Source organism: Pyrus communis, chromosome 9, assembly GCF_963583255.1.
Source record: "Pyrus communis chromosome 9, drPyrComm1.1, whole genome shotgun sequence".
NCBI classification, from domain to species: domain Eukaryota; kingdom Viridiplantae; phylum Streptophyta; class Magnoliopsida; order Rosales; family Rosaceae; genus Pyrus; species Pyrus communis.
In genome coordinates this window covers 20299275-20443453 of record NC_084811.1, presented here as the reverse complement: position 1 = coordinate 20443453, position 144179 = coordinate 20299275, and the positions used below count along the sequence as shown (strand labels likewise).

The window sequence follows — 144179 nt, the reverse complement described above, 5'->3', positions numbered from 1 at the left end:
TATTACTTTGGGGATTGAGTTGCCTATAGACTTTTAGGAGTCGAAAAAGAGGAGAGACCATTTTTTTTCAATTGTGTAAGACACGTGAAACTCTTTCTCCCAGTTACTGGAAATCCCTATATGCATTGTTGTAAGCTTGACAACAACAACTCCAACCCTTCTCCCTCACTTTCCCACCAATTAAATCTTCATCATCTTCCTTGCAACCCATAACTCTAGACTTTCTTACATAGCCTTAACCTTTTTAAGCTCTCTCTCTCATCTTTATAACGACAACCACCAAATATTACTCCTAAGCTCAAGCAATAACCAACTCATGCACTCTCATTTGCTATACTAGTGGGTCTTTAGCTCCCACACGTCAAGATCTCATGCCAAGCCTTTTCTGCATCGACTCGTCATCTCCAACCATTTCCTAAGTTGTTAGAAACACTACCAAGGCCAAATAAGAGTTGTTGGAAAGAACAACAGAGCATTCCCTAAGACCTACTTTTACTTTCAAGCTACTCTGGCCCTAGTTCTCACAAACTCACAAAATGGAGGACATGAAAACTTCATTCACCTTTTTCGGCACAAGTCCACCACAAACATTCGAATTAAAAACTTGACATATTTCGTTTTATTATCCACAATTAAGAGCGTCATAATAAGTTTTTTAATTTACAATATATGTAAAGAGAAAAAATGCTTGTCAAAATCATCACTTAGTACTACGATTTGGTGATATTTCTCTTTATTTGTAAGTGAGAGGTTTTAACATCGAAACTCGTGGATGACGAATTTGATACCAAATTAGGTTGCCCATTGTGTATCTTAGCCGAACTCTCCTTCCTCTAATGTAAAAATATCGATGTACTATAAAATATTTGTCAAAATCAAGTGCATGTTGATATGAAAACTTTTCTTAATAACATATAAGCCAGTGACCTAAAATGCATGACTCGACAAATAGCAATAAAATTTTCCATAGTTCAGTTGTCTGACACTTGATTTAGAGAAATAGATAAAATTTTGATAGAGTAGTTTGGGAGAAAGATTGGATTGAAAAAGGGACAAAAATGGACTAACTCAAGTATAGGGTGTTTCTCATCCCTAATCTTCCTCCTATAGTGACATTTTCAAGTGGTTAGTGTAGAGCATAAACTAATCCTAAAAATTCTAGAGGCGACATGTGGACTGTTGCTCAAGAAAGACAAGATTGCCCTCATTAAATGGGCAGGTTCCTCAGATACTCCCATGCGCAGCTAACACCCCTGAAGGTTCCCCCGCAGCTCCCCCGCAGCTCACTTGCCCTTGGCAAGGAAAAGTCAAAGCATTAAAGATAAGAATAAATTACCCAAATCCTATATTTAATACATTCCCAACTGAAAATTGACTTCACTCAAGTAAGTAATTCATATTTAAATCAATTAGGGATAATTACTCCATTATCACATGATATTATTTCCTATTTAATATCTTGAGAATATTTCTCCATAAAACCTTGGCCAATAGGATGCCACCATGTGTAGGTTAAAATCCTAACACCATGGCCAACCACTCCCCTGTATATACCCCATCTTCTGCCAAATTTTGATAAACTTTTGCTATCCTTAAAAGCCCTAAACACTTTATTTTTCTCAAAGAAACTAACTTAGGCGTTGAAGATCTATTGGCCTAAGCCACCCCACCACCCCCCCCCCCCCCCCAGACCACCCCCCCCCCCCCAAAAAAAAAAAAAAAAAAACCTCCTTGATCAAAGGTGTTGATTGTTTTGCATGTGCATTTTTGTTAAAGTTAGAGATGACAAAAATTTGCATCGACAATTGGGTTTTTGTAAATGAAATACAAATGTTATTTAGTTACAGTAACACACACGTTTTATGTATTATTTGGTACAATATTTCTTAATAATTGTGGTTGCCACTTTTTGAGAAAACCTATATCATATACCAAAGAAGCATTTTTTTTCCTTTCATGCAGATATGTAAGTTTCAATTCATACAATGTGCATAGTAATCCTATACCAAGCACTTATGTATGAGTTTAGTAAGGATTATGAAATTCTTTTGGTTTGGTAAGGTTATGCTAATCTCTTTAGGGCCTTGATTATTTGTGAAATGTTGGAGGATGAACGCACATTTACATTTTTTTAAGAATGTTAGCTACCTTTTAGAAGTGTAATTGTTTATCCCACACAACATCTTTTAAAAGTGACTCAAAATTAGAGTCATTTAGCTATATAACTGGAATGAAGATCTTCTCCGGATCCTCTTTGTGAGAATTTTGGGGATTCTCAAATCGTATCCGTTTATCGTACATCATGCGGCTAGGTTTTGGTACTACTATTCATATTTAATTTTTTTTAAAAAATATTTCAAATAAAGGTAAATTACATAAAAATACCTCAACTATGAGTCGCATAATAGTTTCATACCTCATTTTTTTAAATATTGCAATGTCATACCCCATCTTATAAATTTGTTACAATGTCATACCTCTGTTAACTTTTCTGTTGATTTTTCTTTTAAATGCTGATGTGGTATGAACAGGACCACTCATTTGCCAATTGAAATAAAAAATTAATTAATTAACAATAAAATATTTGTTATTTATTTAACAATTAAAAAAATTTGAAGGATTTAAAAATTAAAATTGATTGAAAACAAATAATTTTGTGGGTCCCTCCATCCCAATCTCTCTCTTTCTCCCTCACCTCTCATCGCTCACATCTTCTTCTTCTTTGTGTTCATAGAGAAGCCAAGCCCAAAAAGGCCACCCACCAGACCACCACCACAACCATGTCACTCTCTCTTCTTTGCTCCCTCAACGTTTAACTCCCCAATTTTTCTAACCTCTCATCTTCTCTGTACAACAACACAGATGGCGTCACTACAACCTCGCGGTTTCCTGATGAAAATCCGGCAATTCCTCGCTAAATTGGACAAGACTAGGACCACGGATCACTTCCCCTTCATCCTGAGGTTCAGATTAGAGCATGGGAGGCTCGAATCTACCTCGATTTCGCGAGAAACCACAAACCAAGTTTTGGGCTAACAAACTCAGGGCATTATCCAGCCATGATTTTGCCAAAAAATGGTATATTTCTATTCATTCTTCTATGATCTTCATTTTGAGATAAAAATTTCATGTGTTTTGGTAGAGATTTGAGCTTAAACGGAGCATAAATTTTTCGGCCTTCTTCCTGGCAGAATTTGATGGTTGCTGCAGTGCAACCTGCTATCCAGACCAAGTCGACTGAATCACACGGACAACGCGGCGCTAGAACAACGGACGAACGGTGAGTCATTGCAGAAATCGTCGACTAGTGGGTGGTCGTTTTTTGATTTCTCAGTGAACACAAAGAAGAAGAAGATGTGAGCGATGGGAGATGAGGGAGAGTTTGAGGGAGAATGAGAGAGATTGGGATGAAGGGACCCACAAAATTATTTGTTTTTAATCATTTTTAATTGTTAAATAAATAACAAATATTTTATTATTAATTAATTAATTTTTTTTATTTCAATTAGCAAATGAGTGGCCCTGTTCATACCACTTCAGCATTTAATGGAAAAATTAACAGAAAAGTTAACGGAGGTATGACATTCTTTTGAACAAATTTATAAGATGGGGTATGACATTGCAATGTTTAAAAAATGAGGTATGAAACTGTTATGCGACTCATAATTGAGGTAGTTTTATGTAATTTACCCCTAAAATAATTTCTGACTACACGATGTACGATGAACGGACACGATTTGAGGATCCCCAAGATCCTCACAAAGAGGATCCAAAGAGGATCCTCATTCATATAACTGTTATCAAATAAATAAAGAAACATAATATTTTTAATTAAATAATAAATGATTAAGTACCTAAAACTCTCCAACATTTTAGTGTCATTCCAAATTATTTTCAACATTTTAAACATTCCAAACAAGTATCCAACCTATTGAAAATGTCATATCTGTTAAGCCCCAGTTAATATTAACATAGATTTTATTCAAAACGACCAATTAGGTATATCATGGTCAACATTAATATTAGTTGAAACATAGATTATATAATATGGAACCCCATGATCAAATAAGTATTGATTGAATAAAAAATGAACTCAAATTGAAATTACATTAGGAAGGCAATCTCCTAACAAAGAAGAGGGTTAAGAATTTAGTTACGATTTCAAGGAGCTTGTGCGATTTCCTCATTCTCCGGTTCTTGGCTTGTAAAGTTTTCAGTTCTTCTAATTGAGCGGTGAAGATAATGGTGGCCACATCATGATAGTACATACCATTTTAGCAACCTCTATTACCTTCTTCTCAATGTTGGTGACTTGAGTTGTAGGTGGATTGGTGGTTTTGTGGTGGAATTGGAGGTGATGGCATGATGGGGTGGTGGTGACCATTAATTGGTGGAGGTTACGCCTCCATGACCTTCTATAATTTTGGAGACAAAATAAGCCCTAGCTAATTTAACAGATTTTTAATTGGGGCTTAACAATTATGACATTTTCAATAGGTTGGATACTTATTTGGAATGTTTAAAAATGTTGAAGCCAATTTAGAATAACACTAAAAGGTTGGGGTTTTAAGTACTTAATCCAATACTAAATTACACCCTATTAATCTATGGCTAAATAATTGTAATACCCCGTATTTAAAAAAATGATTATATATGTGTGTTTGTATGTGCGAAGTTATTTTTATGTAATAATTTTATTGGGTTTCTTTTTACATGCTATGTGTACAAGAACTTATACTTTTGATATGTCTACTAGTGTCAACGTAAGTTCATTTTGCTACAAGATTATTTCAAAAACTAACTAGTATTATTTCATGTTCATCTGTAATTAGAGAGTAAAGAGTACGTATCATTCATCACTCTAAAATAAGAGGTGGAAGTCTACTTAAGGGTGAGCTGGCAAGTTTGTAATCATAAGGAATTTAGTAGTTAATGATTGGTGATTATTCACCACTCTAAAAGGTGGAGGTGGGATGTCTATGACTTTGTACGGGTGTATGTTAGCATGCATGATGCAATATTTTGTGGTATTAGGAGTGCTCACTCACTAGTCTAGGGGAACCTCAATCATTTGAAAATATTCTCTCTTCAATGTTACTCAAGCAAGCTTCCAAATACTCCAATGAGATTGGAGCTTTTACCAAACTCTATTTGTATGCCTATCGATTGTAAACTTACCCATGTGTTTTGATCTAGGAATAAAACTTAAGCTAAAGCTCAACGTGGCCTTAGATGCTTGTATCCACCTTGCATGATATTGATTAACTTAACACTTGTCTCTTTGCCATTTGAACACATACCATTATCAATGATTTGGTTAACATTTGGTGTGTTTCCATTGGAACACATAATAAGGCTAATGATTAGCTTAACAATTGTTTTCTTTCTATTGGACCACATATCATGGTTAATGATTGGTGATGATTCATCCCCCAAATTTGGAGAGATGGGATTCTATATTCCTTAGAGTTTGGACGTGGCCTTTATGTATTTGTCCACATACATTGTAATGATGATCAATTACTAATGTTTCCAATGATTGATGTCCAAGTGTTGCAAAAGAATTGAAACGTGTCCTTAAAGGCTTAATTGAGGATTCCATTTCTTTCTCCATAAAGGCAGAGGAAGGAAAGAACACGAGAGGAGGAAGACACCAGCAAGAACCTAGCAGCAACAAGAAAGATCTCTCCTTCTCAGACCATTCTCGCCACCATCCCTTTCTTTTACCTTATGTAAAGGCTCTAGACCATCTTCTTTGTATTTTGTAAATCTCTCTTACATAGTGAAAACACAAATGCATATGTAACTTTATTGGACATAGCCGATTTGGTGAACCACTTAAATATGTGTGTTCCTTTGTCTAATTGCAATAAATTTGAGTTGAGCAAACCATTTATTAATAAAACACTGAGTTTTTAATAGAAACTTAATGGAAAAGGAGGATCGACTCAAGGAGGAATTTGTAACATATTGCTTATCATTTACATTAAAGATTATTACTTTATTGTTAATATTATGATTATATTACTCTTGTTACTAAAATTTAATTAGTGTTGCAAATGTTTTAGAGCATATGATTATTGATATCCTTGTTACATGGCATGTACATAAGCATTCTTATAAAGTAAGAAAAAGAGTTAAGTTGTGCTTGAGATGTGAGGATATTCATGAGCTGAAGTTTGCCTTGAATATAAAACAATGAACCTTGTATATTTCAAGCGTTGAGGGAAGGGCTTGAATATACAATTGGGCGTCAAGGGAAGTGCTTGTATAATAAAGTGGAAACTGAGAATTTAATTACAAAAATTGGGTTTAAGGGATGAGCGGGAGTTAACTCATATTCTAAGGTATTCAGAGCCAAGTGGTATAAGTATGGTATGGGACGTGCAAACTTGGATGCCTTAGGTACGTGTTAGCGGGATTAGAAGGGAGTGAGTGAATTCATGCATCTCATTGCATACATTTTATGTATTTGCAAGAGCTACTCATTTAAATTATTATTTTAGTTGGTACTTTTATTATGAATTAATTTTGTATACTAATATTTTATTTCCGCTACGTATTCAATAAATTATATGTGGTAAACTCAAGTTTTATCATGTAAGATTTTGTGATGTGATGTATTGTGTTTCAGTTATTAATCAATTTTAATTTTATTTTCCACCATATCTTGGTTTGGATTTTATATCTATAGCTAAGATATGGCTCACACCCTAACTCGTGAATAGTCTTTATTCACAGATCGAAGCATGACAATAATTTCCATGTTAACTAATTAATATATAATCTTCAAAGTGTGCCTTAAAAAATAGCTTGGGTCCGTCTAGTAATGTTTAACAAAATGATTTTTGAAGAATGATTTCTCAAAACGAAAACGTCAAATAGAATTTGACATTTTATAATCAAAGAATGTGTCTGATAGTTTAAATTAGCATAATTTTTTAGAAAGAAAATAATAATGTTTGGTAATAATGTTATTGTGGTAATGGTGGGAGTAAAGAAAGACAACAACGGTTGGCAAAACGTTGCCACCAGAAAGACGCCTTCATTGTCCTTGTTTTGTTTAAGAGCAATTTCACCGTGGGCAATAGCCCGATGGACTCACTCTCAAACAGGACGACAAAGCCCGAGTAACTTGGTCCAGCGTGTGTTGGCGATGGAGCCCGAGCGGGTCCGTGGGAGAGGCCTAACAGGAGTTGCCAGCCCGAAAGGCATATGACGCAAGGCTGACGTTAGCCACGTGGTGGACGGGCCTGGATAGCTCTTTGCGGACATCGATCTTGACGCCGATATCCAGGAGACGGAGGGCAAGCTTCTCGCCGATGCCGGTTTTCCCATTTCTTTATTCTCTCTCCTTTTCTTCCCAAAAAATAAACAATACAATTTCTTGAAGTTCACAAAGGGGAGAGAGAGAGATGGTGCAGATAATTCCCATGGCATTTTCAAGCAGACCCTTGCTATCCACGCTGAGGTTCGCCGGAGCTTCTCGCCTGGGCTTTTCCTTCACTTCCTTCACTCCTTCCCGGCAACTCGCTTGCTTCCAACTCGACTTCAATGGTGGTTTACACCGTGATGGTCCAATGACGCATGCAATAGTATAATTAGGATCCTTTAGTCCCAGAGATTAAGGTTTCATGGTTTTGGAGTTTGATTTGTTTAATTTTCGAAGAGAAAAGTGGGTGAGAGCTCTCGGAAAGGGAAAACAATGAGGAACAGGGGAGTGAGAAAGTGGGAAGGAAGAAGAAAACAAAAATGCTAGAAGTTTCGGGAAGAGATTGGAAAAGATAAATTAATAATATAATATTAATTTATACAAATTAAATAATATAATATTAATTATAAATAAAAAAAATACTAATATTTTATTGCTTATTTCCAGGGCTATTGAAGTGCAACGGTGGAGATGCAAAAGGTGGTTACTATTCATTAAATGCAGTTACTGTGGATAGCATAGTATATTGCCCGGGGGGAGGGTTCCCACGCTGGAACTGCTTTAAGTTGTGACAAAATATTCCGAACAGTTCTACAAATGCATGACAACACTGTGGTTGCCTTGCACCGGATCAATCAGACCAGCTGAGAAGGTGTACCAAATGATAACAAAGTATTGGAGATTCAGTAACACAACTTTGCCAGAGGTGGTTACATAAGATATTAAAATAAAGTAATGCTAAAGAAATTAAAAAACAAGTGATGTGATTGTTGATGATTGGATTATTATTAAGTATTGATTAACGTGCTTAATTATTATTTATAGGTGGCACATCATCTGGTTTACAAATCTAGCTCAAAATTTTATTCTCCCCAGCATTATCGTAAAGATAATCAATTGAAGTTGTTATAAACACATTTGAGTTCTTTTCTTATTTCACTTTTTTTTTTAATATTTTTATTTTACAAAAATTGCATTCCAGTCTTTGTTAATATAGCGATATATTTTAGACATGATAAATGGATTGTATTTGTCGTGCATGTTATTTCGTGTCAAATTCGTTATTTTCACAGATTGTGTCGTATTAAACATGTTATCTTAATGGGTTGACCCGATAATAATCTGACCTGTCTACAGGGTAATCTAAAATTTTTTGTTTTCGTATCGTTACGTGTCGGTTTAACGAGTCATGAAAAAATTTTGTTAAGCCTAATATATTTACACTAAGAGGTGGGGCCTAGGATAGGCCATTCAATGGAAACTATAATAATTTAGTATCGAATTTATTATTCACAAAATTTAAACCTTTAACCTTTTATTTATAAGTAAAAAAGAAAAGTTGCTTGATTGATCGGATGATGTTTTAGTTTTTTATTTATTTTTATTGTGGGAGGCATGCTATTTGTTCTACGTATTGAATTGTTAGTCAACCTGGCCTAAAAAAGACCCCCAAAATAATAACGAATATTTAAAAGTTGGAAAATTATCTGATCTTTGTTTTGGATAAATGAAAATGGAAAGTTTCTAGGTAGAGGGAAGAACTGAATCAAATAAGAACCAAATATGAGTAATTCAAATGTCAGTAGTTCAAATAAGAACGAGTCAAATAAGTACATATTGTTCTCTTGTTAGACCATTTAATATGTTATCCTATTAAATCGTTAACAAAAATATTTAGACATGACCATACACCATATTATATACATAACGTTTGTTTTATTATCATTATTCTATGCATAACAGCCAATTGATTTTGCCTTTTCAATGAAATAAGGAGTTACAACTTTTTTGAAACTTGCCATTGACTTTTCAATCAGATAAGGAGTTATCTCCTTTTAAGTTGGAAAAGATGGGATTCCTTCTCTGAATAGAGAAGAAGATCAAGTCTATGTACATAATTCATTTGGATGTTTTGATTTTGTCCGTTTTATTTTCTTCTGCATTTGATACTCTACGATTTTGTTTTGATTTCCTACAGTTTTGCACCCCAAATAACTCCTTTGTCTTTCTTACGGTTTTTCCATTCCAACATCTCTTTCTTTACATAATATATATATATATATATATATATATATATATATATATATATATATATATATATAGACACACACACACACACACCAAATGGGGCGGAACTATAAGTAGGCGGTAAAACCGTCCATAGAATCAAGAGTGCGGAAGTAAAATACAAATAAGCAGAGTAGCATTTCAAAATAATAGATCAAAAAGAACTAAGGTTGATTGAAACGGAATATCCATGTATGATCGACAATAACATGAAGACATAAGATCAAGTTAAACATAGGTGATGTATTCATGAAAATAATGAATTCAATCTAGTGATGCAGATAGATTTTGAAAATAAGTTTTATTAAAACTTACTGCAATGCAGATTACAAATTGTTTTGCCTAATGGCAGATGATGAATATGAACAAGGTGGAGCTCGCAGACATCCTGGATAATAATATATGTATTACAAGTGTTTGGGTTTTCACTGAAAATGTTCTTTGTTCTTTCGAATACGCAGAGAATTCTTGACTCGAAGTCCCCTTCCTCTGAGAATGAGCTCTCCTTTTATCCTGAGGAGAGAATGATTGAGGCTGGAAAACAAGATTCAGGAATCCCGGTTGCATGTGCTGGTAGCTGGAAAAGCTGGCTGAATTATGAAAATTTACTGTGGAATCACGCTGTTTCTTTTACAAAAACTGAAAAGATCTACTTTCACTGTAGGTGAATAGTGACTTGTCTGAAAATGAAATGATGATAGCTACTGTTGATGATGCTGTTTTCAGATATGATCACATGGGAAAATAATGCACTTCTGAGAATTAAAAAATCAAACGGATCTTGGGCATCTTGGAGATCCACCTGATCTGCCCATTTGGCGGGAAGCTGGGACGAAGCATCGGATGCCTCCGAGTCTGAGTCTGAACTTCATTTCTTTTGAAGCATTGATGCTTCTGCCATGAGCTGTTGAGCCATATCCAAAAGTTGAGAAGTCTTGGAAGATTTTCCTTTCTTAGAACTAGAGGATCTGGGAGACTTAGGTTTTCCTTTGAGAGATGATGATGGACTAATGTCCGATAAAGACTGAACCGGTTCCTGAGCTTTTGGTAGTTCAGGAAATTGTTGAGTGTCTGGCAAAGCCTGTGTAGAACGTGCAGAAATTGATAGAGCTGAACTCTGGGGAAATTCTGCACGAACTAAATCAATGATTTTTTGGTGGTTGAATTTGTCCCACCATTTTACTCATCGGGTTCTGTAAATTCCACCGTTGTTTGCTTGGAAGTTCCATTTCAAAATCCACGGGACCTTGTACTTGGCCATGAACAATGAAAATAAGGAAATCCTGCTATCAAAGCGGCTGTGATCAAAACCGTTCTTGAAGCTATTGCTTAATGCTTGACGAAGGTCATCTGGAACAAAAGATATATTTGGGCCATGAGTAGCCCACCAGTCTGGAAACCAAGTTGGGAATCTTAGCTTGAAACTTTTGTCAAAGGTCACGAACCATGAATAACTAAAATCTTCTATTTGATGAAGGAAAATGTTAGTCCAAGCCTGTATGTAATCATAATAATTAAAATGGTTGTTCGGGATGAGAACATGTTGGGTATGAAGAGGTTTGGTATGATAAAGGGGAATTCCCCAGTTTTGCTCAGTAAGAAATTTTCCAATGTGGAGGGAATGGTACAATATTTTGTTCTGGTGAGTGGTGCTGTAAATAGGCTTAATAGCAATACTTTCAGTCTCAGAGAGAATGGCCTGGTAATATTTTAGGCTTTTGTAGGATTCTGTTGGGAGAAAATGGAAATTTGGGGGTAAAAGAAGTTTAGCAATGCGTTCTGGGGGTTGATTTTTGTTAATATGAAGAGGGATGCTAAAAAGCTTTTCAGAAGTGGGGTTTTGAATATTTGGTGATGATTTAGCAAAGCTAGGTGTATTTGGGACTGATGGGGATGGAGAACGAACTGATGAGTAAGGATCATATGGAGTAGCTTATGCTGTTTGGTAATTTGTTCGGATATTTCCTATGGTTGATCCTAGGGGAGTGAATCTGTTTGTGATGGCTAGGGCCGATGAAGAGTCGGGAATAGACTCTTGTTTTACTGGTGCTGGGGTTTGGGTGAGAGTGGCTGGAAGCCTTCTCTGGTTAGTGCCCATTCTTCCCCTGCAAAAATTCTCTTGTTAGAAAATCTGGGATGCAATTCTGGCTGCCTTTAATGTACTCAATTTCAAAATAAAAAATACTTAGTATGGCTTGCTAGCGTGCAAAAATCTGTTTTGATGCTATGTTTTGAACATCTTTTTGTAAAACATGTTTTGCAGATTTGCAATCAACTCGAACTAAAAATTTTTGATTTAACAAATCATCTTGAAATTTGCTAATGCATAATACAATAGATAATATCTCTTTTTTAATAGTACTATAATTATGTTGAGCTGGATTCCAAAATCCTGAATGGAAACGAACAATTTGTTCAGGAGCTTCGGAAGAAGTTTTCTGCTTGAGGATACCTCCATAATTGATATCAGATGCATCGGTTTCGACTATTTTGAACGAGTCGGGAGTTGGAATGCCAAGGCAAGGCAAAGTCTTGACATGATTTTTGATTTGTTTGACAATGGAAGTATGAGTCTGAGACCATGATGGAGGATTCTCCTTAAGACGATTAAACAAAGGTTTGCATTGTTGTCGCAGATGAGGGTAGAATTCAGAAACATAATTGAGAGATCCAAGAAAACGCTGAAGTTGGGTTTTATCAATAATTTGATCTGGAAATTTATCAGCAAACTGGATGACTCTATCAATTGGTTGAATGGTAGATCTGTAGATATGGTAACCTAAAAATCTAATCTTGGTTTGAAACAACTTAATTTTGGTTGCCGAAACAACTAACCCATTGGACCTAATGATCCTAACAAATGAATGCAGATGCTTCCAATGCTCATCTATTGATTTTGAAAAGATTAATACATCATCAATATAAACAATTGAAAAATGAATGTATTGATTAAAAATCTCGTTCGTAATATTTTGAAATTCACTTGGTGCATTTTTCAAGCCGAAAGGCATTACATTCCATTCATAATGTCCGAAAGGAGTTACAAAAGCAGTTTTGTATTTATCAGATTCATGTATTTGAATCTGCCAAAAACCTGATTTCATATCAAATTTAGAAAAAACAATTGCTTGAGAAAGTCTCTTTATCAAATCTCTTTTGTTGGGGATTGGATATCGAATCCATTCCAAAACATCATTCAAGGGTTTATAGTTAATAACTAGTCTTGGAACACCTCGTTCCAATTCTGCATTTTTCTGAACATAAAAAGCAGGGTAAGACCATGGAGACTTACTTTTTCGGATAATTCCCTTTTCCAAAAGTTGATTGATTTCTGTTTTACAAAACTCTAAAACTTCCTGATTCATTTGAATAGGTCGTGCTTTTGTAGGGATTTTTGACTCAATAAAATTTTTAACATAAGGGAGTCTAACAATATGTTGTTTTCTGTGCCAAAAGGCATTGGGGAGATCCGAACAGATTTCCTTGGCAAGTTTATTAGAAAACTGGCTAATAGATTCTAACAAAGACTTATTTGTTAGCTGTTCTTCAACTCTTTTGTGTTTAATTTCTTCTTGTAAGAAATTAATCTGTTGGGATTTTGCATTAATTTGGTTGAGGGTTTTGGAAACACTGTCTTTTTGAAGTTGTTTTAATTTTTTAAGGTCCGTTTCCATGCAAAATTCAAAAGTAATTTTTTGGCCAAAAACCTTGGTTGTAATACAATTATGATGAACTTTGAAAGGATAAATCAAAGCAATGAAAGGGAGTCCCAAAATAACTGGATCAGAAATATTTTTGATTAAAACAAATGGAGTTTTAAAACAAACATTTTGTTGACAAACATGTGCTTTAGGAATTTCATAATTTAACTTCATCGGGGATTGGTTTGCAGCACTAAGTACTTCAGTGGAGTTGTGATAATACTTAGTAGGAATTAACCCTTCTTGAATGCAATTCAAGTCTGCACCCGAATCAATTAAAACTATGGTTTCCAAATGAAAATCTTCGATTGTTATTTTAATTTTAGAATACCATTTTCGAATTCTTATTTTGTCTAAAAGACTTACAACAAGATCTTTTGAAGAAGTTTTACTCGACTGAGCATCAGAATCGCAGTTTGAAGAAGAATTGTCCTGTTATTCAACAAGTGCCTGAGTACGGACTCTAGTGAGTTGTGAACGGATTTCCGTGTTTTCAGATTTTAAAAACCTAATTTCTGATTTGATCTGATTTACTTCTTTTTGTAAATCTTTGATGGTGATTTCCTTTTTAGGTTTAGAAAATCGTTCCAAAGTGATGTTGAGAGAAATCTTTTGAGGTGGATTCTGGCTAGTGCCAGGTTCTTGAAGAGAAATCAAATTTTTGAGTTTTTTCAAATAGAAAGATTTCAAATCTGGATCATCGACCTTACTTATTAATTCCATTAAAAACTCTTCGTGTTCTTCTTGCTTATTAAGCACTGAAATTTTGTTACAACAAGTGTCTGTGCATCCAAACTTGATGTTTGGCGAAGAAACTTCACTAGAACTGCTATGATCAGAAGAGGATAATTCCAAATCCTTATCTGACTGACTAGAGTCGGTGTTTCTAAGTTCTAAAACCTGGATAAGCTGTACTTTCTCTTCGTCAGAGATTTTCAGCTGATTAATCGCTTTCTTAACTTTACATTCGTTTGCAAAATGACCAAATTTGCCACACTTGTAGCATTTTCCTTTTTTACCAGTTTTTTGAAAAGACGATTTTCGAAAAGATTTCTTTTTGGGGTTTGAAAAGGGTTTTTCATAAAACTTGTTGGTTTGAAAAAGTTTGGTAGAAGATCTTTTGTTTTTGTAAAATCTGGAATGAGTTTTAGAAAACTTGCTTGTGTGCTGAGCCTTCTTCTTTTTGTGCGAATGAGCTATTGGAGGTAAACCATATTGTTCACAAAACGTTCCAAGTTCATATTTAGCAATAGATTTGTCTTTGTTGACTTGTTTTGAAATCTTCATGTCGATACACATTTTCAATCCTTCCTTTTGGATAACATTAACTATGTTCCCATAAGTAAGGGTATGATAAGGTATGACACTTTCTTCGTTTACTAAAACATTTCGAATTTTGTGGGCGAAAAGGTTTGGTAAACCATTGATAAATTTTTCTTTCCAAAAAGGTTGATTACTATCTTCTCGAAGCATGACTTTGGAAATAAAAACATCTTTATACCATCTGAAATCAATTAAGGTAGGACACCTTAAATTACTTAGTTGGTCGTGAATGCGAGTAGTAACGTTGCTAGGTGTTCCTATAAAGTGCTCTATGATCGTGTAGAGTAATGTGTTTACTCCGTCAGGTATTCCTTGTCCTATTGTTTCATCAAAGATGGGAAGTCCTTCCTCATCCTTTTTAACCGCATGGCGTATCTCGTCTCTGGACTGAGAAGTTAAGTGCTTCTTCCACCAGGAATGAAGCATTCCCGTGAAACCAGTGACTAAGAGGTCAACAATTTGGGTTTGTGTAAAATTGTGGTTTGAAATGTAGCTATTAGCAACCATAGACATGTGTTGAAGTTTGTTGAGGAGTTCTTGTTCTGACAATCCATCTATATTTCATTCATAGAGTTTGTCAGCAGAGACTGAAAATTGATTTTGAATATTTCGTTCTTCAAATTGGAGGTCAGGAGGTGTTGGTCTGGGATACCAGTTTTTTGTAAGAGAAGTGGGATTGATTGGATGAGTACGAATACGTTTCAAATCAAAAGTTGGCTGAAGATCAATGTTTTGAAAAACATTTTCAATTTTTTGAATAGAAGAATCAGTTTCTGTGTCTTGAGAAGAATCTGAAGTAGATGTTTTTTCTTCTTCAACAGAAACATCATGGTTTTGTAAAACATTAATAGCTTTTTCTTTTTTGAGCTCACTGAGCATTTGATCAATTTTTTGTATAGTAGTCATAGACTTTAGAGCAGTAGAACTTGAAGAAGCATCAGTGAAGTTCACTAATGGTTTTTCTTTTTGAGAAGATTTTGGCTGAGACAATTTGTCGATTTTTGTTTCAATTTTGTCCAACTGTTTTCCAATAGTATGAAGACTCTGGTTTGTAAAATTGTTCTGTTCAATGACAGATTTAAAACCTGAATCTTCTTTTGGAATTTTGAAAGGAATAGCTGAAATGTTGGTATTGCCAGTAGAAATCAAAATAGTTTCTTTGGGAGGATGACTAGAAGAAATCAAAGTTTTGTCTTCCTTTACCCAATTTTCTTTGGTAACAACCGTAAGTTTGTTTTTGGTTTCATAATGTTTTTCGATGAAATTAAAGAAAGATATTTCAAATTGGTATTGTTCTACAAAAGCTTTCCATTCAGCATAAATGGCTAGCTTTTCTTCATCACAATACTTTTTTCTGAAAACATTTCTTCTGGGAATATTTTCCTCAGATTCGATGTCAGCTTTGAGCTTCCTCCATCGGATTTTGTGTTTTTTGTTTAAAACAAGTAATTGGTGATTCACCGATGTTGTTTCAAAATCAGAAGCTGTTGGAGAAGTTGGTTCTTCCTGATTTGGGGGTTGATAAACAGGATGTGCAACCTGTGAAGAAGTGTCAACAGACTTTAACTTAATCAAATCATTGATGAGTTCTTGTTGGGCAGTTTCTTGCTCTTTTAATTTTTTGTTTACTAAAGACTTTATTAAATCTTGATCTCGACCCATTCTATCGGTTGAAGTGGATCCAGAAAAAGACTTTCTGTCAGAAGCAAATGATTTATGCGAATGCACCGATTCGCAAGATCTTCTTGTTGGTCTATCGAAATTAATTTTTACCGTGCCATCAAAGTATTGTTCAACATTGTCAAGGTTGACAAGGCTGTTTTGTATAGCAACCGGCTTACTTTCGTGTATTAAACACCAATCTGAAGGGAGACTGATGTCTGACCACCTAATGGTTCTGGGAACTTTTATGTTTGCATTTTCTTGTGTTGTTTGAATCAAAAGAATGTGGTCTCGAGGACTTTTAGTTAAAGCTTGAAAATTCATGTTTGTGCCAGTGACTTTGTAATAAACTCTGTAAATAAGTGTTAATGGCTGTGTTCCTTCTAGGACTTGGTATCCTGAAGTTTTGATGTTGAGTGTGAGTGCTTTCAACATGTGTGGGTCTGAAAGGCTTATCGTGAGATCTGGAAAACAATCAAAATGGATAGGTCCGTTGTAAAGACTTGATTCAATCATTCCAAGTATACTATCACTGAAGTCAGTGAATCTAGCATCTCGGAGACACAAAAGAATAGAGGTATTAAGACATTTTCATGTTAATGGTTTAACAGCAATTTGAACCAAACCAATATGAATATAATTATGACCATCTTTCCGATGGGATTTGATTTGTTCTGGAGAAAATAATTGACAAGTCTCATGTTCTTTACTAAGAGCATAAGCATTCTCAACTGTTTTAACATGATGTTCGGATTTAAAAGAGGTCAAAGACCATTTTTTCTTGTAAATATTTTTGCTTGAAATCTTTGGAATGTTCCAATTAGAAAAATCAATACTTTCATCTGTTTGAAAATCAAGTTTTTGTTCTTCATTGACAATGTCAGGTATAGTTCCTAAATTGGATCTAGAGCTAGTACTGGCCATTGAATTAGATCTAAATAATCTACTCATGATGCACACAAAACAAGTATGTTATATACAAGACTTAAATGATTCACCTTCCTCTTACGTCTAGACTCTTCCCCTGCTCATGCGCTCCACTCATGCCTCTCCTCGGGACTTACTGTTTGGACCACGCCTTACTGTTTGGCTAAAAGAATAGAGAACTGAGGACCGACAATTAAGAAATTGCAAATAGAATACGAGAATGTGAATATCAAAAATATATATATATATATATATATATATATATTAGTCCCAAGTATCACAGAGAAAGAAATAAGAAAAAAAAATACAAGTTTTACATATATTGAGTTAATAGCAACATATTGAAAGGGTGTGAGTTCGAAGGTTCTTCCGGTGTGCAAGGAAGAATCTTATCAGAAGAATAAGGTTTTGGGCTATTTTATCCTGGGGACGACGTGGTGTTTATGAAAATGCTTGCACACTTTGGGCAGAGTCACGAAACATCTTCAAGAGAACAACTTAGTCCGTGACTCATCCCAAGAATCATTCACCACTCAAGACTTCTACATTTTTCGGGTAACTTCGTTCCTTTCTATTTCAGTTTACAACAATTTTAAGATGGTAACAATCTGCCATGGAATCTGAAAACAACACCACATTGGACCTTAATAAGCCTTCCAAGTTTGAGGGTCTCCAGAAGATGTTATTTTTTCTCACCACAAAAAAATTGGCTTCATTTTGCACCACTGTCAAACCAACTCTCCCTGAAGAGCCCACTATTGAACAAACCAAAGCTTCACAAACTTGGATTGAAAATGATTTTCTTGCTAAGAATTATATTCTTAATGGATTGTCTGATGACCTTTATGATTACTACTCTGATTATGTTACTGCTAAAGATTTATGGGAGACACTTTAGAAAAAATATGACACTAAGGAAGCTGGGGCTAAGAAATTTGTGGTTAGTCGTTATTTGAAATATGAGATGGTTGATGATAAATCTGTTGAAGCACAATCTCATGAATTACAGAAAATTGCTCATGAAATTATTTCTGAAGGCATGGTTTTAGATGATCAATTTCAGGTTGCTGTTATCATTGATAAATTGCCACCAACCTGGAAAATTTTCAAGAACTCACTCCGCCACAAGACAAAAGAGTTCTCCCTGGAAAGCTTGATTACTCGACTTCGCATTGAGGAAGATGCCAGGAAACAAGAATTAAAGAAGGAATTCTGGTCGTGTCAAGCAACTAGAAGGCTACCAACTTCAATCGGAACCAGACTCTAGCTGTGCTGAAGCCAAATGGGAAGAACATGAAGATTCAGAACAAGAATCAAAACAAGCGCCTCAACAACAACACAAACAAGGTTCAGAATCAAAATCCCTCTCATCCTCAGAATAGGTACCAACCCCCTTCATGTGCTGCTTCTGATTTGAGATTGTTTGAATGCTATAATTGTCATAAGTTGGGCCATCTTGCCTGGAATTGCAGAAATAAGCAAAGCCCTGCTCCACAGGCAAATCTTGTTGAAGAGCAACTGATTGCAATGATATCAAAAATCAACTTTGTTGATGGATCCGAGGGGTGGTGGGTGGACACTGGCGCTTCTTGCCATGTTTGCTATGATCGTTCCCTTTTCAAGACCTATTATGTGGCTGAGGGAAGGAATGTGTCGTTGGGTGATTCACACTCAACTGATGTTGTTGATACTGGAGAGGTGGAGTTGAGGTTCACCTCTGAAAAAACCATGATACTGAAAGATGTGATGCATGCTCCAACGATAAGGAAGAATTTGGTCTCTGGTTTTTTTCTCAACAAGGCTAGATTTACTCAAACCATTGGAGCAGATATGTATACTCTTACAAAAAATGGGGTTTTTGTGGGAAAGGGATATGCTACTGATGGAATGTTTAAATTGAATGTTGATGCTATTAAAATGTAATAATTGAGTCACTTGATGCTGATTTTTATGAGAATAAAGTTCCTTTAATCTTTGAAATAGTGGGGGTTCTAATTCTTCTAAAATTTATGAACCTATTGATAGATACCCCTTTATGGGAAGAAATCGATTCCAGCAGTTTTGATCCATTGTGATAGCACAACGTAATCTCTTATGGAATTGTAAGAGTGGAACATATATGGTCTGAAGAAAACTTGGATGATCCTTTGACGAAAGGACTAGCATGAGAAAAGGTTTGGAAAACCTCGAAAGGGATGGGACTAAAGCCCGTAGAAAACTGAGTCATTTGTGATAGCAACCCAACCTATAGACTGGAGATCCCAAGAAATAGGTTTAAAGGGTAATAACAAGTCACAAGTGATATGAGTGAAGTCTTGCTAATTTTAATTTGGAATATTATTCCATGTTCATACCCAAGAAGCATGACATCCTGCAACGTTTTTAGGTTGAGAATTTGTCTCTTAGTAAGGTCTATACTCTATGTTGGGTGGGATATCTAGCTACAAGAATATCCTTGATAGTTTTACCTATGTGAATGTGGAAGTGAGGCCACTTCCTATGAAATCTTGGGCAAGTTTCTAAAGCGTTCACTATACTGGGATATAAGCACAAGGCCGTAATGTGCTGACTTTTTGAACTTCACCTTAATAAAGTTATGTGTGTGGTGTTGTCAGAGATAGATTTCAAAACTATAAGTTACTCTAGTATAATCTGGATCACTAACACTATGTACAGATTCAAGTTGAGAAACGCCTTTACTTATACATAGCTTTATGATATGTTGCTTTATATATATATATATATATATATATATATATATATATATATTTTAAATAAAAACAAGTAGGGGATTGTTGGAGCAGTTATGTTTTTATTTAATCATATATATGTTTATATATTTATGTTTTGTTTTATTACCCATATTATATACATAACGTTTGTTTTATTATCATTATTCTATGCATAACAGCCAATTGATTTTGGCTTTTCAATGAGATAAGGAGTTACAACTTTTTTGAAACATGCCATTGACTTTTCAATCAGATAAGGAGTTATCTCCTTTTAAGTTTGAAAAGATGAGATTCCTTCTCTGAATAAAGAAGAAGATCAAGTCTATTTACATAATTGATTTGGATGTTTTGATTTTGTCCATTTTGTTTTCTTCCGCATTTGACACCCTACGGTTTTGTTTTGATTTCCTACAGTTTTGCACCCCAAATAACTCCTTTGTCTGTCTTACGGTTTTTCCATTCCAACATCTCTTTCTTTACATAATATATATATATATATATATATATATATATATATATATATATATATTAGTCCCAAGTATCACAGAGAAAGAAATAAGAAAAAATACAAGTTTTACATATATTGAGTTAATAGCAACATATTGAAAAGGTGTGAGTTCGAAGGTTCTTCCGGTGTGCAAGGAAAAATCTTATCAGAAGAAGAAGGTTCTAGGTTGTTTTATTCTGGGGACGACGTGGTGTTTGTGAAACTGCTTGCACACTTTGGGCAGAGCCGCGAAACGTCTTAAAGATAGCGACTTAGTTCGCAGCTCATCCCAAGAATCATTCACCACTCAAGGCTTCTACATTTTTCGAGTAACTTCGTTCCTTTCTATTTCAGTTTACAACAATTGGATCTTCCTCTTACACGTAAACGAGTACATAATTAAGTTTTGGAATAATTAATACATGTTACCATCTCAAGCCATAAAACAATAAGAAACAATGGGTGCATAGTAGCAAAGGTCCCTAGATTTTACCCCATGTTTAATTTTCGTCCCAAAGTTCTCTATTAATTTCTCTCGTCCTCCAACTTAACTATGTTTTATATGAGTAGTCCTTTCGTCAAATTTAAAGGTATAATCATATTTTCATACAAAAAAATCTAAATTATTTAAAAAGAGAATAGCTTGGCTCCTTAAGGTTAAGGAGGAGTACCTCCTCAAAATACTTTGTGGCCTATTCAAAGAATTTCGTGCTTATGATTGGAACCATTCATATTATAGATCACTATGTAAAGATCATCTCTGCAAAAAATAAATTAAAACTAAGATCGTTTAGTCAATCCTTAAGGAATTCCGATCAGAAGCTCAAAGTTTTGTAAATAGATCATAAGGTATATTAATGAGAAGTTCTTCCTCAATCCTTGAGAAGCCAAGTCTTTCTTTCTTTCTTTCTCTCTCTCTCTCTCTTTTGTTTTTTTTTAACAAACAATATTATCTATACTAAGAGCAGTTCCACCGTGGGCAATAGCCCAGTGGATTGGCTCTTAAACAGGGCGAGACAGGGCCAGAAAGCCCGAGCAACTTGGTCTAGCGTGTGCTGGCGATGGAGCCTGAGCGGGCCCGAGAGACAGGCCCGGCAGGAGTTGCCAGCCTGAAGGGCATGTGCGCAAGGCTGACGTATGGGCGACGTCAACCACGTGGTGGACAGGCCTAGACAGCTCTTCGAGAAGGTCGATCTCGACACCGATATCCCGGAGACGGAGGACGAGCTTCTTGCCGACGTCGGTGACTCCACCACACCACTAGGCCTTCCCATTTCTATATTCTCTCTCATTTTCTTCCCAAAAAATAAACAATACAATTTCTTGAAGTTCACAGAGGGGGGAAAGAGAGAGAGATGGTGTGGATAATCCCATGGCGTCTTTAATTAGACCCTCACTATCCACTCTGAGGTTCGTCGGAGCTTCTCGCTTGGGCTTTTCCTTCACTTCCTTCACTCCTTCCCGGCGACTCGCTTGCTTCCAACTCGGCTTCAATGGTGGTTTACACTGTGATGGTCCGATGATGCATACAACGGTATAGCTAGGATCCTTTAGTCCCAGAGACTAAGGTTTCATGGTTTTGGAGTTTGATTTGTTTAATTTTCGAAGAGGAAAGTGGGTGAGAGCTCTCGGAAAGGGAAAACAATAAGGAAGAGGGGAGTGAGAGAGTGGGAAGGAAGAAGAAAACAAAAATGGTAGAAGTTTAGGAAAGAGATTGGAAAAGATAAATTAATAATACAATATTAATTATAAATAAAAAATTACTAATATTTTATTGCCTATTGTCAGGGCTATTGAAGTGCAATGGTGGAGATGCAAAAGGCGGTTACTGTTTATTAAAGGCAGTTACTGTTCACTGGTGGATAGCATAGTGTATTGCCTGGGGGGAGGGTTCCCACGCTGGAACTGCTCTAAGGGGTAGGGGAGTGGACTAAGCCTCACAATTGACTAGCAATAATGTGGCTCAAAACTCGCCTTTGGCGAGAATCAAAACTAAGACTTCTCACTTACAAGTGAAGATAAATACCATTTAGACGGTAATACTAAGTAGCAAGTCTTTCCCTTTAAAAACTTCATTTATTTTTTATTTTTTATTTTTTTGTGGATGAAATTCGTTTTTGTATTATTTTATTTTATGAAATTCCTATTTTATCTCTCAACTTAATGGAAAGGTTGACAGAGTTAACAAAAAGGACTATGCAAGTGGCCCTTTACTACAGTGGTGGAAAAGAGTTGAGCCCCTACATGACGACATGGGGTTGAACGCAGTCGGTGGCTAATCTAATATCTAATCTAATAAAATATATCGTTTGACAAAAAATAAAATAAAATAAAAAATAACTACGAGTGCATCAAATGACATAATTGATGGACGAGAAAAACTATTAGTAGAGTTCAGGGACGAAAACTAAACACGTGATATAGATCAATGACCTTTGCTACAATTTAGCCAGAAACAATTATTATAATATTTTAAGAAGAAACAACTTGTTTAGGGATAACTATAATGGGGCGCCAGGTTTAATTCACATGTTTTATTTCCCTAAAAGCAGATCACAAAAAACACTCTTTATCACTAATGTGACATTAATTTTCACTGTACAAATATCGTAATCGAAATTATTCACTCACTTATCATCTTTAAATAAAAAAAGTTCAATTGATTTGGAGATTGTTTAGTTTGTCATAAATCAAAGACGTGACTGTCACATCCCGGCCTGGGCGAGACCATTTCCCGGGCCCAACTCCACCGTAGCACGATATTGTCCGCTTTGGACCCCAACCACGCCCTCACGGTTTTGTTTTTGGGAACTCACACGAGAACTTCCCGATGGGTCACCCATCATGGGATTGCTCTAGCCCTCTTCTTGCTTAACTTTGGAGTTCCTATAGAACCCGAAGCCAGTGAGCTCCCAAAAGGCCTCGTGCTAGGTAGAGATGAGAATATACATATAAGGATCACTCTCCTGGGCGATGTGGGATGTCACAATCCACCCCCCTTAGGGGCCCGACGTCCTCGTCGGCACACCACGGCCAGGGTTAGGCTCTGATACCAAATTGTCACATCCCGGCCCAGGCGGGACCACTTCCTGGGGCCGACTCCACCGTAGCACGATATTGTCCACTTTGGGCCCCAACCACGCCCTCACGGTTTTGTTTTTGGGAACTCACATGAGAACTTCCCGATGAGTCACCCATCATGGGATTGCTCTAGCCCCCTTCTTGCTTAACTTCGGAGTTCCTACAGAACCCGAAGCCAATGAGCTCCCAAAAGGCCTTGTGCTCGGTAGAGATGGAAATATACATATAAGGATCACTCTCCTAGGCGATGTGGGATGTCACATGACAGTTCATCATGGTGATGCTACTTATTAGCATAATCATTGATTTGTTTGACATAGGATAATTAAATAGTCTCTAAATCAAATAAATATTTATGGAGATGATCTTTTGATGATCATAAAAAATAAATGAATAACTATAATAATGACGTTTGTAAAGTAAAATGATGTCACTTTTTGAAATTAATGAGGACTTTCTTTTTAAGAATGAGGAAGTGAATATTATCCTTTCTTTTGGTCGTAAGGGAAGTATCCTTAAAACTAAGGAATCAAATTGGGAAAATTAAAAATATAAGGACAAAACTGAAAACAAACAAAATATAGTGATAAAAAGTAGGATCCGACATCTTTTATCGAATAACAATAGTAGTTCACCAACGACCACAGGAACCACCAACGACCACTATATTATTTTATGACATGAAATTTTCTAAATTCACACGATGGGGAAAGAATAGAATCGGTCGTCGCAATTGTCTACAATATTAAATAAGAACAACAAAATAAAATGGTGTATTTGTTTAGCTTGGTTGGTTAGCCAGCCAGCAGGCTTAGTGCGCATACAAATTTCAAGTATTTATTTATTTATCAACGAGTGTAAGGTTGCTATCTCTAATCTAAAACTCAAGAGCTAAAAATTATAAAGCTACATTTTTTTTCTCCCTGACCATCTCTTTTAAACTCAAACCCTAGATCTACAAGTTTTAAGCTTAATACTCGTTATTTTGACAATTTTTCAATAAAATATATAAAATTCACTTTTTCTATAGGTATTTTTCACATATTATCCAGGAAATAAAATTAAATAATTATTTTAAATAAATCAAATACTAAAATTAAAAATGGCCGAATTTTTAAAAGTTCAGCAAAGTTTTCACGTACTATACTTGTACCTTATTTATATTTGTATTTAAAACAAAAACGCCAATAATTAAACTCAATATATTGAAAGACCTAATTCACATACATCGTTTTATTTTCCACTAATTTGTATTGCTTTGTTAGTGCTTAATAACGTACTTCTTCATCAAAGCAAACAAGGAAGTAATTGCTTAATTAACTTATCATAAAGATTTGCTTTCGAAAAGCCTACAACCAGTAACAAAGTTCGAATTTTCCCCCACCGCAAGTTGTGTAAAGTCACGTGATGCAAATCAACCTGCTGCATGGAAGATTTACTCCAGCAATTGACAATTTGCCCCCCTTACGCACGTGATTGATTACTATTTCTTATAAAAAAAATGCAATGCAGACCATATATCTAATCATATACATTAACAGTTGACAATCTTTGTGCATAATAAAGAAAAATGACTTTTCTTGACATTTACCATATGAAGTGGTAGCATTCCCAAATGGCCATTTGGTCAAGTAAAATTCAATCTTCATTTGTTGGAAAAGGTTATTAGTTCAAATCTCATACACGATAACAGTTCAATAAAAACCAATAGAAAGCTGAAACTTAAGGCCAAAGGTTCGTTAATAAGATCATAAATACACAACTAAATATTTCATAAATTGGAGATTTTTTTTTTGGTGTTACTCGAAACACTACCATAGTGTTACAATTCGACTCACTATAACAGGTGTAATAATATACTTTAAAAGCGAGATATATTAACCATGATGCCCTTACTTATAACACATGAAAAAGTACAATGGATAGCAAGTGTTTTAGATACATATAGGAAAGTTCTCCAATGAGTCAATAACAATCACCGTAATCTATTACCACTTGAGCTACAGTTGATGTACACATATCTAACTAACTTTGACTTTTTAGAATTTATTGTAATGTTAATCTTGAGCATCAAATTCATTGAAGGCGGGACAAGAAAATAATTCAAATTAAGTTATGTCATATACATTCTTAATTAAGAGTACGAAGCCAATGCAAAAGTCAATCTATAATGTAATGTCGTCCAGTTTCAAGCACACTGTCCCGACTTTGGTTCAAGAAGCCAATATACCTCTAAATTATATTCAACTTAATTCTCAGTGTGTAATTTGAATAATTTCCTGGATTAGGATGCGTGATCCAACAATATCAAGGTTTCACTAAAATTTAAAAAAAAACGACTGCAAATGATTAGACTATATTAATATATAACATGTTGCATTATTCTACATATATTATTAATTATTCCACGCACGCAACCGCAAATAGAAAGCACCACTTGTAAATTAGGAGAACATATATAGTACGGGTATATTGTTATGGTGACGTTCTAAAAGGGTGACTCTTAGCCAACAAAGTTTTCTACTTAACGGGGGTTGGCGAGAAAGGTCTATTGTACACAATTTTACCCTTACTTTGTAAAGAAACTGTTTCCACGATTCCAACCTGTGATCTTTTGGTCACAAATAAGCAACATTTCTGTTGCGTCAAAGCTCACCTCATTCAATAAAATTATGTGAGTTTTAACGCACATATTCTTTTTTCATTAGCACAAGATACCACGTGATAATGTATTCGTGGTAGTCGTTCTCATGAATTAGCCTTCTTTTGTTGGCAGCACCCTTTTTTGATTATTCCCTCTCACAACTTTCGTCTCTCTTGCAGTTGAAACATAGCTATACGTATAGAAATATCTTCTCAATCAACGCAGACCAAGTTCATTTGCCCTCTCTCTCTCTCTCTCTCTCTCTCTCTCTAAACTGTTATTTGCATAAGGAAAAATATGGTATACTATCAGAGATACAAGCAGAGGAAAAAAGGTGAACATCTTACAGAAGAAGATGAAGAGTGTCAGAGCATTATTATGGGGTGTTCAAACTCTGGTTACTACAAAAGAACAAGGCCCAAGCTTCTCTCTTTCGTCTTTCTCTCTCTCCTCTCTTGTAGCTTCATATTAGCACCTCATCTTTTCTACCCTAATACCACTTTCTCTCTATTACGTAAGCTTTTCTCTCTAGTTTCTCATTTTCATTTTTCATTTTTCTTTCAGTTTCCTTTAATTGTATGCTGAGATTATATAATACCCATATGTAAACCCTAGCTTGTACCCAGATTATATAGAACCCCATGCATAAACCCTAGCTTATATAGTACCCAGTTGGGTCTCTTCACCTATATGCACTTGATTTTAGTTGGATGTTCTAACTCTTTCATGGTATGAGAACCAAGCTAACCACGTATCAAACCATCAGTTTATTAGAATAGTGTTTTCACATGCATGAAGTGACCTTATCCCCTCTCCCCGTCTTCAAGTACCCTTTTTCGATACATGGTATACTGATTGAAAATCAAATGATTTTCGGATTATTCAACTCTGTTTGTTTTGTCCATGTTACTGGCTTGAAAATTCACCACACGTTAGGGAACATGTTACGAATGAATATCACATTAATGAGAGAAGAGACCTTAGATGACCTTACAAGTAAGTTAGATTACTTCTCATATTGTCAATTGATTTTGTGGTGAAACCTCAAATTGCTTAAAACCTTCGCCTTTCAAAACATCCACAATATTTTTGAGTTATCTCACATAGTGAAAAGTAAACCATGCACAATAATATAGATAGACTCTATATCTATTGCTGATTGATTTTAAGTTGAATGCTCTATTTTTTTTTCCCACTATATTCACGACTAAATATGTACCCTTTGCTTTTGTAGGCCTTGCTGCTGACGATATGGTTGCATATGTTCCCTCGAGTTCTTCAATCTCCAACGGTAGAATTCTCTGCTTCTCAGTGGCTTCTATTTGTAATCGATTAATTGTTTGTGTTTTAGTTGTTAATAAATACCTTGCAAAGTTTACCAAACAGTTTACTATCTATTTAGTGTACTGCTGCTAAAAGGGTTGCTATTTGATTGATAAGTTCTACAGGAGGGGTCCTTAAGCCAAATAAAAGGAATTAAAAAATAATAGTTACAAGTATAATTAATTGGAGAACAACCAATGGTATTTTTTGTTGTTTTGATTGTCAGTGAAAATTTTAATCAAATTAACAACAGTGATGAAACTTTAAAATTTGTATGAAAAATTTAGTATTGAGATGATTATATATAAGAATAGAGGTTGTTTACAAGCTTTAATAAAAAAAGGATTAATGCGTTAGATTCGAACAAAAATTTAAAGTCATGATTAGCTCAAAACTATTACTCTAAGATTTTTCTTTCAGCATAATTAGATTTTCCTCTCGATTATATAAATCTTGTTTTATATTAACTGACAAAATAAAGAGGAATTGGTTTGAAAAAATCGTTGGCATCAGAAGGCTTATATAGCAAAATAGAAGGCTGGTTATAAGGCCTAGATGGTAAGAAGATTAGAAAATTGTTAGCATAAACAAGTCTTGAACTGATCATGACTTGCTAGTAACTTCAAACTACACTCCACCTATAAAGCATATACTCTGTATTGTATAAACTAGCAGACAACAAATAAATGGCTGAAATTTCAGGATGGACACTAGCCTATTTTGGCCTTCATGTAGCTCCTCCCCCGGTTCCGATGGTACTCGAATTGATACTGCAAAAATTAATAAAATACGGAACTATTATTGTTATTTAAAAAATATTATTCTACATTAATTTTTTCTTGTATATTTTTTCCTTATGTTTTCATAGATGACGAGTGCAAGACAATATTTTTTTACTGATAACAACTCCTAGTAAAACAACGTAAAAATATAACATAAAAACAATATTGATAATATTCCTGAAATTCAAAATTAGTTTTTAATCTGTTCTAGTCTTTTCAACAAGCAAGCTGGGTCTGCTATTTCTCTTTCCTTGTGGAACTCATACAGGGTGAGTGGTCAATTCGAACCTGGACCCTAAGTTCTAATTAATCTAATTAATTTAGTCAATTTATAGTTAATTCAGCTCCACTTGAACCGCCACAATTTTATATCGTCCATGGATCATCAGGTTGAAGTCAAATGAATGGAGCTGCAAGTTAAGCATGCTTGCTTGTTGAACCCCGCAACCACTTAAAAATTTGTGATAAATATGATCAGGATAAATATGATTTATGTATTTCTAATTTTCTAAGTTTTGATAGACCTAAAGCCAAATCTAATTATTATGTCACTTATAACGGTAGTCTAATGGTATATTTTTCTACTTATTATAAGTGAAAGATTTTAGATTCGATCCTAAACTGACACTAAATTATTGTGGATGACCCAGTTGTATGGCTTCACCCAAATATCCAAACTTTTAGCGTAAATAATATTGATGTTTTAAAAGTTAATTGAGTACACTTATTTTCTGTACGTGACACTTTTACATTTTCTCTATCTGCAATTACTTTCACTAACTATATATGTTGTGAGTGCAGGAACTATATTTTGTGACAGGAGCAGTTTTCGATCAGATGTTTGTATCCTGAAAGGGGATGTAAGAACACACTCCGGTTCCTCTTCCATCTTTGTCTACAGATCCAGAGAGAAAATTAATTTCACAAACTATCTATCGAGCATCGTCGAGGAAAACGAAGAGGAAAATGGGGAACAGCTTCACCGCGAAAAGATCAAACCGTATACCCGGAAATGGGAACCAAGTACCATGGACACCGTCACAGAATTAGGCCTCGTTGCAAAGACAGATGGCACTCCAGGAAAGCAACATGAGTGTGATGTCCAACATGAGGTTCCGGCCGTATTCTTCTCAACGGCGGGCTATACCGGTAATGTTTATCATGAATTCAACGATGGTATTATGCCGTTGTACATTACTTCTCGGCATTTGAGGAAAAAGGTTGTGTTTGTCATCGTTGATTTTCACAATTGGTGGCTTATGAAATATGGAGACATTCTTTCACAACTGTCAGACCATCCAGTAATTGATTTCAGTGCAGACAAGAGAACTCATTGCTTTCCTGAAGCTACTGTCGGTCTGCAAATTCACGACGAGCTCACTGTGGATTCTTCAAATATGGAAGGAAATAAGAGCATATTCGACTTTCGAAATCTTCTGGACGGGGCTTACAGGCCTCGAGTTACAAGTCTGATTCACGAACGAGAAGCAAAAAAGAAACTCTCCGTTTCTCTGTCTCCCGCATCAAAAAGACCCTTAAAAATCAAGAGAAAAGTACATGAAGCACAACAACTCAAGAGGCCTAGACTAGTGATCATATCTAGAAATGGATCAAGAGCAATAACCAATGAGCATTTGCTGGTGAAAATGGCTGAAAAAATCGGGTTTGAAGTTGAAGTTCTGAGACCTAATTCGAGGACCGAGTTGGCAAAGATTTATTGGGTTCTTAATTCGAGTGATGTCGTGATCGGGGTTCACGGTGCTGCCATGACGCATTTGCTGTTCATGAGACCTGGCTCTGTGTTGATCCAAGTTATTCCTCTTGGAACTAGTTGGGCAGCAGAGGAATACTATGGGAAACCTGCAAGAAAGCTTGGGTTAAACTACATCGGCTACAAAATTCTTGCCACAGAAAGCTCGTTACACAACAAGTATGGTAAAGATGATCCTGTTCTTAAAAATCCAGCTAGTGTAACAAAAAAAGGATGGGAATACACAAAGGAGATTTACCTTGAAGGTCAAACTGTGAGACTACACCTCACAAGATTTAAGAAGCTGTTGCTTCGTGCTTATGACTGCGCCATTGGAAGAACGACCCGGCATTTCGAACAACAATAAACTAGTCATTCTGGAAGTTGTAGATTCGTACATGTTTGATAAAAATTTGTGTACATGTATATAACGTCGAGATTTAAGGATTAAAGAAGGCGCCGTAAAAAAATTGTAAATACCCTGAAGTTTGAGGCAACTCTTCATTCATGTGAATAAAAATTTCTCCTACGACCTTGTTATTTATTTGTACTGTGTTTAAGAGAACCCTTTTGTTGATCCAGAATACAGCTACTGGTGGTTGTTTCTTGTGTTATAAAATTTTCTCCGCTGCTGGTTGTTTCTTTGGCGTAACGCCCTCAGTATGTGATCGACTAAAATATTTCCGTTCCTCCATATCCCCTGAACGATCCACCCTCCATCAGATGACGACCTCCCAGGTCCTGATGATCTAAATATCCTCTGCATTCTTAGGATTAAATTTATTTTGATCCACCTCCACTGTCACTGACGTCTTCATATCTTTCTGTCCTGCTTTGCCACACTGATCGTAAACTGCTCTTTCCTGAGATCACACAAGAACTGAATTCAGAAATACGTTTCAATCTTTTATTTTTCATGCAGTACACCTGTTAATGTACAAAATCAGTGAAACTTTGGAACAATGTAAAATGTTAAGTGCTTGGACATTTGAAAGAGCATAGACACTATTCCAAAAACAATATAATATACTTCTGTTCTTTTTTTTTTTTTTTTTGAAACACATATACTTCTGTTCTTAAGTCTTGGTTATGAGAATTGACAGAATTGACAAATATCCTTTTCTCCCTTCTAATTGTTAAGGCGCGTTTGGATAAGGGTGAACTTGGATTTGGAGTTGGGTTTTGTATTTGACTATGTGAGCAACATTTCCAAGATTGACATCGACAGAATGTAAGTGAATAGACTTGCTCAACATAAGAAGGCGCAGCTAGTATTGGACAATGTGAACACGTTGATTTTTTGAAGATTTAGAGAGGTGAGTTGTTCTAGAAAATGGGGAAGAACGAACCTGTCAACCTAGAGAGTAGGGTTTTTCTTTTCTTTGGTCTTAGATGTCATTTTACAAGAGAGTAACTTTGGTATTAAATTTTGAGTGCAACTATTACCATCCCTCTTTCTTATTTCTACACCCACTCTTTATTAAAAAGTTTAATTACCAATTTATCCTCATGTAAAATGTCAAATAAGGACTAAGGGAAACAAGATCAGATCGTTCACTTTCACCCACACTCTCAGCAACTCGTAATCTCAATTCCCAAACGTCTCGTCGTCACTTTATTCCTTCTAAATTTTAATTTATGTTTATTGGATCCTAAATTATTGAATCACGAATTGATCTTTGTATTCGTCGAGCTCGTCATAGTTCAAATCCCAAACACACTAAATGCATCAAGCCATATATGGATGTCATCGGAGTTTCTTTCTCTTCCGATTTCACTTCTTATTCTTTTGGCTTTGATTCTATTATTGGTTAAGTGACTGAGTCTTCGTTCTATTGTTGCATCACCTATGTGGTCAGCCATGGGGATAGTCGGGATGGTGGTAAAAAGTGCAGAAGGGTGGTCGCTGTTTTACTTCCCTCTATTTCAATCATATAAATATAATCATTTTCCTTATATTAAAATATTATTTAAATAATTAAAAAATAGACGGGAGAACATGCTAGAGAAGCAATATGGATGTCAAGGGGTGTGTTGTGCTTCTCATCAATCAGTAATGGCTATGGGAAGGGGTGTGCTGGTGAACGGTGTCAAGGGTGGAGATTGGAAGGGTACTTTGGGGATAATGGTGGGTGGGAAGATAGTAGGTTATTTTTCTTATTTTTTATGGTGGGTGAGATCGTAACGTGGGTGTAAACATAGGACAATGGGGTGGGTCTAGTAACACTCTAAATTTTCTATTAAAAGGTGGATGGGGAAATAAGACAGTGGGGTGGGTTTATCACCACTCTTTATTAATTGTGTTTAAACTTTATTTATTCTTTTTCCACTAATGCTCCTATTTAAAACCCATTTGCCAATTACATCATTAAATTATCCACCTAAATTAGACTCTAATTATTTTTATAATTAATACTATTTTTTTATACAAGTTTCATTTTTTTTTTACTCGCTTTTTTATTTTATTTTCTATCTGGTTTTACGTACTCTTATTTTGATGTTTGATTTTATGCCTTTCTCAAGAAAAATACTACATTGCCCAGACAAAAATTTATCTTCACTACCATCATCATTGGCATTATTCAGGTTATTTAGATACACACAAGAGATGGTGGTGTTAAAGAACGGACCACAAGAGGTGGTGGTATTGAAGAATAGCTTGATCGTGCTTTTGATGCCTCTTTGAGATGTTTATTCCTGGAGACTAAAGTCACTCACCTAAAATCCAGGAAGTCTGATCTTGTCCCTTTCCTAATGGCGCTGCATAAAGCAACCCCAAGACGTTCCCATCGTTTGTTTCGGTTCGAGGAAATGTGGGTGCATCATGAAGAGTGTGAGGATGTAGTGTGTAAGGCTTGAGACCTGAATGTTTAGGCTATCCAATGTTCTAGGTTTGTGAGAAGATCAAGGCCATGAAAGTGGCTCTTATTAAATGGCAATGGGATACTTTCAAGGCTCGACAATTGGAGATTGAGAAGGTTCGTGATCAAATTACGGCCATTGATGGGCAGCTTTATATTGCTAGCTCTATTGAGGAGCAGAGTAGTCTGATGCATCACTTCGAGTCTCTGTTGTCTCTGGAAGAATCATATTAGAAGTAGCAGGCTAAAGTGACATGGATGAAATCACGCGACCAAAACACTAGGTACTTCCATTAAAGGGCGAATTTTTGAAAAAATCATCTCTCGGACCCGGTGGATAAAAATGGTGTGTGGCAGACCAATGATCGGGGTGTGGAAAATGTAGTTATTGACTATTTCAACTCTATTTTTCAAACCAATGATCAAGGCTTAGGAAATGAAGTAATTGATGTTATTGATTGTAAGGTTACCCCTGCGATGAATTCGGTGCTTAATTGCAGCTTTAACCCGGAGAAGGTACGGGAGTTGTTATTCCAAATGCATCCATCTAAATCTCTAAGACCTGATGGTATGTCCCTTCTCTTATTCCAAAGATATTGGTCCATTGTGGGCAACGATGTGTCAAATGTGGTGATTTCTATTCTTTCTTCAGGCCATATACTAAGGAAGATCAGCTATATATATGTGACCCTTATTCTGAAACCGAAGAATCCCTGGGAAATGGATCACTTGCGTCTTATAAGCTTGTGTAATGTTGTCTATAAGATCATTTCGAAGGTTATAGCAAACAGATTGAAGGTCATTCTGCCCCAAATTATCTCTCCAAACCAGATAGCAACTTCTTTGTTTGATAAGAGAAGGGGGAAGAAAGGTTTTTTTTCCCCTTTAAACTCAATATGAGCAAGGCCTATGATCGAGTTGAATAGGGTTATTTGGAGAGGGTGATGGTGAAAATGGGATTTGAAAGGTCTTGGGTTAATGTAATCATGATGTGTGTTACGTCGGTATCCTACTCTTTCATGGTAAATAGATCTCCGTGTGTTTACGTTACTCAAAGAAGGGTTTGAGGTAGGGAGACCCCATTTCCCCTACCTTTTCCTTCTTTGCCCCGAGGGACTCTCTACGCTTATTGCTTCCAATGATCGAGGTGGTGATATCCAGGGGGTCTCTGTTTGTCAGGGGGCTTTTTCCATTCATCGTCTTTTGTTCGTGATGACAATTTCATCTTTGTTCGTGATACATGGCAGGGCTATGAGACGGTTAAGGAGATCAATAGGTGTTTCAAATGAGTCTCGAGGCAACAAGTGTATTTCCAAAAGAGTCTGATCTGCTTTAGTAGAAATATTAAGCAATCTGATCAGGAGTTTCTAGCTTCAGTGTTTGGGATTGTAAGAGTGGATCAACATGAAAAGTATTTGGGGCTCCCTACCTTCATCGGTCGAAATAGAGGAGATTGTTTGAGTCACTTCAAAGAAAGGCTATGGAAGAAACTGCAAGGATAGAAAGGTAAAACAATTAGTGCAGTGGAGAAGGAATTACTAGTCAAAATGGTGGCATAGTCGATCTCGCTTTATTTTATGAGCTATTATCTATTGCCCAAGTATTTCTGTGACGAACTAAACCAACTAGTTGCTTCTTATTGGTGGAATTAATCTGAGACCTCTAGGAAAGTTAATTGGGTGGCTTAGGATAAGCTGTGCTTGCCCAAAAACGAGGGGTGCCTTGGGTTTCGTAATTTATACGCTTTTAATCTTGGACTTTTGGCCAAGCAGGGGTGGCAGATCATCCAAAAGCCCACTTCTCTGGTGACGTTGGTGTTAAAGGCAAAATATTTCCCTCATTCTTCCTTCCTTAAGGCAAGTGTTCGGTCTAATGCTTCTTTTACATGGTGCAGCATGTGTATTGCTAGAAAAGTTATCTTGCGGGGATCCAGGTGGCAAATAGGTGATGGTACCTCGGTAAGGGTGTGGGGTGTAAGATGGTTGCCTCTACCTCCACCTTTCAATTGTTTTCCCCCTAACCGCAGGATTATAATGTGAATATAGTCAATGAGCTTATTGTTGATGCTAGATGGAAATTAGATGTGCTTGGTCTATCAATTATAGTAGAGGAGATGGATGCAATTCGATACATTTCGTTGAGCATTCAAAGAACTAATGACTGATTAATTTGGCATTATGACAACTGAGGTTTGTTAACTGTTAAAAGTGCTTATAATGTTGTTTGTAATTGGATCCTCCCCTCAGCTGCTTCCACGTTAGGGTCTATTTCACAATACTCGGTGTTGTGAGATTTCCCTTGGAAGGCCAATGTCCCTCCTAAAGTGAAAATGGCGCCTTGGAGAATTATTTCCAACATTATTCCCAGATGGGATAACCTTTATAAACGGCATATCCCGTTGGACCCTGCTTGTATTCTCTGTGGGGCTGTATCTGAGACGGTATGGCATATCATGATTGAATGCCCATTCACGAGGTGTACTTGGCTTGCATCTCCGTTAAGGCTTAAACTTGGGCAGCATTATGGTAGATCTATGAAGGAGTGGGCCCTATCAATGATTAATGAAGTTAGATAATCGGATTTTGAGTGCATTCTTGTCATACTTTAGGCTATCTAGAATGCTAGAAATCTAAAGCTTTGGGGTGAAGCAACCTCTCCTTCTCCAAGTGTTGTAGTGAGGCACGCCTTTGATTGGTGGTAGGGACACCTTAGGGTCAACTTCAAGCCCCTTTTGCCCTGAAGGAATGCTCTCATCCAAAAATGGTCTTGTCCTCCACCTGGAAGGCTCAAACTTAACGTGGATGGTGCTTAGTGCAAGAAGACTAAGATGGGAGGTGTTGGGTTGATATTCTGGGATTCAAATGGAACTTTTGTGGCTGCTGCGAGTTGGAGATTTAGGGATATTTTCTCTCCTATTCACATTGAAGCACTCGCAATTAGAGAAGGTTTTTTTTTTTATGACGATTTAAAGGGGTTTACAAAACATTTCATTGGAAAGTGGTTCATTTTAGATCATTTTTGTTTTAAAGGATTTTTCTTTGAATGTGTCTATTATCAGACCTATCATTGAAGACACTAAATCCTTATTACACTTGGTCACTGAAGCTACTGCGTCCCATGTTCGCCGTCAAGTTAACTCGGTTGCCCAGGCTTGCTCGTTTTGCTATCTATGGAGGTGATTGTACTTAGTTTGATGAAACCCCTTCATTGATTTGTGATTTAATTGAGGGGGATCTCCCCATTCCTTGTATTGAGTAGCTTATTCCTGGCTTTTAATAAAATCATATCATATTTTATCAAAAACAGGTACACACAAGTTCAAGATGATTACATGAATTCTAAATGCAATCTGCAATCAGTAACATTGGGAAGATTAGCATCATGATCAACATCTACTGCCCAACTAGTAAACCATGTAATTGCATGGAATACTTCTTTTGTGATCTGCAACTCTAATAAATTAATATTTTTATCTGCAGGGAAGCCAATTTTATACAGCCCATTTAATGATGAAAAGATATTGAAATAGAGATGATTGATTGTGTTGGTACGTTCAGGGTTCGGGCCTAGTGACGATGGTAGTGCGTGGTGTAAAGTGATGGTGATGGCAATGACATTGTTAAGAGGGCAGGGTGGAGGTGATGGAATTTAGTGGTGCCAATGGTAAGCAATGGTAATGGTGGTGTCCATGGTGGTGGTAGAAAGAATGACAACGATGATGGTAGTGAAGATGAGTTTTTGTCTAGGTAATATACTCTTTTTTTTAGGAAGGCCTAAAACCACATGTCAAAATAAGAGAACGTAAAATTAGATGGAAAATAAAATAAAAAAGAGTCGAAAAAATGGAAACGCATATAAAAAATAATATTAATAATAAAATAATTAGATTTGTCATAGTTAGGTGGATTATTTAATGGTTTAATTGACAAATGGGTTTTAATTAGGGGCATAAGTGGAAAGAGATTATTGAAAATTTAAACACAATAATGCATAAATTTTGGTGCAAGTTAAGTCCATGTGACATCCATTGAGTGAGAAAGGCAAATAAGGAAAGGTAGCTAGCATTACTCTATAAATTTATCATTTTTATCACAAAATGCAGTTCCAATAAAAAAAATGACTAACTAAATTTTTACACGTTCTAAGTATGAGTTGCTAATTTTCAAATTAAGTCATGAGGTTTAAATTTTCTCATTGCACCATAAGGTTTAAAACTTGATCAATATAGTGTAAACGTAGCATGTACGTTAGTGTATATAAGGGTATTACGTTGACCTTATCATCAATTTAATAAAAAAATTAAACCATCATTCCAACTAAAAGATATTTGTCGATTTCCCCTCCCCCCCCCCCTAAAGCCCAACCCCAACCCCCAAACTTGTAAGGAGTTATCACTCCCTAAAATTTAATTTTAGCTAATTACCCTGAACTTTTATAATTGGTCAATTTTCCCCAAAACTTTAATATTGGCCACACGAGCAACTTCCCAGTGGGTCACCCATCATGGGATTGCTCTAGCCCCCTTCTCGCTTAACTTCGGAGTTCCTACGGAACCCAAAGCCAATGAGCTCCCAAAAGGCCTCGTGCTAGGTAGAGATGAGAATATACATATAAGGATCACTCCCTTGGGTGATGTGGGATGTCACAATCCACCCCCCTTAGGGGCCCGACGTCCTCGTCGGTACACCACGACCAGGGTTAGGCTCTGATACCAAATTGTCACATCCCGGCCCGGGGCGGATCACTTCCCGGGCCCGCTCCACCACCGTAGCATGATATTGTCCGCTTTGGGCTTACCATTCCCTCACGGTTTTGTTTTTGGGAACTCACGAGCAACTTCCCAGTGGGTCACCCATCATGGGATTGCTCTAGCCCCCTTCTCGCTTAATTTCGGAGTTCCTACGGAACCCGAAGCCAGTGAGCTCCCAAAAGACCTCGTGCTAGGTAGAGATGGGAATATACATATAAGGATCACTCCCCTGGGTGATGTGGGATGTCACATCACTCCGTACACTTTTTATTCGAATTTTATCCCTAATGTGAACATTTCTTAATCTTCTCTATGGTCTTGCTCTTTCAACAACATGTTGGGGTTGTGAAGCTATTTCATTAGGGAAAGTGGTATTCACACACCCATTTTTACCTCCCGCACATCCTTGTTAATTTCTGGCTGTTGATTGTCTCCAATTCATTTGATCTGACGGTCAAAACTTAATAGGACTGTGTGAGAAGTAAAAATGAGTAAGTGGATAGCACTACCCTTTCATTAGTGTTCCTTGTCACTTGACTTATATGACCGTCTCGGTTCACCTATTTTAATTCAAGACTCAAATTCAAATAAGAATAGTAATTACTCATTTCAACATATTCATTACTAGAAACTGACAATTTATAAAGTTCAGAGGGTAATTGACTATTAAAATTCAAGAGGAAAACTAGCCAATTATAAACATTCAGGAATTAATCAGTTTAAATTAAAATTCAACAAAAAATTGGCAGCTCTTAATAAACTCGGTAGAAAAATGGCTGACTTGTGTGGGGCTTGGCTTGCCACTGGACTTCGTTGAGTGGCACTACAATCTACTCAAAACGCAGCACGTGACAAGTCTCAAATATAAGCTTTTATCATTCTTTTATATTTAAAATTCTCCTAATTATTTTTTCCTACTAATTAATATATACCATGGATCAATCTAATGTTTCCTTTTTTATTTTATTTTTTTGGTTGTTTTATTAACACTCAAGATATTGATGAATACATGCCACATAAAAAATTATTATTAAATAACTTGTATACTCTTGTGTGACTGACTATTTGACCCCTATAAAAATTAAAATAAATAAATAGAAATATGAATACACCCCAAAATTATTTCTACACATATCCTAATATTATTATTCTTCAGCCTTTTGTAAGAGATAAAAGTTTTAGCAGCTTCAGAAGTGATAACCTTGTTTTTAGGTTTGTGGGCTGGTGGTGTGAAACCATCCAAATTCTAAATAGACTCAGCCATTCGATTACAAATTCCAGATGTAATTCTACACAAGGTTTGCTAATTCAACTTTTTTTTTTTTTTTAATTTGGCCAGATGCCTTTGCTAATTTATCATGCTCAATGTGCTGAATAGCTTGTATATAGATTCAGTCGTTTGAATTTCTGTTAAAAAAACGTAAGGTCTAAAACTTTATAATGGCATCAAGAGTAAAAAGAAATGACAAAGTTTAATCATTCACTTTCAGTTTGTAATTTTCAAACTTTGCAGTGTCAAGAAAAGCCATAACCTATAACTTCATCTCCTTTCAAGCTCGTTCAGTTTTCTGCAAAGAACGATGTTCATTTTCTTAACAAATTCTTTTGAAATAGAGGAATACAAAATATGAAATTGGGAGAGAGAGTGAAGACCCAAGGCAAAACATAAAGTGGAAGAAAATTTGGGAAATAAAAAAAAAACGGGGGAAAAGAAGGAAAAAAAAAGGGAAACATTATATTGATCCATGATATATATTAATTAGTAGAAAAATAATTATGAGAATTTTAAATAAAAATGATAAAATATTATATTTAAGACTTGCTTCGTGATGAGTTTTGAGTGGATTATAGTGGCACTCAACGAAATTTAGTGACAAGCCAAGACCTACACAAAATTTTCTCTATCCTCCGACTCAAAGACATAAAAAGTAAAACATAAAGTGATACAATTTCTAATTTCAATACGTGTAAAATGAGAAAATTAATATGTATCCTGATATTCTCCCCAAATGACGAGAAAAACTTGTGTGGGACTTGGCTTGCCACTAAACTTCGCTGAGTGGCATTACAATCCACTCAAAACTCGCCACATGGCAAGTCTTAAATATAATATTTTATCATTCTTTTATATCTAAAATTTTTATAATTAATTTTTAACTAATTAATATATTATATATATATATATATATATATATATATATCAATGTTATGTTTCCTTTTTTTTCTTTCCCCCTATTTTTTTTCTTCCCAACCCACCCACCCCCCACCCCCAAAAAAAAAACTTTGTTTTGCCGTAGGTCTTGGGTTTTAGTACTCCCTCGCATTTCTTTCTTTCCCAGTTTCGTTTCTTTCTTTCTTTAAAAAAAAAAAATAGTTATGCACTCACTCTAATTTTATCATGGAAAGCAACCAAGAATCTGTAAGTTTCTTTTATTTTTTTATACACTAGTTGCTTCGATCATGTGACAAATACAACAAATACAACGCAAATCAAATTGTACTTGTTAGTTCAAAATGTAGTATCAAAGCATAAAGCATCTCCAAAGCAATCATAGTCTCTCCAAAATGAATTTGTCATCCGATTCAAGTGGTCCACTTGTATCGAATAGAAAAATTTGGAATCCTTTGCTTGCCTTTCCTTGAAATGATTATTAAAAAAATAATTATAAAAATTTTAAATATAAAAGAATGATAAAAGATTATATTTAAGACTTATCACGTGATAAATTTTGAGTAGTTGTAATGCCACTCATGAAGTTTAGCAACAAACCAAGCAACAAGTTTTTCTCCCAATGGCTGCTGCGCCAGGCGGGCATTTCACAACCCGGACGCCTCCCCCGTGACCCGCCCAATACAAAATACCATCACCTAACCCCTTTCATTTCACTACCTCTCGTCGCTCCCTTTTATGTTTCTTCACTCCGACCGGCTCGTTCACCAGCAATCTCCTGTTCACAGTTTCACCAGAAGCTCACATTTTCCGTACAAAACTAATCGCTGCTCCCCAAAATCTCCACTTTCCTCTTCTTACATTTCATATCCAAAATTCATCTCACTTTGATTTTACCTGTTTGTTTCGTATCGAGGGAAAAAGGAGGTCGGGAAGCTCTCGAAGCTTGGTGTATCCGGACATGGCTCCGCCGGTCCTGTCCTTGGTTCTGCCCTCTGAGACCGGTCGCGTTCTTAGTATTCAATCTCATACTGTCCAGGTATTCCCGATTCCGTTTGCTGATTTTTGGGTGAATTTTTTGGTGTGTTTGGTAGCTGAAAAAATGGAGAAGCTAGAAGCTTTATTAAGGCCTCGTTTGGCACGGCAGACTGTCATGAACAGGACTATAATATATCCTTGGACTGTACTCGAATCTCGTATAAAAGTTAAAAGTATGGAACTTGATTGATTGGGTAGCTTTTGGCCCGGTGAAGTTTTGGGGTTTTTGGGAGTGGTTGTCGTTATTTAGTCAATCCTTGCTTGCATCTTGTTTTCCTGGAAATAATCTTATAAGTATGATTGAGGTAATGGAATGATGTATGGATTATATGGATAGATGCCCAAAATTGGAGTTGTTGGATTTGTCATAAGTTAGCGAAAAGACATTGTATTGTCCGTCCCATGTTCTAAATAGCTGAGCAGTGACTAGATTCTGATGAAGGTAATCATTTTTTCGTAAATCCTGCCCAAGTAGTTCATGCTTTATTCTCATCAGAAACATGGCTTATGTGTAAGTAAGTACTTGATGAGAAATCAAAAGTTCATTGTCTCCCTTCTTTGACGTGGACTAGCCATAATTACCTTCCCCGTGTATCTTTAACAAGCCTGAATTTTTAGTTGAGACTTTTTTTTTTTTTATCAGTAAATATGCGTAGTGTTTGAGATTGGGTGAGGGATATCCACCTGTCTTTTGTAGATCATGTTTTGACCTTACATAGTTCTTCAACTTTTACTTCTTTTTAGGGATATGTTGGGAATAAGTCAGCTGTCTTTCCCCTGCAACTACTAGGCTACGATGTGGATCCAATTAATTCAGTCCAGTTCTCTAACCACACAGGCAAGCTACTTCTACTAAATTCCAACAGTCTCAGAATTCTGTGAACCTGTATAAAGTCAAACGTTGTGTCCTAGTTTTAATGGTGGTATGGTTCTGATTCAATCAATCTCAAAACATTGCAGGATACCCAACTTTTAAGGGTCAAGTTTTGAATGGACAGCAACTATGGGAATTGGTAGAAGGCCTTGAAGCAAATGAGTTATTATACTACACTCATCTATTAACAGGTATATTAAACTACTCATGGATTTGGCCTTTTGAATATCTTGTCTCAACTCCTGTATACCATGGTGAATGTGTTGTGCTGACCTTTTCCATTCGAAGAAAGGTAATAATGGTAAAGCTGAATCCTTAGGGATAAGATGGTGGTTGGCTCATTGGTGGTAGCATACCAAGATATATCTGCAAGAATGTAGCATGATCTTGACCTGGATCACGGATTAAAATGACATAAAACATGCTTCCAAAAAATCTGAAAGAAATCATTCTTCTAGATATTAATGAAAGAAACAACCATTAATGCCTCTCATATTATTCTGCTATCACCAAGCATATTAACTTTCCTCATTCTTTCTTTGTTTCAGTGATATTTTTTCTTCTGTATTTTTAGAATAAGTTGATGCCATCTTCATGTTTAGAGTCACAAAACATCTATGTCCTGTTTTTCCTTTTCTTCCCTGTTGGATTGTAATATTCTTTGAAAGACTTCACATAGTAATTTTTATGACTTGCTCAGGAGAGCTTACGTAATTTTTATTACTTTCCTAGATTTATGTGGCTTTGATCCATTGATGTCTTTGCAGGTTATATTGGTTCAGTTTCGTTTTTGAACACTGTGTTGGAGGTTGTCAATAAGCTTCGCTCTGTAAACCCAAAACTTAAATATGGTGAGTGGATCATTGAATACTTCATCAATCCTTGCCAATCATCAAATATGGTGTGATACATATATACTATCCTTGGTATAGCTGGGAATTTAAGCATCTGAAATTGCTATTCTAACCTCTACTAGGGCTTCTCCTTCATGCTTTCCGACCTCTATGGTTAACTTATACATATGCTTATTATTCTCTTTGCTTTGACGTACTTGTTATATGATGCAATACCTGGTCTATGTTCATATCTTTAGATTATTGCTTAAAATTGTTAAAAATTCAAGATACTCTCATAGTTAGTATTTGTTGGACGAATTAAACGGTATGTTGTTTATGGGACAACAAGGTAAGTTCTTCTTGCTCACTTTTAAATTAATAATTAAGTCATCTAAGAGTTCAAGAAATCCTACAACTTATCTTTCAATTAAATTCATTGGTTTTACACTTCCATAAACCATGCGTGAATTGGTTGGGACATAAAAAGAATATTTTTGGAAAGCAGAGTTCTGAAACCTATTGATTACGGGTAAACTCTGTTTGTTCTTTCACTCAAGTGGTATGGAAGCAGTGCATTCCATTTTTATTATCTTTAATTTGAGGTAACAGTTGAATGTGATTTTTCATCCTTCTCTCTATATAAAAAGAATAGAAAACTTTTTTTTGTCTCTATTGTAACATAATTCTTGCTTTCCTTCCCCAGTCTGTGATCCAGTGATGGGTGATGAAGGAAAGCTCTATGTCCCTCAAGAGCTGGTAGCAGTATATCGGGAGAAGGTAATCACTAAGCAGTTTGACCTGCCTATGGGTGCATGTTCATAGCATGTCATGGTCCTTGCATATATTATGTTACATAGATGTATTTATTTATTTGGATGTTACTGGTTTGTCAGCTACTCAGACTTTAATAAATGTCAAACCAATATCTAATACAATCCGTTTTGTGTTTGTGTAAGATCGGTATCATTTATAACTTTCCTAAGCATTTAGTCTTGAATTTTTTGCCGATCCAGTAGTTATCTTCGTAAAAAGTTAATGTTTGATAATTATGTTGATATAGTGGGTTGACAATGAAATTGGTTTAGTAGCTGTTTTCTTATTATGCATTTTTATAAGGTTGTCCCAGTGGCTTCAATGTTGACTCCCAACCAGTTTGAAGCAGAACTCTTGACTAACTCGAGGTAATTGTTTATACTACATTATAATTAGTAAATCAACATTGCTCCCTGTAGTTAAACATCTGATGTTTCTTGGGTGTAACTGCTTTTTTCTCATTTAGTCTCTTTCCTAAGTAGTAGGTGATACTTATTCTGTAACAGGATTGAATCTGAAAAAGATGGTCGTGAAGCTTGTAACCTTCTTCATGCTGCGGGACCGTCAATGGTACTATTTTTTAGCAAACTTGTTAATATTTTATATTTTACTGCACATGTCCTGGAGTGTTTCACTTCATGTTAATGTGAATAATTTTGTTATGGTCATGTTTTATTTTTCCCCAATCTCTGTATCCTCCAAAACTATCTTTGAATCGTTGGTTATATTTTCATTCTGGGATTGTGAGATCTAGATGGGTTTTTGTACAAACGGTCAGCTACCACTATTCGGTATCTAACTGTCTTGCAAATTGGTTAAGTGATTTGTATCTGTTTTCTTAGAGACAGATATATAGAGACCATAAATGATGGCACTGCAAATGGTCCAGTGCTCTTGGAGCAACAGGATATTTTATGTCTGGCTTATTGTACTGGTGCAGTGCATTAATTCAAATTCACAATGCATATAGCCGTATACATGGACACCTTTGGTATTTCATAGCAAATTCATGTGATTAATTTGTTGAGGATATTTTCAAACCAATTCATTTTAGTTAATATATTGTGGATGGGTGGGTGTGTGGGGTGGGTGGGTTTGTTGTCTATGCAATTCGCCCTGGTAAAGATAAATAAGACCTCATTAGGGACTGAAGGTATCAGTCAGAAAATACAAGGGCTCCATCTGCAACTGCATATTTAATTATTTCCTTCAGCTTGTTAGGTAATTTATTTATGCAACTCTCGGATAAACCATCATCTCCGTTTATCTCATAGAAGCCAAGTAAGCATGCTGTACATGTTATAGGGTATATAATGTGATGATTATAGCCTTCTTAGAAGTTTACACCTTTTGGAGTGCTCTTCTTAAGTGGCTTCTAATCGAGGGACCCAGAAATTTGGTTCTGATATATGGTTCAATAAACAAAACACATCTGAACCCAACCTACTATTTCTTTAGCTGGACAATTACAATGATCCACGTGACTCAACTGATCCGCCATTCTTTCTGAATAGATGGTTGGATTTTGGTACCCAAAGAACCTCATAATAATGGCATGCTGTTTAGGGAATATGCTTGACACCTGCTGCATCCAACTGGTGATTGTCTCCTACTAAAGGAAACTGAAGTGTATATCCTATACGAAAACACTTAGAAGAAATTTTCTAAAAACAAGCTCACCTGAAAAAAAAAAAAAAGAGAGATTCTACATCAGATGGGTATAAATGGGATCCATATGCTGAATATGAGGGGTTTAAGACATTGCCAAATTTGTGTAAAGTATAGCCTGACTCATTTGTAGTTATTTTCCCACTATTTTTAATTTAGTTAGTCTAACTCATGGGAAGGCCGAAAATGGTGGAAATTTCAAATTTCTTGATTGTGCACTTTCAATCGATGTTACATCTCTCTCTCTCTCTCTCTCTCTCTCTCTCTCTCTCTTCTCTAAGTAGTATTTGTTGAAGGGAAAAATTTCTCATGAAAACATTACATGCTTATTGTACTTTGCTCTTCTATTTGATGTTACATCTGTTTTGCTTATTGTATATGTGTAAACTTTTTTGTGAAATTCTTTTAATTGTTCCATCTCACTTTCTCTGATTCATTTGTAGTATAATGCTCATTTGATATATTGCAGGTTGTGATAACAAGCATAAATATAAATGGTAATCTTCTTCTGATTGGTAGTCATCAAAAGGAAAAGGTGAGATCTTGTCTACAAATGAAGTTATTCTTCATGTTTGGGATCTATATATTATTTTCTTTTATGCTAGAAGCTTCTGAGTGTTTTCTTCACTATAGTCACTTTTTAGACAATCAAATAAATTCTAACTTTATTGTAATTCATGCCAAGATTTCTTTTGACATGATAGAATGATGTTTGACTCAATTACTAAATCCATGATGTAGGGTCTGCCTGCCAAGCAATTCAAGATAGTGATTCCTAAAATTCCTGCATACTTTACGGTATGAAAATTTCCTTTTTAAGTTTTCATCTGCAAGGCTTTATACATATGCATAGTTTGATTACTCACAAAATGCATGTGGGATATCCTTCATTGTATTGTCGAATGTTATGATGAACTGATATTAGAAGTTTTAATTTAGAACATTACATTTTTAGTTAATTCAGTGTCTCGTAATTTTTGCTTCTTGTTAATTTGAACCATTTATTAAACTCTCGCAATCCCATACCTGCTATGCATGTGGGACAAAACTATGGAAGTGGGGTGCGAAAAAAATGTGGAAGGATTTATTTATTTTGAAATTTTAGATCAGTATAATTACTATTTAATCCTTATTATGCAAATGTTTCTTATTGTAAGTAAGGGTAACAAAGGAAAAAGGGGACATGGTTGGTATTTTTAGAAAGAGGTTGACAAGCAAAGCCTGCTTCTCTTAATAAAGTATTGATTTTACTTTATAATTATATAACAGCATTTAGAACATGCTCTGCAGTCTGCCCTTTTATTCCATGAATTGTACAGTATGACTTACTAATCGTCTAATTGGATTGTATGCCGTCAGCTTAGTGCTACTTTTCCAATTAATTATTCTCACTTACCTGCTTGATTACTGGACACCTCGATGGCATCTCATTTCAAGAAAAAATGGATATCTGGAGATGCCTGATTTTATGTGTTTAGCATGTTGCTAGGTTGCTTTTTTCAACTCTTTTACCTGATACAAATCAGGATATGTTGTGCCAATTCCCAAACTGTATTTATGTTTTAATTTAACTCAAGGTTTGTGCCAACTTCCTTCTTTACTCTACCAGCAATTGGATCACTTCATACAATGTCTATTGTTTACCAAATTTCTGTACAATTACTCAATCAAAGTTGTAGATATAATTTAAATGTTTAGAAATACTATCTTATACAATATAGATGGAAAAGTTGGAAATACTGGACCAACTTTTATTTTCTTTTTTCTTTATGAAAAGATTTTGGATCAACTTGAAGTTTGACGTGCAAGGTGACAATAGTTAGAGCATCAAATTACCTGTTGTTATCGAGTTTATCGTAAAAGTAGATGTTTTATTCAAGCTTATTAGTTTTTACAGTTTGGTTCATAAGATCCTGTAGATTGACAATTATATGCATGAACTTTGTAGGGAACAGGAGATCTCACGACTGCACTTCTCCTTGGGTGGAGCAATGTAATTCCTTTAAAACCGTATTTTTTTATTCGACTCCTATCCCTACTTGGCCAATAAAGCTCCATTTCTATAAATGGTTATATTTTTTGTTTTCCAGAAATATCCTGACAACCTAGGGAAGGCAGCTGAGCTTGCTGTATCATCCTTGCAGGTATTCCTTGTGGCCCCAATTTTTTATTTTGTTGATTCCTGGAGTTTTTTTGTCGTGTGGAAGTATTCTGAATGGCATAAAGCATTATTTGCAATTTCCCTTTTGATTTGAAGTAGGATGTACAAAGTGACTAGCCACTAATCAAAAGATAGATGAATCAATAAAATGAAAAAGAATAGAAAAGCATTGAGTAAAAGCACCAATTTTGGATTTCTTCCAGTGGAGCGTTCTGTTTGACACTTGAAAGATACCAATATATGTAGAGCATGATTGAACTATGGCAGTAAACTATCTACTGAATTCTATTATTATAGCTTTTATTAAGGAATATAATAAAAAGTGAAATGCTCAACTTGATGCTCACACTGTTTTAGAGATATCAATACATATAGAGACCATAATCTAATGTACCAGGTAGCTTCAGGAGAGGGAAATGGGCAATATTGGTCGTCACACGCTGTATTTAATTTCAAGGATCCGAACTGTCTACTTTTCAATTCGTGGTTCGTAGATAATCCTTGCTATATATGGTCAAATCGGAAATGATTTTGTGACCAAAGAAAATGATAAACACTGAAATTTCTTGATGAGAATCAAATAGCTAAATAGTTTCCTTTCGCAAGGATGATCTATGAATAGATACTTAAAATTTGGACGGTTTGGATCGTCCAAAACAATGCATAATGGGCACACAAGACACATCCTGGCTATGAATATACGAGTATAATTGAATAAAACTGCTTGACTTGGGATCATGGCTGTTTATAACCACATAATTAATTTTATGAAATTGATTTACTTTATGATGCGTGGAAAACTACTACATTTCCTGCCAGTATCAAATCATTCATGGTATAGCACGGCATTTAGACGAGGTGGTTGTAACTGGTAGTGAAATGCCTGGTAAGGTAGATAACTAGATACCTCCTGGCTGTTAGCGTAGCAAATATTCTTTGAAAAATAATTTGATTTAACCAAGGAAAAGATGAATTTTTGGAGGTCTGGGAATGACTAGAAATAATGGGTGATTGTTGTCACGGATCCCCTTCATTGAAAACCATGGCTGACAGGTTTCGTGTTTACAATCTATACGTGCAGGCTCTTCTGCAAAGGACGATTAGTGACTATAAAAGTGCCGGCCACGATCCCAAGTCAACCAGTCTGGAGATTCGATTAATTCAAAGCCAGGACGACATTCGTAACCCGGAAATCAAATTTAGAGCTGAAAGATACACCTTAATGGTTTGATATATACTTGACATGGTATACACAGTTACTTAGATCGTCATGAAAACTGTTAGGCAATGCTATGGTCATGGAAGTTGAATAAATTTCGTTGTCATCGGAATATGTACATGGTTTTTGACACTTGCAAAAAATGGTTTAGTATTTACCCAAAAGAAATAGTTGAAGAATTGTTCAATGTCTTTGTTTTTCTATTTGCCTGTGCAATTTTGCAACAGTAAAGACAGCAAATTTCATAAATTTGAAAAGGAATTTCAGTATTATTTGAAGTGAATTTTCCGTTACTCATGATCGTAGTTTTCAATGGTGATAGATTTAACAATTTTCCTCGCATTCTCATTTCCTCCTTCTGCACATCATTGTATGATTTTGTCGTTGATTCTCTTTTTATTTATTTAATAGGTGTTTAAACTTTAAAGGGAGAAAAAATCTGTGCAGAAATGAAACCATTGTTGATTAAATCTGAAGTACGATGTTTTTTTCCTTTTAGGAGCCTCGAGAGCAGGAGGGTAGCTTTATTGATTAAAACAATATTTGTTTCCAAAATGCAAAGCAAATAAAATAAGGAAAACTACTGAAAATGGTTTGAAAACTTTGAATTTTAACGATAAGGACAGAATAAAGGGTAAAATGAATAGTATCAGGATTGATTTTTTAGTGTAAAAATGTCATTTTTCGTTAAAGCGAACAGTACCGGGAGCTTTTTGTTAAAGTTCCCAATAAAATAAGGTGGTGTTATTCACACATCTACTTTTATCTCACACACCCTGTTCAATTTTTGGTCGTTGGATCAAATAAATAAAATAAGATCAATGAACAAAAATTAACATATGAGAAGTAAAATTGGGTGCGTGAATAACACTATCCTAAAATTAACTAATTGTTGTAACAAAAACAATTTGTTATCTCACCAAAAAAAGTAAAAGTTAGGATCCAAGCTAGAACCAACCATCCTGAAGTATAGGATATTCTAGGCATTTAAACTGTTAGCTCTTTGTTTAAAAATATAAGATTAATATTTCATTGTTAAAATACTCGAAGCATCCCATACTGCGGAGCACCCTCTATTTTTGGCTTGAAAAATAGGGTGAATACCTAATCAATTAGCTACTAAGTAAGAAACCAATATTTGAGAAGTAAATCATTAACAGACACATAAATAGCAGCTAAGCAGTACAAGTGAGCTATTTATAGCTTTGATTGCACGCTAAGCTTATTGATGAACAGCCTTACACACCCATAGTTTGCTAACACCAACATGTTTATTTCAGACTTAAGTTATGGATAGATTTGTCTTGTTTCCTCTTTAGCTGGTTTGTTAGTTGTAAAATCAAGGTTGTTTTGTCCAATACTACGCTCACATCCCACATTATACAATACATATTATTGACTACATCCTACATCTACTTTCTAAATATAATTTATTTTACTACATATTTTCCAATACTACGCTCACAGCCCGCCGCCACCCCTCCCCACTCCTACTCTCTAGTCTCCACTCCACATCAAGATACTAGAACGGTAGAACCCATTGCTTCCCTGAGGCCATTGTTGGGTTGAGAATTCATCATTAGCTGAGTGTGAACACCACTGATGGAGGGACATAAGAGCATTGTTGATTTCCGAAATCTTTTAGACCGAGCTTACCTCCCTCGAATCCGTATCCTAATCCATGAAGAGGAGGAACGAAAAGCGCAGGAGAAGTTCTTTGAGTCTACGTGCCACACAGGGAAAATCCCTTTAAAAATGATGATGAAGGTGCATGAAAAAAGTAAATCAATCCAAGAGGCCTAAACTTGCGATCATGTCTAGAAACGGATCGAAAGCAATAACGAATGAGAACTTGTTAGTCAAATGGCAAAGAAAATAGGGTTTCACGTCCAAGTTTTGAGGCCGAAGCGCACCACAGAACTAGCAAAGATTTATCGGGTCCTGAATTCGAGCGATGCCATGATCGGAGTTCATCGAGCTGCCGTGGCACATTCTTGTTATGAGGCCTGGCTCGGGTTTTATCCAAATTAATCCAATTGCAACTGCATGGGCAGCTGAGGAATATTATGGTGCACCTGCAAAGAAGCTTGGTTTGAAGTACATTGGCTATGAAATTCTTACCACAGAGAGCTCACTGTATGATAAATAGGAAATAGGTGATCCCATTCTTGCAGATCCAACAAGAGTGACAGAACAAGGATGGCAAATCACAAAGAAGATTTATCTGCAAGGTCAAACCGTGGGATTGGATCTCATAAGGTTTAGGAAGCACTTGGTTGGTTGCTAATTTAATCTCATCATTAACCATACTAATCCTGGATTGGACTTTTATGTAAAATATCATACATGTAGATGAATAATAATATAACAATCTTTCCACAGCATCTGTGTATTTATCAAAGGGATCACCCTCACCAATGTCAATGGCTATGCTTTTATAGGGCTAATGGGGTCCTTCAGCCATTTTAAATTACAAGAAGAATGGGAAAGATGTTCATAATTGGCCGGATTTTATTTAGTCCAACGATTGTTGTGAATTAAAATCTTTGGGAGAACATGTCAATCAGATAAATGAATAAACATATGAGATTAAGATAAAAAAATCTAAATCAACGGTTGATAAGTGATAAAATCTAACTTTATTAGAATTTAATTTTGTTTTAGATTGAAGTGTTAAACAAAATTTAAGATAACATGCCTAAAATTAACTTAAGAAAAGTTAACAAAAAAAAAAAAAAACCATTATTTTGTACTACAAAAATAAATACCCACATAAATAAGTATATAGTCCCATATAGAGCCAGGAAAATATATAACCTCCATTGAGAGAGATTATTTTTAGAGCCTAAAAATTCAAGAGCTTTAAAATAGACTATATCCACAATTTCTTTTTTTTGGTTAAATTATATCCACAATTTTTGTAGCCTCATTAGAGATGCTCTAAGAACCCTGCAAATAGGTGCAATTAACGGTGCACCTAAAGTGCAATAATTATCTTACATAAAAGATACAATAATAATCTGGCATGTAATGTTTGTTAACAATCTCTCACGTATAATTCAATAATAACATGCAGTAACAGTTAGGCATAGAAGGTACATGCATAGTATCACACAAGGGTACATTTACAATCTCGCACATATTGTACAATATAGGTGAGTGAAACCATAACATGAGAGATATTAATTTTGAATATCGTGAATGACAAGCTTGACACAAATTTATTCTCCAACCATTTGTGTAAATATCATTATTTAAAAAAATGTCACAATTCCTAAACCATATTGTAACCAATAAATAAACCTTAATAGCAAATAAAACAAGTATTATTGTTACTACATACCTTAAGGTAACCATACAAATGTAAATACATTGTAATGAAAGTCACCAACACTAGCAGTAATTGCACTATTGTCAGTATTTTAAGAAAAAATGCTAGTATCTTTCTCATTTACCTTTTCATTTCAACTTTCTCACTTCACTTAAAGTCACGTGTATCCCCTAGTACTCAAAAACTAAAATTTTAATTATAATAAAATCTCACTATTTTTTTTTTGAGTAAATTGTAACAATGGTCCCTTAACTTTAACTCAATTAAAGCAATGGCCCCTCAACTAAAAATCAATTATCATTGGTCCCTCAACTCATCAAAATATGCAACTATGGTCCTTCAACTAAAAATTCATTACTATTGGTTCCTCAACTTTAATTCAATTGGAGAAATGGTCCCTCAACTTTAACCCAATTGGAGCAATGGTTCATCAACTTTAACCCAGTTGTAGCAATGATTATTCCAACATAACTCATTTTGATAAGATTCTAAAGAAGTTGACGAAAAGGACCATAGCTACACGTTTTGATGAGTTGAAGGACTCTAACTGTAGCAATAGTCATTCCTATATAACTTATTTCTTACTTCACTTAAAGTCACGTGTATCCCCCCTAGTACTCAAAAACTAAAATTTTAATTATAATAAAATATCACTTTTTTTTTAGTAAATTGTAACAATGGTCTATTAACTTTAACTCAATTGGAGCAATGGTCCCTCAACTAAAAATCAATTACCATTGGTCCCTCAACTCATCAAAATGTGCAGTTATGTTCCTTTAACTAAAAATCTATTACCATTGGCCTCTCAACTTTAATTCAATTGGAGAAATGGTCCATCAACTTTAACCCAATTAGAGCAATGGTTCCTCAACTTTAACCCAGTTGTAGCAATGATCATTTCAACATAACTCATTTTGACAAGATTCTAAAGAAGTTGACGAAAAGGACCATAGCTACACGTTTTGATGAGTTGAAGGACTCCAATTGTAGCAAGGGTCCTTCCTATATAACTTATTTCTCACTTCACTTAAAGTCACGTGTATCCCCTAGTACTCAAAAACTAAAAATTTTAATTATAACAAAATCTCACTATTTTTTTTGAGTAAATTGTAACAATGGTCCCTTAACTTTAACTCAATTGGAGCAATAGTCCCTCAACTCATCAAAATGTGCAGTTATAGTCTTTCAACTAAAAATTCATTACCATTGGTCCCTTAACTTTAATTCAATTGGAGAAATAATCCCTCAACTTTAACCCAATTGGAGCAATGGTTCCTCAACTTTAACCCAGTTGTAGCAATGATCATTCCAACATAACTCATTTTGATAAAATTCTAAAGCAGTTGACGAAAATGACAATAGCTACACGTTTTGATGAGTTGAAGGACTTCAATTGTAGCAAGGGTCCTTCCTATATAACTATTTCTCACTTCACTTAAAGTCACGTGTATCCCCTAGTACTCAAAAACTAAAATTTTAATTATAATAAAATCTCACTATGTTTTTTGAGTAAATTATAACAATGATCCCTTAACTTTAACTCAATTGGAGCAATGGTCCCTCAACTAAAAATCAATTACCATTGGTCCCTCAACTCATCAAAATGTGCAGTTATGTTCCTTTAACTAAAAATCTATTACCATTGGCCTCTCAACTTTAATTCAATTGGAGAAATAGCCCATCAACTTTAACCCAATTAGAGCAATGGTTCCTCAACTTTAACTCAGTTGTAGCAATGATCATTTCAACATAACTCATTTTGACAAGATTCTAAAGAAGTTGACGAAAAGGACCATAGCTACACGTTTTGATGAGTTGAAGGACTCCAATTGTAGCAAGGGTCCTTCCTATATAACTTATTTCTCACTTCACTTAAAGTCACGTGTATCCCCTAGTACTCAAAAACTAAAAATTTTAATTATAACAAAATCTCACTATTTTTTTTGAGTAAATTGTAACAATGGTCCCTTAACTTTAACTCAATTGGAGCAATAGTCCCTCAACTCATCAAAATGTGCAGCTATAGTCTTTCAACTAAAAATTCATTACCATTGGTCCCTCAACTTTAATTCAATTGGAGAAATAATCCCTCAACTTTAACCCAATTGGAGCAATGGTTCCTCAACTTTAACCCAGTTGTAGCAATGATCATTCCAACATAACTCATTTTGATAAAATTCTAAAGCAGTTGACGAAAAGTACAATAGCTACACGTTTTGATGAGTTGAAGGACTTCAATTGTAGCAAGGGTCCTTCCTATATAACTATTTCTCACTTCACTTAAAGTCACGTGTATCCCCTAGTACTCAAAAACTAAAATTTTAATTATAATAAAATCTCACTATGTTTTTTGAGTAAATTATAACAATGATCCCTTAACTTTAACTCAATTGGAGCAATGGTCCCTCAACTAAAAATTAATTACCATTGGTCCCTCAACTCATCAAAATGTGCAGTTATGTTCCTTTAACTAAAAATCTATTACCATTGGCCTCTCAACTTTAATTCAATTGGAGAAATGGTCCATCAACTTTAACCCAATTAGAGCAATGGTTCCTCAACTTTAACCCAGTTGTAGCAATGATCATTTCAACATAACTCATTTTGACAAGATTCTAAAGAAGTTGACGAAAAGGACCATAGCTACACGTTTTGATGAGTTGAAGGACTCCAATTGTAGCAAGGGTCCTTCCTATATAACTTATTTCTCACTTCACTTAAAGTCACGTGTATCCCCTAGTACTCAAAAACTAAAAATTTTAATTATAACAAAATCTCACTATTTTTTTTGAATAAATTGTAACAATGGTCCCTTAACTTAACTCAATTGGAGCAATAATCCCTCAACTCATCAAAATGTGCAGCTATAGTCTTTCAACTAAAAATTCATTACCATTGGTCCCTTAACTTTAATTCAATTGGAGAAATAATCCCTCAACTTTAACCCAATTGGAGCAATGGTTCCTCAACTTTAACCCAGTTGTAGCAATGATCATTCCAACATAACTCATTTTGATAAAATTCTAAAGCAGTTGACGAAAAAGACAATAGCTACACGTTTTGATGAGTTGAAGGACTTCAATTGTAGCAAGGGTCCTTCCTATATAACTATTTCTCACTTCACTTAAAGTCACGTGTATCCCCTAGTACTCAAAAACTAAAATTTTAATTATAATAAAATCTCACTATGTTTTTTGAGTAAATTATAACAATGATCCCTTAAATTTAACTCAATTGGAGCAATGGTCCCCCCTTAACTTTAACTCAATTGGAGCAATGGTCCCTCAACTCATCAAAATGTGCAGTTATGTTCCTTTAACTAAAAATCTATTACAATTGGCCTCTCAACTTTAATTCAATTGGAGAAATGGTCCATCAACTTTAACCCAATTAGAGCAATGGTTCCTCAACTTTAACCCAGTTGTAGCAATGATCATTTTAACATAACTCATTTTGACAAGATTCTAAAGAAGTTGACGAAAAGGACCATAACTACACGTTTTGATGAGTTGAAGGACTCTAATTGTAGCAATGGTTCTTCCTATATAACTTATTTTGACAAAATTCTAATAAAGTTGACAAAAATGACCATACCTACACATTTTGATCAGTTGATAGACCAATGGTAATGTATTTTTAGTTGAGGGATCATTTCTCTAATTGAGTTAAAGTTAAGGGACCATTGCTACAATTTAGATAGTATACCAAACTTTTAATTTAGAAATAAAAAAGTAATTAAGGATTTGTTTGGTACTGTACTTGAATCCAATTTTTTTAACTCAAAAACAATTTTCAAGTTTTAGGCCTTAAAAATTTGTTTGGTAGGATTATTTTCAAAAACCGAACTCAAGATTAACTAAAAAATATAGTCTATTCTCTTAAAAAAAAAAAAAGAAGAGTTTTTAGAGTTTTTAAATTTAAACTCATCCATTTCTTTTCTCTCCCTCCTCCTCTCTCACTACAAATCTATCTCTCTCTCTTCTCTTTTTTCTCTCTCCTTTTTTTTTTTTTTTTTTTTACTTTGTTCGTCTCTCCTTCAATCCACTCTCTTCATTTTCTCGATTCTTTCTCTCACTCCTCTTCCTTTCTATCTCGTCCAATCCTCTCTTCTTTCTCTTTCATTCAATCATCTCTTACTTTCTTTCCTCCTCTCTCCTCTTTCTCCCTCTCATGCGACCCCCTCTTTCTTAATCTCTTTGTCTAGTTTAAGTCGTAAAATTTAAAAATTTAAATTCACAAAGCAATCAAGTTTTTAGTCTTAAAGAAAATTGTTTTCAAGAAATATTCTTAAGAAATGTTTTGAGAAATAATAAAAATTTTCATATAGGATACCAAACAGACCCTAAGTTTCTAGTTTTACATGCTAGTAGAATACACGTGGCATGAGTAGATGTGAGAATGTTGAACTTGAAATGTAAGTGAGAAGATTGTTAGCACTCTCTTATTTTTAATTGCATTATTGCCTACTTGGTAGATTTATCAAAGATATAAGGAGAAAAAAGAGTTTGTACTTTTAGAACATTAAAGTTTTAGTTTAGTAGGTAAATAGAATCCAGATGTAAATTGATGAGTAAGAAAAAGGAAACAAAAAAAACGTAAATATGAATTGTGGCTAACATTTCTCTAGTTGAATACTTCTAGATTTTTAAATTCCACAAAAGTCTTGATATGTCCTTATTGAGTGCGCTTCTCTTGATGTGGTATTTTTTTGTTCAACACCCTTCATCATCTTGTTGAAAATTCTTGGTAAACATTAGACAAATATAAGACACAAAGGATAAGGATGCCATTTGATGGAAGAGACACAAAGTCAATAACGGAAACCCATAATAGGATTACGTACGGCCAATAAAATTTAGAGAGTTTTGACGAAAAGTTCACGGTATTGTTTATTTTAACGAAAAATCATATTTTTACACTAAAAAGTCAATTATGGTACTATTCACTTTACCCTTTATTTTATCCTTATCATTAAAACTCAAAGTTTTTAAACTCTTTTCATTAGTTTTCCTTAAAATTTTATATATTAGCCAATTGCTACCAGTGATGGGCTTATTAAAGACATAGCGAATTTGCATGAAATTTTTTATTACTTATTATAGGGACACAAAACCATTAGAGAAGCTTAGTTGTTAGTTTAGAAAGGCTTTATGATGTCGCACAACTCTACAATTTTTGAATGAGATCATTTTCTTTTTTATACAACGATATTGAGCATATTAAGTGATCAATATTTGATATTAAATTTTCTATTCACAAGATTCAAACTGGAAATTTTATACATACAAATGTCTAGTGATATTTCTTTACACTTGTAAGTGAGAGGTCTTAGGTTCGATTCTGGCAAAAAGAGAATTTGAACCATATTATTGTTGGAGGTGCATTGTCTGCCCTCCCATTTCCATACTCTCCTCATACCCTCCTGTGATGTGTGGTCATGGTTAAATCACGTCAATATTTTATATTAATTTTTTATAGAAATAATAAAACAAAAAGTAATAGGAATATAAAATGTTGACGTGACTTAATCATGACCACACAAACAGGAGGGGATATGGAGAGTATGGAAATAGGAGGGCAGACAATCCACCTGCATTATTATTAGCTCATTGTGAGATTAAACTTAATGCCAAAGGTAAAAATGAGTGTATAGAAAATTAGTCACGTGGCTCAAGTAGCAACATGGGAAAAGAGAGAAGAATTAAGAAAACATTGGAAATCTAAAGAGGGTTGAAGTGACAAATAGAAAGGTAGGAAAATGAGTAATCAAAGCAAATACCTATATTTGTATATTATTTTTAAACTGATCATAGTCTTGTTCCAATGTTAGACCAAACGTGGGATGGGATGGGACCATATATATGCTTACTTATCTGCAAAATTCTGTTCTTTACTTTCAGTGGCCAATCCACCATCTTCCTTCTAACTTGAAGCAAGATCTTGATTCCCGCCAGCAGTCAGTTTGCTTTGCCAACTAGGACACAGCTCCCGGAGGCACGTGTCCCTAAGCGCGTGGGATAACGAGTTGTACACTAATTTTGAACACTTGCCGTAAGAAATCAGCCAGCCAACCCAATCGAGGATGCAAAGAAAAAAAATAAGGATCACATCACAAGTTTCAAGTCTCCGCTGCTCTCTATACGCATTTGACTGCCAGATAATTTAATTAAATTAGTACTATGATTTGATAAAGTTTTAAATTTGATTCTGATTTAAAACGGTATATTATTACTCATTTGTTATGAGACTAAACTTATTCGTTGTTTTTAGTGTATTGTTAAAAAAAAAGAAAAAAAATTACCAAACTTGGAGCAGAGACGTCCCTCAATTAAATTAAATTTAAGCCTCCTTTTTCCCCTTTGTCAGCTCCTTTCCATTTCTCGACTCCATCAAGGCATTAACCCATCTTCCTCTCTCTAGACTCTCTCTCTCTCTCTCTAGAAAGAAAGAAGCAGGCAGCTCCTCAATAAACAAACCCATCTCCCATCTCTCTCTCTCTCTCTCTCTCTCAAACATGGGGGGGAATCCAAGAAAATAGCTTTACTTTCTCTGCTATTTGAACATCTCTCTCCACTCTCGATTGACCAAAAAAAAAACATCTCTCCCCATTCCTCATCCGGGGTTTGTTCCCAGTCCATCAAACTCTCTCTCTCTCTCTCTCTCTCTCTCTCTCTCTCTCTCTCTACAAAACCCAGAAAGAAGAAAAAACAGGGGAAAGGAAAAATAAAGATCAAAGCTTTTTTTTTTTTTTTGTGCATAAGAAATAATGGGGCGGTATCAGCGGCATCACCACCACCAGTGGAGAAAAGTTGACAAGCCTTGTGCAGCAGCAGAGGGAGATGAAGACTCACAGACCACTACCTTTCTAATGGAGTTTGCAAACTCTGGTTATTATTACAAGAGAACAAGTCCAAAGCTTCTCTATCTCCTCTTCATCTCCTTCCTCTCTTGCAGCTTCATCTTAGCCCCTCATCTTTTCAGCTCCAACACCACTTTCTCTCTTCTATGTAAGTCTCTCTCTCCCCCCCCCTTCTCTCTCTCCTGTCTCTCCTCTCTCTCATATTTTCTTTGCTTCAATCTTGCTGCATGTGTATGAGTGTGTTATCTTATTGGGGTTTTTGTAGATTCAACACCAATGGAAGATATGAATGTAAATGGTCCCTTGTGTTCTTCAATCTCTAATGGTGAGTGCTCTGCCTTTCCCTTTCTCTTTTGATTATTTGGGTTTTCGGTTTTCTCAGACGGTATTGATAGACTGCTAAAGGTGGTCACTGTTTTATTTGAGCGATGTTATAATCTAATCTAAAGTACCGGGAAGGGAAACAGGATTTTTCAGATGCTTTTGATTATTGATGTTTATTTTGTTAATACAAATTAATTGTAATTTCTGTCCGTGCCTTCAGGAACTATATGTTGCGATCGAAGCAGTATTCGTTCAGATATTTGTGTAATGAAAGGGGATGTAAGAACACACTCTGCTTCCTCCACTATCGTTCTCTACCGATCTAAAGAAGGAAGTAGCTTCCAAAATCATGTTTCTGATGTTGTTGAGGAAAATGAAGAAGATGAAACCGAGGAACTCAGGCACACAAAGGTCAAACCGTATACGCGGAAATGGGAAACAAGTGTCATGGATACCATTGATGAATTACAGCTCGTTGCGAAGAAAGACACTCCAGGGATGCACCACCGGTGTGATGTCCAACATGATGTTCCGGCAGTGTTTTTCTCAACCGGGGGATATACCGGTAATGTCTATCACGAATTCAATGATGGGATTATGCCGTTGTTCATTACTTCCCAGCGTTTCAACAAGAAGGTTGTGTTTGTCATTCTCGAGTACCATAATTGGTGGGTGACGAAATATGGAGACATTGTTTCTCAACTGTCAGATTATCAACCTATAGATTTTAGTGGAGATACAAGAACTCATTGCTTCCCTGAGGTCACCGTTGGTCTGAGGATTCACGACGAGCTCACTGTGGATTCTTCACTGATGGAGGGAAATGTGAGCATTGTTGACTTTCGAAATCTTCTAGACCGAGCTTACTGGCCTCGAATTCGAAGTCTTATTCAAGACGAGGAACGGGAAGCACAGGAGAAGCATTCTGCGTCTCTGGCATCCGAGAGCTCTTTCGAACCTGAGAGTGAAGTGCAAGAAGATCAATTCAAGAAGCCTAAACTGGTCATCATATCTCGAAATGGATCAAGAGCGATAACTAATGAGAATTTCTTGGTTAGAATGGCTGAGCAAATCGGGTTTGAAGTTAATGTTTTGAGACCTGACCGCACGACAGAGTTAGCAAAGATTTATCGGGCCCTTAATGCGAGTGATGTGATGATCGGGGTTCATGGCGCTGCCATGACACATTTTATGTTCATGAGGCCTGGGTCTGTGTTCATCCAAGTTGTTCCCCTAGGAACTGAGTGGGCAGCGGAGGAATACTATGGGGAACCTGCAAGGAAGCTCGGGTTGAAATACATCGGCTACCAGATTCTTACTCGAGAGAGCTCGTTGTACGCCAAATACGATATGGATGATCCTGTTCTTAGGGATCCACAGAGTGTAACCAAAAGGGGATGGGAGTACACAAAGAAGATCTATCTTGATGGCCAAACTGTGAGATTAGACCTCCCAAGATTTCGGAAGCGATTGGTTCGTGCTTACGATTACATCTTCCACAGGTTGAACAATCACCCCCATCTTCAATCACAGTAATTCTGATGGTTTTACTTACATTTTTTACCTTGCATGAATCATTTTGAAGGTTGTAGATGCATAAAATGTGTACTAGGAAGATTATTGCTGTATATAAATGTGACCTTTGTAAATTTAGAATTGCACAAAGACACTTGATTTTGGTAAATACTTCGATGTTTTGAGCAACTTTATTCTTTTCTTCTTGCACCCGTTTACTTTTACCATTTAGCTTTCTGCCTCAAAAGCAATTTTTTTTCCATTCAAGTGAATTTGTAACAAATTGAACTTTTTATTCTCTGTTGTCTAACTTTGCTGCAAATTCAAGACTCCAATTTTTGTTTCTTTCTGCCATTCTTTTGTCGATGGATATCTCTGTTGGTCTGTAAGTTCAACAAGCTTATGGGGCATTGTGTTTGTCTTTAATGGTGACGTTGACTTATGAACACTGAAAAATTGGCTGGCTCATGAACTTGGGATAATTGGAGCATTGGTTTCTGAAGTTTAGTTTTATTCGAGTTTTGATCATTGTACTAAACATTTGTGAGTATTGATCTTGAACTCTTATGAAATAATGGTCATTTTGGTTAACAATCGTTAGAACTTCCATCCATACTTTTTTAATCCTTTTAATTTGGATGAAAGAATTAACAATATCATCTGTAAAGACCGTTGTTTTAAGTAGTGACAAATCCAACGACCAGTACTCATGAATTTTTTGTGAGGCCGAAATACCAATTTCGTTAAATTCTAGAGACCAATGCCCTAGTTTTATTTATAAATTTAGCCATGTTCCCTAGTTATATTTTTTGCAATTATCATATATTCTAGTTGAATGGTTTTTACATCCTCTATGATTGGCACATGCATCTTTTAGGCCGAAACATTGATAGGAAACTACATCTTTATGCATTTGAACCCACCATGCATGCTTCCAGCGTTAGGCAGCCTGTATCCCTTTTGTCTGCATCCTTAACCATATGTTTCTGCATCTTAGTTTCTCCTGCAAGATTTTATTATCTACTCTTCCTTTTTATTTTTTGCTAATTTTATTTAAGAACATTGACTAAACAAGAAGATTCTCTTGTCTCACAATCTGACAACATAAAATGCTTATTTTGTTGACTCGATTTGAACCCTTAATCGAATTAATATCTATACAAACACGTAATTTAGATTTACAGTTTGATAATATAAATATTTATGTGGCAACCTACAAATATGAGCACGTGTACGATTGTTTTTCTGTTTGCCAAACAACCAAACAAGTTCATCACACGTGAATCAATAAAGGATCTCTCTAAATATCTATTTTTTAAGGTATTATTCATAGAGTTATATAAATGTCATAACTATTCTCCATGCATGTGAATATAGTCAGAAGAATGCATTATTGCATCCATCCAAGTAGCAAAGGTATGGAAGCACAACAAGTGGTCAAGTGATAAGAGCACGGACTGTGGCTTCTAATAAACAAAAAAATATGGAAGGTTTCGAGTTCGATACTTCGAACTGGTGAGTTTGTTTGACAATGAGGTTTGAAAAATATATCAATTTACATTTTTTGTTTCTTTGAATGTTTAATCCTCCCTTAACTTGATGAGTTTTCTTTTCCAATTTGGTGGAAATGCGACTTACACGTTAAGTGTCTTAAGATCACCACATCATTAATTTTTAATGAACTATCATAAATTCAGTAAGACCACTAACACAAATTTGATACAATTGTAAGACTTTACAATGCAACGTGAGACAATTAAAACTTCGTTGCTCATTTTGGAAGTCACCCAGATCTGAAGGTTGTAAAATACAATTGGCCATTCTTTTTAAGAAATGATCAATGATAAAGGTAGCAGATATAGAGGGGACCACATGCCACTTGGTTTTGCAATTCGCGATTGACATTGCATAGGAGGATACCCCTGCCAAAAAAACTAGCCGTTGAGCTTATTGGTTTCTTCAGTTGAGGAAAATATCTATTTTTTATTTATTTTTTTTCTTTTAAAAAACAATGTATTTTTAATAATATATAATTAAGTTAAACTCGACAACAAAATTAAAGACCTTTTCATCATTTCACATCTCCTATACAAGTTTCCCAAATTTTATTTAGGCCCTCCATGTCCAGACACTTTTGACAGAAAATTTCGATTTGTACTGTGATTGTTAACAGACTTTTATCATGACGACTTGATTAATAGTATTTTTTTTAACCCATAGGGTTAATCTAAAATTAAAAGCTCACTAAAAGAATCGTAATGAAATGTGACATAAACACAATGTCATTTATTTTACTATTTTTCACGAGCGAGAGGTTGAGATTTAATTAAACATTATTTAGTTAAATCTCAACTGTTCTTTCTTATATTTTGATGCTTAAGATGATCTAGTTAAATCTCAACCCTTCTTTTATTACTCTTTGATACTTAAAGAGCAAAGCTCTTTTGATCTCAACCTCTCTTTTTGTAAATGTTCCCAAATTCTCTCACATGGAGGCGGCTACGGGGCACATATGTAGTTCAAACTCTGCATGGCATGAAATTTGTTAATCTCTTTGTTTGACAATTTCATGACAAAAGTAGTACAAAAGTGTTCATTCAAAGAAAGATTATTAGAATTATGCATAGAGTGCATAGCACCAAATTTAGAGAAACTCATATCACTGAAATACGAAAGTACAATAACAATAATATTGAAAATATTCAATGCATAATTGAAGCTAGATGGAGGAAGGTGAAGATGTTGATACCCTCCCCAATTCACACAACTGTAGAATTATGATACAACTAGAACAAGTATACGTGTTCTTGGCAAGCATGGATTGTACTGACTGATAAAGTTTTATTCCTCAATCTATTGCGCTTTTGATTCAAACTCTCTTCCTCTTTAATTTTTATCATAAAAAAAGGATCGAATTTAAACAAAAAAGAAAGTAAGATGCATACAACTAAATGCACAAACATGCGTGAGAAGCATAGAATATTTCTTGTGCACTATCCAAGTCACATGATATTAAAATATTAATCTTTATACCAAGAGCATGCCTTTTCTCTTGGGTTTTTAAAGATCTCAAAGATTTTAAAGATTTAATATAATTTAATTGCACATGTCCAAATCCCCAAAAGGTATACAACTATATGCAAGTGTTGTATCTCACATAGCCTTTGGTCCCTTCTTTCACATTCAAAAAGAAATATTATATCACACATTATGCAAAACTCAAGTTACAAGTTGCAACCAAAATAAAGTAAAACCCTATTGGAACTAGTGTTTGTTGAGAATATCAACCTTACATGGGATGTGGGAATGCAAATATGTGTTAGTTATTAAAATATTTTGATTCTTTTTGTTTAATTGTCAATTGGTTTTATACTCATATTTAATATGTGATCATAATTATTACGTGTTAGACTTAACTGCGCTTCTGGTCAGAATCTCATGAGTTCTTAGAGGAGTCATGCAGTTGGACCCTGAAAAATGAAAACAACAACAGAGTGTTGATAATTAATTCAAGTTTTATTTTTGGTTTTCAACTTTTCATATAGATAAAAGAAGCGTATATCAAAGAATGAGGATTGAAATAGTGAATGAAGGGTGGAGAGTGGGTGGGGGGAGGGAGGAGAGACAAATGAAGAAGAACGTAAGAAAAAAAAAATGATTCAAATTTGTTTTTCATTTTCATTTTTAGTGTATTCTTCCACTTCGTTCCCTCCATCCTTCCTTCACTTTTGCTCATCCCTCTTTTCTCTTCTATACTTTTCCTCTGTTAAAAAAAAAAAAAAAAAAAAAAAAATTGAAATTAAAACAAAAAGGAAATAGTTATAAACGAGCCTATCAATATAAACATCATTAGTTTGGATTCCATGCAAAAACATTGATTACTCAAGATTTTTAGATTACTCATGAAGATCATAAATGGCCATGGTTTAGTATTATTTTTGTTTAACCCAACTGATTGATGTTGAATTAATAATAATTTCTTAGTTCTCTTTTTTTTTTTCTTTTTTTTTTTCCTGAAGCAGAAGCTCAAACAAGCATTTTAACCTATAAGACCATGGTGTTTTGAAGGGAACGACTAGACAAGTCAAACACCATAACGTATGTGCTTGTGTAGCAAAATAAATTTTTTTCTACGATAAAACAAAATCTTCGGATTCTGTCATCGAGAGAGTGAGAGGAGGAGGAGGAGATGTATGAATATATATACCAGCCAAGGCATCAAGTACGGTTGATTTTCCAGAGCCAGAAGGACCCATGAGTGCCATCATCCGGTCAGGCTCAGCGTAGCCACTAATCCCATTTAGCAACTTTCTCGACGTTGCACCATTTTTAAAGTTCGCCACCACCGCCACCGTTATGTCCTCCCACACCAAATACTTCCCTGCACCTGCACCTCCAGCTGATCTATTATTATCATTATTCTCTGTCGACCTCTCTGCCATTTTTACACAGTTGTGCTCAATGCTCACTGCAAACTGTAGAAATACTGTTCTCACATTTATAAGCACACCCTAGCCCTAGCGACGGCCGAAACACGTTCTCTCATAAAGTAGGATGCTTCAGAACATGGGTATGGATGGTATACGGTAGTTGAGCTTACGTTTTCTTTTATCTTGATCATATCTTTAATTTATTCAAATAGTTAAGGTTTCATCATAAGATTATTCATAGACAATATATACAGAGAGTAGTTCATAAAGAGTAATGGTATACTTATCACATATTTGTACCGGCATTTGTATCTTTTCTCTAATAGAGTTAGGGCCAGACAAAATATGTGAGTCTCATTTCTATTAGAGAGGTGGTACAAATATGTGGTAAGGGTAGCATTTTTGGTCCAGAAATTTGTAGTAGCCCTTACAAAATTTGGTAAACTTATGATACATCTTTCATTTACATGAAATGACTAGACCACTCACTACTATGGTCCGATGATATTCCTTTTCACTTGTATTTGAGAGGTATTTAGGTCGAATTTCGTAGATGGCGAATTCGATACCAAATTAGATTACACATTGTGTGGCTTAGCTGAATTTCTCCCTCCTCTTAATGTAACATATCATTGTACTAAATAAAATGACTAGAATAGTCATGAATTGAGGAAGAGAAATAAGGAAAGGGGATATTAGGTTACATATTTTAAGGTGCGACCCACAATACTCTCGATTTTTCAATGCGGTAATGAACACTGAGAAAGTTATAAAATAGAATGAATTTGATACCGCATATTTTAGTAACACGTGAAAGTTAGGAATCAAATTAATTTCAATTTTCTATTCTATTCAAGTAACTATGTCGGTTGTTTGACAATCATTTCGCTTTCACTTTTTATTTTCTTTTTTTTTTGTTATTTTAAACGTTCCCTTCGTGGCGTTATAGGACTTAGGTTGGGGTTGGGTAGTCGTGGGTACTTTTAATACAAAATGGGTAAAGCCCTATAAAACTTGGCATCGCCATGCATTGGACTGAAGCATAGAGGGCCCATGTCTATTCGAAACTGTATCCTCACTTAATAGCTTTGTTACTTGTTTCAGGTGGTGGATCCTTCATCAGTCTCTCTCATAAATAAAATCCAACCGCACGCTGCTCTCAACTCGCATACTATTCAACTTACAACGTGAACATGCAACTAAAAACCAATTGAAAAAATATCGAGAGGAGTTACTGAGTAAAATCATTCAAGCATTCTCTCATGCAATGATTTACTTCCTCAACATTAAATTCGTACTCTCAACAGGTGCACACAACATAAAGAAATATGTAATTTGAAGTAGAGTTCCAGTAAAACTCATATGAAATATGAAATATGAGTTTTACTGGGACTTCAAATTAGTAATTTGAAATATCGGTGTTGATGATGATATATGAAATATGAGATTTGAAGTCCCAGTATTACTCTTGTTTGGCAAGCCGTCTGTGTAATTCATGAATTCAAATGTGTATGCTGACTTCTCAATTATTGTTTCAATGCATCAGTTTGAGAATACAAGTGGTGGTGGTGGTGGTTGAATCAAGTTTCGGTGCTGGTGATGATATTTATGACAACGGCTCAACAGCTGTCATGGGGATGTCGATTGCGATTGCGATTCAGAGCATACACAAAGAAGTGTCCGGGTTAAACGGACCACATGTACAAGTCTATCTATGTAAAGTTAAAGAAGAGAAGTAAAAGCACGAGGGCCGTCATTGTCAAATAAAATGTTTCATGATGGCGGATTATCATCGAGGATGAAAGTACCCAACTTACCTGACCTAAATAAGGTAAGAAACTTCTTTGATGCCATCAAACGAGCTTCAGACCCCTTATTAGGTATCTTTAAGGCCGTTTGCAGTGCTTCAAACTGCTGCTCTATAAGCATCTCCGAGTCGCCCTCATCTTCTGGGTTGCCATTGAATTCTGACTCTGTCGAATACAGTGCAATTTGCACTTCCGTTACCATATCCTGAAAATCAACATGAACAATACTAGAATTTTAAAAGACATAAAAACATAACAATATATTAGCTCATCACACCGGCGATTCTTATCTAAGCTACACTGAAAAGTGTCAAAAATAAAGTGCAAAGTGATGAGTCACACAGCGCGAAGAAATATAAAATGGCTACTGTAAGAGTATCAGCGGGTTAGCGACCAAAGAAACTAAAAGATAAGCTTAACACTCATATACGGTTCTGGCAGTACTTACAAATTACAAATTTGAGTTTTAAGCGGGAAAAAAGAATGCTAATTATAATAAAGAAGAACAGAAATACTGCACCTTGTTAATTACTTACAATAGGAATGACAGTCAGACGTCTTTAATACGAAAAATTTAGTCTGTCACTTCCCGCTTGAAAGGTCATCAATGAGTTACTCATCCAAGTAACAAGTTAAGGAACACAGTATAGACAAGCCTATGGAGAACGTGGATTCACCACCAAGCTTCTTGAAGGGACACCTTTCTTGCCCCTTACTTACCATGACATCATATCAACCATAGTTATATCGTGTACTATGTTATCCTTATTAAGTCAGTCATCTCTTTTCCATATTCATGATTACCCAATCTATTATAAGATATGTTAGTACCATACTTGATCAATCCCGAAACTACTAAGCACCGGTCAACATCATATCGTCAAGGATCTACAAGATACTTCCTCCAACCAGGAGGCCAATCACAACACGACACATGTCAGTATCAGAGGCCAATCATAGTGCGACACGTGTCGATATCAGAGGCCAATCACAACACGACACGTGTCAATGTCAAAACAAAACTAGAAACTCTCTTCTATAAAAGGGGATCATTCTCCCACAATAATCCCTAATATCATTTGTACTAAACTATTCACTAGAACTCACTAAAAGAGAGCTTGAACCTATGTATTTGTGTAAACCCTTCACAACTAATGAGAACTCCTCTACTCTGTGGACGTAGCCAATTTGGGTGAACCACGTACATCTTGTGTTATTTGCTTCCCTGTCTCTATTCATTTACATACTTATCCACACTAATGACCAGAGCAACCTAGCGAAGGTCATAAAGTTCACACTTTCTGTTGTACCAAAGTCCTAGCCGATTTTGTGCATCAACATTTGGCGCCGTCTGTGGGAATCGCACTTATTCCTACTCTCTCCAGCTTTTCAAGCTGGTTTTCACCATTCACACACTTTCCTTCGACCAGGCACCATTCTCCAACATGGGGGAGTGAAAGGAGCCATAGCATGCAGAACGACACCCCCCTCGCACTTAGTGCAAAACAACGAAAGAAGGAACGAAAGAGGTTTGCTCTTCAGGCTAAAGTCAATGAGCTAGAGGCTCAGAACAACAAGATAGTGTTAAAGAATGAGATCCTCTAGGAGCAGTATGAGAAGCTCTTCGGAATGCTCCATGAAGCTAGGCATACTCAAACACACGAACTCATCGCCCTCGGGGAAGTCAACCACCACCTGGGTGCCCCTTAACACGGGGGATCACCTGCCTTCAACATGGATATCCTTAATGGGGAGCAAGTTACTCATCAAGGTGTTGATCAACATGAGACCTCTCTCGACCCAGCTGCTTCAACCCGAAGCAGGAGAAGTGGAGGAAAGCACCTTCTTGCAGAAGGAGTACAAGGATCAAAAGCCGTTTATCGCGACTATTGGGACTTCCTGAGGCAACGTCGAGAGAACCCCATCCACATAAACTCGAAGGTCAATGATCCAAGGGTTTCTGAAAGGTTCGGCCCTCTTCCATGCCTCAAGCCAATTGCCAATCTAGGGAATGAGCGACATGTCCTAGAGGAATATGAAGGTATGGGGGACTCGGGGCCGTTTCGACAGGCTCGCCCTGGAAGTTAGTACGGTGAGTCCAAAGAAAAATCTCATGCCCTTGACCAAGCTTTCCTACTTCCAAAAGGAGATAGAGACTTACAGAAGAAGAATCCAGCAGTACCTGACTCCACTCAGGACCCTCTTGTCCTACAACTCCTTGAGGAAATAAACAAGTTGAAGGCCGAACGTCAGGCCGAAATACTTGACTAGAACCAACCTAGGCCTGGCTCTCTTACAAGGAGGATCTTCGACACCCCCTCCAGGCAAAGACAAAGCAGAAGCTTGGCTTACAACTCTACACTGGAAGGGAGGACCCAATTGAGCACCTTAACCTCTTTGAGTCCACTATGGTATACCGGATGCACACTGACGAAGAACGATGTCTTCTCTTCCCCTTTACCCTCTCTGGCGGAGCTCTGAATTGGTATTGTCGTCTTTCACCTGAGACAATAGACTCATTTGAGGAACTGAGGAAACTATTTGTCTCTCAACACATCTTCCAGATAGATCGCTTGCATTCCGCAGATGACTTGTACATTATTCGCCAGAAGCCAAATGAGTCACTACGAAAGTATGCCAGCCGCTTCAACCATGAGTATTCTTGTTGCGCTGAGGCAGATGACAAGATCGCCCTTAAAGCCTTCACGGCAGGCCTACGCGACTGTTTCTTCAAGTACATAATCAATGCTAACACTTGGAAGACTTACTCTGAGGTAATGGCATAGGCTTATAACCATGCTTCCGCCGAGGCAAGGACATATCAAGGGAAACCCCCTACAACCATCCCTTATCAGCAAATGGGGAGTGGAAGCCAAATCCAACCGAATGAGAAGACCTCAACCTTCCAAACAGCAGTGACGCTTCCCCCTGCCCTACCTAATACCTCGCCAAGTCAACAGGCGTATCATTCTCAGGGCAAGAGGAAACACTTCCATCCTCACCAGTCTCATTTTAATAAAAAGAGTAAAGGGCACTATCGTGATAACCAAAGGTATCACCACGATAATATCTGCCCTCAGGCGGTCAATGCAGTGGACCAAACACGTGTCAAGAATGGTCCTACCCCGAGGTATGAGACATACACACCTTTGAACACCACATGCACAGTCATTTACCCCAGTATAGCTCACTTGATACCAAAGCCAAGGTCGAGGGAGCCAGATTTCAAGTCCACGAAGAACACAGGCATGTTTGTGGTTACCACGAGTATAATGGCCACGACAGCAAGAAATGTATCACCCTCCGTGATCATATTGAAGCTTTGGCATGTGAAGGAAAAATTGACCAGTTCCTCCTTCACCCTCTAAGGGATAACCGCAACTAACGCCAAGTGAATGTAATATATTCCATAAGCAGTGGCACACTTATATCTGAATCTTCCAACAGGGCCATGAAAAACAATGAACGAACGTTGAAGCCTGGCCACCAAGTGTTTCACGTGGAAGACATCAGAAGAGGTAAGTATCAAAAGCCTAACTGGGATCCAATATGTTTCTACCCTGAGGAAGAAAGAGGTATCATCTATCCTCACAATGACCCACTGATTGTGGAGGCTCACATAGCCAACTTTGATGTACGACGAATCCTGGTAGACACGGGGACGTCGGTCAATATCATGTTTGCTGAAGCTTTCAAAACACTTAATGTAGCTGAACACTTGCTCGATCACTCGGTTTCTCCTTTGATAAGCTTCTCTGGCGATGTCGTGCAACCTTTAGGGAGCGTACATTTACCCTCCACCATCGGTACAGGCCCGTACACAGCCACCATCACCACTAACTTCTTGGTGGTCGACTGCCCAACGGCATACAATGTCATCTTTGGGCGCACAGGCATTAATGATCTCAAGGCCATGGTATCCACGCATATGTTGTTGATGAAATTTCCAACCCCCTATGGCAATGGTTACATCAGAGGAGATCAACTTAGTGCACGATCATGTTACAACACTTCAGTCAAAGAGCAACACTTGCATGTACCCAAAGAAACACTTTCTATACATGACCAAGTTATCAAGACCAGCTCAGACAAAGCCAACTTGAATATTCACGGTGGTAACAATCAACCCGACGATCCTCGAGATGACTCTTTCACCCAGCAAGCACAACCTGCTGAAGAGTTGGAGAAGGTCTCTATCTCAAGAGATTATCTAGATCGCATAGTGAAGATTGGCACCACTTTGTCACCACCTATTCGGTTGGCATTGATCTATTTTTTGCAAGAGAACACTGAAGTCTTCGCCTGGTCATACGAGGACATGCCAGGCATCTCTCCCACTATCATCTGTCATTGCTTGAGTATTGATCCCAAGACCAAGCCGGTGAGACAGAAGCGAAGATCTTATGATGTTGAACAATATAAAGCAATGAAGGCAGAAGTTGAAAAACTTAAAAGCATAGGCTTCATCCGTGAAGTCAATTATCCAACGTGGGTAGTAAATGTGGTCCTTGTTAAGAAAAATCCGACCAAGGAAAGTCTCTTGCTTCAAAAGATCTTGTGGAGAATCTGTGTCGACTACACCGACTTAAACAAAGGATGTCTGAGTGATAGCTTTCCCCTTCCTGTCATTGATAGACTTGTAGACTCTACAACAGGGTGTGAACTCTTGAGCTTCATGGATGCTTACTCAGGGTACAATTAAATCCTCATGAACCCTTCGGACCAAGAACACACGGCCTTCACCACTGATAGAGAACTATATTGCTACAAAGTCATGTCATTCGGCCTAAAGAATGCAGGGGCGACTTATCAAATATTAGTCAATTCAATGTTCGCTGAACAGATTGGGAAAAGCATGGAAGTTTATGTTGATGATATGTTAGTCAAAAGCAAACATGCTAACCAACACATTGCCAACTTGTCTGAAACCTTCTCCATCCTGAAGAAGTATCGAATGGGGTTGAACCCCAACAAATGCGCTTTCAGTGTGGGCTCTGGAAAATTCTTGGGCTTCATGATTGGCCAACGAGACATTAAAGCTAACCCCGATAAGATCAAAGTAATCATGGACATGAAAGAACCAGTAACCTCAAAAGACATCCAGACCCTTACTGGCAAGGTGGCAGCCTTGACCAGGTTCATCTCTAAGGCCACAGACAAATGCGCTCATTTTTTCAAAGCACTTAAGGGAAGTAAGAAGTACATTACGTGAACCGATGAATGTGCCGAAGCATTTAAGAACCTCAAGGAGTACATGACTAAAGCCTCTCTGCTTTCCAAACCTAAAGTTGGCGACACCTTAATTGTCTATCTATCTGTCTCAGCTTCAGCAGTTAGTTCAGTCCTCATTCATAGGGATGGTAGTATCGAATGACCTGTCTACTACGCTAGCAAAGCTTTACAAGATGCGGAGACACGATACTCCAACATTGAGAAATTAGCTCTAGCATTAGTCATGTCTGCTCGGAAACTTCGCCCCTACTTCCAAGCACACTCCATCATCGTGCTTACCAATCACCCCTTTCGACAAATACTTCAGAGTCCTGACACTTCGGGGCGAATGATCAAATGGGCCATAGCACTGAGAGAGTTTGACATCTCCTACCACCCAAAGCTAGCTGAAAAGGGCCAAGCAGTTGCAGATTTCATTGCCGAATTCACTTATCCCGTTGACATTTCTCCTACACCTGAGGCAGCGGCTTCATCACCCCTGGAAACCCAGAAGGTAGAACCAACACTTCCAGTATGGACTCTATATGTTGATGGCTCATCCAACCAACAGGGTTGTAGAGCATGACTAGTCCTGACTACCCCTGACAAAGTGGCAATGGAGTATGCTCTCTGCTTCAAATTCAAGGCGTCAAACAATGAAACTGAGTATGAGGCCCTTTTAGCAGGCTTACGTTTGGCCAAACACCTTGGAGTTAAACAAATTAATATCTTCAGTGACTCCCAATTGGTGGTTAACCAGGTCACCAACAACTTTGATGCTAAGGATAACTTCATGGTAGCGTATCTTGCGCAAACGCAGCTTTTGCTCAAGCACTTCCACTACCAGATCACCCAAGTCCCTCGAGTGGCAAACAGTCATGCAGACGCTTTGGCTTACCTCGCCTCAGCAGTGGAAGACAAGATTGGGAGAAAAATTCATGTCGAATTGTTGGCAACACCAAGCACCATGGTCACAGAAGTGTGCAACTTGCAACAGGGGAATAGCTGGATCACCCCAATTTACAAATTCCTTGTTCATGGCACTCTCCCAAATGATAAAATCCAAGCTAAACATATTCGATACAAGTCTACCCGTTACCTGATCATTAATGACCAACTCTACAAGCGAGGTTTCAACCTACCATACTTACGGTGCCTCACACCTGCGGAAGCGGAAATTGTCCTTCGAGAAATACATGAAGGAGTCTGCGGAGATCATGCTGGATCTCGATCCCTAGCACACAAGGCTTTTCACCAAAGATATTACTGGCCAACACTCCACCAAGATGCCATCAGAATATCCCGCTTATGTGATAAGTGTCAACGTTACGCAACTATTCATCACTCCCCTCCCGAGCCTTTTACTCCTATGATCAACCCTTGGCCCTTGGCCCAATAGAGACTTGATTTGATCGGCCCAATGCCTACAGGAAAGGGCAAGGTCCACTATGTAATCGTTACAGTTGACTACTTCACAAAGTGGGCCGAAGTAGAACCCTTGGCAACCATTACTGAGGCAAAAATAGAAGACTTCGTATGGAAGAACATCCTTTGCAGATTTGGCATTCCTAATGCGATAGTCACGGACAATGGGCGACAGGTTGACAACAAGAAGTTCAGGATGTTCTGTTCTAAGTTCAACATCAACTTATGTTTTGCCTCCCCGGCTCATCCCCAATCTAACGAACAAGTTGAGGCCATCAACAAAATAATCAAGCGCACTTTGAAAACCAACTTGGACAAGGCTAAAGGTTGTTGGCCAAAATTTGTACCCCAAGTTCTTTGGTCATACCGCACTTCATATCGAACTTCAACAAGAGAAACTCCATTCTCACTTGCCTTTGGTACAGAGGCTGTTGTCCCAGTTGAGCTTGAGCAAGCAACGTTTCGAGTCCAGAACTACATGCAAAGTAAAAATGACAAACAACTCACCCTCAACTTGGATCTAGTCGAGGAACACAGAAACCAGGCTCACTTGAGGAATGTCGCCTACAAGCAACGCATCTTCAACTACTATGACTCAAGAGTCAAACCTCGCTCTTTCAAAATGGGGGATTGGGTATTGAAGAAAAGATTACTCTGCGACAGAGTCCCAAGTGAAGGCACGCTTAGCCCAAATTGGGATGGACCGTTTGAAGTTATTGGCATCAGTCGCCCTGGTTCTTACAAGCTTAGGAGCTCCGATGGCAAGACCCTTGGCCATCCATGGAATGCTGATCATTTGAAGTACTATTACAAGTAGACTCACACTGTACAAGTGTTGAGCTACGGCCATTTGGCATCCTATATAATGAAGGCCATTTGGCATCAATTCAATAAAGAGGTGATTTAGACAACTTGGTCCTAACTCCCTTACATCCCTATCACTGAAACGCTCAGGTTCAAAGCTTCAACACGAATGCTTACAACATGAAATAAAGTCTAAGTATATGTCAACATAACTTATATCCAAACAAGGGATCCTTTCATACATAGCAAAACATTCATAAGCATGACTCATGTCAATCAACATAAACATCATACATTCTAACACATTCATACATAAACATCATACATTCCAACACATCCATACATAAGCCAACTGTGCTTCGAAAGGGTTCAACACAATTTGTGTCATTTGACACTTGCTACAATGTGCCTCGACACCTTGCCCTTATTCTCACCAACCAAGTGATGAAATGTGAAGAAAGAACTCATCTTCATGCCACCAACGAGGTGATGACATGTACAACTTGTACTCTCCTTCATGCCACCAACCAGGTGATAAAATGTACAACCTGTACTCTAATATCATTTGGCAACTTGCCACTCATGCCACCAACCAAGTGAAGAAGGAACTCATCTTCGTGCCACCAACCAGGTGATGAAAGGTGATAAAGGAACTCACATTCGTACCACTAATCAAATGATGAAAGCAACTCACCATTCATTACACCAACCAGAAGACGAGTGGTACAACTTGTACATGTGAACTCCTAGCAGTCACAAATAATCAAAAACCCTCAAGCATTACAACTGAACTAGGGGAACACTTATACTTAACAAGAGTTATAGTCACCAACAAAGTTTTATTGCAAGCCAACAACGGCTTCAATGCATGGTATACGAAGATCAAGCTCTTCAGCCCTCTTACATATGCTTCAGACATTTCTCTTCTGTAACAATGCAAATACTACAACTCGTAGAAAGCTTCACACACTCTTGATCAAGACTGTTCGAAGCAAATTCAATTTATATGGTTCACCCAAACCTTCGACTACTACAAGGTGTGGCTTGCATCACAATCTCTTGCTCAACAGTGTGGAAGCAAAATTGGTATATGTTGTCTTTCCCACATTTCCAAATTTCTAATTTTCCAAAAAAAAAAAAAAAAAAAAAAAAAAAGAAAAGAAATTGGGAAATTCAACAACTTCAACAAATGTCAAAAGCCTTACACACTCTTGATCAAGATAGTGTGAAGCAAAATCAATTTATGGTGCCCAACAAAGCTTCAACACAAAAGTTTCACGTACAAAGTTTCAACATCAAACAAAGCTTCAACAACAAAGCTTCCACATCAAACAAAACTTCGTCAATGGAGAGCAACTACAATTCTCAAAAAGCTTCACACACTCTTGATCAAGATAGTGTGAAGCAAAATCAATTTATGGTGCCCAACAAAGCTTCAACACAAAAGCTTCACCTACAAAGTTTCAACATCAAATAAAGCTTCATCAATAAAGAGCAACTACAATTCTCAAAAGCTTCACATACTCTTGATCAAGATAGTGTGAAGCAAAATCAATTTATGGTGCCCAACAAATCTTCAACACAAAAGCTTCACTTACAAAGTTTAAACATCAAACAAAGCTTCATCAATGGAGAGCAACTACAATTCTCAAAAGCTTCACACACTCTTGATCAAGAAAGTGTGAAGCAAAATCAATTTATATTGCCCAACAAAGCTTCAACACAAAAGCTTCACCTACAAAACTTTAACACAAAAGCTTCAACACCCAAGTTTCACTACAAAGGTTCAACTCTCAACTACAAAGCTTCAATACAAAAGGTTCAACACCAAAATTTCACCTACAAAGGTTCAACTCTCAACTACAAAGCTTCAACACCAAAGCTTCAACTCTCAACTACAAAGCTTCAACACCAAAGCTCTCAACTACAAAGCTTCAACACAAAAGCTTCACTACAAAGGTTCAACTCTCAACTACAAAGCTTCAACACAAAAGCTTCAACACCAAAGTTTCACCTACAAAAGTTCAACTCTCAACTACAAAGCTTCAACACAAAAGATTCAACACAAAGCTTCAACACAAAAGCTTCACCTATAAAGCTTCAACACCAAAGCTTCAACACAAAAACTTCAACACCAAAACTTCACCTACAAAACTTCAACATCAAAACTTCACCCATTAAAAAATTAAAAAAAATTAAAAAAAAAATAATAAATAAATAAATAAAATTTCGAAAATTCAAAAAAATAAGAAATAAAAAAAATTCAAAAATTCAAAAAAAAAAAAAAAATGGCCTAGGCCTCCCCTTCTTTAGGCCTAACAACTTTCATACCAAATATATATGAATAAGGAGTTTTAAGCAACCACTTAGAAAGGAAAATGGTGAAGTTTTGTTTGGAAAATTGCCTACTAACAAGACACCTCCCTCGACCGGAGACTTGGGGGACTCCTACCATATACCACTACACCTTGGAACTCAGAAATTTCACGACTACTCAGTGCCTTGGATTTTTCAAGTCCCCAACTGAGAAGTTTTCCTCACTCAAGAAATTAAGGGAGCACTACTTCAACCTACAAGGTCCACCCACGAAGTTTCAACATGCAAACTTCAGCAAAATAACAAATTCAAAGAACTTAATGAAGGATACCTTAGTGTATTTAACACAACACGTTGAATGAAGTAAAGCTTATTTATTAATATCTTCGATAAATTACAAATACGTGCATACACATGAATCAAAACAAACAAACAGGAGGGTGCCTTCACAAAGGCTACTCAGGAGAAGTTTCAACACTCGGCAAAGCCGCAGAAATAGAAGGCACCAGAGGGTGATTATTTGGAGCCTCAGTACTGGGCAGAACCCCAGAAAAAGGAGGCACCAGAGGTTGATCATTTGGAGCTTCAGTATGTGGTACAGCCCCAGAGGACGAAGGCAATAAATGCCTTTCGAACAAACTCACAAACCTCTGATGATCATTTAAAATCTGACCCTCAGATTCCTGTAACTGGTCAAGCTTTCTCTTCATGGTTGTAGCATAGTTATGTGCAAGCATGTGCAACTGTCTATTCTCGTGCTTACGTCCTCTAATCTCCTGTTTGAGACTTATCACTTCAGCCGCCAATGATTCAACTTGGCGAGTTCGAGCAGATAGGCGTTGGGCCATATTAGGCACAGAACCTGCACACTGAACATTGAAAGCCAGAGAATCCTTAACAACCAACTCATCGGATCGTTTGGAAAGTAGTCTGTTGTCTTTGGGAGTGAGAAGATTATTGACCACTATCGCAGCGATCATATCATTCTTCATCACAGAGTCCCCAATAGTAAGGGGACCAGTAGGAGATAAGAAGGATGGGCGCCATATGTTATCTTGAAGAGACATGGCTACCTCTTATACAGCATTCAAGTCCAAACGACGGTCGGAGGGGCCAGACATTCTCAGAAAAGATGAAGAAAAAAATGAAGTACAGTAAGTCTCAGAAGTACGAAGATAAGGAAAAAATTCCTACAAACAATAACTTTCAGAACAGACTCCTTGAACTTAATTGGCGCTCCTATAAAAGAAAGATCCAGATCTTCAATAGGGCTGCTTGTTCAAAAATCGAAGAGGCACAACTCTCCAAATTTTGAGAAGCGGATTTCCTGGGTTAAAATTTATTAACAATCTCCACACGCGACATCAGTTCCTCAGATACCAAGGACAACTTTGCCAAAGAACTCTGACAAAGTTAAGACAGGTAAATGTTGAAGGCCCAGTTACCCTACTACTACCCACAAGGATAAAGGAATAGCACTACTGCTTGATTATTGGAAAATCCTTATGTGTGTCAACCTCTGCGCTCCGTGGCAAAGCAAACTTGCAAAAATGCCCAACCTTTCTTCACATCTGAGAAAACACTCCCAACAGGATTGCTTACCTAGAAATCGAAAAGGCATCGCTCTTCGAATCTCGAGAACCATATCCCCAACAAGATTGCCTGCTCAGAAATCGAAGAGGCACCGCTCCCCGAACTTCGAGAAGTCGGATTTCATTGGATAAAATTTGTCCACAATTCTCACACGCAACATCAGCTTTTTGGATACCACATACCACTTTTTCAAAGTGCTCTGACAAAGTTAAAACACGTGAACCTTGCAGTGACCACTACATTGCTTTGACCGACAAGGGTAAAAGAACAGCATTACCACTCGTTGTTAGGACAATTCCCATGTATGTCGACCTTCATCCTTCACAGCCAGGCAGACCTGCCAAACAAAAAAAAAATGTTCAGCCCTTCCCCACATCCGAAATGGCACTCCCAATCTAGCCTCTCGAAATACTCCGTTTTCTTCTCCTTCGATAATACCCATGCCAACCAGCCACATCAGAGCAAGAATATCTCATATCATCAGGGTTGAAAGCAAGAGTATCCCATATCATGCTTTTTCCCTGTCTTTTCCTTTGCCCTTGCTCTTACCTGTAGGACAAGGAGAAAAAATGCAATTATTCAGAACCTGAAATCAAACTTCCGATCTAGAACTGATTGCCCGGAACCTTTGCCTGGTCGTTTGCCTAGCATTGCTTTCGAGTACTCATCATCAACTGTTGTCAAGGTCATGAATTCCTTCGGCAAATACCTCAGAACAGTTGGTACGATATTGGCTCTTTACGCTGAAGCTGCCAAGCATTGATGAGTCACTGAGAAGTAGTGCTCTGAAGGACCATTTAAATGCAAAGGTTACACACCATTTCTGCTATACAAAAGATTGAAGCAGAAGTTTCAACGGCGAGCTAGAACAGATCACTACAGCACGACGCCCCTTCTTGTGGAACCGCACAATCCAGACGGAAGAGTCTAAGTCAAATCCAATCTCGGCATCTTTGCTCTAATTGAAGAGATCGAGAAGCCTCAACAGCCTTTTTCTAGCACCGTTGTCGAAGAACAAAGCTTCGCCATACCACATCTACTACTTTGTCAAACAGCAAAAGTATCCCATATCATCAGGATTGAACATACTCCAGGTCTGACGGACTTGTTTTGACCCTCAAATTCTGGAGTCAGCTCGCTCCTTTGGAGGAAACCAGAAAACCCTCCAACCCAGTTCAAGAATACATCTGTGGAAAGTCAAGTACAACAAAGCACGTGCCGATTTGTCCGTCTTCTCCAAAAACAAGAGTACCTCATATCATCTCTTCTCCCTGTTTCTTCTCTTTATCCTTATTGATGAATGAGAGACAGGGAGAATGAGTACAATCAACCGGAACCCAAGATCAACCTACTGATCTGAGACTGATTGCTTGGAACCTTGATTGCTTACCTTATCTGTCACCTCCTTTGGCAGATCTCCTCGCTTAGAGACTTGGGGGACTCTTACTATATGGTTTGTATCGCACTTGACCAAACCCGAAACTACAAGTAAGCGTCAAATGAAAATGATACATTACCTTGTGCGTCAATGCCAACCAAAGATACCACTCCTGGATGAAGGAAAAGTACTTCCAAGAGAAGATGCTACATCTACTTACAAGACAGAGAAGGCAAGTGAAGGCGACACCACACTTCGGTACTTGGAAGTTTTGTGATTACTCAATGGCTTGGATCTTGCAAGTCCCTAACCGAGGAACTTCCCTCACTCAGGAACTTAGGGGAGCACTGTTTGTACCATACTTAACCAATCCCGAAACTACTAAGCACCGGTCAACAGCATACCGTCAAGGATCCACAAGACTTTTCCTCCAACCAGGAGGCCAATCACAACACGACATATGTCGGTATCAAAGGCCAATCATAGCGCGACACGTGTCGATATCAGATGCCAATCACAACACGACACGTGTCAATGTCAAAACAAAGCTAGAAACTCTCTTCTATAAAAGGGGATCATTCTCCCACAATAATCCCTAATGTCATTTGTACTAAACTATTCACTAGAACTCACTAAAAGAGAGTTTGAACCTATGTATTTGTGTAAACCCTTCACAACTAATGAGAACTCCTCTACTCCGTGGACGTAGCCAATTTGGGTGAACCACGTACATCTTGTGTTATTTGCTTCCCTGTCTCTATTCATTTACATACTTATCCACACTAATGACCAGAGCAACCTAGCGAAGGTCATAAAGTTCACACTTTCTGTTGTACCAAAGTCCTCGCCGATTTTTTGCATCAACAAGATATACCATGCAGATAGAAGGGAAACAAAAAATTCACCACCCAAATATCACCATTGCGTTAAGCATGTTGGAAGTAAACTTGCCCTTGATTCTCTAATACATGTCTACCTTCTACTAAGCAATCTGAACGTAAGCTGCAAATCCCAAATGGCATGGCATCAACCACCAAGTAGCTTCGACTTGTAATACCAACATCCGAAATTGACCGTACCTTTATAAATGACATAACCAGAAACCAAAAGAAAAAAAAAAATCTCTATTGTGCTAGCATTGGTGGCGACTCCAACAAGTCAAGATGGTATCATACATAAATGTGAGAATCCTTTACCTCAGCACTTTAATCCAGGTAAAACTACCAAATAAAGTATTGTCGTGCTCCTACAATGCCTACTTTTAAACAAATTACAGCAATAACATTCATGATGTGATGTGAGACGCCTTTGCTTTAGTACTTAATCTACAGTGTGGTTTCTCTAAGTCAGAAAACTAGTACCAGGTTTATGAAATATAAATATATAAAAAAAAAAAAAAATCTCTGTTTGTTTCCACGAAGTATGTTCTTCTGTTAGTGTTCAAACGAAGTGACTAAGCATAGGAAGTTTGACATTATCACCATTAAAACTTGCTCTATGGAAAGACAGACAAGACTACAGTAATCTCTGTTAACTCAATGTACGACATATCGGACTTATTTGGCACCTTCCTTCTATTAGGTCGATGGTTCTTAAGACTGTAATCAATTTTGTCTTCGGCTTCATATTGAATCCCTTTCATTCTCCTATTTTTAGAGTTCTTCCAGTGAAAAGGTGTCCCTCGTGAATTTAGAACTGCAAGTAAATATTGAGCAATTCGATCCTCCCCTACCACTGAGTCCTTAATAGATCCTGCATGTACACTTGAATTATAAGGTTCACTGAGATGGACAGAAGTAGCAAACTACTCCATGCCCCGGGTTCCTAAAAAAATTATCAGCAAATTTATTCAACCCAATTCAAGATTAACATGACCTCGTCATTCTTCTTTCAACACATGGAAGTTGGAAACCCATCAAAATCTTATATTTACCTAATCAGAATTTCATTCAATATGGATCTTCAACTCCATAAATAGGCATAGAATATTCAAACATTTGATCCTCTCCATCTGCCAACAGTGAAAAACCAACTAAAGCTATCAAAGTACAAGTTCATTTTATATTTTCAATGAGCAAGGTACACCTAAGCCTATATACATGAAGGACTCTGAACCGAAGATACAAGATGAAACTTCAAAAGAGAGAATGTTAAGGTGATTGCCAACAAAGTTGAGAAGGGTCAAACCTGCAAGAGCTAGCTTTAACCCCATCTCTATGTCTGGGATACTTGGAACCAACACACCTGGAGTATCAAGAACATATATGCTAGGCTGATGAGCAATCTGTATAGGAGCAATTAAACAAAGGGGAAACAGATGAGAATTTTCCATTTTCAAATCAACAAGATAAAGGAAATATAGAAAGAAAGAATCAGAAGGAAAGCATTAGAAGACAAAAGAAACAAAAAATTAGAACAAGATAGATGCTTTATTATTTTGCTTAACAAATGAGATAGATCGAAAAGTGTACAGTCAGCAAAGAGACTTAGTATAAGAAAGGAGTGGGTATTATTCATTGTTAGTCTGTTTTGTTCTTGGTCAAGAGAGTTTTGCATTTCTGAAACACTGAAAAAGAGAATTTACCCATCGGCTAGGTTGCATTTTCAATTCGACGTAAAATGAAAAGGAAAAACTAAATCAAGAGCAAAAAGGACTTCAACTTGAATCCAGCAATGTCCTGAGTAACACCAGGCAACGGATCCACCGTGGCGCGCTTCATCTTCCCCTGAACTACGAAAGAAACACGAGCACTGTCATTCTTCAATGTGGATTGCCTGAACTCCATGGTTATTAATAACTTAAAGACATTCCACGGTTCCACCGCCAATATAGTATTCAAAACAACTACCTCTTACCGGGAAAGCGAGAGGATGCAATCCGATGAATATTACTGATTAGAGCTGATTTCCCAACATTAGGAACACCAGCAACCATAACAAGCAGAGTGGGTTCCCTCGAAATCGCTTCCTTCAACTTATACTCCACCAGCTCAAGAAGCTTCAATAACCCAGTGCTCATTGCAGGATTTTGAACCCAAAAATCAATAAATTGCAAGCCAAAAATTGCTAGTGATGTTAACATTGAATATACCTTGGAAACCGAACTCCTGCTATGTGCATTGATGGGAAGGCAATCTTGCTTGGAGGATTCAAAAAATCGAGTCCATTTCTACAACAATCAAACCAAGAAAAACATGAAATTCATCAACAAATTATAACAATAACAACCCAAAAACCACAAGTTTATATTAACATTACTTGCATGATGTTGGGATTGGCGAGGTCCTTCTTGTTGATGACAATGAAGGAGTGTTTGGCGCGGAGCTGGGGCTGGAAGTCTTGGTTGGCGGAGGACATTGGAATTCGAGCGTCGCGGACCTCGATGACGAAGTCGGCGAACTTGAGGCGATCGCGGATGGCGCGTGTGGCGGCAGCCATGTGGCCGGGGAACCAATTGATGGCTCCGCCTCCGGTGTTGAAACCCATCTCTCCCAACCCCATCATCCCCTTCTTCACCAACCCTTTTGACCGTAACCCCATTTCTCAATCTCTGTCCGTGGTTTCTAAAAGCCCGAAATTGAGAAAGCTTTTGTGGAAGTGTTGACGATCTCTGATTCTGTCGCGGGTTTAGTGGGAGTTTCAGGGAGGGGTTTAAGCCTACGCTTATAAGCACAAAGGTTTTGTTTCGTCTTCATTCTATTTTTTTAATTTTTTTTTTTTTTTTAGAGAGATCAATTTTTTAAATTAAATTTGTAAATTAAATGATATTTTATTAATAAGAAAGAAGCACGTTGATCAACAATTGATTAATAATTCTATTATCAACATGCACATGATTTGGTTTACAAAATTTGATCACTCTAACATTATTATGTGGATAATACACATAATTGAAACTACTCATTCTTGATAGGAAGAGCCCTTGTTGCCCAAGTGAAGTACAAGTTGGATTGGAAGTTTCAAACCGACGTGAAAATTTCCATTTTGAATCCGAGTCTTTTAAACCCTTAAAATTACGTTTTAAAGTTCTGAAATTTTTTTGAGCTTTTCGTTTTTGGTCTGATTTACTTCCATTACACTCCCTGAGGCTCCCCTACGTTCACGGGGTAGTTTTGAGTTATTACACATTTTGTAATTCACCAAATTCCCGAGGGAAAATCTAATTGTATTATATTAAGGCCATGTAGTGCCAAATGAGTAATAAGTGTGCATCTCGGGCAAAGGAAAATATGAGGCTTCAAATCACAAGTTCGAAAGAAGAGGAGAGGCTTTAAATTAAGTTACAATATGTCTCAAGAGGGTCCTCATATGCCTTTACATTCATGTCACATTAACAGTGTACCCTAAGTAAGCACGAAAATCGCTCACTTTAAGGGTAACTTCAAATCACAAGTCCATGAACCATGTTTCAAGACTCACACTCATGTTCTTCATCAAGCTCGTGGAAAATCAACAAGCACAACAAACATATGCTGATTCATCCCTAACAAAGCCGAATACCACACACCACGCTCGTGGTCCCATTTCATTCAAGATCAAAACTTTGATGGCCCTCAAAGAAATGACAAGTCTGATTCAAGATCTAGTGTCCACCACCCTTGAATCAAAGTCGACTCCAGAGAAATGAAATAAATCTAAACCTTTGTAGGAAAACCAGAAAACTCTCTAGCTAAAGCAAACACTCGTGTTCTTCATCAAGCTTGTGAAAAATCAACAAATGCAATAAACACATGCTGATTCATCCACCACCAAATTTGAAGATCACCCACCATGTGAAACTCCTCGTGGTCTCGATTCGTTTAAGACCAAGCCTTGACAGCCCTTGAATCAACATCTATGTTGATGGACTTCAAAGCACAGTGGTCAAAGTACATTCACTATGTGGATGGACTTCAAAACGTGCATTCTACACGTGACAAGCACATGTATACGTCACATCTTAAAGTGGGAGCATTTGTAAACATCGAAATTTTGGTGAATTAAATGTTCACCAACGCATTAAAGTTTCAACATGTCAGGGCTTACGTGGCATGGGCCATATGTCTCACAAATCGTACACATGGATGTAACTTATCAAAATCGGATGAGTCATCAAGAAGGACACGTGTCAACACTTGGCGAAAAGAATTATTTGGTTTTAATTTAATTAGATTAAATATTAATTGGTGGAGTGAAATCATGAACAAGCCACAAATTGAGTCCTGGTTCTGTCGTGAATTAATCAAGCCCACAATTAAGGCCAAATCCATCCGTAGTCAAGGCTTAGAGAGTTTATAAATACGAGGCTCTTAGGCAAAGAAAGAGTCCAGAAAATCATTCTCAAACCCAGATGCTGAAGCTCTCAAGCCCCCCAAACTCCTTAATTCTCAAACACTTAGAAGACTCAGAAAACTCTCTACGTTCATCATCAAACCCGTAAAGAATCATTAAGCACACTACACGTGTCGATTCTTTTATCGACACAAGCCAAATCCTTGCAACATCTGTTTATCCGAGATCAAATTATCGTGACCATTGGATCAACAACCACCCTACACACACACTTTGTACACATGTTCTTGTGTTATTTGTCACATGAAATTCGTGTTTACAGAGGCTAAGGAACATTGTTTGATGTTGGGTATGCATATGATTCATTTAGTAGATATAGAAGGCAGGAGAATGAAGAGGGTCTTCTGCTGCCTCCATTGAAGAAAACCACTTAAAAGGGAAGAAAATATAGTATAAATGTGAATTGTAGATATAAATCTAATTGGCACAATCACAATGAATTACATGCTAAAATCAAGAGTAGCTTTCCATACAGATATTTGAAGGGCATAATAGGCAATACAATAGAAAGAATATTATCAAGCGCCATTCACTATTTCGGACAGTATTTATGGTTCTACCTTTTTCTTAGCAACTGGTCTTCATGGTGTGATCAGAACTCGTTGATAGGAAATGAGAGAGAAACAAAGCAATGCCAAGAGCTCCATCAATTCGTTGATCCTGAATTTGGAATCATCGTAATGAGGCGGATATGGGCTATGTTAACCTCCTAACAGGCAAAAAGAATTAAGACAATCCCTTGTAACATCAACTTGATCCATAGAAGCTCCAGAAAAAAGAGCTTAGCACAAGCACTAGGCAAGTAAACTACTTTTAAATCAATAATTTTATCACGCTTTGAAAGGAATGTATCCGACCTAAACACAAAGAACTATAGGCAGAGCTGTTAACCTAGTAAAAAGTGTGAGGAGGAAGACTTTGAACGAGGGCGACTTATAACTATGTTTGTCCCAGGGATGTTCTTATCATGTTCTTGCTGAAAAGAAAAGCTAAATTCCTTTATTTGATGTTGATTCATCCACATTTCCATCCTTTGTAGAGGAAGGCTAATTACTTTTGCTAGATGGGAGCTGTATGAGAGGTAACGTCTATGTAGGGCTCCGTGAGAATGGCGATAGGGGTCGGGGTTTTGGTTCCCTACAATAGATTAGTAGTATTGGGTTTATTTAACTTTTCTAAATTTGGAAAAACATTATCTAGAACTTGCCCAACTAGCTTTTAAAAGCAAGTCCACCCGTTTTAGGGAGGCAAGGGCAAGGCAATGAAATTGCTCTTACTATTCACACTAAATAGTAATTGTCTTAGTTCAAGTCCACTCGTTTGACAGTAGGAAGAGCAGCAATGGTGATTACTATTCACAAATATTATATATATATATATATATTTATGTTTCTTGGCCTTGTCCTCCACATGCCATTATTGCCTTAGATTTGTAAGTTTCCTTAAGTGCGAATTTTGTAAGTTTGTTTAAGAGTGAGCTTTGTAAGTAGAATCTCGTAAAAAACTGACAAATATACGAGATTGTAGCAAAAATAAATATTGAGTTGTGGTGTGCGAAGTGAAGAAGATTGTTGGGTATTTATAAAAAATAATAATAAAATTTGAGTATGATTTTGATATTTTTACCGTTGAATTTTTTTACCCAAAAAAAAGTTATAAGCCCAAAACAAAAGAAAAAAAAAAGGAAAAACCCTAACAACTTGCGATCGCCGCTGCCATTAGAAGGACACTAACTAACCCGAACCAGCGACACCAACAATCCCCTCAATCTAGCCAAATAGAGCCTCGAAGCGGGCGAAAAGAAGACTCCGACATCCTCCAAAAAGTACCACATAGATCAGCACCACAAACAGAAAGAAGCTTGTAGGAAGCAACTTGCAAACTATAGCATATGAGTACGAGATTCAAGAGTTTTAGGTCCGTTGTGTTAATTCAATTTGTATACAGAAGTCGTATTGAAAGAGGAAAGCTAGTCATTGTTGAAATTGATTATGTTATAGCATTGAAGTTGAATTCTCACTAAACAAGGAAACACAGCCAGTTTCCTATGTGGATTTTAATAGGGAACTTATATGTTTTGGCAAGGGCTGTATTTTTATATATGGTCTCTGCACTCACATACATTCTGCTCATTCTTGAACTTAAACCTATTGTGAGTCGAGCATTTTGTTTTCTGCAGGAGAGGAAAAGGTTCACTAACGTTTTGGTTTCATGGCTTCGAGTGTTGGTGCTTCTGCAAGTTAGTTTCATCTTGGTTATCCTATTTAATTGTGATTCATGATCAAATATTGCATATATGTTTTACAAGCTTATGATTGTTGTTTAAAATTCTCACTAATTAACAAGCATGCATAAGAACAATTACAATTAGATTAACATGCATGAAAATAAAATTACAGGCAGAAGCAACATAAACAACGTGCAACAAATCCTTCTTCAAAATCTTTTGTCCTATGGTTGATATATCAATTTGTTTTTAAGACTAACAAAAAATAGTTTAGACGCTATACTTTTGGCTCTAGCCTTGAAGCCAAATGAACAACTACACCAACTTTTTCCTCCTCACTCCACCTTGCTTTCCAAGAGAAGTAGTGTTTTTTCTTTTTTTTTTTTTTTTTTTTTTTTTTTTTTTTTTTGAGTACATTGATATTTTTATACTAGAGGGAGGGGGAGTTTGGCTAAACCACACAATGGGCAACCTAACTTAGTATCAAATTCATTATCCACGAGATTCGAACCTAAGACCTCTCACTTTCAAGTGAAGAAGAAATCCACTAGACAGTAGTACTGAGTGGCAAAAGAAGTAGTGCTTTTAATATTTTCTCTTACACTTCACTTACACCATCACTTGAGCACTTGACTTTTAATTTTGGGAAGCTGTTATTAGTACTCGTAAAATCTCAACATGTACTCCTTTAAGTTTTAGATTATCATTTCTCATTTTCTCAATCATTTCTTAGTTTCTTAATGTGATTTCCGATTTTAGCCCGTATTGCTTTTATTGCCCTAGAATCTTGACAAACCGAATTAATATAATTTTGATGACACGAACTTCATTCTTATTTTTTTTGCTGAAGAATTTTGATGAAATTTACAATGTTAACATGGAAGAAATGTCATATTATTCATTGTATGATTGAATTTCTTTGTTACTATGTCAGATTTACAATGCTCGTTGATGATCTTTGCTTTGCTATTGTCTCATAGCAAATATGAAAAAATAAAATAAAATATAACTAAAATCCCGACACTTTTTTCTTTGTTCAGCAAAATCAATCCCGAATCTAAATCAAACAATCCCACCAATTTATATTTATGTCAAAAAAATTATATTTAATGAGGTTTTAAAGATTATACGGACATTAAAAGCAATGGAAGGGTAAAATTAATAACTACACTAAGAAAATGAGAATAGATAAATAAAATATGTAAAAGGAACGTAAATTGAAAATTTGGAAGTGTCAATAACAGCTTCCTAATTTTATTTTGGAAGATGAAATAAAAAATCTACTCCATTAACCCTGGGAAAAACAGGCTATTGGGTTGGGCCTTTTGGGCTTCCTTTCTACGTAAGTCACTAAGTGACGTAATCTACACCAAGTGGGCTTGACCCTAGTGGATCCAGTTGAACCGGAAACTAATTCGAGGCCCAATTTGGACCTTAAATTGTTTAACGAGGTCATGAATTTTGACTTCTCAAATTGTTTAACGAACTAAAAATACTTTTGATTCACCCTCTTATTGATGATAAATACCTTGAGGGATCTCACATATTATGAATGACACCTAACCGTATGCAATAGTCCCAAAATTGATATCGAACGTATTTGGAAACCTATACAATTGCAATCATCTTGCAACACACAACACTCTCAATCACTTTACTAGGGCATGGTTAATAATGTCAAACCCTAATGTGATCTTACTTGTTTACATGAATCTGTTAAAGCGATTGAAAGTTATACTCCATCATGCTCAGTACCCCGGTCGAGGATTTATTTTTCATGTTGTAGAGTATTTTGATTCCTTTATAAAGTAAACTAGAGATCCTTCGTTGTGCATCACATTTGATCATGAATAGTTCAATGTCCTGATACGTACACTCGATAACTTGTTAGAATGTAATGTATGTCACAAAGTTATATTGTTATCCACACGACAACTATAATGTCTCATGTATGAGGATCAATTTACATTCTTGCAATTAAGAGTCATTTGCTGGACATGTATACTAACTTTATGCAAGTACCTGAGTTGCTCGCGTTCAGTGAACTTGATCTCTAGCTGTCTCAGCAGATCACTGCTGATAGCTTGAGACTTAGCCATGTGTACCGTATCATACAATTGGCAAACATAATGTGCACTAGTCTTTTCAGATTATAAATATTCACTTTATAATTCAACAACCAAAATGAGTGTTTAGGATAATCACATATGAAGAGGGTCTCTATAACTTTAGTTACCTCTTACATATGCATTTAAACGTTATCCACACTCATTATTTGTAATATATGCCCTTAATCAGTTTATCAACATTTTGTTGCTTTTATGGCATACATTTAACACCAGTATCTCATTCATGGCTCTTCATTAAAAGTCATTTTACTTGTGGTGCAAGTCTTAAATATATATATCAAATCTAACTAAGCAACAACTCTTCTATTGCCAGGGCCAATAGTAGCAAGCCTACAACATTACAACTCATTAAAAGATCCTGAGGCTTCCTTGTCGCCTCAAGTGGCACTTTGGAAAATCTAAGAGACCGACTATATATCGCAGGGCCATTTTCTCGCCAACATGTAGGCTTTTTATACAGCCTGGTATAGGATTTGTAGGAAAGTTAAGTCAATATACACAGTGTTTTAAGTGTCCCTTTCTAGATTAGTTTAGCAACCATTCAAATTCAATTTCAAATTTGCACACATGTTTTCCCTTCTACTCCTTACATTTTCTTCTTAAATCTATTGCAATAACTTCTTCAGAACATATGCATAGCATGTGTGACATTTTCTAGTGTTGATATGTTGATATAACAAAGCAATGTACCCCAATTTTTGCACATACCTCTTTCAAGAAAATGATTCTCAAACATACATAGTTAAGTTTGTGCTAATGTTGTTGGTGTCAAAACGTAGATAGAGCCCGACTAGGTTCAACGCATATTTGCCTTGAGTGTCGCTTTCGATCTTGGTGCTGCACAATGGCTTGAGAGAAAGAGAGAAAAGGCCTACCAATGTTGGAGGTTGCCAACATATAGAGTGTGTTTGGATTTGTGTTAGGTTTGCATGTAAATCTAACTTCTTAACCAAATGATTATGCATTGAATGAGATTATAGTTTAATTAAGTCCTTTTTTATGCCTCGAGCAAACAAGGACTTGACATCCAGTGCAAAATAAGTGTTTGCCTAAGTTGTAAGAAAAAAAGTAGGAGGAATTGAATTGAGGAGGAGTTGGAATGAGAAGTTAGAATCAGATTCCTGTTAAAACTGTTTACTTAAATGTTCTAGAATTGGAATAGAATTCCATAAAGCTATTTACTAATTCAGCAGAATCAAAATATAAATCAGTATGATTACTAAAATGCCCTTGTCCCAAATCAAATATTTTATATACATTTTTGTTTAATAAAATTTGATATAATATGTAATAGTAAGAAAAAAAATTAAATTGTTTTTTTATTTCATAGACACATTAAAATGCTTTTGTTTATTTATTTATTTTTTAAAATTTAAGTATTTACTTTAATATTTAAATTTTCTCGCTCAAGTTGTAGTCTCTTCTTTTCGGCATATGCATGGAGTTGTGCATAATGTGAATGAGCATGGAGTTGTGCACAATGTGAATGAGTATGAAAAAAAAAAAAAAAGGGGAAGGAGTTGTGCATAATTAAACTAGGGTCAATGGGTTTATAAAGGATAGTCTTAGAAATAAAAAAAAGCGAGGGCATAAAGGGAACAAAAGTGTCATTCTGATTGCCCAATCAATCAGGAATTGAATTACCACCTATATCTAGGGAGTCCAATTCCACCGATACAAGGAATTGAATTCCAAAATTTGTGTGGGCCCCACTTCTTTTTTGATTCCTCCATGTTTAATAAAGATTGGAATACTCCGTAATCGGAATTCAATTCCACAATTTCATTCCGATTACGAATACGTAAACACGCCCTCAATGTAATCATTTCATGATGGAATCACGATTACAAATGTTTACAAAAGAGATTCAAGGATGATGAGCAGATCTACATAACTCGAAAGTAAATAGACTTAAAAATGTAAAGAAAACAATTTACTCCAACAAGGAGGCCGTGAAAGGCAGAATAATTCTAGAAGAGTCCATCAATATCATTGATATCTTTTGACCTGAAACTTTTATTCTCTGCTACCATGTAGTATGATTCGGTTGACAAAAATTCCAACCAACCCAGATAACCTCTTTAAGCCAATGCTTTCTATTCAATCCAATATGGGATCGTAGGTTGAGTTTGCTTTGAGGAAAGCTTGTGGTTGTAGTTGAACAGCTGAGAGATTTGTTGAAGAGCAATTGGTTTCTGCTAAAGAGCAATTGGGTTTGAAAAATCATTTGAGGTTTGTATAGTGGTAGAGATTGGATTTGAAGAAGGTCAAGAAGGTCATTGGCCTGAAGACCTCTAGCTCTATTTATACGCAGCTGGGGAGGAGCATCCTCAATCATATTGCTGAGCTGGAGTAAGAGTAGGTCGGTCTTTTGACGTTGACAATAACTGCAATTCATGGTTGATGGCCTTGTTCTGAAATACATAGCACTCGTATGTTCCTGCGATAAAATCCTCCTGTATGGTAACGAGTTTACTGTCTTTTAAGAAGACAAGATATTTTCAGATCTGGTAGTCCACGTGATAGATGCGCTTCGGGAAGGAACGAGTCCGAGCCCTTGAGCAGTTCCGACATGGTGAAAAAATGTCATTCCAACTTCTAAGAAGTTAGCCTAAGTTTGGCTTTGAAGTAGATGGGCCAGTATCACTGTGTCGCATGACTTTGAGTATAAAAATAAATTAGCCCCGGAACATGCTTTACTTTATGCCTGCAATTAATGTAATGACATATTATACATATAAAAGTGAATTGGACAAGTTATGTCTTCTTCTGACGCTGATTATGTAGACATTGAACTCTTTGTGACGAACTTCCAGCTCTAAAAAATTGTTAGGCTACCAATATATAGGTCATGAGTCGTGGGGCAACCATTGCCAGTTTGGAACCGTCATACATATTTTAATTGGTCAATATAATTAATTATAGTAATGATGATAATTGAAAAAACGCATGTATTGAGGGAGAAATACTTGATATGAAGTATTGTTTGGCTTCCAAATTGATGGGGACATTGTGGCCTCTCACACAACATATATAATTTGGATTCGACTTTTATCATGCTCGTCACCCTCAGGTCGGTCACTTTCTTGCAGTAAAAAACTACCATCTCATCCGCACCCTTTTGTAATGCTTATCATAGATTCATATGTATCATGCTCCTGAAAACTGGAGTTTACATAAGGGGAAAAGAAATGGAGGTTTCAACATAGGTAATACTATAGAAAACATCTATTTAATCATATGACATGATTATTAATGATTGAATTATTATTTAAATTTTGATTAACTCGTTTATTTCTTATAGCTGACATAATCCCTCATTTGCAAAATATAGTCTAAAAAAGTTAGTGTACTTAACATTACTACGGTTTAGTGGTATTCTTCTTTACTTGTAAGTGAGAGGTCTTAGATTCGATTTTCGCTAAAAACGAATTTGAACCACATTATTGTAGCTCATCGTGAGATTTAGCTTACTTGCCTACACTTTTAGTATATATAATATTGTTTGTTCAAAAAGCAAATTAAAAAAAAAAAACATTATTATCTGAGAAATGCTAACGAGAATATCTAAAAAGTGGAACTCTCCACGAACTTTCTACCCTCTCATATTTTTTGTACAATTCTGTACCAAAATATGAAAATATTATACAAAAATAATAAGATAACAAAAAGCCAAGAGAATACCACTTTGAAAAAACCTCCTTAACATTTCTCTTATTTTTTTAGCATATAGAAGATAACTTTCTTTTTTAGTTGTTTACATTATTTTTAGAGGGTGGTTCTCTGTTGTTTTCGAACTTTTGCTGAAACCGATTGCTTTTATTGATTCTAGTGCATGCTGAAGTGGTGGTTAGGGTGTTTACGTCGTTCGACGACCATGCATGTTTATATTTTAGTGCTCGGATTTGGTAAAAGTTTTCGTCTTTTCTTTATTTTTGTTTTTATATTCAAATGGGAGGTGAAATGGAAGATGATATGATATAATCTCATTTTTTTTTTTTTACTAAATAGAAGTGATAATTAAGAGTGCGAAATCGTTAGGTAACCTGATACTTTTAGGTTAAAGAGTTGGTTTTCTGTTTTTTGGTCAGAGGTTGAAGAATTTTTCTAATATTATCGCCGTCAGTTAATTAGGACAGTATGCTTATTTCTTCGCACTAAAGTTCAAAAAAAAATAATTTAGTAAAAATGTTAATGAAACAAATTACTATTCATTTAAACTAAGGACCGAAGTAAAAATAAAATAACATAATTATACTCAACACACCGGCCTCTCTGCAACCACCTATAACTCAATAGCGTAGAATCACCTCCAGACCTCCACGTTTCTTCACAGTGCTTGGTTGACTCACTCATCCCCAATGCATTTTACTACACAAATCCTCTTTTAGTTGTAAGTTGAGGTTCATTAATACACATACTCTGCTATTCCTACTTATAATTTTACAAAGAATAAAGTTTTGTTTGGGTGTAGAAAATTAGATTGGAATGAGTAAGACATTGTTAAAGGAAGAAATGAAAATATTGTTTCCAACTTGAAGAAAACTTATTTATTCCTGTCCTTCCTAAAACGGTAAGATTTTCTGTTTAATTTTTTTATTATTAAAGGGAAAGAGTTCAAAACTATTACAATAATTTAAGAAATGAAAAGTTTTAGACTTGAGATGCATGAGTAAAAACTCAACACTCTATCCACTAAGATATTGAACCATATACCAAAAATTATAAAGATCAGAAGAAAAAAGTTTCCTTCATATGCCTAATCCCTCAAAATGAAAAGTGACCTATACCAAATGACACTTAAATGCATAATAAACTTTTGTGGTTTAAAGACTGTCCCATGAACCTGGGCCACTACGTCTTCGTTAAAAGAAATAAAGGAATTAACTCGATAAGTTTAGATAATGTTCCATCACTTAACCATTTTTTATTTTTATTTTAAGAAACTAATCATATCTTAACCACTTATTCTTCATGATTTTAATCTAATCGGTAAACATATAAGCATAAAATCATGAAATGTAATATACATGATGACCATGAAATGATCGAATTCGACCAAGAAAAGATTGTATACAGCACTCAAATTCCAGTATCAAATTTGGGTTGTTGTTAGGATATTTAGTGTTGTTCCACAGTTTGAGATCTTGTATAGGCTTATAAAATGATAAACTTTTCTTTATTGCATCATTGTTAATTGATTTTAAGTTGAAACTTCAATTTTTTAATCGCTTTCTATGAAAACAAAAAAAAAAAAAAACTTGTCGTAAATTGATTATATATTAAAAAAAAAAATGAATCGATCAATATATATTTTGAAACAAACGAAAGGAATAGGGGAAACTTGATATAAGATGTCTTATCTTTATTCATGTCCAAATACTGGCAGTTGTTCTCATCTAAAGGGAGTCATGAAGATTTGAAGATTTTTTTTTTTAACAAACGATATTATCTACAATAATGAGGAGGGGTGAACTTAGCCTTACAATGTGCTAGTAATATTGTGGTTCAAATTCGCCTTGAGCGAAAATCGAACCTAAAATCTCTCACTTACAATTAAAGAAGAATTCGACTCTACTGTTGTACTAAGTGGCGAAGATTTGGAGACCTATTAATTGATCTACCAACTGCTTCAACCTGGAGGTGGGATGTCCATAACCTCAACTTCCTTCAATTGCAACAAATAATTGTGAACAAAGAAAAATGATATAAACTAGTTAATAAACAAATTGAGAAAAAATAAATTATTTTCTAACTTTTTATATAAAAAAGCAGGTAGCTGAAGGTAGTGTGGCTGTGACATATATAATGTGGTGGTTTGTAGGTCCACATGAGGCATTAAGCACACGCTATAAAAAATAAAAAAAAAGTCCAGGATGCGATCATCATCACCACAAGCCTCCACCGTCTCCCTTTATATTGGCCACCTCCGGACACTATCATCACTTGTCGGCCAATATTCTCCCTCCCTCCCTCCCTCCCTCCCTCCCTCTCTCTCTCTCAAAAGAACACCACGCCCCCACTCTTTCTCAGCAAATTAGGATTAATATTCATCACTAAAACCATACTTCAAACGATTAGAAAATACAAGCTTGCAAAACCATACAAACTATTTTTTATCATATCAAATTGTTGATTTTTAGTGCCACCATGAAACACCAAGACCTCAACATTCACAGAAGCACCAGTACTACTTCCATATCTAGAAGTACTTCAAGAAAGATCATCCAATCCAACCACTTCAGATCTTCATCATCAACTTTCCCACTTAACCATCTTCAAAACGACGACGTCCCCAACAACCTTTTGGTTCCGAAACACCACTCGCCAGTCTCCTTCCACCACCTCTCCAAAACCCAAACAAAACTCACCTCAATCATCCGCTCTTTCCTCAGCTTCCTCTCCTTCCCCACCATTATCCCAACATGCAAGTGGCTTGCCATCCCCTCCAACCTCTTCGTCCCTCCCTCCCTTGGCCGAAAAGTCACCGGCACGCTCTTCGGAAACCGCCGTGGCCACGTCAGCTTCGCCGTCCAGCTGGACCCCCAGTCGGAGCCTGTTTTGCTTCTCGAGCTTGCCATGTCAACGTCTTCACTCGTTAAAGAGATGTCTTCCGGGCTCGTGCGCATTGCTCTCGAGTCTGAAAAGCAACAGGGCTCCGGCCGTGCAGGTATGCATGGTCGGAAGCTGTTTCAGGAACCTTCATGGACTATGTATTGTAACGGGAGGAAGTGTGGGTATGCGGCGTCTCGCACATGCGGGGAGTCAGACTGGCACGTGCTGAGCACTGTTCGAAGCGTGTCGGTCGGAGCCGGCGTGATTCCAGTGGTGGACGACGGAAAAAAAGGTGGCCCGTCTGAAGGAGAGTTGCTTTATATGAGAGCTAGGTTTGAAAGAGTCGTGGGAAGCCGTGACTCGGAGGCCTTTTACATGTTGAACCCTGAGGGTAATGGAGGTCCTGAACTCAGTATCTTTTTACTCAGAATATGAAAGTGAAGAAAAATAAAAGGAAAAGAAATTAAATTGTAGGTGAGAGAGATGTAGTTTTTAGGTGATTTAATCGCAAGTTGCAGAAGTGAATGCTAGCTTAGGTACTTTTATGTAATTTACAGCTTTGAAAATGTAAGAACATGTGATTTTATATCTTATTAATTATCTTCATATATACCGTTGATATAGATACTCTTGGACTTGATATCATTCACATGATATATATGCATTAAAAAAAGCTGGTGGTGGCTAGCTAATTTTCTCTCTAGTCTTAGCTGTTAATTTAAATCAGATAATCAAATAAAGAGATGAACTTTTATGTCTGTATGTTTCTGTGGGTTCAGTGCGTGCGTGCATGTATGTTTTGTATCAAAAAGAACATAGTATTGCATTACTAATTGTTTAATGAACAAAGTATTGCATGACTAATTGGCACGCTTGTCGTTTTGCACTTCTAATATCACATCGAAATCCATGATATCCAAATGAATAAGAGAGAAAATTTTCATTGTGACAAGAACACGGATGGTACACCACGTGTTTTTATATAAGTGAAATTTTACTTTTTAAGTTATTAACTTTTTAACAACATATCTCACAATTTGTATAATAACACGTAGTGTACCACTCTCCTGTTACATTGAAAAATCTCTCCGAATAAGATTCGTTGGCATCATTTCATACATCCTTGGTACTCTCATTGGACATAACACACTTCCCATCTAGGTATTGCGATTCCCAGGTTATACCCAATAAAAGTAGAGCACAATTGGGTCTTTTGAGCAAACAAATGGGATATGACCGAGTGGGTAGCACCCGGATCAATTAAGATTCTAGCAAGGTGGGCGAGAATGTTCAACATATCCATGATCGAGTCAGGTTTGTTTTGTGCATCCTTGATGGTGATGTTGTTGAGTGCCGACACGACTGGGGGTCTGGTATCCTCCCATGCAGCTTCCTCTATTCCCTTGATTATATGGTTACCTTTGCCTTGGTTTCCTCGACCATGGTTAGCTCGACTTGTTTGTCTACCTTGTCCGCCATTGTTGGATGCTACATCAGTAGTTTGATATTGTCCATCACCATACGGATGTGCACTGCCACCCTAGTGTTATGGATAGCTTCCCTGATATTGTGTGACCTTAACTGGATTCTGATAAGTACCTCTTGAATGTGGAAATGGGAATTGCCAATAGATTTACCTCTTGATTGGGGTGTACTTGGGTTAGAACTCTCCTGAAGGATCCAAAAACTGATGGAGCATACCAGCTGGGCTGGCAGCAATGGCATAACAATAACGAGATAAGTTAGTGAACTTCCAATGGTGATCTGCCTTCCCCTGTTTCAAGTTCATAAACTCATCCATTTTCCTTGCCTTCGAAAGCAAGTACTTATTCTTGAATGCTACTGGAAACTACTCCAACATCTTGTTAATCTCCCAAAATCTGGTTCTTGTCATACTTGCACGATGAGCTTACTGTCTCTCGTAGAAACCATACAATTGTCAAAACTCATTGTTCAACTAAAAAGTTTCCCTGTCTTTGCATGGTGTGGAATGTATTTTGAACATGCTAAGCAAAGCCTTATTACAACTAGTGAGAGTGCGCGGTGCGGAAGAACCCTTATTATAAATGCATGCAATTTCAGAGCACGGATAAAAGTGCAGTAAAAGGTAAGGATATTCTCATCCTGTGCAGGATAGATATTGTAGACATCGAAATTTCAGCAAAACAAATGTTCACCAACGCATTAAAGTTTTGACATGTCAGGGCATACATGGCATACGCCACGTGTCGTACAAATTGTACACATGGCATGTGACTCAACAAAATAGGAAGAAATACCCTTGGATGATTAAACAAGTTTTTTTCTTCTCAATTTGGGAAATGACAAGGTAAGCACATTTCAATCCATTGAGGATCAAAACAAGTTTTTCTTCTCATGTTGGGCAATGACAATGCAAGCACACTTCAATCCATTACGGATCAAAGCAAGTTTTTTCTCATTTGGGCAATGACAAAGCATACACATTTCAAGTTTAAAATGGTGTTAAGTGGAAAATTAGGCCATAAGTTAGACCACTTCAAGTTTAAAATGGTATTAAGTGGGAAATTAAGCCATAAGTTACACCACTTCAATTTCAATATTGCATTAAGTGGGAAAATTAGGCAATGGTGCTTGGAAAGAAAAAAAATATTTTGTGGTGGTGATTCATTCTCAAAGCCTATAAATAGGCTTATCCATCAAGGTATCAATCATCAAGGAATTCACAAATACATTTCTCTACTCCAAAATTAGAAGAGAATTCCCCAAATCCTTGAAGCTTTGAAACTCCAAAGCTTCCAACCATCCAAATTCCCAAGAATTCCGAAGGATCAAGAAAGCACTCTTCGTTCTTCGTCAAATCCTCCTTCAAGATCAAGCCCCAACGGCCCTTGAAGAACTCCCACCAACCTTCAAGATCAAGCCCAAAAGCCCTTGAAGAAATCCACACAACCATCTTTCAAGATCAAGCCCCGACGGCCCTTGAAGAAAGTGTTCATCGTTCATCCTAAGATCAAGCCCCAACGGCCCATTGGATCAACAGCACAAACAAATCCACACAACCATCTTTCAAGATCAAGCCCCGACGGCCCTTGAAGAAAGTGTTCATCGTTCATCCTAAGATCAAGCCCCAACAGCCCCTTGGATCAACAGCACAAACAAATCCACACATCCAATCGTTCTTCAAGACTAAGCCCAAAAGCCCTTGAAAATCTGCTCATCCATCAACCTTCAAGATCAAGCCCAAAAGCCCTTGAAGAAATCCATACACCCATTCTTCAAGATCAAGCCCAACGCCCCTTGAAGATCCGTTCATCAACTGTTCATCCTTAAATCAAGCCCCGACGGCCCTTTGGATCAACAACTCATCCACAAACCTACACCCTACGAAGATAGAATCAGAGGACCAAATTTGAGAGAGATCGTAACCCCAAAATCATAAACACAAAAATATTATTTTGTACACGTTATTCTGGTTTCTTGTTTCAAGGAATCTTTCGTGTTCACAAATTTGGCACGCCCAGTTCAAGACTAAGCCTGTGGAAAATCAACGATTGGAGGAAACCAGAAAATCTTCCAGTCGAACTCAAGATCAAGCCTCGATGGCCCTTGAAGAAATTTTCAGCCCAGTTCAAGACTAAGCCTGTGGAAAATCAACGATTGGAGGAAACCAGAAAATCTTCCAGTTGAACTCAAGATCAAGCCTCAATGGCCCTTGAAGAAATTTCCAGCCCAATTCAAGATCAAGCCTCGACGGCCCTTGGGTTGACATCTACATTAAGGGACTTCAAAATGCATCTTCTACACGTGACAAGCACATGTCTACGACGCGCCTTGAAGTGGGGGCATTTGTAGACATCGAAATTTCAGTAAAACAAATGTTCACCAACGCATTAAAGTTTTGACATGTCAGGGCATACATGGCATACGCCATATGTCGTACAAATTGTACACATGGCATGTGACTCAACAAAATAGGAAGAAATACCCTTGGATGATTAAACAAGTTTTTTCTTCTCAATTTGGGCAATGACAAGGTAAGCACATTTCAATCCATTGAGGATCAAAACAAGTTTTTCTTCTCATGTTGGGCAATGACAAGGCAAGCACACTTCAATCCATTACGGATCAAAGCAAGTTTTTCTCATTTGGGCAATGACAAAGCATACACATTTCAAGTTTAAAATGGTGTTAAGTGGGAAATTAGGCCATAAGTTAGACCACTTCAAGTTTAAAATGGTATTAAGTGGGAAATTAGGCCATAAGTTACACCACTTCAATTTCAATATTGCATTAAGTGGGAAAATTAGGCAATGGTGCTTGGAAAGAAAAAAAATATTTTGTGGTGGTGATTCATTCTCAAAGCCTATAAATAGGCTTCTCCATCAAGGTATCAAGCATCAAGGAATTCACAAATACATTTCTCTACTCCAAAATTAGAAGAGAATTCCCCAAATCCTTGAAGCTTTGAAACTCCAAAGCTTCCAACCATCCAAATTCCCAAGAATTCCGAAGGATCAACAAAGCTCTCTTCGTTCTTCATTAAATCCTCTTTCAAGATCAAGCCCCGACGGCCCTTGAAGAAAGTGTTCATCCGTTCATCCTAAGCATAAGCCCCCAACGGCCCTTTGGATCAACAACCTCAACAAATCCACACATCCAATCGTTCTTCAAGATTAAGCCCAAAAGCCCTTGAAGATCCGCTCATCCATCAACCTTCAAGATCAAGCCCAAAAGCCCTTGAAGAAATCCACACAACCATTATTCAAGATCAAGCCCCGACGGCCCTTGAAGAAAGTGTTCATCGTTCATCCTAAGATCAAGCCCCAACGGCCCCTTGGATCAACAACATAAACAAATCCACACATCCAATCGTTCTTCAAGACTAAGCCCAAAAGCCCTTGAAGATCTGCTCATCCATCAACCTTCAAGATCAAGCCCAAAAGCCCTTGAAGAAATCCATACACCCATTCTTCAAGATCAAGCCCAACGCCCCTTGAAGATCCGTTCATCAACTGTTCATCCTTATATCAAGCCCCGACGGCCCTTTGGATCAACAACTCATCCACAAACCTACACCCTACAAAGATAGAATCAGAGGACCAAATTTGAGAGAGATTGTAACCCCAAAATCATAAACACAAAAATATTATTTTTGTACACGTTATTCTTGTTTTTTGTTTCAAGGAATCTTTCGTGTTCACAAATTTGGCACGCCCGGTGGGATATCTCTACCTCTCATCTCTATCCTCAAATCATCGAAAAACGCAAATGGCATCAAGAAAGGATCAAGCTGTTCCTGCAATCAAAGCAAAGAACAAGAACATCATCGCCGCAAGTGGTGATATTTCGGGCACCATAACCCGAGGTAAGGCAAGAGCTCTTTTTGCCGCGGCTTCCGCCCCTGCATTAACTCTGTCAAAGGAACAAGAGCACCTGAGGCACGAGCCTGTGATCACCCTAGCCTCGCTAAGGGCATCAAGAGGGGAAAGCCTGAGGAAATACTCAGAGTCCCTACTCTCCGACGCTGATTCGAGCGGCAGTACAACCATGCAAGTCATGACCACTGGAGTAACTTCAATCGAGGAGCAGCTAGCTCAGATGAATGAAGCAATCGCAAAGCTCACACGGACTGCAGAGGAGAAAAACTTGCAAACCGCCAGACTCATCAACCGTCTGGAGGCACAGCATGGCGTCAAAATGAAACCAAGCTCTCTTCCAACTAAGAAGACCGAAGAAGGCTTTAACCCAAATGCCTACGAACTCATGTCAAAGGCTAGGCATGACTTTGCTTCCTCTTCAAATCTTGGAAAGAAGGTTTCAAACACCGTCAATGACAAAGATCGTGACCTCACCGAGACTCAAAAGAAGTTGAAGGAGCATGATTACGGAGTTGACAACAACAAAGCTGGACTTGGCTTCACACCAAATACACCCGTGAAGATTTCAAGCAAAGTGAAGACAGCTAGCGCTCAACACATTAGCGTGAGCACTGAACAAGACCAAAAAGAGCCTAAACCCGCCCCTCGGACGTCGGTCTTCGATAGGATGAGCCATTCAAGCTCCAGAATTTCAGTGCTTAATCGCATTGGTAGTCAAGGCCGAACCTCTGTCTTCAAGAGGCTTAACGCGCCAACATCCCAAAGCTCTGTTTTTGAAAGGTTGTTAAAGCCTAAGAAACAAAGCAACACAGCTATCTCTCCTCTGCGACGATCAGCTTCGGAAAGATTTGAAGATAATGAGAAGCCTTTTTGGAAAGAGGAAGACAACACCAAAGGAAGAAAAGTTTGATGGGTTAGCAGAAAAAGGCGACGTTCGAAGCTTGATTCCTTCAAGGATGAAGCGCCAAGAAATCCTAGAGGTCGACACAAAAGGACCACTGAAAGTAAGGAGGCGCATCATCGTCCACACTGGCAAATCTTCATGCTAACAAACCCAAGAGGACGGCACTGAAGATGAAATCCCTAAGAAAGATGTCACTTCTAGCTCTTTCGACTCAAAGTCTTCACCTCGACTGTTGGGGGCATGCTCCAAGTCAAGTGAAATTGAAGGATGGACTCATGTCACTCCGAAGAAACTGCACGAGAAATATATGTCTTCTCCACAAGTGCACCAATCAGAAAGAAGGGAAAGCAGCTTTCGCCAACCTCCAAAGCAATGTGAAAATGTTGAAGATAAGAAAATTTCAACACAAAGATTGTTCATGCGCGATCTCTTCTTCATCGAAGACTTATTCAATTTCTCGATCAAGGCTCCTTGCTATGAAGATTGTGAGGAATGCCTTTCGAAGATCGCTTCGAAGAAATTGGACAAGCAGCAACCATCTTGTCTATAAGCTCCTTGTCTGCACGAGTTGAAACTGCAAACGACACCAGAAGCTCCTCGTTCGCACGAGCCTAAAAGGTGACAACAAACGCTCCTTGCCTGCACGAGCTGAAACTGCAAACAGCACCAAAACGCTCCTTGTCTGCACGAGTTGAAACTGCAAACGACACCACAAGCTCCTCGTTCGCACGAGCCTAAAAGGTGACAACAAAAGCTCCTTGTCTGCACGAGTTGAAACTGCAAACGACACCACAAGCTCCTCGTTCGCACGAGCCTAAAAGGTGACAACAAACGCTCCTTGCCTGCACGAGCTGAAACTGCAAACGGCACCAAACGCTCCTTGCCTGCACGAGCTGAAACTGCAAACAGCACCAAACGCTCCTTGCCTACACGAGCTGAAACTGCAAACGGCACCAAACGCTTCTTGCCTGCATGAGCTGAAACTGCAAACGGCACCAAAACGCTCCTTGCCTGCACGAGCTGAAACTGCAAACGGCACCAAAACGCTCCTTGCCTGCACGAGCTGAAACTGCAAACGGCACCAAACGCTCCTTGCTTGCACGAGCTGAAACTGAAAACAGCACCAAACACTACTTGCCTGACGATGAGGTGTTCTACATTGACATCTTCCCAACATGGACGATGTTCTTCGACGGATCCGCATGAGCAGACGGAGAGGGGGCAGGAGTAGTATTCATGTCGCCACAAAGGCAAATACTACCTTACTCCTTCCAACTGAATGAGCTATGCTCCAACAATGTTGCTGAGTACCAAGCATTGATCATCGGGCTCCAAATGGCGATCAACATGGAAATCACAGCTCTTGAGGTATATGGCGATTCCAAGCTCATAATCAATCAACTCTTAACTGAATATGAGGTGGGGAAAGATGATCTCGTCCCATACTTCCGGCTAGCGACCCAACTGCTACAAAAGTTCGAAGCTGTGACACTAGAACATGTGCCAAGAAAGGAAAATCAAATGGCAGACGCTCTCGCCAATCTAGCCTCGAGTATGACACTAGGAAAAGATGAAGTTGCAGACGTGCCAGTTTGCCAAAGATGGGTGATTCCGCTCGTTAATGAAATGTCACTAGATGATACAAATGTCATCTCAGTACTTCCAGTCGATGCTGAAGAGTGGAGACAGCCGCTAATCGCCTATTTAGAGCACGGAAAGCTTCCAGATGATCTCAGACACCGTTCCGAAATACGTCGACGAGCACCTCGCTTCCTTTACTACAAAGGAACACTCTATCGACGCTCTTTTGAAGGAGTGCTCCTGAGATGCCTAGGTGAGGAAGAAGTTAATCTAGCCATGGAAGAAGCACATTCAGGTGTGTGTGGGGCACATCAGTCTGGACCAAAGCTACATTTCCGGCTTAAAAGAATGGGTTACTACTGGCCGAGCATGGTGAAGGACTGCCTGGAACACGCCAAAAGGTGCCAAGCCTGCCAATTCCACGCCAACTTCATACATCAACCGCCTGAACCATTACACCCTACAGTTGCTTCATGGCCATTCGACGCATGGGGATTGGACGTTGTAGGACCAATTACACCAAAGTCATCTGCAGGGGAAGCTTACATCCTAACTGCAACAGATTACTTCTCCAAGTGGGCTGAAGCCATCCCTTTAAGGGAAGTAAAAAAGGAAACTGTTGTTCGTTTCATCAAGGAGCATATCATCCACCGATATGGGGTGCCTCGCTACATTATCACTGACAACGGAAAGCAGTTCTCCAACCGACTCGTTGACGAGCTTTGCGACAAATACAAGTTCAAGCAGCACAAGTCTTCCATGTATCATGCTCCGGCCAACGGCCTCGCGGAAGCATTCAACAAGACGCTGTGCAACCTCCTGAAAAAGGTAATCGGCCGAACAAAGAGAGATTGGCATGAAAGAATAAGTGAAGCACTTTGGGCATATAGGACTACACATAGGACTCCTACCCAAGCTACACCTTATTCTCTCGTATATGGCGTAGAAGCTGTTCTACCGCTCGAAAGTCAAATTCCCTCACTAAGGATGGCTATACAAGAAGGCTTGACTGATGAAGAAAATGCAAAGTTGCGCCTTCAGGAGTTGGAAGCGCTGGATGAGAGAAGGCTCGAAGCTCAACAACACTTGGAATGCTACCAAGCACGGTTATCCAAGGCATTCAACAAGAAAGTCCGCCCAAGGTCTTTCCAAGCCGGAGATCTCGTGCTGGCATTGCGTAGGCCTATCATTACAACTCATAAGACAAAAAGCAAGTTCATATCAAAGTGGGATGAACCCTACGTAATACAAGAGATCTACACCAATGGCGCCTACTTAATCATGGCAGAAGACGGGTTGAAGATCGGCCCCATCAACGGCAGATTTTTGAAGCGCTACTACCCCTAAAGTAAACGCACCACGGTCCTGGCCCGCAAGAGCATAAACTGTGTACGGCAAAATCATCATCAAAACCATCACTCATTTGAACTACGTTATGACTTGATCCCTTCTTTGGAAGAGTACGTAGGCAACTTGAAACTTCAAAACTTCAAGTACAGTCACATCAAAATAAATAAATAAATGTTTCATTAAAAAAAGTCAATTTTATTACATCATCAAAAAAAAAAAAAAAAAAAAAAAAAAAAGATGGAGCTTTCACAAAGGTTGTTCACGTGAAGCCCCACTACGTGGCAGAACTCTAGAAGCGGAAGGCATCGGAGCAGAAGGCATTGAAGATAGAGCATTCGAGGCCTCAATACTGGGTGGAACGCTAGATGACCCAGGAAAAAGGTGCCTCTGGAGATAAGTCGCAAGCCTTTGACGGTCACTTTGAATTCGACCTTCAGATTCTTGCAGCTCATCAAGCTTCCTCTTCATGCCCGTCGAATAGTTATTTGCAAGCACATGCAAACTTCTATTCTCGTACTTAAGCTGTTTGATCTCTTGCTTAAGATTTTCCACCTCTGCCATCAATGATTCCACTTGACGGGATCGAGCAAGCAGGCGTTGGCCCATGTTGGACACAGAGCCCGCACACTGAACACTGAGAGCGAGGGACTCTTGAACGGCCAACTCATCGGACCGTCCTGAAAGCAGCCTACTATCTTTGGGAGTAAGGAGGTTCCTAGCTACTATCGTAGCTGTTGTTGCATCCGTCATCACGGAGTCTTCACCTATAAGAGGGCCATTAGAAGATAAAAAAGACGGGCACCATACCTTACCCTGACGCGGCGCACTGCTGAGACTCAAATCTAAGCAAATGTTAGATGGGTTGGCCATTTTTCAAAGGTGTTAAAAGAGAAGGGTCGGATGGAGAAAAATCTCAAGGGGCTGTTAAAACAAAATACACCGGAGATGATTTTTAGGAATGAGCAACCTTCAAAGTGTGCATGTTGGAGGTGATCGATACCTCTATTAAAAGGAAAGGCGACGCTCTCTCGGCTTTTCAGAAAACGCGTGCAACTTTGTCAAAAGATCTCTGACAAAGCCGCATCCGCACTACTGTTTGCCATTCAGAAATCAAAGAGGCGCTTGCTCAAAAATCGAAGAAGCATTTGTTCAGAAATCGAAGAGACGCTTGCTCAAAAATCGAAGAAGCGTTTGTTCAGAAATCAAAGAGGTAACACCCTCCGAACCTCAAAAGCTGGGCCGCTTATTCAAGGATCGAAGAGTCATCACTCTCTGAATTTCAAAAGCTGGGCTCTTCCAGATTTGTCATCACCCTTCATATGCAACCCCAGCTTTGCAGAAATCACGGGCAACTTTGTCAAAGATTTCTGACAAAGCTGAGAACGCGTGAATCTTACTGTTCAATTACCCAACAGTTGTCGACAATGGTAAAGGAACAGTACCACCACTTGCTATTGGGAAATCCCTATATATGTCAACCTTCATCTTTTATGGCAAGGCAGACCTACAAAAAAAAAAAATTGCCCAACTCTTCCTCACCTCTGAGGGCGCACTCCCAGCAAAGCCTCTCGAAATACTCAATTTTTTCTTCTTCCCCAAAGAAGATACCAGATGCCTGGAGTACAGATGAGACAGAAGGAAGCGGTAAATCGAAGCATGTGGAGACAAGCACAACAAATATATGTGCTGATTCATTCGCTGCTTCTTCAAAAGCAAAAGTATCTCATATCATCAAGGGCGAAAGCAAAGGTATTTCATATCATGCTTTTTCCCTGTCTTTTCCTTTGCCCTTGTTCTCACCTGCCAAGACAAGGACAGAGAAAGCAATATGTCGGAACCTCCACTCAAACTTGCGCTGCCACCAAGAAGTGAAGGTCCATTCAAATGCAAGGTTTGCATTCAACTCCTGCATCAGATGACAAATATTACAAGAGAAGATGCTAAACCTGCATAAGGAAATACCACTTCTGCAAAGGGAGCAAGTAAGGCAAGTGAAAATGATACATCGAAGCATGTGGAGACAAGCACAACAAATATATGTGCTGATTCATTCGCTGCTTCTTCGAAAGCAAAGGTATCTCATATCATGCTTTTTCCCTGTCTTTTCCTTTGTCCTTGTTATTACTCGCATGGCAAAGTGAAAGAGAGCAATCAGCCGGCACTTGGAGTCAGTCTTCCGATCTGGAACCGACTACCTGGAATCTATTCCCTGGTTGTTTACCTAGCGTTGCTCTCGAGTAGTCATCTTCAACGGTTGATACACTTCTAGATAAGGGACCACATCTGCTTGGAGAATAGTTAAGACGAGTGACAATGAAACATCAATCTTGTGGATAGTCAGCAAACGCAACAACTGCATATGCTGAGTTATCCTCTAACCCTCTTCAATACGAATTGGAAAGATTGAACAAAGAAACAGGTCATCACCTCCACCTCGTGCTTGCCTGCCATGTGTCTGAATCCTGAAACCGCACATGGTCCTATTTTCACTCAAGATCAAGCCTCGATGGCCCTTGAAGAAATCACAAGCCCGATTCAAAATCAAGTGTTCTCCAACCTTGAATCAAATTCAACTCCAGATAAAAGGAGTAAGTTCAGACCTTCAGGGGAGACCAAAAGAATCCTGCTGCCCAGTTCAAGAGTAGCACAAAGGAAAATCAACGATTGGAGGAAACCAGAAAATCTTCCAATCGAACTCAAGATCAAGCCTCAATGGCCCTTGAAGAAATTTCCAGCCCAGTTCAAGACTAAGCCTGTGGAAAAACAACGATTGGAGAAAACCAGAAAATCTTCCAGTCGAACTCAAGATCAAGCCTCAATGGCCCTTGAAGAAATTTCCAGCCCAATTCAAGATCAAGCCTCGACGGCCCATGGGTTGACATCTACATTAAGGGACTTCAAAACGCATCTTCTACACGTGACAAGCACATGTCTACGACGCGCCTTGAAGTGGGGGCATTTGTAGACATCGAAATTTCAGTAAAACAAATGTTCACCAACGCATTAAAGTTTTGACATGTCAGGGCATACATGGCATACGCCACGTGTCGTACAAATTGTACACATGGCATGTGACTCAACAAAATAGGAAGAAATACCCTTGGATGATTAAACAAGTTTTTTTCTTCTCAATTTGGGCAATGACAAGGTAAGCACATTTCAATCCATTGAGGATCAAAACAAGTTTTTCTTCTCATGTTGGGCAATGACAAGGCAAGCACACTTCAATCCATTACGGATCAAAGCAAGTTTTTCTCATTTGGGCAATGACAAAGCATACACATTTCAAGTTTAAAATGGTGTTAAGTGGGAAATTAGGCCATAAGTTAGACCACTTCAAGTTTAAAATGGTATTAAGTGGGAAATTAAGCCATAAGTTACACCACTTCAATTTCAATATTGCATTAAGTGGGAAAATTAGGCAATGGTGCTTGGAAAGAAAAAAAATATTTTGTGGTGGTGATTCATTCTCAAAGCCTATAAATAGGCTTATCCATCAAGGTATCAATCATCAAGGAATTCACAAATACATTTCTCTACTCCAAAATTAGAAGAGAATTCCCCAAATCCTTGAAGCTTTGAAACTCCAAAGCTTCCAACCATCCAAATTCCCAAGAATTCCGAAGGATCAAGAAAGCACTCTTCGTTCTTCGTCAAATCCACCTTCAAGATCAAGCCCCAACGGCCCTTGAAGAACTCCCACCAACCTTCAAGATCAAGCCCAAAAGCCCTTGAAGAAATCCACACAACCATCTTTCAAGATCAAGCCCCGACGGCCCTTGAAGAAAGTGTTCATCGTTCATCCTAAGATCAAGCCCCAACGGCCCATTGGATCAACAGCACAAACAAATCCACACAACCATCTTTCAAGATCAAGCCCCGACGGCCCTTGAAGAAAGTGTTCATCGTTCATCCTAAGATCAAGCCCCAACGGCCCCTTGGATCAACAGCACAAACAAATCCACACATCTAATCGTTCTTCAAGACTAAGCCCAAAAGCCCTTGAAAATCTGCTCATCCATCAACCTTCAAGATCAAGCCCAAAAGCCCTTGAAGAAATCCATACACCCATTCTTCAAGATCAAGCCCAACGCCCCTTGAAGATCCGTTCATCAACTGTTCATCCTTAAATCAAGCCCCGACGGCCCTTTGGATCAACAACTCATCCACAAACCTACACCCTACGAAGATAGAATCAGAGGACCAAATTTGAGAGAGATCGTAACCCCAAAATCATAAACACAAAAATATTATTTTGTACACGTTATTCTTGTTTTTTGTTTCAAGGAATCTTTTGTGTTCACATATATTACACAACTAACAACAAATAAATTTCATGTATTGTGAGAAGTGAACGTTAGAATCTGCCAATGGTCCCCCACTCACCGCAGAATCCAGCTACTAAGTCTTGGAAGATGGCAAAACAGAAAATGTGATTATGTGAAAATAAGAATTTATTAAAACCTTTGCCTTTCGGAACATAATAACCCCTTGCTATAAAACCTGAATAGTTTCCAGAATCATAAATATGTATGAAAAACCAAAGTGGAAAGTATAAAAGCAATTATGCCAAGGATACAAGTAAATCACTAATAACTCAACAATGCAGACCATGCAGAAAGTAGTTACATGAACAAGCAGGTATAATAATCCTTTCAGATACATAATTAGGGGTAATTATGGGACCATGATTTTCCAGAGCTGAAGTAAGGCAAATTGAAATATGCATACCTCTAAAATTCGATCATGAACTCGACATCGTCCGATGTGGAGGTGAATAAATAGAGAAACGACGCTACCATCATCTTATTTCAGAATCAATAGGCGAAATCTGATAACTTCGCTGAGATTAACCATACTTGGTCCGCAAGATATGGAAACCTAATCCAGCAAGGAACCAACATGTTTCCTATAATCTTAGAGTCCTTACAATCTAAAGATTGTCATGTGTACAAGTATTCACACTCCTACGAGGATGTAATATCTACTTCCTAGATATCCCATGGGATTCTCCCGGTTTATTAAGGATTCTACAATCCTAAAAGGTCATCTCCTTGACCGGTATAACTATGCCCTTCTAAGGTTTATCTTTGGTAACACAATTCTTACATACTTAGTTTCTTCTTGCCCACTACTTGAGTCGCATATTTCTTACTAACTTGATCATCGGAGAGTCTTTGATATGCATGCATACCCCTTTAGCAAAGTTCTAAAAGACCTTAAGCACTAATCCAGCATGAGGTTGGGGGCTGGGTTCTGTATTTCAAACTCCTTTCCATTCAAGAAGACGAGAGGAAGAAGAAAGAGAAATGAGTCTCTCTCTCTTCCCATTCACACCCACGTGACGGACAAGACTGACCACCCAACCTTTTTGTTTAATTGTTTTTTAAATTGATTCCAATGAAATTGGGAAATGCAACTGACATAAATATGTATTAAATATTCATTTGGTGCTCCCCATCTCCCTTTTCTATTGCATATTATCTCACTTAAAAAACGCTATTCAATAGACTGCATCACTACATATTTTGACTTTTCTTTTAAGTTCACTATATATTTATAATCTTTGAAAATATTTAGTAAGTACTACAAACTTATAATCCTTAAAACTTTCATCTTATATTATCAAATTCATCAAAATATTAATAATATAAAATAATTTACTCAAATCCGTCTTATTTGCCTAGGCCCCCGCCTAAGCGCTAGGTTCTAGCCCACTGCCCGACTAGTGCGTAATGTCTTTTAGAACATTGCTTTTTGCATTTTTGCATTTTATCATTCTTTTATTATTTTATCCATGAATTTCATATAAGCATAATTTTTTTTGAAAGTGTCAATATGCATTTATTTACAAGATATATTAGAAATTTACCTAAATCCTCCTAGACCGTCTAAGTGCCTGCCTAGACCCCGCCTAGCCGCCTAGGTGCTAGGCGCCAGCCCGCCGTCCTACTAGCGCCTAGCGTTTTTTAGAACCTTAGATTTTTCTTGAAGCATAATTTGATATTTTTCTAAATTTATAGACATTGTTTTATGTGAACTGAATAGAAAGAGCAATTAAATTTTATATGGTAAAACCGAAGATTAGTTATAAGGTAGGTACAAAAAAAAAAAAAAAAAAACAGAATCCTTGTGTTTGAAAAAAAAGCAGAAAGTTTGGGTTAAAAAGCAAAACAGAGGTTTGGGTTAAAAAACAAAATAGAAAGTTTTGGTCCATCACAAGCTTCGAACCCATCACTCCTCCAGTATTTTCAAATACCGATCACCAATGCACCACAAGCTATTTACAGTAAGTGAAGCAGACAATATTTATATATTGAATAATTTCAGGATAGCTCCGCCCCCACCCTTCCCTCCATGCGGCTCCGTCATTGCTAGGGCCTAGGCGAACTATACAGATTTAAATAAATTTATTATATATTGTATAAATAAGTGCCTATTTATACTTTAAAAAAATACATAATTGTATAGGGATACAAAAATTACAAAATAAAATGGTATATGATTATAATGTATTAAAATAGATTGAAAACATGGGGAATAATCATATAATGAGTGTTTATTCAAGGATTCAAAAAATCTCTTTCACTTTGTTGAAAAATAAAATGCAAAATGAAAGTTATTTATTTTATGTATAAGTGAGAGTCGTGATTTAGGCAAGTTTAGGCGTGCTAGGCGGGCGCTTAGGCACACTAGGTGCCATTTCCTAATTTTCAAATGCCTAGGGATTAATTAAGATAGTGGCCAGCTGCCTAGTGCCTAAGTGGGGATTTTTAGAACAGTGCTCTCTGGTCTTTGGCTTGCATACGACTATTTGTTCTTTTACATGTAACTTGGATTTGTGCATCTCCATCATCTACAATAGTCCGAATTTGGTCCCAACAAGTGTATTCCCTGCATTCCTCACCAGTTTATTATATATAAAGGCACAAGTGATGAGAACAAACAACGCATAAATTCCTCAATCCTCTCTTCCTTCTTTTTGTCGCGCCTTCTCTTTTCCTTCAGTAAAATAGGCCGCACCAATTTTAATTTGTCACCCATTACCCCACTAATACCAGGAAGAATTGAAAATATCTTACAACCCAATGCCAAATGCGACTGATATTGAGCTTGAACACAACTCCCAAAATCTGATTATACACTGTGAAAGAGGAGTGTGACATGCACGCGGATGACCTATGATTCATCATCTGTAATAAGCTCTTGGTAACAATCGGAAGCCCAGAAGCCCAAACCCGAGGCCCAGTACGACAAGAACCCGAACTTTTTTTTCATTTTGATGAGGAACCCGAACTTCAAAAGCTTCCATTTTTAGGAGATCCCATCCGTTGGCTAAGAACAAACAGTCGTCCTATTGAACGGGTGCGATCAGCTCTACCTATTTGAATTCAAAAAAAAAAAGAAACGTTAGGATTCGGAAGCCTCAAGCTCGAGTTCGGTACCTACATTTAGCCCGAAAGCCAAGAGCCCCAAGAATGCTGCATTTTTTCATGCTAGACTCTCTGTAGAGTGCAGACCCTTCTGCTATTCTCTCTCTCTCTCTCTCTCTCTCTCTCTCTCTCTCTAGATTCTGGGTTTTACAGAAAAACCCAGAAAATATATCGGGTATGTTATTCAATTTTCTCTCTCTATATCTCGGTACGATAACTTTGGGTGCGTTTTTTGTTCTTTTGGAATGTTATGTGGTTTAGTATATATTTTTCTCTTTAATTTGCAGGAAAGAAGGAATGGAGGACAGTGCAAGAACTGGACTGCATGATTTTGCAAGGGCTTCAAGAAAGGCAGAAGAAGCAGGTCGGTTGGTTCGTTAAATTCATTTGCATTTTGATTTTCCAATTGGTTTGGTTGCTTGATCAGAATATAAATTTTTGTTTCGATTTTTAATAAAGAGGAATTATGTTTTGGAATTGTTTGTGGAATTAACTAATAGCAACTGTGTTTTCAAGATTTGAACAAATTTTATCCACTGATAGTAATTGGGTTGTGATTGGATCAATTGAATTTTAGATTACTTTCTTGGTTTTTAAATTCCGAAGATCAAGGATGCTGTAAAATTTGCTCTGCATAAATGTTCAGAAACAGACAGGGACCGAAATTATTGATTTTTTAAGAATTGTTGAAATTTTTTAATTTTTTCTTTAATTTCGGAATTTGGTAATTTTGACAGCTTGGAGGCGATTCCAAGCTGTTGAATGGCTTGAATGCCTGGTGGGTCCACTCGGCATACCGAAACAGCCATCGGAGAGAGACTTCATTTCTTGCTTGAGAAATGGTCTGATCCTATGCAATGCCATCAACAAGATTCAACCAGGAGCAGTGCCCAAGGTATCTCATTTCGATCTCAGGCTCGTTTTTTTTTCTCTGTTTGGTTGAAGGAAGTGAAGAACGTAAAGGAAAATGATATGTTGGATTTCTGTTGCTGATTGGTTTCCAACAGTAAAAAATGGGCATATGTTCTTGTATATATAAGCGAAGTTTCTAGTTCTATCCAGACCTAACACTTGTTCTCCATTTATTTATTTATATATCCTAATTACTATCTAAGGTTGTGGAGAGCCCAATGCCTTTGCAATCATTAAGTCGGGAATCTCAAGCATTGCCTGCATATCAATACTTTGAGAATGTCCGTAACTTTCTGGTCGCTGTGGAAGAGTTGAAGCTGCCTGCTTTTGAAGCTTCTGGCCTCGAAAGGGTAAATCATTTGCTCATATATGTATTTTATGTAAATGTCACCCCTACTTGCGTTTTCACATTGTGTGTTCCATATTTATCGTCTCAGGATGCATTGGAGGTAGGGTCAGCAATCAAGGTTGTTGATTGTGTTTTAGCCCTTAAATCGTATTATGAGTGGAAGCAGACGGGCAATGGGAATGGATTTAATAAATATGTGAAATCTCCACTAGTTATGGTTTCTGCCAATAGACTGCATTCAAGGGCCTCAACTGTAGTCCCATCAGAATCTTGCAGGCACTTGGATATGTCTGCCGTATGTGAAAGACAACCACCTGTTGAAGTTGAGGACCGGAAAGTTGAAGGTTATATTGATCTCTTTCTTAAGAATTTTATCCATTTCTTATATATGCAGTTTAGTTCATATCTATGGTACATACCTAGACTGGAAACTTTTTACAGAAATTAATTAAATTGATAACATATGCATAATATTGATATTTCTTATGTTCATCAATGAGGGAATATGGATATTTTTAGTAAGAAATATTCGACATTGAACAAATAACATATAATTAATCAACAAGCCCATTGATTGATGTAGCAGCATACGTAAAAGGATTTCATAAGAAACCTACACTCTTGGTACATTAGTTTCTTTTCATGTTGTGCTATAAAATTTATGCTTGGACGTGGACTATAAATAGTTTTTTACTTGTGTTTTCCTTTAAGCCAAGGTAGCATTTAGTGAATACTGTATACGCCATGGTTACTTCTAGATGCTAAGGATTAATGATAAACTTTCAGTATTGAATATATGACCTCAAAGAAGTAATGTATCATCACATTTGAGTTCATTGATTGATGTAACTTCATGAACACTAAGATTAGGGGTAGTACATTAGCTTTATATTTTGTGGTTATTTCAGATGCTCAGGGTTAAAGGATCCTTATTGAATGATACAAAATTTCTTTTCAATCTGTTAGTAGATATGAAAACATCTGCTCCGAAAAGGCCATCATTCTTATATGGAATCCACAGCTGCTATTTGTAACGATCTTCAGTTTTTCTCCCTAACTCTCATCTTTATGTTACTTGTGATGTAGTGGATTCCATAGAATCTGTTGTCAAGTTACTCGCTGACTCTATGGTTGACGTAAAGGAAAACATTGATGGCAACCTTCTTTCTTCATACCATGGTAGAGACACGGTAATGATCTCTCTCTCTTTTCTGTCTTCTAAGTTTTAACATAAAGAATGTTACTCAGATTCAGTGAATAAATGCTGGAATATGGATTAGATTTCAAGTCAACTTTCATCTCTTTTAACCAATTTCTTCTGTGCAGAATGCAGTCAGCTGCTTTCGAAGGATCATGACAAGTTATTTGGAGCAAAATCTACAGAAGAAGTTTCCTGAGGTTAGTTTGATTTGAGTGTTACGAGTTGTTTCTATTATTTTTTTCTTGGTAATAAATTCCAAAACAAGCCACTTTGTGTTTTAGATTTTCAATTATCATGATGTGTTTATCTTGTGAAGTAGAGAGAATCAAATAAAATGTAGAGAGTATCCCCAGTTATTTTCCTCTGTTCATTATGATAAATACATATTGGGTGAAAATTTGGGATAAAGTTGCAGTCTAGGAGGTATTTCGGGGAGATTGTTGATATCTGAATGGGATTTCCTTCTGCATCACCTAATGTGCATAGTTCTACTTCTTCTTTTATGAACTTAATATAGTTATTTCAGTTGGTTAAGTGACTTCTTTTATGAACTTAATATAGCTATTTGAATAGGTGAAGTTTCTATTTCTTTTGGAAGATCACACCCCTTCCTGCTATCCTATTCGCTCTATATTATGCCAGTGTTTTTACTTGCATGAAGTTGCTCTTAACTCAATAGTATTCATGTGTGCAAACAGTTGAACTCTAAGTTAAAAGACCCCTTGAAAGAAAGAAGCAGCTCACCTGGCCATTCAACAGCTATGCCTCTAGAGGAGTCATCTGCTGTTGAAAATTTTGGAGTATGTCTATTATAATTTAGAAACATTGTTTCTATTTTTGGGTTAGCTTCTGATACTTTATGGTATTGGATGTTGCACCCTGTTTTCTGAGCACTTACTAGATTCTAAAGTATCTGTATCTTTTCTTTCGAATAGTGCTGCAAAGCTTGTATGAGAAAGGGTAACTGCAATCACAGACTTGTATTCCAAACGCAAAAGAAGGAACTTGTGGTATGTTCTCAGTACAAAGTTAGCTTATACGAATAGTGCTGCAAAGCTTATTTTGTTTCTGTCCTCCAAGTGTAGTATGTTTTCAGTATAAAGTTTGCTTATATGAATCTCCATCATAATACAAAACTAATTCTGACAATGATTAATCAATATTATCCATAAAGGGTTTGAGATAAATTTCGATTTGTATTGCACTTGATATTGGTTCTGTGGTGATCTTTTTTTAAGTTCGTATCTTTAGCATAAATTATATTTAATAACGAAGTAGTAACGGAAAGCTCCTGGTTGGGCAAATAAAATTTCAATTTGAGTCAAAATACAGTTAGTTTATTGCATAATTTCTAGAGGAATAATAGCATGGAAATGGTAATGTAATGATTTTCAATTTACAGGATCTCAAGGCCTTGTGGTTAAGTGCAAAACATGACTTTGAAGACTTACAGACACAACTGAATAGAGATTTGAAACACTTGGGTATGTGCTGATGAAAGAATGTCCTAAATCTGTGTCCTAAATCTGTGCAATTTTACAAAGCTATATGCACATAAGTTTCTTGAAAGTTAATTATGTTTGTGCTCGTGATGTTTCAGGTGCTCAGGTACAGGAGCTGTCTACTGCCGCGCTTGGGTATCACAAGGTGGTGAAAGAGAATCAAAAGCTATACAACATGGTCCAGGATTTGAAAGGTTGGTACTTTTCCCATACTAAAATGTTAGCTTTCTACCGTATTTTTAGTCAACTAATAAAATTTGTTATCTGATCTCGGTTGAAATGTCTTCAGGTAGTATTCGAGTTTACTGCCGTGTCAGGCCTTCTTTCAATTCTGAATCCAGAAATGTTATAAATTTCATTGGAGAGGATGGTTCACTTGTGATCTTGGACCCTGCAAAGCCCCAAAAGGATGGAAGGAAAGCTTTCCAGTTCAACCGAGTGTTTGGTCCAACTGCTAGCCAAGGTAGCATTGCATAAAAACTTTCTTTTTCTTTCGCTTTTGGGCATCAATCGGTTGCTTATTGACTCTATTATACTTTTTTTGCAGATGAAGTTTTTAAGGACACTCAACCATTGATCAGGTCTGTGATGGATGGTTACAATGTATGCATTTTTGCTTATGGTCAAACCGGATCCGGTAAAACACATACTATGGTAAGATACAAGCCTGAGACTTCAGTTGGATAAATCTTTTGTAATGTTAAGGCTGAAATTTTTTGTATAGGAGGGTAGGATTTATGATTGGTTCTCATCTTCTTGCATGCATTTTTTTTTGCATACTACAAGAAATGACACATCAGATTTGTGCATACTATAAGCTTTTATATTTTTACAGGGTGGTCCATCAGGTGGATCAGCTGCGGATATGGGGATTAATTATCTAGCTCTCAGCGATTTGTTCCAGATGTCAAACAAAAGGAAGGATATCATAGATTATGACATTCATGTTCAAATGGTCGAAATTTACAATGAACAAGTACGAGACCTTCTTGCAGAAGATTCATCCACTGCCAAATTAGAGATACGGAGCTGCACTGGTGATAATGGCTTGAGTATTCCAGATGCTACAATGCATTCAGTGAAGTCTTCTACTGATGTCCTAAACCTCATGAAAGTTGGTGAGATGAATCGTATGGTCAGTTCGACTGCAATCAATAACCGCAGCAGCCGTTCCCATAGGTCAGTTTGCTCTTTTATAAGAAAAAGCTTACCTTTACCATTTCATAGCTTATGATACAATATCTAAAAACTATCGAGTGCGAGCTAAAATAAAAACAAAAACAATGAGCAAGATATCAGTTATTTTGTGCTTACTGATATTCTTTGGTGTGTATCGCAGTGTCCTTACAGTCCATGTGAATGGGAAAGATACTTCTGGAGGTACTCTACGCAGTTGCCTTCATTTAGTTGACCTTGCGGGAAGTGAAAGAGTGGACAAATCTGAAGTTACAGGAGATAGGCTGAAAGAGGCACAGTATATCAACAAGTCTCTTTCTTGTTTAGGAGATGTTATCGCAGCCTTGGCTCAGAAGAATTCTCACATCCCTTACAGAAACAGCAAACTCACACTACTGTTGCAAGACTCCTTAGGTTTGTAATTTCTCGAATATTCAGCATTTCTCTCTAATCATTTTATCTTATTGTATTGGCTTTGAGCAAGATCTTCCACATTATAAGGGTGAGAAATTTGGTTAACTGTTTGCTTGGATTCAAAATAATTCCACGGTATGATTGGTGAAATGGAAAACTTGAGAAGCTTATTCCCGGGGAGTATAAATTATCACTTCCCCGAAGCCCTTATTCAATGAAAAGAGTTTCCAATTGTATGGTGCATATACTGTGTACTGACTGAGCTAACCCAACTTTCTCTTTGGTTTTGTACTTCAGGTGGCCATGCTAAAACTTTAATGCTTGCTCATGTGAATCCAGAAGAGGATTCCTTCAGTGAAACTATCAGTACCTTGAAGTTTGCTCAGAGAGTTTCCACCGTGGAACTCGGTGCTGCTCGTTCAAACAAGGAGAGTGGTGAGGTTATGCAACTCAAAGAACAGGTGAACAAATTTTATTAATTTGGTTTATTCTGCCTATATTTTCACAAATTCCTTTTACTCTCTATGCTTGGATTGATCTTTGTTCTATCTAAATTAATCCCCAAACTTTAGATTATCAGCAAAACGTTATAGTTGTTTATGCACTAACACTTGTATCGTGTTTCTAACCTTTCAGATTGAGAGCCTTAAAAAGGCATTAGCAAACAAAGAAGGTCAGTGTGTATCAAGAACAACAACTGAGAGAACTCCTCAACGTCTTAGAAGATTAAGCATTGAAAGTTGCAGCACTGTGAAGACCGAGAAGGCAAAAACCCCTTATCTTCCAACTCGTTCAAGGAGGTTGAGCTTGGAAGGTCCAAGATTGATTAAGAAGGATAATCTAAATATATCTCATGACATGGGGAAATTCCTTCCAGCTAAGGCAGTGCCAATGCAGGAATGTGGTCAACTTCAAAATGCAGCAGCAGTCACTACCCCGTTGGGCCATTTCAGTAATGCGGATTCCGCATTAGAAGTGTTTTGTTCCAAGGCTCCTCAAAGTCCAACGAGTGTTACCTACGAGAAGCAAGTGTTAGAAACAGATAGTAGAACACAAGTTCATTCTCTTCAGCCACCAAAAACACCCGAACCTCGTCCCAGGACTCCTCTAACTCCAGCAAGTACTACATATCAGAAGCGAGTGTTGAAACCAGGTAGTAGAAACCAAGTTCCTTCTCCTCAGAAACCAACAACATCTGAGCCTCAGACCAAGGCTCCTCGCAGCCCAAAGATGGCTCCTCGTAGCCCAAAGATGGCTAGCAATCAGAAGAGAGGGTTAATAACAGATAATAAGACACAAGTTCGTCCCCTTCAGCTATCAACAATGACGCCCGAACCGCAAAAGCATTCCAGAAATGAGGTACAGATTGTCATGCAAAGTAAGGTGACTCTTTCTACAGATTACCTGACACCTAATTTGACAAGTACCACAAGTCGAAAAGGATCTCAGATAAGGAAATCCCTGCGGACTATTGGAAAACTGATCAATGGCTCTGAGAAGAGGTGGGTGAAACTCATGTTTTGAAATTTCTTCTTTCTTTCTTCTCCTTATAGTCTGGGACATTTCTCTATTTTTCCGGTTTACATAACATATGTTTTACATTGTTATCATGCCTCAAACATCAGATACACATATGAACATAATTCCTACTGAATTTGCAGGAACCAGCAAAGTTTGGTGGAAGCACAGTCAAGTGTTAAATGTGCAAGCAATATCAATGATGGAAAATCACCGGCTACAAATAATGCAAGAACTTTGAGGCGGCAATCACTGACCGGCATTCCACCATCAGGGTATGACAGACGATCATCTCTGGGAGAGAAGCCAACCGAAACTAGTATGTAAAGCTTTTACAAGCTTCATTACATTCTAGAACAATCTTACTAGTTAGAGCTTTCACATTCATATATCATTTGAGTTTCTTATGGCGTTTCCTTTTGCAGGTGCAAAAGACAACAGAAGTGCCAAAACACCTCCGCCAGACAACAGAAGTTCCAAAACACCTCCGCCAGTCCGTTCATCAACAAAAAGTAACAAGCGGTGACAACAGATAATTTGATGCAGAGTGAAACCTTTTGTGGTGCTTTGACTCGAAGCATTTGAATTCAGACACATTCCAGCAATTGCCGGAAGAAGGCTTGGTAACGCTTTGGCTCAAAGCATACTGACTTGTATGGCAATCTGAGAATGCTTCATATATTGTCTGCTAACATGATCTACTTGACTTGAGATCCCAATTTTGTATCCTATGTGTTTCATATATTGTCAAGTGATGATCCTCCTTGTAATTGTAGTACCTAGTTTGGATCCACATTGTGAAGTTCTGGTATTAAAAGTGGTGAAGTTCCAGTTTCTTGTCTCGTTTGGTCCACTAGCATTTGATTTAGGGAAATGATACGCACACCCAAATTATATCCGTTGTTTCTATTTGACTTTTAAATATCACCAATTCTGTGTTCCCTACAGCTCGGTGAAAATTGCAAAGAACCAGTTTGATATCTCTTCCTTAACATGAGGAGATGACAAAAACATCTTCTCTTCATTTCTCAAATGCTCGAAATTTTGTTTTCATTTATCCAGAGTGAAATTTAACATAAACAAACCTTTGTATCAAAATCATTACCTGTTTTTTTAACATGTGCTACACTAGTTGACTAAGGCAATGCGCCCGGCCGTCTCTACATCAAAGTCTGAATTTTCTTCCTTGTATCATAAATTAAACTAAAAAATCAATTGAATAAAAAAAATTTATTACAAGTTTTCTTGACATGTGCTACACAAGTTAACCAAGACAATGTGCCCCTCTTAGCAATCAAGTTTGAATTTTCTTCTTTATAACTCAAATTAGGTTAAAATCATGTACATAATATCATTATTGGAGAGACTTTTTTCATATGACCAAAATACGAATCAATACACTATTTATATTATACCACAGAGTGTACCACTTTGTGTTATGGCGTACACATAAAAATTTTCACTTTGTCTTATGTGCGATATTTTGTGGATCCCCTTAAAACATGCATCGACATGTGCAAACTACGTGAACAAATATTAGTTACAGTAATTGAACTGTAAATGTCTGCCAACATCAGAATTCATTAGAGCATAGTTTGGGATAGACAGTTGAGGAACTGGATAAATTTTATCTATTGCTATATTAATGGTCCAATAGATCATCCCTCATGCCTATGATGATGCATCATCTCTTACGTTGAGACCAGATCATCTTCTTTTGTGCAATTCCCGTAGAATCATGGGAAATGATTTTTTTTTTTTTTTTACATTTTTCTCTTTTTTGTGCATCTTTATTTTTAATTTATTCTATTTCAAATTTTAAAAATGATTAATAAACAAAAAGTGTTAATGGAGGGGTGCGAAATCAATTTTGAACAATTTCCATTTGATATTTACTTGTGATATTTACTATAAGCGCACAACTAAACCAAATAAACATTAACTAATTAATCAACTAGAAAATGTAATACATGTAATATTTAAATTATGGTGATTTTAAAAAAAAATTATTTGAATCATATTATATTTTATACTTCAATAATTTACTCTAAAATAGATTTTTGTTTTCTTTTTGTTATATTTTTCGCAAACATGACACTTAGGTGACATATATTCTGCTAAAATAATTGGTTTGTTTGTGTCATGTTAGCAATAATTAAAATTGACCAACGTTAATTAAGAGTAGGCCTGGCAAACGGGTCGTGTCTATTGTGTTCGTGTCGTTTTCGTGTAACACCTGTTATCTTAACGGGTCGTGTCGTGTCACACCTGTTATCTTAACGGGTCCTTAACAGGTCGTGTCACTTTACCCAACGGGTAAAGTGACCCGACCCATTATGACCCGTTAAGAAAAAAAAATATTTTTTTTAAATTTGCACATACCACACATTGCCACATAAATATTACTTCAAAACATTAAAACATGAAATGGACGGCTGAGATAATGTGTTGAGCTGAGTTAATGAGAGAGAAGAGAAGAGTAATAGCCTACACAATGGACGGCTGAGATTAAATCTCAGCCGATCCAATGGTTATCAATTTTTTAAATTTAATAAAATATATATAATTATGAAATGGACGGCTGAGATTTAATCTCAGCCGATCCAATGGTCATCAATTTTTAAATTTAATTTAACATATATAATTATTATAGTTTTTACTTTTTAGGGATATAAAATTGTTAAATTAATGTATATAATTATTAATATTATAGTTGATTCATACTTTTATTAAGTATATAAATTATAACATAAGATTTTGTGATATCCACATCCACTAGTGTAAATATTTTAAATTGAAGATCAAATTCATTCTTTGTATTCATATACGGTCAAGGAGTGTAGCTGTAAAAATTCATCAAAATCAGAGTTAAAATAACCGTTAAATCTTGATTTTTCGTTTAGAACCGTCGAAAAGCTTTGTCCCGTTACTTGATCTCTGAATGTTTTTTTTTTTTGTGATTTTTTACTGATGTGATCTCCAAGCATATACAAACAATTTTGACGGTTTGGATCGTTGAAATTAGTTTTGGAGAATTCGTATCCCATCAAAACGATAGATTGACTAACACTTAGAGTTTATTTATATTTTCATTAAGTATAACATAAAATTTTGTGGTATCCACTTGTGTAAATATTTTAAATTGAAGATCGAATTCATTCATTGTATTCATAGAGGGTCAAGGAGTGTAGCTGTAAAAAATCATCAAAATCAGAGTTAAAATAACCGTTAAATCTTGATTTTTCGTTTATAACCGTTGAAAAGCTTTGTCCCGTTACTTGATCTCTGAATGTTTGTTTTTTGTGATTTTTTGCTGATGTGATCTCCAAGCATATACAAACAAGTTTGATGGTTTGGATCGTTGAAATTAGTTTTGGAGAATTCGTATCCCATCAAAACGATAGATTGACTAACACTGAGTTTATTTATACTTTCATTAAGTATAACATAAGATTTTTGTGGTATCCACTTGTGTAAATATTTTAAATTGAAGATTGAATTCATTCATTGTATTCATAGAGGGTCAAGGAGTGTAGTTATAAAAAATCATCAAAATCGGAGTTAAAATAACCGTTAAATCGTGATTTTTCGTTTATAACCGTTGAAAAGCTTTGTCCCGTTACTTGATCTCTGAATGTTTGTTTTTTGTGATTTTTTGCTGATGTGATCTCCAAGCATATACAAACAAGTTTGACAGTTTGGATCGTTGAAATTAGTTTTGGAGAATTCGTATCCCATCAAAACGATAGATTGACTAACACTTAGAGTTTATTTATACTTTCATTAAGTATAACATAAGATTTTGTGGTATCCACTTGTGTAAATATTTTAAATTGAAGATCGAATTCATTCATTGTATTCATATAGGGTCAAGGAGTGTAGTTATAAAAAATCATCAAAATCGGAGTTAAAATAACCGTTAAATCGTTTTCAACTTTTTCACTTTTCCCTTTTCCCTCCAACATCTTTCCCTAATTCCCTCACTTTTTTGTTTCATTTTCAACTTTTCTTAACATTTTCATTTTCCCTCCATTTTTTTTTTTCAAAAAGGGCGGCAACGGCAAGAAATTGAATGGAAAGAAATCACATCAATGGATGCAAAATCATGCAATGCATCATGCATATTAAATTATTAATTAATAATTATTATAGTTTTTATAAAATTTAATATATATATATATATAATTATTATAGATAGTTAATATTTTGGGGGTATAATTATTATAGTATATATAATTATTATAATTATTATAAAATTTATAGTTAATTTAATATATATATATATATATATATATATTTATTATAATTTTTAGGGGTATAAAATTGTAAAATTAATGTATATAATTATTACAGTATTTTTTTAGGGTTATAAAATTATAAAAATAATATTCTGCTTATCGTGTATCGTGTTACCCACATGTATACCCGAATCAACCCGTTATCTTAACAGGTGCTTATCGGGTTACCCGATAACGACCCGATTCGTTATCGTGTCGACCCAAACACCTGTTAATTTCGTGTCGTGTCGTGTCAGGTTATCGGGTCGTGTCAGAAATTGTCAGGCTTAATTAAGAGACATTTTAATGAATATGCTAAAACAAAACTTCGTGGATCATCATTGGTGATCCGGTCTAACCGAATTTGTGAGTACACTAGGCTGACCCAACTCTATTAACTGGGCGTCAAGCACAATTTTTAAGCCTCAGTTCTGCTCTTAATCCTTACAGATAATAAATTATGCCCAGAAGTTTGAACTGATTGTAATATTCTGTAAAAACTTCCTCATATGCCTGTAATGTTTCCCTTGGATATTATCAGGGAGGCTTCCAGCAAATTTCAAAATGTCTGGGGATGTTGTACTGAATGGGAACAAAAGAAGCAGAAACTGCACAGATATTGTGAGTGTAACTTAGGACATCCTTCAAATGAACATATGACCCGCAAGTTTTGTTCTTATAATTATATGAATTAAAGACCCAAATAATGTGTGTTAATTTTTGTATGCCTGCAATATTTCAGTCATATGTAACTCAAGAGGGTTTTTTCCTGGGATCACTCACAGTCAGAGAAACCCTAACATATTCAGCTTATATAAGGCTCCCTTGTAAAATGACCAAAGTGGAGAAGAATGAGGTGGTAGAAAACACTATCACAACAATGGGGCTTCAAGATTGCGCTGGAAGTAACATCGGAAACTGGCATTTGAGAGGCATAAGTAATGGAGAAAAGAGGAGACTCAGCATATGTATTGAAGTACTTGTTGTGCCTTGACCGTTCGTTAGTGCGGAACCGAGATTCAGATTACAACCTCACCAAAATCACACACAGTTGAACAAAATAAAATACAAGAAATAAAGACACCGAGAAATTTACGAGGTTCGGCAAAAACCTGCCTACGTCCTCGGAGAGATATTGCTCTTCACTATGAGAAAAACAGTACAAGTTACACATGAGTTAAATCGACATAACCCAATCCCATATCCCTTGTACACCCACTCACAGAATTTTCCCAAGAGCCTCACTCTACCCCAAAAGTTCTTTCACAAGAGATCTTTCACTCTAGCTCTCTTGATTTCTCTCACCCTTACCCATGGTAGAGCCAAATGCTCTCACCATCTCTTTGGATGCTTTACATCTCTTCATCCCTCTACAACTCTCTCTTCACCCGTGCCCCTTCTTATGCCAAATAATTATGGCTTTGAAAAAGCCACAAAACATGGAGCAATTTAAGCCACAAAACAAGCCACAAAACAAGGAAACATAATCCTCATCATGATGTTCCCTCATCACTATTGTTTTGTTTCCTAGCCTAATTTGGCCACTATCCAACAATCTCCACCTTGGCCAAATTGTACCAAAGTCCATTGGCCTTACGTACCAGCATGCACACTCTGAATCCACCTCGTTGGTCCTGTTCCGATTCAGTTACTGCCAATGCATGTGCAGCTGCTGCAAGTTAAAAATCACCATTTAGCTTCAGACAGGATCTCAACACATCCTCGTCTCCTCCAGCAGGTTTTCCTCCTCTTCATTGTCTGCAACCTGGAAACTCGTCAGCGCGCCTATTTCCAACAACAACCCATCGAGCCAGACAAAATTCCCACACTTCCTCCTACCTCAGGACCTTCTCATCACCTGTGAATCCCATAGCTCCACCTGCTGCAAAACCCCTGCAACACTTGAGACTAAACATCACCAGGAGAAGTGTTGCTTCGAGTACCTAGAGGGCATACTCAAAGTCTTCCACCACAAACTTGCTAACCCGGCCTTGCACCCGTAGCACTGTGGACCCTTGCCTCCGGAACCGGATCCGAACCTGCTGTCTCTCTCAGATCCTCTTTCCAATTTTCTTCCACGATTTCAACCTTGAATAGCTTAAGCAGTCTTGTGCCCACCATCATCCATGGTCTCTTGTGTGTATCATTCCACACCAAAGAAGCTTGCACCTGCTCCAAACATACTGTTTCTTTCCTTGCAGTAAAGTTTCTCAAGGTTCTCGTACAAATCTGAAAGTGAGGTAAGAAGAAAGAGGCCTTTGTCTTCTTCCTCAACATCAACTTTCGCAGTTGATCCAAGCATCCCTAAACACGGCTTCCATTTCTTCAGGCTTCCATTACTCTCCTTTACCAAGAGCAAAACCGCCTCTCCCTTTAAACTGCTCAACTGAAAATTCCATGGTGAACAACAAATCTGGACCTCCCACGAACCAAAGCCCCCAACCTGGCTCTGATACCAATTGTTGTGCCTTGACCGTTCGTTAGTGCGGAACCGAGATTCAGATTACAACCTCACCAAAATCACACACAGTTGAACAAAATAAAATACAAGAAATAAAGACACCGAGAAATTTACGAGGTTCGGCAAAAACCTGCCTACGTCCTCGGAGAGATATTGCTCTTCACTATGAGAAAAACAGTACAAGTTACACATGAGTTAAATCGACATAACCCAATCCCATATCCCTTGTACACCCACTCACAGAATTTTCCCAAGAGCCTCACTCTACCCCAAAAGTTCTTTCACAAGAGATCTTTCACTCTAGCTCTCTTGATTTCTCTCACCCTTACCCATGGTAGAGCCAAATGCTCTCACCATCTCTTTGGATGCTTTACATCTCTTCATCCCTCTACAACTCTCTCTTCACCCGTGCCCCTTCTTATGCCAAATAATTATGGCTTTGAAAAAGCCACAAAACATGGAGCAATTTAAGCCACAAAACAAGCCACAAAACAAGGAAACATAATCCTCATCATGATGTTCCCTCATCACTATTGTTTTGTTTCCTAGCCTAATTTGGCCACTATCCAACAGTACTTACAAAACCTCATGTGTTGCTGCTTGATGAACCCACCAGCGGCCTCGACAGTGCTTCCTCTTTCTTTGTGATATGGGCACTGAGAAACATTGCTCGTGATGGAAGAATAGTCATTTGCTCCATTCACCAATCTCTTCGACGACCTGCTCCTCTTAGCAGGAGGTGAAACTGTTTATTTTGGAGAAGCAAAGATGGCTGTAAAGGTAAATTTATTGATTACATTGGAGAAGCAAAATATATGGCCGTATTCTGAACCCTGCATTTCCTTTGTAAGATATTGATCGACATGAACACTAATACATTCTCGGCCTTAGAATGATTGCTTGCTAATGGTTTTACACTCTTATACTTCAGTTCTTCGCTGATGCCGGATTTCCTTGCCCAACACGAAAAAATCCTCCAGACCACTTCCTTCGATGCATCAGTTCAGACTTTGACAAAGTTCTAGCAGCTCTTATGCTATCTCAAGGGATTAATTATGTATGTGCACCCTTTTCTTTCTTTTTCTATAAAAAGGTTTAATTTTTCGTGAGTTGAAATGTTTTGGTTATTTTCTTGACAGGCATCTACAGATTCTTTAATTTCCCAAAACAACCTGACAACAGATGAGATCAAAGGAAAGCTAATCAATGCGTACAAGTCGTCCGCATTATCAACAGATGCAAGAAAAAGGATCCGAGAAATCTTGCCCACTGTATGCTGTACTTAATTCAAACTAAATAGAAGAACGGCATACCTGTTAAGCAGAATATATGGAAGTTAATTACTGAAAGACTGTAGGAACGTGCATTTCGTCTTTTATATTATTACTCATATATACTAGTTCCTGACCATGTATAACCACTCTTAACATCGCAGGAAAAACCGGCAGAAAAATCAAACAAGGGAAGTAGTGCCATCTGGTGGAAGCAGCTATGCACATTGATCAGTCGATCTTCAATAAACATGTCTAGAGATATTGGGTACTATTGGTTAAGGAGTGTGTTCTACATACTAATTGCAGTGAGTGCTGGCTCCTTCTTTTTCCACATTGGAACGAACAATCAAGCAATTATTGCAAGAGGAAAGTGTGATGGTTTCATTTATGGTTTAATGATCTGCTTGTCTATTGGAGGCATACCCTTCGTTATTGAAGAACTAAGGGGGCGTTTGTTTGCCCTTACTAAGTTGGACTGGACTGGACTGGACTAGCTATTAGTCCAATACTGTGTTTGTTCCATGCTGGGACTAACATTAATGAGACTAAAGGGAACTAGCATGGACAAAACCCTTCACTAAGAGGTCTTAGCGAGACCCCCCAATAACCATGGGACTAGCTAAGACTATCATCTCTTTCTCGTCCTCGTCATGCTCAACGACCACTCCCGACAGACTCCTCGTCATCTCTGGTCACCTAGATCAATCATTAACTTTCCAACTCTCTTTTAGATCCATTTCACAACCAACTTTCATATAAAATATACCAAATTGAAGCTGGGAGTGACAAGATTACGATTTTACTTGAATCGAGGCTAAAATGTGGTCGAATGTGGCCGGAAAATGGCCTGGAAGTCTCGGCCTGTTTGGGCTTCTTCAAATCCATGACAGATTCGAGCATTCAAAGCTAAGATCTCGGTCCAGGGATGGTGATGAGTTTTTTGGCGGTGCTAACTTCATCCAATTTAATGAGGGTTGGCTGGAAAACACATCGAGAAACCTGCAACTCGTCGGGAAAATTGAAGCCGTGAGGTTCCGTTCGAACAACGCATAGCTAGAGAGGGAGGGAGGACAGAGAAATAGAGACTTGAATCAATAAGGAGTTTGACCAGGAATGAGAAAGAGACATGAATTGAGAGGTCTAAGAGGAAAAAAAAGGGAGAGGGTGGGACGATGAGAGAAGAGGAAAAGAGTGGGACGGAAATGGTAGGAAAAGATGGAGAAAAAGATAAGATCATAATAAAATATTAATAATTTATATATTAAATAATATAATATTAGAATTTGTTATTATCCAGCTTCTTAGTCCAATACTGCACCAAACGCTTCACTAAGTTAGTCCAGTTTAGTCTAGTCTAAGCCAGTCCAGCTTAGTCCTTGAAGCTAATCCAGTCCGAGATAGTCCGGCGCAACAAACGCCCCCTTAGGTAGAGACCGATGAATTCTTATCGAAACTAGTAATGTTAATTGTGAAATGTTCTCTTACTGGACGATATATCTTATGTTGTTAGACTGTGAATCGGAAACAGTAATAACGCGATCAGTTCTATTCTGTGACAACATAAGTCTGGTTAGAGAACATTACCCAATAAAATTTAATCCCGTCTTTTTAAAATCCCATGCAGGTATTTAGGCGGGAAAGACTTGGCGGGCATTATGGCGAAGCTTTGTTTGTGCTCTCCAATTTCCTCTCCTCACTCCCTTTCGTGGTTGGCATGGTGTTCTCTTCTGGAACAATACTATACCACATGGTCAAATTTCACACGGGAATCTCTCATTACTTGTATTTTTGCATCAATCTCTTCTGCTGCATTGCTGTCACAGAAGGAACCGCTTTAATTGCGGCAGCAGTGGTTCCCAACCTCTTGATGGCCATAGGAGCTGCAGCCGGCATAATGGTAAGCCATACCTCGATTCATGTCTCCCAGTCAAAATCATAACAAGTTTTGGATAATGCTAGAGAAATTAATTTTTCCGTCAAGTAATGCTAGAGATATCAATTATTTTCTCATATTTTTTGTACACTTAGGTATTCATGATGATGCCATCTCTTCTTTTCCGGAGGATGGTTGACCTACCAAATTTTTTTTGGCGATATCCCATGTCATACCTCAGCTATGCAGCATGGTCAATACAGGTACGAAGTAGTAAATATTTCCGAGATGCTATGGTCAGTAGTGCACATGAATGGTTCCTGATTGTTCATGCGTGCAATTAACAATCAGAAATTGCTCACGTGTGCATGAGTGACTAACCTTAGCAAAATCTAAATCCTTTCCAAACGCAACTCAACTACAGGGTCAGTACAAGAATGACATGATTGGGCTGGAATTTGACCCTCTAGTGGTTGGAGATCCAAAGCTGAAGGGTGAGGATGTACTCCTTCACTTGTATGGGATAAACCCTGAGGTTTCCAAATGGTGGGATTTGGCTGCTTTGGCATGCTTGTTACTTTGTGTCAAAGTCATCTTTTACTTGGTGCTCAAGTACAAGGAGAGAGCCTCATTGTCTATACATAAACTCTTTGCAAAAGCAACCTTCCAACACCATCCCAAGAGAGGCTCATTGAAGAAGGAGCAATTTGTCTCCTATTCCAAGAGACACACAACTCTTCATCCATTATCTTCTCAAGAGGGTCTTGGATCACCACTTCCATAGTGTGATTGACATTTTTTCTTTTGGCTAGCGATTTTCACATTTCCGTTTTCTCGTTCACTCATTCTCTTGATTCTTCTTCGATTTATCCAGCTCGAGATTCCAAACAATAAAGAAAGGTGAGGAGAGTATGAGGAGACAACAGTGAGAATCACTTCGCTTTTTTTTTCTTCGCTTTTTGTTAACTCACTTTGTATAAGAATAAGGGTGAACAAATTAAAATGAAGGTTTATTAATTTCTCATTGTGAACTATAAGAAAATAAATATTAGCCAAAAGAGCAATTTCGCATTGAGAAATTGAAAGATGGGACTTGTGAGTTCATACTTCGTAATGTAAAAGATGCTAAACCCTACTAAGATTACAATGGAAGGAAATACAAGATCGGAAAATCAAATTCCGTAACGATGCATTGGCAACTCTGCATGTATGGTAATCTACAATGTAGTTGATCAATACAAGCTACAATACTGTGTAAAATGAAGGCCTTACTCAACTAGCCTGTTTGGGAAGAACAAAATTGCACCACAAAATGAGGACATCAGGCAAACTAGAATCTTGAACCTTCTCATTTATTTGCTTGAATAAATTGTCTATACTCGCTTTTCATTTTGACCCCCGATACAGTCCTACAAACAAGCATCAAACAATTAGGGTCACGAACATCCAGAAACCATGTAGATGCAAGTTATATGTGGCAACATGAATATTGAGAAGGGCCTGAACATAAGCTGTCACCTAGCACAGGTAACAGTCATGCCTTTCCACTAAACAGAAATTCTCATTTTCAAATCTTCCAAATCTCGGGACTAAAGCGAAATAAAAGAAGATAGGCATATAAAACACTTCATACCTCATACAACCGAAAAATCACTTAAGGAAATAAGAAATCAGTTTATGCAAACTATAAGAAAATTAAAGCAATGGTAGGTAGCAAGAACTCCATGGCCTAAACAAGTAGACCATACAACAATATGCATGCATGAACAAAATTTTTGACCAACCTGATCATTTCCTTATTTTTGAAGAACTGAACACATGGTGTACCCATAATTCCAGCTGCTTCTGCTACTTCCGGATCTTCCTCAATATCAATTTCAACAAAATGTACATTATGGTCGAATTCATCTATCACCTGACATTAGACAAAGTAAAGCACATCCTCAATTAGTGAGATATTTGGTGAATCAATGACAGACAGCTGTCACTGAAAATGTTAAAGGGCAGACAAACTTCTCTTTCCCAAGTAAAAGTGCACCACCAAGAACTGAACCACAGAACTTACCGTACTAAGAATTGGCTTCAAAGTCCTACATGGGCCACATGTTGGTGCTGTATATAATACACATATAAGCCTTGGACTTTCATGATACAATTTTCGTAGGGCATACTGAAATGCAAAGACAAGAAAAGTTATTATAACTTGAACTCGGAATATAACTACTAAAAGTTCTACAATCAATAAATAAATAAATAAAACTCTTCCATTAGATAATATGTGAACTCATCAGATCATGCTAGCAAATAGGCAAAAGATCACATGCCTGGCCACGGTGCTTTGTAAGAGTAATGTCAAACCCTTCTTGAACATCCCTGCTTGAGGGTTCCTTCTTAGCCTCTTCAGTAACGGGCTGTCAAATGTAAATAGATGAGAAGGATGGTTTTCATGAACAGTGATATCAAAGACTATTACAATTGAATTTCCCAAGAAAACAAAGAGTTATTGGATTAATTCCTCAGCAGGAAAAAATAAAAGCAACACAGTTTTAGTCAATCTTTATTTTGGGCGACAATGTCACAATTAATTTCAGTAATATATGTATAATTGCTAAAAACAATGGTGGAAGTAGACATGGAATTGTGCAGTGGACTTTTTAATCATACAATAATTTAAATGAAAATGATGATGTTTAATCAGAAATTTATATTACAACCAGATGACATTTAGCAAGTACAGGTCTAATAGTATGAGTGTCATATCCATACCTCTGAACACAGTAACATCATCCAGCAGATAAAACATAGAAAAGATAAAGTTAAACTTCAATACAAGTTATCTACCTGGTGAAACTCAATGATGAGATCCTTGCCCACAAGATATCTCTCAACTGATAAAGCGGCAATGCATCCGGACCCTGCTGCAGTTATGGCTTGCCTCCATTCATGGTCCTATTGAGGTACAGGACAAGGGATTACAAATAGTATAATCGATGAGTTTTGCAAATATATAACAAATTTGGGTGATAAAAATAGGTTTGATCTTTCTTCTTTTTTTTTCTTTTCTTGGACTGCAGACCATGGGTTTCAATTTGAATAGCTATATAATTGCTTCATGCCAACCATGTACAGTGGATGTAATGCAGCAAAAATGAACCCAATGGAGAAAAAACACCCTTTCAAACACGCCTATCTGATGCGCTTAATAATTCATAACTTTTTTGTTGTTAAAGAACACATAATAGGTAGGCATCACCTTTCATGATGCTTGTCATAGTTCTAAAATGAATATAATAGCCAACATATGGAATTTCTGGTGAAACTCAATCACTATGTTTCTTCATGAATTTCATAGTATCAGAATTATAGCATACACACTAAAAGTTAAAGCACATTGTAGCATGCACCAGTTTCAGTCAAGTTATAGCATATTTCCCGATTGATCCTACAAGTTCTACTAAATCCTTCAGTACATTCAACAACCAAGTTATATATACTGATTTCAGTTTGTCATCATTGACCTTAAAGTACAATATCTGTATGTACAATGAGGCCACAGCCTAAAGTGAGGCATACAGAAAACATAGGTCCTGAAAGGTCCAGAGCCAGAGCGATTTTATAAAGTGTATCACTATAAAAAGGTTAAGTTTTGGTCAGATTACCTGTACATCTCCAGCAGCGAATACACCTTCAACTGAAGTTTTTGCAGTGCCCTCCTCTACTAAGACGTAGCCAGAACTGTCAAGTTCAACTTGGCCTTCCAACAACTGGCTATTTGGTGAATGACCGATACCATAAAATAACCCCTTTGCTTCAATCACGGATTCCTCCCCACTATCAAGTTTTCGAATTAAAATTCCAGACATCTGCCCCTTTGTATTGCTAATGATGTCCACAGCCTCTGTGTTGAAGTGCAAGGTGATATTTGGATTGTTGTACACTCTGAAACATTCGCGATAAGCAACCTGTTAAACAAACATTTAGGGAGTTGAAAACTCACACATACATTAGTGTTAATTCCATCACCATCAAGCCAGCCAATCAGAATCTATAAAACAAAAATAAGTATCCTGAGATGAACTTTTGTCCATGGCTAAGCAATTGAGGAATGGCTTAAAAGAACAATGACCATGCTACTGCTAATAACTGCACATCCCATTGCGGCTGAGCTATAAAATATTGGCCTTGTGTAGATAATACACAGCTACAATGGAAAATTTTCGACATGAATTATTGAAAATTATCTTAAGGTATAAAGCATTTCTTTTCTACTCCTGAACAAAAAAGCAGCTCTGTTCTAACATGAATTATTTCCTAAATCAAAAAGAAAATAGATGTAAACAAGCTTGACGGAAACAGAAGAAAGAAGCTTATAACAAGAATAAATGAAAAACAACTTTCATAAACAGATCTTCAGACCCTTTTCCAAAACTATTAGAAACTACCTCAACTGATTAGACCTATCACAGGCATTTTATCATCAGACAGATAGCACTTGAGATGGTAAACTACATTACACTCACTAATTATTCAACACATTTCTTTTTCTTGTGAAAAGTACCAATGTGCATATGGAAGTAGAGGGACAATCAAAATTTTGATGAGTATGTAATTTAAGAAAAATTCCGCCATGCTTAAATTTAAATGAACAAATATAATGTTCCTGGATGAAATAACTAGAATTTTATTAAAATGGTTACTACGATACATATTCAACCATCAGACACAAGACACAGAGGAAAAGAAATGTAATTAGATGAGAAAGTAAGCACAACAAACAAACAACTCACTTTAATATATTAGTGGTGTGCACACATGTCTAAGTAATTCGCAGTGACCAACCATACAGTGGAATTTAGATGATTTCCCATAATATCAGAATATCAATGTTAAGAAAAGTTTAATTAACACTAACCTGTCTTGCATTGCTCTAGAAGCCCTTAGTTGATCTCTACGCACAAGTAGATGAATATGACGAGCATATTTTGTGAGGTATAAAGCTTCCTCTGTAGCTGTATCACCGCCTCCAACCACAGCAAGAACTTGGCCCTTAAACAATGGTGATGCTCCATCACAAATTGCACAAGCACTAATTCCCCTACTCCAAAATTCATCTTCACGGGGAATCCTGAGCCGTTTTGCAGTAGCTCCTGTGGCAAAAATTAGACTGTTGCACTTAACCTGAAATGAAAATGCAAAATTAAGAACCAGATAATATGTAGAACAAATGATTATCATTCAGCACACAATCAAAATGTGCAGGTTACCACAGTGGAAAGAGACACATTGTAAATTAGAGACAGAAAAAAAGAATCTAAGCGCTAAAGTTATGAAATCAATAAAGTCATGAAAAGCTGTATCCAATAATACTGATAAAACTTCGGAACTTATAAATCCTATCTATCTATCAACCAATCTAGCGGACTGAATGAAAATATGGAAGCTGATCTATCAGCCGTTGATCAATAAACCTGTGCATTGTTCAGCCAATACCCATCACAGCTGTACATATTTGAAGCTGTCCTTAAATGCATGTTATATATAACATGCTATCAAAAATTTTATACACTTTACTTTTTTTCAGAAGAATCAGAGCATACTTCTTTAGGCATGCATACATTATTTTAGGCCCATTGTCCCTTCTATAAAATGAATGACATTCATAGCTTGAATTGTAAGTGAAATGAAACGAATTCAATTTAAATCTAGGTTCTTTTAGGAAAAATCACATTCATCTAGCAATTAGTATCACTTTTGACACCGCAGAAAGACCATCTCAAGAAGTTCAAAAGAAGCCAATTAAAATCAGTGAAAAGTGTAGTATTGTACAAGCATTTGAAAGTTACAAATGCCTAAGAACAGAACTTGTGCAAAACAATATATCACCTTACGTTCACTGCTCTCGACAGTAAAAGGTCTAGTTTTGACATCAATAGACTCAACATCTTCTTGGTACAACTCTGCTCCCCACCGCTCCGCTTGTTTCCGCATCCTACACAACACAAAAACAAACAATGCTGAGCTTCTTCATCCCCATTCCAGTTGACATTGCAGCTTCCTTAATTAGTCCCACACAGACAATTGGACAATTGGGAATTCAAATCAAGTCAAACGCAGTCATACTTCACACTAGCTCGATTTACCTCTCCATTAAATCCGGACCAGTAATCCCTTCTGGGAATCCCGGGAAGTTCTCAACTTCAGTAGTGGTCATCAACTGTCCTCCCGGACCGGATTGGTACCCCTCGAACACCAGCGGCTTCAAATTCGCTCGAGCTGCGTATATTGCCGCCGTGAATCCAGCCGGACCTGACCCAATTATCACTACATTCTCGATTGCATTTTCTGTGCACGAAACCAATAAACTTCCATCTTTACTCAACCATCAATTTGTACACAACTACAACTAACAAATTGAAAAATCAACCACAAACAAACACAGCAAACTGAACTTCTAGAGAGAGAGAGAGAGAGAGAGAGTTGAGGGGACCTGGGGAGGCAGTGGGGGACTCCGAGGAAGCTCGGAGGGGGCGGGAGCGGGAGCGGAGACCGAGGGAGGGTGGCGGGCGGCGGGAGGGGAGGGAGGCGCGGAGGAAGAAGAGGGTGTGGTGAGGAGGCGAAGGGAGGAGGGAGGACATGGTGGTTGTGACTCGGTGAGTCGGAACGGGTGGGAAGCCGGTTCCTATCTTTACACCCGCGGCCATTTGTTTGAGACCTTACAAATTACACGGACTTGCTGTTATATGCTTTCGATTGCTTCCTCCCGATTCTGTTTTTGTTTTTTGGGAGCTGTGGCGGGGCAGCTCAGGGTTATCCTTACTCGCTCGCCTGCAAGAACCATCCACGCGCTTCTTTTTTTCAATTTTAGTAATAACCAATGTTTAAAATTTCTTCAATACTGTCAATATTTTCATGAAAATATCCTAAAAATTACAGGAAGATATGGAAATGATGTGAAGTCTAAACTTCACCTCATATCGGAGAAACTCTTAAGTTCAAGCTAAAATCGACAAATATTGTTGATATTTTTGACACATATGTTAAATACTGGAGAAACTTTTATATTTCTTTCAAGCCAATGTTTGATGGTCCTTAAAGTTTTGTTTTAAATTTCCATTGAAAGCAATTGACATCGATATTGGATATATCCATTGATATTTACACAAATTTGCATATCCATCGAAATCAGCAAGTCTTCAGCTGGATGTATTTCTTGATTGATGGAAACGCTTCCAGCAACACTAGACATGTTAATGGATTACACAATTTTTTTTCTTTTGGAACAAGACTGATATTATTAATACTCAAATATAAATAGGTACATAATCATCAACAACTAAAATACAATGAGAATGAAGAAAATGAGGGTAATAGTCAACCGCTCTGACCGTAGACATGGTGGCACTAGCACGAGTGTTTTTCCAAGCTGAGTTGTAAAATCTCACCATGAAGTGCAAAGAGAGTTGCAAACCAAAAACACGTGTAAAAAATCAACACTATATCTATTACGATATTAGATCACATGAATAATGTAGCATTTCATACTTGACATTCATACGTCAAAAAATAAAAAAAAAGTTTTCCTTCAAATATTTAAATTAAAGCGGTGAATTTATGCAAAATACCATGAGCGTTATTTTTTAACAAACCCATCAACATTTTACAACATGTGTAAAAATGGAGCGAGTAGAGTTGAAGCTCCAACGAGGCAGTAGTATTGGCACATTTGTACAACCAAGTTGAGTTGTATCCCAAGTTCCAAACGACACTCGTTAACCTCGATAATTGCGCGGTACATGAAATGATTATTTTCCCGTGAACCAGTGGTTTTTCAGGATGGGATCCTAGATGTATTTCTATTTTTCCCGTGAATCAATCGTGTTTCAGGTTATTTTTCGGCCATTTCTAACAAATATTGGGCTTCCAAATAGGTATAATCTTATTCTACACTTTCTTATATTCATTTTGATATATTATGGGTCGAATTTGATTAAGAATCGATTGGTTACGAAACTTTGAAAATTGCCCAAAGAGTTTTTAACGAAATGACTAAAATCATGGATGGTGGACAATCTCAGCGACCATTTCTATTGATTTTAAATCTCATGGACCATTTCTATTTGATTATGAAAATCTCAGAGACCATTTTGGATATTTAGCCTTTAGATTATTTGTCACTTATACTCGCTTTAGGAATAACAAATTAAGTAAATAAACACAACCCGTGAAACCACCCAACCCAACCCCCTTATAATGGTTTAGGTAGGTTGATTTTCCCAATTTCTTGGATGAAAATGTATAGTGTCAACCTGAACATATTGGCTTGACAAACGAGTTGAAATGCAACCCGACCAACCCATCCAAAGCTCAAGTTGTGCATGATTTCATTTTGGATCTATTTTTCTCTCACTATTGCTTGAAATTACTCATTTTACCTCTCATTAAACTTTTGGGCCTCAATGTACATGGAATAGCATTTGAACTGATAGTTTTTCATCAAGAGTTGGTTATTCTTTTTTCAGCTACTAATAGACAAATATCAAATCCAAATATTTATGAAAGTTCTATGCTTGATGTTGCCGTTGCAAGTGGAGAAGGTCATAAAAAAAAAAAAATCCCTATCAGTTAACACCTCATTACAAATTTGAGTACGAAATTGGATTCGACGGACTTCAGAATTGTACTCGTCTACAAACTTAAAGTCCCGAAATCGAAGAATAAGTCAATCGTGCCTTGCCTGCGATAGTTGTATAAACACTTGGTGGGCAAAAAATGGGTCAAGCCTTGCCAGGGAGCATAAGAGTCCTCTTCCACAAGGTATTCCGTTTGTAGGCATCATGTATATGTTTCCTGATAAAGATCATATTGAGTGCTTTGTCAACTTCGTTGGATGCAAGAAGAGAATGCTTTGAATGTGTTAATTGTATTCTTCTCATTCTGAGGTATATATAATCATGTACAATCCTACAACAATAAGGAAAGAACAATTACAATCAATTTACAACCTAAACTAGGAAACCCAATATTATAAGAATCCTAGAATTAATGGGAAATATCAAACAAGTTAACACTCCTCTTCAAGTTGGTGCGTATATGTCGCACATGCCCAACTTGTCCAAGAAGTTTGACAACTTGTCACTCGAACCAGCCTTTGTCAGTATATCAGCCACTTGATCCTCGGTCCTAATCAGGGGCAATTCAATTATTTTGTTCTCCAATTTATCTTTAATGAAGAACCTATCAAGCTCCACATGCTTCGTCCTTTCATGTTGTACCGGATTATAAGTGATATCCCTAGCAGCTTTGTTGTCACAAAATAACTTCATCGGCAAACTATGGTTGACCCTCAAATCTCGTAATAGAAACTTAAGCCACAAGAGTTCACAAATACCAAGACCCATATACCTTTATATTTCGTTTCTGCACTTGAACGAGCTACTACATTCTACTTTTTACTTCTCTATGTTACTAGATTACCACCAACAAAAGTGAAATATCCTGATGGTTTACTAAAAAAAAAAAAAAAAAAAAAAGTGAAATATCCTGATGTTGAGCGTCAATCATTTACCGAACCCGCTCAGTTGACATCGGTATACCCTTCGATTATGAAATGCTCATTTTTCTTAAACATAATTCCTTTACCTGGACTTCCCTTCAAATAACACAATATCCTTATCATCGTACTCATATGTTGTTCTCTCGGATCATGCATGTATTGATTGACTACGTGCAAGGCATGAGCAAGATCAGGTCTTGTATATGCCCAATACATCAATCTCCCATCTAACCTTTGATTTCTTCCTTTGTTTACCGGTGCTTGATTCTTGTTGAGGCTCAACTTCGTTCCTTCAGCCAACAGAGTTGCTACAGATTTACAAGTTGACATCCCGGTTTCCTTCAACAAATCAATGATATACTTTCTTTGGGATAAGAATATCCCAAACTTGCGTCTTGATACCTCAATTCCAAGAAAGTATTTCAGAGATCCAAGATCTTTCATTTCGAACTCCGTAGACAAATACTTCTTTAGAGTCGATTGTTCCACAGGGTCATTCCTAGTAACCACCATGTCATGCACATATATAATGAGTGTTGTAACCTTTTTATTCTTTCGCTTCAAGAACAGGGTGTGATCCCAATTGCTCTGGCTATACCCAAAAGCCTTTATTGATTTAGTGAACCTGCCGAACCATGCCCTTGGTGACTGCTTTAATCCATATAGTGACTTCTTTAGCTTACACATCTTACCCTTGTTCAAGTTTGTTCTGATACATCCTGGTGGAAGCTCCATATAAATTTCTTCAATTAAATCTCCATGTAGGAATGCATTTTTGACGTTGAACTGTTGAAGTGACCAATCTAGGTTTGTTACCATGGACAAAAGAACTCCGACAATATTGATCTTGGCGACTGCCACAAAGGTGTTTGTGTAATCTATGACATACTTATGAGTGTACCCCTTTGCTACTAGTCTTGCTTTAAACCAATCAACTGTTCTATTTGCTTTGTATTTCATTATATAAACCTATTTACAACCCACAGGTTCTTTCTCGCTAGCAAGTCTGATAGTTCCTAGGTAGCATTATTCTTCAGCGACCTTAGTTACTCATTCATTGTTTTTTCCATCTAGGATCGGCTAAGGCTTCCTGCACACTATTAAGGATATATATATATATATATATATATATATATATATATATAGTAGACAATTGATTCACAAACGACTTACTTGATTCAGACAGATGAAAGGTGGACATGTAGTTGTTTAATAAGTACCTCACTCTTGAGTTATGGGTTGGTTCGCTCATTGAATATTTAGTGTTAGACTTAGGATCTGCCTCATAAGTGGGTTTAGGAATACCTTGATTAATTATTTCTAGAAGACTATGGGGCGGTGGTCCATCTGACGTAGAAGACGATTGGTTATGAGAATCACTAAGAGACGAGTCGACCTGTACTGTTTCTTTTACAATCGTAGGTTCCACCTATAATGAGGTCGAATGAGACATGTCTCTTGCTATCTCAGACTTGGTAGGAAGCTGTTGTGCAATAACTTGTTCAAAACTTAGTTGTTGTGCAGTTGACACAAGTTCAGTGGTAGGCTGCTGCACAGTGGCATGTTGCTTGGCGACCAGCTGCTGCACTATAGCTTGCTGCTTGGCGATAGGCTGCTAAGGAGTGGTCTGCCGTTCAGTGGTGAGTGGCTGCACTATAGCTTACTGCTCGGTTCCATAGTCAAATATACGAACTTCATCACTTTAAAACTCCCCCTGAAGTGAGGACTCAAAGGAACCAAAATACATATCTGTTTCATGAAAAATGGCATCGGCAGTGAAAAATATTTTCTTAATGGGAGGGTGATAGCATTGATAGCCCTTCTGAGTAGTAGTATACCCCATAAACACATATTGAAGAGCTCAAGGTTCAAGTTTGTTTTGCCATTGTTAAGGATGCACGTGGACAAAAGCCACGTAGCCGAGAACTTAAAGGGAAAGGTTTGAGATTGGTGCGGAGTTGAGCAGAGACATAAGAGTCTGAAATGGTGTCTGAAACTCGAGGGTACAAGAGGAAAATCGATTAATAAGATAGGCAGCCGAAGTGAGGGCCTCACCCCAATAATACAAAGGGAGACGTGCCTCAATAAAAGAAGCATGAACCATTTCTAACAAGTGCTAAGGCAAGGGTTATTTGGGCAACCAATAATAAATTATAATTCAAGGAGGGAACCACAAGAACAGTATCAAGTTTCATGTTATCAAAAAAAAAAAAAAAAAAAACCATGCTGTCCCCAATGACTAGGGCAGCATCACAATTAGCCACATTAACCTCGGTTTGGGTAGAGTTTTTTAGTGAGGGAACCTGTCTAGAATCACAAGTCATATGCTCAGTAGCTCCAGAATTAATTATCCATGTATTATTCATAATAGAAGTGGAGACATTAAGTGCCTTACCATAGGTATCGCCCGTAGCAATCAGAGTTGATGTTTTACTTGTTACATCCTCTAAATCATCCATGGTTTCAGCAACCGAAGCTTGAGGTTTATTGAAGCGATGGTCACGTGTCTTATCCTAATTCTTGGGAGACCCAATCAGCTCAAGGCACCGGTTTTTGGAATGTCCTGTCATACCACAATGGGGACATTTACCCTGAGGATGATCACGACCGGGTTGGCCAGTTCTTGGCTGCCCATTTTTATGCTCAAACCTACATCGGTCGGTGTGGTTGAAGGGGCCACGGGCCTTGGCTGCTATTGTAGTCGTATCTGAGCTTTGGCCCTCCCTCGTCATAGCTTCCTTGCGATTTGCTTCACGACGGACATACGCATAAGCGGCCTGAAGTCTAAATGGTGAGTCTTTGTGCAGTATTTCTCCACGAACCTGATCATACCCATCATCAAGTCCACCAAGTAACAAATACAACCTTATCAGAACATCTTTTTCACATGCCATGGCCACTTTGTCAAAGTGTCTAATTCTTGGAAAATCTCTGTCAATTCTCCAAAGTAACTAGCTTAATGCCGTTTATTCTGCTTGGGACGTGAAGTTTTCTGATTTAATGAATAAATTCTAGCCTCATCATTCTCATCAAAATAAGCAGTCTTAAGAGCATCCTAGATCTCTTTAGAAGTTGACAATCGAATATAACATTTTATGATCTCCAGCTTCATTGCCAACAATAGCCAACTCTTAATTCTTTGATCTTCAGAGAACCAATCATCATATTTAGGATCATCTTTTGCAGGGGCCTTAATGGCCCCACGAAGATATCCCATCTTCTTCCTTCTAGCAATATGAATTTGAATAAGAAGAGCCCATAAATCATAGTTTTTCTCATCCAAAAACATCCCAATGTTGAAGCTTGAATTATCCAGCTGAATCACGATCGGAGCGGTAGCAGAAAAGATTTGGTTGTTCTTGGCAGACATCTTTCATGAAGAAAAGGAAACATGTGCAGCGGTAAAGGTACTCGGGGCAACAACAACACACGTTGCTCAACGGAATTCGGGGCAGAGGATCGAGACGCAGCAACAACTCCACGTTGCTCACTGTTTGTCGGAGGCACCACGATGGTGCTAGGTACGGCACAATAACAAACCTTGTTAGGGTTCGAAACTTTCTTTCCTTTTTTACAACTTGACTCTAATACCAAGAAGAGAATGCTTTGAATGTGTCAATTGTATTCTTCTCATTCTGAGGTACATATAATCATGTACAATCCTATTACAATAAGGAAAGAATAATTACAATCAATTTACAACCTAAACTAGGAAACCCAATATTATAGGAATCCTAGAATTAAAGGAAATATCACACAAGTCAACAGTAACAACATTGATCCTAGCTCTTAGGTTCATGGCAGTTAGGTGGATCTTCACGCTTGTACCCAATTAAGCTAACCAAATACCTCCAAAACGGTCAAGTCAAGTTTGTTTAAATTTGACATTCTGGTATGCATGGAATCAATGTTACAGTTATAGGTCCTCCAAAGCAATAGATGTTGACATGGATGGTCTAACAAATTTAATCAATCATGGAGATTAAGTGACCTTATTACATGAGTGGTGCGCATTTTGGAGATAAAATATTTACGGCATGCTATAGAACTCAATGTTCGAGCTTAAGGATGAACCTCTCTGGTTCATCATGTACTTCACAATACAAAACTTTCATACATCTCTAATCTCTAATATTAGAAAGTCAGAAGTCAAGTTTGGTGTCTCAAGGCTTCATAAAAAATAATTGGACTAAAAGGCTCCTCAACCAAAAAATTCAAAAGCTGGTTGAAAATAATGAAAACAAATTCCCGGGATAATTTGATCATAAAAATTTGAAAAACTAGAAATTTAAAAGTAAATTGTTGGAAAAGTAAACAAGCGAACCCAAAAAAAAAACAAAAAAAACCAAAAAAAACAAAACAAAAAAAACCAAAAAAAAAGAGGAAAAAATAAGGGATGGATACGTGATGAACCTCCAACTGCACTATACTACCACTTCGCGAAAGAACGGTTTTTCCTCCTGATTAAAAAACATGAAACCATTCTTTTCTCCACTACTTCGCCAAACCAACTGCACTACAGCACCACTTCGAATGAAATCTTCCGTTTCTTGCGTCAGTTTTCCCGAACGATTGGTATTAAAATGCTCTCTCTCTCTCTCTCTCTCTCTCTCTCTCTCTCTCTCTCTCTCTCTCTCTCTATATATATATATATATATATATTTATGCATGTTTTAATACGAATAAGTGGTTGTACGACATGCTCTGGATGAGATTGTCCCTTTCCCAAGTCAGTCCAGTCGGAAAGGGAATGGCCTGGATTGCATTTCGGGAGTTTTATCACCATCCCATTTCAACTAGAAATACAACCCAATCAAAGGTATCTAACCTTCCTTCCTTAAGAGTTGAAATCCAATTCCGTTTTGTCCTTTTTGCAGCTTATACCAGCGGAGGCTAAATCAAGGAGGGGGGGGGGGGGGGGATCTATTTGTCAGTTAGCATGAGGGATCACAGGTATAATTTGATATCCACAAATATCTAAAACATGTTTTAATAGAAGGGGCAAAATGATGTAATATACTCACCATGTATATTCATAGCGTTTCTCTTTTCTTTACCAGAAAGCAATATATATTACTAATTGTGAAGGTATGTGATCAAATATGTTTGACGACGCTGTCATTTGTTGGTTTCATTATATCTATTGGTGGTGTTTGGTTACTCATTGTGCATGATATTAAAGTGATGCATCTTCGATGTTAAGGCATCTATGGTGTTAAGACCTTTGAATTTTTAGATTCCATTTTTTGTTTACATTACTTTGGAAAAGATCAGATATAGTATGTGCAATTTTCAAAGTATGCTCTATTTCCACTAAAGTATATTGGTGTGTTTTCACCGCAATTTCACTAACAAAAGAACCCATGGAGCGTTGTTCAACCCATTTTTGTTGGGGCACGTTGGCAGTGAGGACAATCAAAGCCAAATTTATGTTGGTAGGCGGTGGGTTAGTTAAGAGTGTATGGAAAAGAGGAGTAAGTAAAATTGGACTATCATAGTACCAC

General features: G+C 37.2%; 7 protein-coding genes and 2 pseudogenes across 7 annotated transcripts; 7 read left to right on the top strand and 2 right to left on the bottom strand.

Moving 5' to 3' along the window:
- The first annotated feature begins 26322 nt into the window (after positions 1–26322).
- On the top strand, positions 26323–30455 carry LOC137745955 (xylan glycosyltransferase MUCI21-like). The gene is made up of 3 exons (XM_068485986.1): positions 26323–26570; positions 27291–27347; positions 28963–30455. Exons 1-3 carry the CDS (start codon positions 26354–26356, stop codon positions 30276–30278), a joined length of 1590 nt encoding a protein of 529 aa, XP_068342087.1. The 5' UTR covers positions 26323–26353; the 3' UTR covers positions 30279–30455.
- A 9817-nt stretch (positions 30456–40272) lies between these two features.
- LOC137745551 (pyridoxal kinase) lies at positions 40273–48570 on the top strand. Its single transcript, XM_068485512.1, has 13 exons — positions 40273–40504; positions 40609–40731; positions 41475–41568; positions 41691–41795; positions 42372–42455; positions 43144–43217; positions 43557–43621; positions 43760–43823; positions 45391–45456; positions 45663–45719; positions 46870–46914; positions 47012–47065; positions 48164–48570. The coding sequence occupies exons 1-13, from the start codon at positions 40274–40276 to the stop codon at positions 48311–48313; spliced, it is 1212 nt and encodes a 403-aa protein (XP_068341613.1). The 5' UTR covers position 40273; the 3' UTR covers positions 48314–48570.
- A 180-nt stretch (positions 48571–48750) lies between these two features.
- LOC137744485 (xylan glycosyltransferase MUCI21-like) lies at positions 48751–50588 on the top strand (annotated as a pseudogene).
- Positions 50589–58020: 7432 nt separating this feature from the next.
- LOC137745817 (xylan glycosyltransferase MUCI21-like) lies at positions 58021–61984 on the top strand. Its single transcript, XM_068485828.1, has 3 exons — positions 58021–58639; positions 58757–58816; positions 59036–61984. The coding sequence occupies exons 1-3, from the start codon at positions 58399–58401 to the stop codon at positions 60349–60351; spliced, it is 1617 nt and encodes a 538-aa protein (XP_068341929.1). The 5' UTR covers positions 58021–58398; the 3' UTR covers positions 60352–61984.
- Positions 61985–66533: 4549 nt separating this feature from the next.
- On the bottom strand, positions 66534–82835 carry LOC137744654 (short integuments 2, mitochondrial-like). Its single transcript, XM_068484425.1, has 7 exons — positions 82554–82835; positions 82387–82464; positions 82152–82293; positions 81958–82026; positions 81483–81581; positions 80815–81047; positions 66534–66773 (listed from the first exon to the last, which is right to left on the bottom strand). The coding sequence occupies exons 1-7, from the start codon at positions 82833–82835 to the stop codon at positions 66534–66536; spliced, it is 1143 nt and encodes a 380-aa protein (XP_068340526.1).
- A 12297-nt stretch (positions 82836–95132) lies between these two features.
- On the top strand, positions 95133–95972 carry LOC137744645 (protein MIZU-KUSSEI 1-like). Its single transcript, XM_068484417.1, has one exon. It carries the CDS (start codon positions 95133–95135, stop codon positions 95970–95972), a length of 840 nt encoding a protein of 279 aa, XP_068340518.1.
- Positions 95973–112279: 16307 nt separating this feature from the next.
- On the top strand, positions 112280–120059 carry LOC137745997 (kinesin-like protein KIN-14L). Its single transcript, XM_068486040.1, has 19 exons — positions 112280–112340; positions 112453–112529; positions 112903–113060; positions 113281–113427; positions 113515–113770; positions 114513–114616; positions 114753–114824; positions 115326–115427; positions 115563–115637; positions 116030–116111; positions 116228–116323; positions 116419–116592; positions 116677–116783; positions 116965–117308; positions 117469–117719; positions 118017–118180; positions 118356–119221; positions 119381–119556; positions 119663–120059. Exons 2-19 carry the CDS (start codon positions 112463–112465, stop codon positions 119761–119763), a joined length of 3342 nt encoding a protein of 1113 aa, XP_068342141.1. The 5' UTR covers positions 112280–112340; positions 112453–112462; the 3' UTR covers positions 119764–120059.
- A 3915-nt stretch (positions 120060–123974) lies between these two features.
- Positions 123975–130044, top strand: LOC137744484 (ABC transporter G family member 15-like; annotated as a pseudogene).
- A 120-nt stretch (positions 130045–130164) lies between these two features.
- On the bottom strand, positions 130165–135876 carry LOC137745973 (NADPH-dependent thioredoxin reductase 3). The gene is made up of 10 exons (XM_068486009.1): positions 135610–135876; positions 135263–135464; positions 135006–135111; positions 134035–134300; positions 132782–133061; positions 131964–132071; positions 131447–131533; positions 131188–131292; positions 130907–131037; positions 130165–130531 (listed from the first exon to the last, which is right to left on the bottom strand). The coding sequence occupies exons 1-10, from the start codon at positions 135821–135823 to the stop codon at positions 130471–130473; spliced, it is 1560 nt and encodes a 519-aa protein (XP_068342110.1). The 5' UTR covers positions 135824–135876; the 3' UTR covers positions 130165–130470.
- Positions 135877–144179: the final 8303 nt, after the last annotated feature.

What these genes read in the sequence shown, in the direction of transcription:
- LOC137745973 (XM_068486009.1), bottom strand. Translation starts at nt 135,823, where the DNA reads ATGGCCGCGGGTGTAAAGATAGGAACCGGCTTCCCACCCGTTCCGACT. An exon ending in GGTCCGGATTTAATGGAGAG is followed by an intron (nt 135,112 to 135,262) that starts GTAAATCGAGCT and finishes TGTGTTGTGTAG; the next exon opens with GATGCGGAAACAAGCGGAGC. An exon ending in TCGAGAGCAGTGAACGTAAG is followed by an intron (nt 134,301 to 135,005) that starts GTGATATATTGT and finishes TTTTCATTTCAG; the next exon opens with GTTAAGTGCAACAGTCTAAT.
- LOC137744654 (XM_068484425.1), bottom strand. Translation starts at nt 82,835, where the DNA reads ATGGGGTTACGGTCAAAAGGGTTGGTGAAGAAGGGGATGATGGGGTTG. An exon ending in GTTAAAGCTAGCTCTTGCAG is followed by an intron (nt 81,048 to 81,482) that starts GTTTGACCCTTC and finishes GTGTACATGCAG; the next exon opens with GATCTATTAAGGACTCAGTG. An exon ending in TTGAGTTAACAGAGATTACT is followed by an intron (nt 66,774 to 80,814) that starts GTAGTCTTGTCT and finishes GTTGATTTTCAG; the next exon opens with GATATGGTAACGGAAGTGCA.
- LOC137745817 (XM_068485828.1), top strand. Translation starts at nt 58,399, where the DNA reads ATGGGGCGGTATCAGCGGCATCACCACCACCAGTGGAGAAAAGTTGAC. An exon ending in CACCACTTTCTCTCTTCTAT is followed by an intron (nt 58,640 to 58,756) that starts GTAAGTCTCTCT and finishes GGGTTTTTGTAG; the next exon opens with ATTCAACACCAATGGAAGAT. An exon ending in GTGTTCTTCAATCTCTAATG is followed by an intron (nt 58,817 to 59,035) that starts GTGAGTGCTCTG and finishes CCGTGCCTTCAG; the next exon opens with GAACTATATGTTGCGATCGA.
- LOC137745955 (XM_068485986.1), top strand. Translation starts at nt 26,354, where the DNA reads ATGGTATACTATCAGAGATACAAGCAGAGGAAAAAAGGTGAACATCTT. An exon ending in TACCACTTTCTCTCTATTAC is followed by an intron (nt 26,571 to 27,290) that starts GTAAGCTTTTCT and finishes TTGCTTTTGTAG; the next exon opens with GCCTTGCTGCTGACGATATG. An exon ending in GAGTTCTTCAATCTCCAACG is followed by an intron (nt 27,348 to 28,962) that starts GTAGAATTCTCT and finishes TTGTGAGTGCAG; the next exon opens with GAACTATATTTTGTGACAGG.
- LOC137745551 (XM_068485512.1), top strand. Translation starts at nt 40,274, where the DNA reads ATGAAGTTTAGCAACAAACCAAGCAACAAGTTTTTCTCCCAATGGCTG. An exon ending in CCAGTTCTCTAACCACACAG is followed by an intron (nt 41,569 to 41,690) that starts GCAAGCTACTTC and finishes AAAACATTGCAG; the next exon opens with GATACCCAACTTTTAAGGGT. An exon ending in AAATTCCTGCATACTTTACG is followed by an intron (nt 45,720 to 46,869) that starts GTATGAAAATTT and finishes TGAACTTTGTAG; the next exon opens with GGAACAGGAGATCTCACGAC.
- LOC137745997 (XM_068486040.1), top strand. Translation starts at nt 112,463, where the DNA reads ATGGAGGACAGTGCAAGAACTGGACTGCATGATTTTGCAAGGGCTTCA. An exon ending in AAGCTTCTGGCCTCGAAAGG is followed by an intron (nt 113,428 to 113,514) that starts GTAAATCATTTG and finishes TTATCGTCTCAG; the next exon opens with GATGCATTGGAGGTAGGGTC. An exon ending in CTGCTGTTGAAAATTTTGGA is followed by an intron (nt 115,428 to 115,562) that starts GTATGTCTATTA and finishes TCTTTCGAATAG; the next exon opens with TGCTGCAAAGCTTGTATGAG.
- LOC137744645 (XM_068484417.1), top strand. Translation starts at nt 95,133, where the DNA reads ATGAAACACCAAGACCTCAACATTCACAGAAGCACCAGTACTACTTCC.